The 126,427-nt window shown below is 42.5% G+C and overlaps 2 protein-coding genes across 2 annotated transcripts; both read left to right on the plus strand.

The window, feature by feature from the left end:
• Window positions 1–352: 352 nt before the first annotated feature.
• Window positions 353–59,979, plus strand: fmn2b (formin 2b). Its single transcript, XM_085283602.1, has 19 exons — window positions 353–2,294; window positions 4,209–4,459; window positions 7,137–7,315; window positions 8,799–8,949; window positions 16,533–16,582; window positions 18,386–19,401; window positions 19,928–20,072; window positions 25,610–25,697; window positions 27,863–27,924; window positions 28,794–28,885; window positions 34,063–34,192; window positions 34,602–34,748; window positions 36,496–36,555; window positions 44,365–44,485; window positions 44,766–44,858; window positions 48,080–48,131; window positions 55,518–55,667; window positions 55,779–55,860; window positions 56,303–59,979. The coding sequence occupies exons 1-19, from the start codon at window positions 694–696 to the stop codon at window positions 56,327–56,329; spliced, it is 4,497 nt and encodes a 1,498-aa protein (XP_085139728.1). The 5' UTR covers window positions 353–693; the 3' UTR covers window positions 56,330–59,979.
• A 40,993-nt stretch (window positions 59,980–100,972) lies between these two features.
• LOC146567909 (zinc finger protein 518A) lies at window positions 100,973–124,600 on the plus strand. Its single transcript, XM_085283604.1, has 3 exons — window positions 100,973–101,331; window positions 113,504–113,571; window positions 117,472–124,600. The coding sequence occupies exon 3, from the start codon at window positions 117,492–117,494 to the stop codon at window positions 121,530–121,532; it is 4,041 nt and encodes a 1,346-aa protein (XP_085139730.1). The 5' UTR covers window positions 100,973–101,331; window positions 113,504–113,571; window positions 117,472–117,491; the 3' UTR covers window positions 121,533–124,600.
• The last annotated feature ends 1,827 nt before the right edge of the window (window positions 124,601–126,427 follow it).

Genomic DNA, 126,427 nt, shown 5'->3' on the forward strand with positions numbered 1-126,427 from the left:
ATAGTTAGTGGGGCTAACTGCTATGAGACAATATATTTATATGGTCTGAACCACACAGAATATGATCCATTTCAGCTTATAAACTGTAATCTTATTCAGCTTTGACTATTTCTGACAGATATTTTAATAACTGTTTTTTTTATTAAGAAAAATCTATCCTTCATGTTGGTTTTTAGTTCAAAGACCAACATGAAGGCCCTTATAACCTATCCCCAGCTGCACAGTGTGTGAGCTACCAGCAGCACCTTTATTCTTCCCAGGTCCTGAAAGATTTGTGCCTCCATCCCAGTCTTTCCATTTCTCCCAGTCTACCTCACAAAAAAGCACTCTACTGAGCACACAGTGCCTGCGTCATTCCTTTCAGCAGATGGAGATGAGGGGGAGGGTAACACAGAGTGAGAAAGGGGTGGAAGAAGAGGGAGCCATATGTCTACTCTGCATCAGTGTCAACATCACTGCCACGCGAGCCTTCGTCACCGGAAAACAACAAGGAAGATCGTCACACAGGAGAGCTTAAAAGAACAATCATCAATAGCAGCAGCAGCCGCAGCAGCGGCTCCTCCTTCACCAGACGTGCATCCACAAATTGGGCAAGAAGCTTGAAATTGAGCATCTAAATATTGTCCTAGAAGCTCTTCTAGGCATGACCTGAGGAAGCGGCAGCTAGTCATCGAGCTTTCTTGCTCCATCAACATGGGTAACCAAGAGACAAAGCAAAAGAAAGCAGCAGCAGCATCAAGCAACGGAAGCTACCCATCGCTAGATGAAGGATGGAGAGAGGGAGGAGGGGACGTAAAAAAAGGAGGAAAGAAACTCCATGGTAAACATGGAGGTAAAGGAACAGGCAGTGCAGGAGGAAGGGGAGTGACGAACGGCACAGGACTAAAAAATAAAAATAAATCAGAGTCCAAGTCTTCTGTTTTCTCCATCCGGAAGCGAAAGGGTAACCTTAAAGGAAAAGGAGACGTGTGTTCATCAGTGAAAGGCTCAAAAGAGGATGTTTTAGCATCTCAGCACGATGAGCTGGACAGCACAAAAACACCTGATCTGTCTGCAGATGAGCTGGGGCATTCGGACACTGAGGCTGCCTTTCCTGAGAAGAGAAAGAAGCAGGGGAAAAGGGATGATGGAGATGAGAGAGACGAGAAGCATGAGATGCAGCAGAAAGCATCGACCGCAAACTCTCCTGCAGAAGATGGAGGGCAGAAGGGAGGGAGCTCAGGATCAGACACTGATATCTACAGTTTCCACTCAGCAGCTGACCATGAGGATTTGCTTGCGGATATCCAGCTCGCTATAAGGCTCCAGCAACAGCAGCATGGGGGGGTTACCTCAATTGTGGAAACGCAAGGAGGGGGAGGAAGGAATCTAATTTGGGGGGAAGGAAAGGATAGGAGGAAACAGAGTAATGGGGTAGTTAAATTAACTCCTCCTGAGGTGCTTGACCTGACCCCAGAATTAGAGCTGGGGTCTGATGCCTTGTCATTCCTGGAGGGAGGATCTATTATTGGCTCTGTCAAGCAAAACGAGCCACTTCCCACACAGAATAGCCCCTTCAACGCAGAGGTTATTGAGAAGAATGAGGACAGGCATCTGGAGCTAAAGGGGCAGGGGCAAAGAGAAGCTGCTCTTTGTGTTTCCACAGGCACAAAAGACCAGCATGCTTTGCTTCAGCAGCGCCCTCACACAGATATTTCCATAGCTACTGAAGGGGGGGCAACAGTCTGCCCGGTGACCATGACAACTGTTGGTAACAGTTTCCACGATTTTACATTTGACAGCACTGGGAAAATCACAGGGGAAGAGGAGGGAGCAAGTGCTGAAACCCAGCAGGAGCAGGTGAGGGAGCTTGAGATGGATGCTAATCTCAGTCTTCCACTGCCAGACGACAACCATAGAAGTCCTGAGCCACTAGAGGGACTGAGTTCAAGAACTGTATTTGAAGAAGGTGAGATTCACTTAGGCTCAGGTACCAGCGCTGAGTCTCTTGAGGACTGCTTAAGTGCTGACTCTGAACCCAGCCCCTCTACCAGCACCAAGGCTTCCCCCTCCAACCAGCAGTTTAGGAGGAGCAGCGCCTGCTTTAGCCCACTACTTCCTCAGGAGAGCCCCACATTGGCCAAACGCCTCCTCAAGTCTGCCCACCCCGCCACCTGCTCTAGTCCTGTGGTGAAACCTTACCCTCCCATCTTCCCGTCCTACATCAAAACCACTACAAGACAGCTCAGTTCCCCAGGGCACTCACCATCTCATAGCCCCCTCTCCCCACGCAGAGCTCACCATAACTTTCACAGGTACTGGTTGTTTGCATGGCTGATACTGGTTCTAGAATTTTAAAGCACTGTAATGTCAAAATGATCATATGAGACCTAATTTAAAACGTAACATCTAACAAGATTAGCCTATTTAGCACATACAAAAAACTCAAATCTTAGCCCCACGTGGATTAAAACAGACTATATTCTTTTCGTTTTCATAATTTCTCTTATTTTCAAGAATAATCTCAACATTTTCGCTGTTATTTTCATTGTTTTAGAAACATAGGTTTGTGGCAAAGTGGCACTGAGCAATTTTTTTGTAGTAAAAGGCATTAATAATGAGAGATCTGCTAGACTGTAAGCAAACCACTAGATCAAGGACGTATTTAGTGTTTAAAATAAGTACTGTATACGTCGTCAGTATTCTAAAAAAATATATATTTCTAAAGGTGCTATTGACATGAAATTCTCACCAGATGTTGGTAACAACCCATCCAATTCACACATGCAATGAAATCAAACCATAGTTGTGCATAAATTAGGGTATTTATAATAATGAGAAATGACTCAGGAAAAAAAGTATTGAACACACTGAAAACGTTTTAATACTTTGTCATCACTAACAAGGACTTTTGTACAGTTGCATGGAGGAAATTCATTGCTCAAGTGTGATTTCGGCCCACACAAACAGTCTTCAAATTTTGAGTGCTCGATGGGACCCTTCTATGAACTCAGAGCTTTAGTTCTTTTCAGTTGGATTCAGGTCAGCAGGATTCTAGCCATTTTCTTTTCTTTCTCTGAAACGTTTGGTTTTCTTGTTTTCTTCTCTGTCTTGTTGAAATGTGCACCCTCATTTCATCTTCATTATCCTGGTAGATGGCAACAGGTTTTGGTCAAGAATATCTTGGTACATATTTCCATTCATCCTTCCTTAATTATATGAAACGTGCCAGTGTGGTATGCTGAAAAACAGCCCCACACCATGATGTTCCCCCCTCCAAACTTCACTGTTGGTGGTTTTTTGGGGTGATATGCAGCATATTTGACCCTCAAACATGTTGTGTATTATGGCATCTAAAGAGTTCTCCCAGTATTCCACTCGTCTAAATGTTGTTAAGCAAACTTTAAATGTGCTTAAACATGCTTTTTCTTCAGTAATTGAGTCTTGCATGGTGAGCAATGCCTGTCATGGCAGTTGAGTGCATTGCTTATTGTTTTCTAAAACAATTGCACCTTAGCGCTCCACAAGTGATGCTTGGCACTTGGAGAACTGATTCTTTTCACTCCACTGTCTAGTCTGGATCTAACTCACTCGTATTAATTTGCACTAAGTGGCAGACTTGCTTTTTAATCACTCATAGAGTTTAGCTGGTGTAATGTAACCTTCTGTGCCTTTTTCCACACTCTCTTTCTTCATGTATTTAATAGTTTTTCTTTGGGTCATTTTTCAGTATTGCAGATAATTTATGGAACTCTATGGTTTGATTTCTCTTTACATGTATAGATTGGATGAGTTGTTACTGACATATGTAAGAATTTCATGTCAATTCCTGAACTCATGGCTAAACTCAAGATGAACATTACATTATTACACAAACATCTGAGTGTTTCTGTAATAACATTTTTCTCAACAAACGATTGTGAAGTAATACAGTAGTTTAATGTGTTCACTGATTATTGGATGCAAATCATCTTTCTGTGATATTTTGGATGATCTCACTGTGTCTACAAGAAGGAAATGGTCCACAGAGGCTAAACGCTTTTGTACTAAGCCGTAAACATGCGTTTTAATGTTTAGTTGAGCACTTTATCTATGGAGAGGATGAAGGCTCTGTCAGTTTGCCTAAAATGGAAGAAATCAGAAAACTGTGGAAAAGTAAAACTAACTGTAAACACATTGCAAGAAATGCACTTGCAAAGCTAAGCTAACCGGGAACATAAATGTTACAGGATGATGGCTGAAGGTTGGCAGGTGCGCAGAAAACGCTCCAGAAGCCTTGCTAGCCCTTTGAGTCGCTCAGCTGACTGGACAGAGGAACTAGACAGGCGATTGAGAGGCAAGGAGGAAGATGGAGGTGGCTTACTGAGCTCAGGAGAATATTTGGGGGGCCACACAGGAGGAGGCAGCCAGCCCATCTGTGGAACGAGAAGATTTTCATGTGGACAAGTATCTACTTGTGGTTTTCAGGATGTCTTTACAGGTGAGTATTAAACAGTGTGTGGACATGTGTGGGTGTAAGCAGGAATTATTTAACTTGTTACTTAGTCAAAAGGGTTAATACTATATGCAAGGTCCTATATCAGGTCCCTATATCACTCTGGGAATATTTAAAGAGTTTAAAAAAAACTCTATATGAACTTCTGTCAAGCTGTTTGACATCAGTAAAGGCCAGATGGCTCTGCTTGCTGCTTGTGCTAGTGAGGTGCTGCTGATGCAACTGGGAACTTTATGGCAATATTATGAAGCAAACAGACTCCTTATTGGGCTACATTTGGATCAAATCTGACAGGCAAATCATAACCAAATTTTCAGTGGCAGTTCTGAGATAAATACATCTCATGACTGGCAAATCAGATCTTGATGCATTCTCAATCATCCAGGAAAGTAAATCTCCAAAAGTTGATTGTGTTCATCTGGACGTAGCGTTTTGTAGGAGAAACGTTTCATCACTCATCCAGGTGACTTCTTCAGTCTCAGCTGACTGCAGGTTTCCCCAAAACGCTATGTCCAGATGAACAGGATCAACTTTTGGAGAGCAGACTGACTTCATATTCTAACAACATTTATTCAGGCTTTACTGACAGTGCTGGCATGCCACTTTATATTATTGGATAAAACTGATATTGAGAATGCTTAACTGTGAAGACATAATAGGTGATATCCCACAATACATGGCTGTAGCTCAGGTGGCAGAGCAGGTCAGCCACTAATCAGAAGGTCAGTGGTTCGATCCCAGGCTGCCTCCTAGCTGCATGCCAAATATCCTTGGGCAAGATACTAACCCCATGTTTGCCTACTGGTGGTGGTCAGAGGGCCCGGTGGCGCCTGTGTCCGGCAGCCTTGCCTCTGTCAGTGCGCCCCAGGGTGGTTGTGGCTACAATGTAGCTGCCATCACCTGTGTGTGAATGTGTAGATGACTGAATGTAGTGTAAAGCGCTTTGGGGTCCTTAATGACTAGAAAAGCGCTATACAAATGCAGGCCATTTATCATTTACATATGTTATTGTAATACACTGATTGTAATGCAGTGGTATTGTATCTTATCAGATGATGGGGTATCTGGTGATTCCCACCTCTATAAGGCAGTGGAAACAGCTAGAGAAAACAAGACACACTGAATCAGAAGACGAGACAAGGGTGAAGTAAAACTAAAAGCAAGGCAAAAGGTAAAAATAACTATCCAAATAAAACAGGGAGTGATATGTGATAACCAAACAGGGAAACACAGACACAACTTAATATAGGATAACTCACAAATAAAGACAGAACAAGAAATAAACTAATCACAACCAGAAAGTGAAAACAAGACTAACTGCACTAAGGAAAATATATGGTAAAAAAAGGTAAAAACTCAGCAATGAATCAAAAAACTACAAAGTCCAAAACATCAGCAGCATCTGGGCAACGACTCAGGACCATTGGACATAGTGGGTAATGTCTCAGTAACCTCAGTAAGGTGCTGTAGCAGTTGTGGTACATGAAGGTACTTTGCTTTAATATGGCAGCCTCATACTAAAATGTGAAAAACGTCATTCTGGTTCACAATACAAAACATGTTTGTGACAGACTGGTGAGCTGTCCAGTTTCCCACAACCCTTAATTGTGTAAACAGAAGAATATCAATGGATGGATGGAAACAAACAACAGACATTGTAAAAGGAAAATGTTTGGCTAGATGGAAGATCTCAAAGCACCAGGAGAGAAAACTCAAAGAAAATAGAAAGTCCACAAACAACCCCACAAACCATCCAAACAAAAATGTGTAGACAGAGATGTCAGTGTTTGTGACAGATCTGTACGAATTACACTGAATAAAATTCTATTGACATTCAAAAAATTCAAAGGAAAAGTAGACTGCTGAGTGCCATTGTTGAGTCACAAATATGCGCTAGTCAAAATTATGCTGTCATCACATCAGTAAATTCAGAACATGGGTTTGGTGATGATGATGTCATTTTTCAGGATAATAATAGATTTTGTCGATGAGAGTGTCAAACCACTTCTTTAAAAAACACATATCTTTTTAAAGAAGGTGAAGTGAAGACTCCATGACAAAGCTCCACGCAGCAAAGCTGATGTCAGCTACTAGCTGAGAAACGTGGAACCAGGTTGGTTTTATTAGTGAAAAAGCTGAGCCAGGAGGTGGAAAAGGTATCATAATAATTGTGATTTTTTAAAATGATAATTCCACTTTTTTGCTGAACAGTAAGTGAATACATATTTTTCTTCGACTTAATCTGGAAAATCAGAATCAGAATCAGAATACTTTATTGATCCCTGGGGGAAATTATTTTTTGTTACAGTGCTCCATTTTAAACCATTTTAAAAATATCCTGTTATATACAAAAGTTTGTGAGGTACACGTCACAAAAATCTAAATATTCTGCTATATAACAAAAATAAAGTAAAAAAACAAAACAAAACAAAACTGAAAGACCATCCGACAAATATGGCGATTTTTGCCGGGAGTTGTACACAATTGATCAGTGAACAGTTTCAGTTAAAATATCCCTTTTGATCCATCTCTGCCTTTCGCCCATCCTAAGGATTAGAAGGAGTAGGTAGCCAGTGCACATTATGGTAGCCTGATACGAATCTTTGTGCCACTGTACGTCCCACAAAAAATTCTGTTTTTCTGTTTTCTCCCTGATGTCCAGGTCGAACTCTTCTGGAGAAGCTGTTCTTGCAACAGCAAGCGGATGAGCCAGAGGAGGCTGAGAGGCTCTGCTCTAGGATCTTAGCAATGGGCCTCCTGCTGCCATTCACAGACTGCTTCAGAGAACAGCTGGGGGGAAGCACTACCCACATCACCTCCACCGCATCACCCAAGTTCGATGTATGTAGTTTTACACCACACCCCTATCTTCTCATGTTAGCAGTGAATTATTTTCATTGTCATATTTTATGGGAGGCTATTTCAGATGAAAAAGGGCATATGTTGGCACTATCATTATATTAAATGATAGACAATGTTGGGAAGGTTACTTTAAACTTGTATTCCACTACATATCACAGAATAAATGCCCCAAAATGTAGTTTGTAACGTATTCTGTTGGGTTACCCAATGAGAGTAACGTATTCTGAATACTTTGGATTGCTTAATATATTGTCATGCTTCTCACATGAATGTACTATTGCTGTGTGATTTATTACTATTACTGAACTGCACATGACAATTTGCAGCTAGCAGGTTGTTAATGCTATTCATCAAGTCTAACGGTCTGCAGTCTATGAACTAACCTCAGGTAACGCCAGCTAACAGTGTTAGCTCGGTGGTGAGTAGCCTTCAGTAATAGTAATAAATCACACAGCAATAGTACATGGAAGACACTGAAGTGACACATAACCCAGGTAGCTACCACAACTAAAACAAGGTATTTGCAGTAGGCTAACGTTAGTTTTTAAAAAGAAATTACTTCCAGATGTTTGTTAAGGTTGGGTTCTTTTAAGAGCAGCTTGGTTGCTGGCAAACAGAGTTTGCATTGAAGGGTCAGATTCCGCCCATTCCTTGCTTCTTTAAGTGGTGTCGGAATTTCCAAGTAAGAAATGCATTCCTGCCCGTGCACTGCTGGCTCTGTTGTGCTCGCTCTAGGTCCATTGTGTAGCTGATGCCAACAACATTAACAAGTACAAAGGCAACCTGATGCACCTGCATATTTGATGAATAGCATAGAGACTGTGCCACTGTTGTTTATTCAACCTGAATATTTTTTAACTGTATCAAAGGGAATGCGAAAGAAATGAAGAACAGCCTCTTGTTTGAATCGTCTGTGCTCAGTGATTTTCGCTGATTAAAAACAGAGACAAAGTTCATCCAGCTGCACTGACTTCTGGCATAGAAATGGTCAAACTCAATGAAAACAGCTGCAAAACGTTACTTTTAATGAAATGGTACTGAAGAGCGTGTAAAATTTGTGATTTTTAAGAAAACTGTACTGTCTGTACTAAGTATACTATATAGCAAATGATGAGTTAGTTAAGCTGGACTTGTTGTTGTCCTTACAATTAGGGTCACCAGTAATACTGGCTTTAATATGAACAAGCAAACATGTTTTAAGAATAAACAGAAAGCATAATGCACAAAGGTACTAAGTGTTCCACACAGGATCAACTCATGAACAAGAAAAGGAAAACAAATTTTGTGATTTCTAAGCTGTAACTGTGACTGCTGTTTGACTGGACTTTGTACACAAGACTGGAGTTGCACAGCTCTCTAAAAACGAGTATTTATGATTGACATTTCCAAATGTGGAGATTTATTTGTGAAATGAGGATAAGTGCAACTGTAACTGTTTTTTAAAAAAAATATGTTTACTTAGCACGACCAGCTTTACACATGGGCAGCTGTCAACCAGCCACCACACTCTTTGGATCTCTGTGAGGGGAAACAACCAATTCAGATTAAAGGCCCTTGGCCTCAAGCCAAACCAGGTGGCGATAACAGGAATGGACTTCAATCTGCACAATCAGGTAAGAATAGCACTGCTCTGTAGTCTAATCTGTAGTTCTTGTTGGTGGTTTGTGCATGCCCTAAAACTGATACAGTGTTTATTCTGTGGTCCTGGCTCTATATAAACAAACAAAAACACATTATTACCATAAGGTTATACCAAACACTGAAACAAACTAACCCTTTTGTTACAGCTGGATTGAATTCTGTATATTACAATTTTTAAAAACTCTTACTCTTACTTTTTGCGAAGTAAGCTTTACACTTTTGATTGTTTTACAATCTTTATGATTTGGTAGGCTAACACACAAACATGTGAAAGATACCAATCTTGTCATCTCGCTTATATAAAAATGCATATAAACATTTTACACTTTCTTCGTGTTTATTCATTTCTGGCTTTTTGCTTCACAAAAGCTATTACTCAGAAGATGATTATGATGTAAGAATATGATGTAAGCCAAGAGTGGCAGAAAAGTATGTGAGGTTGGACATTTGAGTCTCTTCCCCAAGGTTTTGTTGAGCGCAGGCACTTTATTGATGACGCTATGATTTCTAAGTTTTCTTCCCTTTTTAATTGTAAAACTTCTTCTGACAATGTCAAGCTCCTTCTTAACTCTTTTACTGACCAATAACTAGTCATTCTCAGTCAGGTTGCTCCTTTCAAAACTAGGCATTGCTCTGTTAGTTCCTGCACACCTTGGTTAAATGATCAAACTTGTGGTCTTTGACGTTTCTGCCGAAAAGCAGACCGTCTGGTCCACTGTGTTTATTCACTGGTCCACTGGTCTGATTGTTCATCGTGAACACTTCAAAGAACTTCTTCACTTATATAATGAGTCAGTGAAAGAGGCTAGATCCTCTTATTTCAATAAACGTATAAATCATCATAAGAATAATCCAAGTACTATTTGAGACTATTAATAGTATTGTTTCTCCTCCATCTCAGCATGCTGTGTTACTTTCTGATGATACTTTTCTCAGTCTCCAAAAGTTGATTCTGTTCATCTGGACGTAGCGTTTTCAGTGGGAGAAACGTCCAGATGAACAGGATCAACTTTTGGAGATTTACTTACCTGGATGACTGAGAATGCATCAAGACACGTTTCTCAATCACTTTGTAAATAAGGTGATGGACTCGAGATCCAAATTCTCCTTAAGTGCCTTCCCTTATGAAGATGGCCCTTGGTGTCTGGGTCATTTACTTCTTTTTCTCCAATCAGACTCAATGACTTAATTACAGTAATACTGTAGGTAAAATGAAATCCTCATGATGCTCCTTAGACATATTAAACATGCCGAGGTAACTCCTCTATTGAAAAAACAGAATCTAGATCCCAGCTCTACTATTATCGGCCTATTTAAAATGACCATTTATAAGCAAATTACTAGAATAAATTGCAGAAAATCAGTTCAGGTCCTTACTATGCAGATTACAGACTGCTTACCCTTTTCAGTCTGACTTTCAAAAGCAGCACTCCACTGAGACTGCTCTCTTAAGGGTCTATAATGATCTATTAATGGCTTCTGATGCAGGGAATCTCAGCCTTCGATACCATCGATCAGCTACTTCACAGGCTGAAGATTTTGGCGGGTATAACTGGCTGTGCCTTAGACTGTTTTTTTTCCCTTCTTATCAGACAGGAACTTTTCTGCTAGGACTGACAGCTTCTCCTCTGACATTGCCCCCTTAACCTGCGGGGTTCCACAGGGTTCAGTTTTGGGTCCATCATTATTTTCTTTCTACATGCTTCCTTTAGCTGGCTTTTTTCAATCTTTTAGTGACATTTCTTATAATTTCTATGCCGATGGCATTCAGCTGCGTGTCTCCTTTAAGCCTCATCAGCTGGATAGGTTTTCCAACCTAGTCCAGTGCTTAACTCAGGTTTCTACTGGGCTTTCTAGCAGTTACCTTGTTTTAAACACAAGCAAGACTGAGACCATGATCACAGCTCCTCTTGAACTACATTCTAAAACCAGTCAGGTTCTTGCTTCTTTCTGTCCTTCTGCTAAGCCAAACATTCGAGATCTTGGAGTAATATTAGATTCTTCTCAGGGCCTTGACTCACATGTCAAATCTCTGTCTCGTTCCTGTTTCTTTTATTTAAGAAAAATTTCTAAACTGTGAAAAATGGTCTCCTCAGCTGAACTGGAAAAAAATTATTCATGCATTTGTGTTGTGTTTAAATTATGGTAACGCCCTGTTTATTTGGACAAATCATCTCTTTCTCGCCTCCAAGCTATACAAAATGCAGCGGCCAGACTGCTTACACCTTCTAGCAAGAGTGCTCACATTATTTCTATTTTATATTCTTTACATTGGCTCTCAATAGATTTTAGAATGTGTTTTCAAATCCTTGTTTGAACATACAGATCACTAAATGGCCAAGCCCCATTTATGGCCAAGCTGCTTGTTGTCTCTGCTCACAGAGTTTGTTCCCCGAACATGACTGAAGACAAAAGGGGATCATCAGTGTGTGGAGGCTGTGGAACAGTCTACCACCACAGCTACGTTTGGTTGACTCTGTGGAATCTTTTAAAGAGCAGTCAAAAAAAATCTGTTTAAACAAGCCTTCTGTTGATTGACAATTTTTTTTTTTTTTTTTTTTTTACAACTTTATTTATAGTTTTCCAACAAAACAGTCCAGAATTTCTTACAAAAGTTGCAAACCCTACCCCCCACCCCCATCCAGGCGGCATCCCCACAACCAATACAACCAATACAACCACAACCAATACACACAACACAAAAAAAAAAAAAAAAAAAAAAAGGGGAGAAACACTCAAACCAATCTGTGACAGTCATTATAGCACCAACAGCCGGACCCCGGCACATGAGAGAAGAAACAAAGAAGAAAAAGGGAATAAAGAAATCCCAACAGTCAAAGTACGGGCATTGAGGAGACTATGGACAGCAGTCCGAGAAGAGAGCAAGAGCATAAATTACCAACAAGTAAAGAACAATAAATCAGGCAAAAGACAGACTCTTGACATGAGTTATGAACCGTGACCAGGTTTTGTCATATTTACTCTCCAAGCCGCGCACGGTATACCTAATTTTTTCCAGAGCTAATCCCAACATCACCTCTCTAATCCAATGGACGTAGGAAGGAGGGTTCGACGCCTTCCAGCTCAGCAGTATCAGACGGCGGGCATGCAACGAGGCAAAGGCTATTGCGTTTTTGTGGAGGGGAGAGAGTCTCAGCTCTTCCCGAGGTACACCGAAGATAGCTATCAAAGAGTCAGGCCGCAGTGTTTCACCCGATATAGCTGACAGTGATTGAAAAATTGATGTCCAGAAACCATACAGGGAGGGACATGACCAAAACATGTGCCCCAAAGAAACAGGAGAGTAATCACATCTAGGACAATTCGGTGCAACATCAGGGTACAGTTTAGACAGTCTGTCATTAGAATAGTGGAGCCTGTGGACGACCTTAAATTGAATCAGGCCATGTCTAATACAGAGAGAAGACGTATGTATACGCTGTATGGCTTTCTTCCAGATGTCTTCTGACATGAGTTCTCCAACCTCCCCTTCCCACGCCGCCTTAGGTTTGTCCCATGTATGAGGGCAGCTTTCAAGAATCAATGCATAAATCTTCGATATTGCTCTTTTAGTGGGCTGACTCACATTAAGAACTAGATACAGTAGGTCCTTAGAGGGCAGAGACGGGTACCCTGGGAGAAATTTAGAGGCAAAACTCCGAGCCTGAAGGTATCTGAAGTAGTGAGACTTTGGTAAGTTATGGTCTTCACACAAATATTTAAATGAGACAAAGCCATCCTCAGTGAAGAGATCTTGAAAGAAAACCAGACCGTTTCTGTGCCAGACTGCAAATGAATGATCTATTTGAGATGGTGTAAAAAGATGGTTGAACATTATCGGAGAAAAGCTACAAGTATTTGTCAAGTTAAAATGTTTCCTGAATTGGCCCCAGATCTTAATTGAATTTTGAACCACCAAATTGGAGTTCAGCCCAGATGCTTTGACATTCAGTGGGAGAGGGGCAGTTAAGATCGAAATCGGAGAGATTGGGAGTGTAGCTCTCAGTTCCATATCTGCCCAGACTGGACCCTCCCCATCCGCAAACATGGTTATCCAATATGTCAGCTTGACAATGTTAGCAGCCCAATAATAGAATAAGAAATTAGGTAAGCCCAAACCACCATCAGCTTTAGCTCTCTCCAGGCTTGCTCTCCTTATGCGTGCAGGTTTTTTGTTCCATATGAACAAAGAGACAAAGCGATCCAGCTGGGCAAAATAGGATTTGGGGAGAAAGATGGGGATCATTTGGAATAGATAAAGAAACCTGGGCATTACAGTCATCTTCACCACATTTATCCGTCCTGCCAGCGAAAGTGGAAGTTTTGACCACCTACCCAGATCAGATTTAGTACTGTCCAGAATAGACCTGTAGTTATACTGGAAAATAGTCTTAATCGAGCCAGCTATTTCCAGTCCCAAATATGTGAATTTGTCATTTTCAATTTTAAAAGGCAAATCGTCATAAGTGGTCTGTTTTGCCAGATTGTTCAATGGAAACAGTAAAGATTTTGATAAATTAACCTTATACCCCGATATGTTGCTGAACTCCCGCAGCCAGCGGAAAAGGTGGGGCATACTCCCAATTGGGTCTGATATCTGCAAAAGGAGATCATCAGCATAAAGCAGAGTTTTATGAGTTACCTCACCCCTGGATATACCTTTAATCCTCTCATCAGATCTGATAGCAATTGCCAGCGGTTCGATCGCAATGTCAAACAGGAAGGGTGACAGGCAACAGCCCTGCCTCGTCCCCCTGTAGAGCGAAAAATATTCCGAAATCAGACCATTTGTCCTGACTGCAGCCATAGGCGTTGAATATAGGACTTTAATCCATCTACAAAAAGTAGGTCCCATGCCGAATTTCTCCAGAACTGTGAAAAGGTAGGACCATTCGATTCTATCAAACGCCTTTTCAGCGTCAAGGCTCAGAATAACTTCCGGTTGTATTGTCGAATGGGGGGAGAATACCACATTAAACAGTCGTCTCACATTAAAAAATGACTGCCGTCCGGGAATGAAGCCCGTTTGGTCCTCATTAATAATGGTGGAAATAATAGGGTCCAACCGTAGTGCAAGAGTTTTGGTTAAAATCTTATAGTCACAGCACAAAAGACTTATTGGCCTGTATGAGCTACACTGTACAGGATCTTTATCTTTCTTTAGTAAGACTGAGATCGTGGCCTGGGTAAGCGTCTGCGGCAGATTGCCAGTAGCAAAAGATTCAGCATAAACTGATTCTAAAATAGGTGTGAGCTTCGAAGAGAATTCCTTGTAAAACTCCATGGGGAAACCGTCCGGACCTGGCGACCTTCCAGTCTGAGATAATTTAATAGCGTTCGTTATCTCTTCAATCGACAACGGCTGTTCCAAAGGCGACTGAGCGTCCGGAGAGAGCTTGGGAAGATCCAGCGAGTCAAGAAACGAGTAGATCTCGGATGAATTACTGCCCACCTCTGATTGATATAGGGTAGAGTAAAAATATTTGAACTGGTCATTAATGACTCGGGGGTCGTGAGATATCGAATCAGCACCTATTTCAATTCCCGAAATCACGCGCTCAGCTGACCGCTGCTTGAGCTGAAGTGCAAGGAGCCTCCCCGCTTTATCTCCATGCTCATAATATACCTGCCTGGATTTAAAAATATTTCTTTCGGCTCTCCATGTCATAAGCGTGTCAAATTCAGTTTGCAACAGTAATTTCTCCTTAAAAAGATCTGGCGTAGGTAAAAGAGCGTAACGCCTATCCATATCCGCAATCTTGTCAGCCAGTTCTTTAAGTTGTTTAGAGCGCTCCTTGTCTCTGTGTGCCACATAAGAAATAACTTGGCCCCTAATATAGGCTTTCATAGACTCCCACAAGACTCCCCTCGACACATCCTGGGTGTCATTAATTTCTAGAAAGAAGTCAATCTGATTGCTGAGAAACGTTTTAAAGCGTTCACATAAAAGTAATAGGGGGTCTAGCCGCCACGTTCGTTGGGGCGCTACATTACCTGGAAAAACCAGACCCATCTGCACAGGGCTATGATCTGACAACACTATACTGTGGTATTTGGTGCTGGAAATCAAGGGAAGTAGCTGGTTATCGACAATGAAGTAATCAATCCTGGAGTAACTATGATGTACAGGGGAAAAAAAGGAAAATTGCTTCGTAGATGGGTTTGTTGCACGCCAAGGGTCCGATAAGCCGTAAGAACGAAGTAGGGAATTAATAGCCACTGCTGCTGACGAGAGGGTGTTGCTCGACCTTACGCTTGATCGGTCCAGCTGGGGAGAAAGGACACAATTAAAGTCTCCACCTAGAATTAGTTTATAGGAGACAAGGTCTGGGAGAGTCGAAAAAAAATTAAGAAAGAACTGTGCGTTGTCCCAGTTAGGTCCATAAATATTAGCCAGTATTAGTGGTGTGTTAAACAGCTTGCCCACTACAACAACATATCTGCCATTAGGATCTGATATCACTTCAGAGTTGATTGACAATTTTTTAATCTTAAACTTTTGTATTGTCTATATTGTGTATTTTGGTGCCAAACATTTTGGTTATTTTAGCCTTTGTGTACAGCGTTTTGTGATTGCCTGTATACGGAAAAACACTTAATAAAAATAAACTTTACTTACTTGTGATCTGTAGTGAGATTTGAGAGCAGGTGTAAGAGAGCGTGGAGAGGTGGGAAAATGCTCTGGAGAGAAGAGGAATGAGAATCACTTGAAGCAAGACAGACTGCATGTGTGTGAATGAGAGGGACCAAGTTTAGTGCTTTGAAGACAAAGTTAGAGAGGCAAGGCTGAGATGGGTTGGACATGTGCAGAAGAGGAGTACTGAATATACTAGATAAAGGATGCATAAATGCATATGTATAAATATGGAGCTGTCAAGCAGAAGGAAAAGAGAACGATCACAGAGAAGATTCATGGATATAGTGAAAAAAGATATGAAGAAAATGTGAAGGATTTGTGTAACAAAACAGAATACTAGAGATGGCGAGAAATGGAGGCAGATGACCTGCTTTGGTGAAACTTGAAGAGTTACGCCAGGAAAAGAGCTCAGGCAATGTCATTCTGAAAAATGTTTGTAATGTTTGAAAACTCAAAACATGCTTGTAGAATATGAAATCCAATGATTAAAAAAGGATTCAGAGTTGCTGTCAGGTGTATTCTGGTTGTCCTGCACAAGTTTCTTGATTTACTGCATTTTCAAACTTTTAGGTTTTAACGCTAACAAACGTCGTTGTCAAATTGTATTCACAGAAACAGATACTGCTTTGTACTTAGCGGCAATTAACAGACTAATAAAATATTAGAATTTAACTAAACTGAATGAAAGACAAACTGATTAAATGAAAATGCTCCAAAATGCACATATAAATAAAAACTAATAAAAGCAGTTAACAAACAAACAAAATACTGGTATTATATCACTATTGTACAAAAATAAATAACATGCAGCTGATTGACTCAAACAGATATAATTAGATCCATAGATATTTGGACACATTTGTTCTTAGGTTGCCTCTGTTGTGTATTGCACTGACCTATGTGTGTTTGTTTGTCCAGAGCTCCATGCAGATATCATGGGTTTGAGGCAGCAACATGTAAACAAAGAGGTCAGTCACTTTTCTTTCTTTCTTTCAAATTAAGAACTAAAGGCTACGCTGTTTGATTTTCCAACTCCAACATGATCCAAAATTAGTTTTGGTTTATAAGTAATGCAAGAACAGCTCTAAGAGAATTTAGAGAGCATTACAAATTTGAGCTTAAAAACATCAATGCCATTACTATGGTCATAATATAAAAAATAACACGCAATTAAGATCATCACAAAGTACGTAAAAGTAAATGTTTTACAGTGTCATAATGTAATGCATATACTGTCACATATAGAATAGAATAGAATAGAATAACCCTTTATTGTCATTGTATATGTACAACGAAACACATGCAAAGAGATTTAGATTGTACGTTTTTTTAAATGTGGTGCAGTGTGAGAGACATAAATTATCTAAACCCTGTTTAGTTAATCATGGTTTACTTGATCATGTTAATAAGTGATTGACTAAGACATAATTAACTAAATGGGGTTCGATAACCATGTTCAAACAATACATTATACCAGTTTCATGACAATAAAAGCATTAAATCATTTGAACAGTTAAAAGAGTTCAAATTCAGCAACGCAGACTTCTGTTTTTTCATAATTAAGAACGTTTTTTCACAAGACATGAAGAATGGAAAAACGCTATGGAATTAAATTTAATTGACAAGTACATCAAGTACTTCAAAGTACATTTTGAAAATGTACTTGTCAGAGGAAATGGAGGTGATAATAATGGGATATTAATGGGGCAAAAAATATGCAGTGAAGCCCACACAATAACAAACTTAACTTCATGAAGAGAAAAAAATTTCAAATACCAGACGGCAAAAATATGCCCAGGTTATCCAAATATCTGGGGCTTATATACACATATCCAAAATGAAATGCATATTAGAATAATGTCTTTGATGCTCTCACAAAGATATTTCACTAAAACCTTGTTTAAAAAAAGAAGCTTGGCATTAACTTGCCCTCTGGCCAGCTTACTGTTAAAATGCTCTCTGTGTAGCTGCTGTTTCTGTCCTGGATGCCCTTTCAACTTTACCATCTCTCGTTCTTTAGTGCAGTAAAAATCAAAGTCATGTCCACTTGGGGTGGCTGTAGCTCAGGTCATCTACTGATTGGAAGGTTGGTGGTTCGATTCCTGGCTTCCCCTATATCTTACTATGTAATAAGTTGTTTAAGTGTTAAAAAAATGTTATACTAAAGGTAAACTTTAATAACCTCTATATGCATTACATATAAGTTAAACATTTAAACCTTTTCTTGTTTTAATTTTGATGGTGGCTTATAAAACAAAAACTTTGCATCGTACAGTAAATACTTTTTTGATTGCCTGTAGGAATTATTTTAATAATTTGAAATGTTGGATTTTCATACACTATATGCCAGATTTAAAATAGGTAAATGGACTTATTCATGTTTTCTACTCTTCGGGAGCACTCAAAGCACTTTATACAACATGCCACATTAACTTTCTTCAATGTTTTTACCTAACATTCATACACATTCAATCTCTGATGAATGCATCGGAGAGCAACTGGGGTTAGTACCTTGCCCAAGGATATTTGGCAGCCAGTGATCGAACCACCAACCTTTTGATCAATAAATGACATGCTCTACCTCCTGAGCTACAGTCACCCCCATTTTAAGCCTATGAACAACAATTAAATAAAAATTACAATAAAAAAGTCATTAACTATTTCACTTTATATGTAATAAATATGAAAGAAAATCCATACTAATTTTAGTTTTACTAATGATTTTTTTTTTTTAAATTCTGGAATAATTTATGGTTTTGCATTTTCTACAGGAAGAATGTGTTTTTCCTTCAATAAAACTGAAGGAAAAACATGTTAATGTCATCCAGCAACTGGAACAAACCATAGAAGATCTCAGGACTAAGATTGCTGAGCTGGAGCGACTGCCCCCTCTGGTGGACAAGGACAGTATGAAAGTCACCACCTCCACCACAGACAGGGAATGTGGAGGAGAAGAGGACCTACTAAGGGGTGTGTGCGATGCTCATCTTCAGACTGAGGCCTTCTCTGTTGGAGGCTTGGAGGCAAAGTCTGTGCAGACATCACCAATGGATGACAGTTCAAAGTTCAAAGTGCCTTGTAGTGAGCCAGACAGAGTCGACAGATTCCTGGAGCCTCCCCCCAGTCATGATGGGTACCTGTGTTCGTGTCAGCTACAGCCTCCTGCTCCTCCACCCCCACTTCTAGGGGGAAGTGAAAGTGGAGTCTGCCCTCCTTATTCAGGGCAGACTGTAGCACCTCCTCCTCCACCATTACCAGAAATAGTCCCACCTCCTCCACCTCCTCCACCCCCTCTTCCACCAGGTTTAGGAGTTCCTCCACCTCTCCCTGGTTGTCTGGCTCCACCCCCACCTCCTCCCTTACCTCCACCTCTCCCTCATGGTCTTGCTGCACCCCCACCTCCTCCTCCTGCCCTAGTCCCACCCCTTACTCGTGGCATGGTTCCACCTCCTCCCCCTCCTCCTCCTCCATTACCAGGAGTTAAAGGCCCACCTCCAACTGAAGCCTGTGTGCCTCCCCCTCCTCCTCCTCCTCCATTACCAGGAGTTAAAGGCCCACCTCCACCTCAAGCTTGTGTGCCTCCTCCTCCGCCTCCTCCACCTCCACCAGGAAACATCTGTGTTCCCCCAGCTCTTCCAGGAGCTCTTGGCTCCCTGCCTCCTCCACTGCCACTGGGCTTATATTCTCTGGGTCTGACACAAGAGAAACCACCCAGAAAGGCCTTGTTAGAGCCACCAAGACCCATGAAGCCTCTCTATTGGACCAGGATCCAGCTCCACACCAAGAAGTAAAGAAAGTAACATGTACATTTAGGTCCATATGTTTTGTGACATTAATACATGTTGATTGCTATACCCAGGCAGAATTACAAAGAAACGGTCAATTGTCCAAATACTTATGGGCCTAACTGTGTTATAATGATGAAAAAATCATTATGATACATTATCATTATGTTTTGGGGTTTTTTTTTATTCTGGTAAAGACATTCTTAGACATCATTATCTCAACAATATGATGATGATGGTGTTTTAATTGCCAACTCATGAAAAGACCAAAGCTATGCGCTATATTGACATAGTATAAAGAGTTAATTTTCAACTGCACATATGCTATCAACAAAGTTATTGTGACAACCCTGTTACTACATGACCAAGCCTGTGATCAAGCACAACTTCTGTATTCCCGGATCATGACTCACTATTTCATGATCAAAATGCTCACAACAGTGTTCTTGCTTTATATTTCACTGTTCAAAACACATCAAACAAAGTGCTTCATTGACATAATAAGTGGTGCTGTTTTGTGTTTCTCAGGGACATGTCATCTTCACTTGTGTGGGAAACAATTGAGGAGCCCAACGTAGACTTTCAAGAGTTTGTGGAATTGTTCTCGAAAACAGCCGTGAAGGAGAAGAAGCAGCCACTGTCTGACACCATAACCAAATCCAAGGCTAAACAGGTGTTGTGTTTAATTACATTTTAAATCCTCTGAGCTGAAAAACGTGCTCCCTCGTCTTCAGATGAATCTAAACGTACATAATCCAGAAACATGCAATAACTCACTTAAGCCATATTATAGTGTTTTTGAAACGCATCTTTAAAAAAACAACAAAAACATTGTATTTCACTAAATTTGAAACTATCTTATCACTTCATAGTTTACACTGTGTTCTACAATTTGTACATCTTAGAAATCCTGTTAGGTCACATATTTGTAAGGGGATTTAATGACCTGTGTTGCCTAGTGAATTCATTAGGTTTTAAACAGAGAGCTATATGGCTGATTTCCACCCCATCAGCTACTATAAAAGGTAGAACAAAGTGACTGAATCTGATCAGCATTATCACCTTGAATTTAAACTAATGTCTGCTATCCTTGATATAATGTAACATAAATGCACCAGATCCAATATTTGGCTCACTTTAACCCCTAATGTACATTATAGTCCACAGCTCTTGTTGTCACTACACTGTTGGCCCAACTAAGATTTCAGCATCAAGATATTGAAGTATCAGTATTAACAAAATACTATTTTAAAGTACTAAAATCTAATTTTGTCTTTTATTTCTAAAAAGTAACCACAGTTGGAATCGGATGATGTATGCGACAGCCACAATTTGATTGGTTGACAAGTGGGCCAGAATAGAAAGGGGAGCAATAGCAGAGTTCACTGGGAACAGGGAAAGCTAAAAAAAAAAAATCATGAAAAGCACAGACCTTGGCTGGAGTGCACACTTTTCTTTTTTTAAACACTTGTTTTCACTTCAGCTCTTTGGATGTTATAACTTTGTTGCCCTTTGCGGTTGGCTCACGGACAATGGTTGCAACCAATGAGTGTAGAAAATGTTTATATCTATATTATCTTTCACACAGTCATTAGCTGAAAAACATACCGTGTACACTGCCTCTGTCTGACAACAGAGCTCACTTCTGGTAAATGGGCAGGCCCTGGAGTGGAGCAGAGAGCAAACATGCTCTCTCTGCCCGACCATAAATTCCACTTAAAGCGGAACAGGGTGCTGCTGTCAGATGGAGGCAGGGTACACAGTACAAAAATTCTGACTTAACACTTAACTCCTTTTAAGGCATTTCCATTTGTCAATTTTTATTCAGATAAGTCGATCTGAGGTTAAACACAATGTCCAGAAGCTGTGAGCTAAGGAAACAAAGTATATTTGCTTGTTTTGTGGAGAATATTGCAGCAATGTTACATTATATTAAGCAGGCAGCTGCCCACGTTAAACTGTTACTATCACAGAATAATGTGGGCATGTTTCATAAATCAGCAGCAGTCATTAAACAGCTGACAGAGTGAACAGAATATACAAAAGTAAAGTCTAGATTCTATTGTGCCGATCAGTGGTGTTGAGTGGTGGTAAAAAAATTCTGAATCTGTGCAGCATCTGGAAGCCAAATGTAAACAAACCTAACCACTTAACGTAAAACTCTGAAACAACAGCTATGTCCCAAAACCTAGGTTGCATCCTTCGGAGGCCACATTTGAAGGCTGATTATGTCACAGCCAGGCAACGAAGGCAGTCCTAATTAGAAGGTTGCTCCAAATGTGGCCGACAAATGCATCCTTCCTTTCCCTGGATTTGAAGGATGGGTCGGGTGTATCCTTCGTGGCCCAACCTATCCCAGAATTCATAGTGCAGCCTGGCCAAGTCCAGTTTCCAACAATGGTGGCAGCTACTTAGTTTTAATATTACTCTTATTACTGTTTCTGGGTCACAAAATAAACTTTAACATATTTTCAGGTGAGAATGTAGCTGTGCAAACTTCAAATATCTGTTTGGTTTATCAAGACATCACATATTTGCAAAAGTGCTCCAACGTTTTCGGAGACGTCTGTTACCCACCAGCTCGATAGCTAGCTGGGAGGTCAAGGGTCACTAGAGCCGGCGAGAACAGCAGACTCCCGGCACATCGTTTTTAGACACACACACACTCACAGTTTCTTAGCTTGGTGATTTTGTCCCGTGTCCCATTTTGACCTTAGTACTTGCAGGCCATATTCAGTGTGGCCATGTGTAATTTGTGCCAGTCACTTGGTTATGACATTCTACTGTCCCCTGCTGTTGTTATCTGCTGGATTCTCTCAGGGGCTTATTTCCACAGCCTGCACCTGGTATCCTGCCTGGTGTGATGGACCCCAGCCTTTATGGATCTTTTACTTAGAGCTTGTTCCTGTGCTGCCATGGTTAGTGCCTCTGTGCTTTCTTTCAGTCCAGCCACTGGTTCTGGATGTCAGCGACTGCCGGTGGTACATACCATGCAGGGGCCTGTCCTTCATTGATGGTTCCTCCTCTTGCTCATCTTCTTTCTTGGGTTTCTGCTGCCTAAGGTATTCACTGAGCACGTGGTTGGTTGTGGCCATCTTCCTGATGTACTCGTGTTCTTTGTTTCATCCTGGACCGTGGTGCTGACCCTCACTAGTCCCCAGCCTCCTTCCTTCTACTTAACATACAGCCTCAGGGTGCTGGACTTGGGGTGAAACCCTCCAAGCATGGTCAGGAGCTTCTTTGCCTTAATGTCAGTGGATTCTATCTCCTCCTTTGGCCAGCTTATTATCCCAGCAGGGTAGGGATCTTATCTTTCAGGTCAGTTCTTCTTGCACTCATTGATCCTTATTCCATTGCACTTGGGGCTTGGTACCCAACCTCGGGTGGGAGTCATGATGATATTCCAACAGTACACTATTTTCATCTCTTGCCCACTTATGCTGTCTTGTTCCACTTTTCATCAGTATGTCCTGGTTCCTCAACACCTGATGCAGACCTTGTCTGGGTGACGTCCGAGCTGCAGATAGAGGAAGTGGCTGACATCCAGAAGTCCCTCTTTCTCTGTCTCTCGATGAAGGCGGTCGCACTTTTCTCCTCCTCTCCCTTTCCCGGCTTCTCGTGTCCTTGTCTAGCCTCACCTACTTTTCTACTGTTGCCCTGAAACACTCTCACAGTCTGTTCTCTAAAACCTAAAAGAGGAATTATGGATTTGATCAACTGGTCCCTGAATGCAATTGACACACTCTTCTCAACGAGAAGCCGGGGCTCGGGTGAGCCTGAGTGTCCTGGAGGGACGTCCCCTGCCTGATACACGATGGGCCGGTGGCATAACTGGAGGGACGTGTGCCTGGCGGGACTGTCAATCGAGGACATTGAAGACATCTACCTTTTCGGAATCATGATAACAGGGTTCTTGCTGATTGGAGCTGGCTTGGCCCTGGCTTATCGAAGATTAAAGAAAGCGGAATGGGCTGTTCAAAAGCCCACAAGGCTGCCCGCTGTGACTGAAGCGATCGGACGAGTCGTGACTTCTCAAAATGGGCTCATTAAACGCAGCCCGGATAAGATCTTGGAGAAGCTTGAGGCTAGCGTGAGCACTCAGACTAAGATCTCTGAGCAAAAAATGGATAACATCTTGGAGAAGCTCACGGCTCTCCAACGGGAGATTGAGAGACCAGTGTCGGACTGCTTGATCGACTGTGAAATTGACATGCAGTTGTTCGCAATAAAGGAATACCACCATCATTTCATGTGGCTACTACAGGGTGGGCCATTTATATGGATACACCGTAATAACATGGGAATGGTTGGTAATATTAAAGTCCTGTTTGTTGCACATTAGTATATGTGAGGGGGCAAACTCCTCAAGATGGGTGGTGACCATGGTGGCCATTTAGAAGTTGGCCATCTTGGATACAACTTTTGTTTTTTCAATAGGAAGAGGGCCATGTGACACATCAAACTTATTGGTAATGTCACAAGAAAAACAATGGTGTGCTTGGTTTCAACGTAACTTTATTCTTTCATGAGTTATTTACAAGTTTCTCTTTGTTCACAGCCATTGACATGTCGAAGAGGTTAACACGTGAGGAGCGGATCGAAATTGTGTTGATATCTGGTGAACGCAGTAACCCTACGAGACCACCCATCTTCCATGCTACAGTTAGCAAACTGCTTGCTAAGTTTCGTGAAACTGGTTCAGTGTTGGATTTGCCAAAATGTGGACGCAAGAAAACTGTCACTAATGAAGAAACATCAGTGGCTGTCCTAGCTTCATTCAGCAAGAGCCCACAGCGTAGCACTCGCCGCATGTCACTGGAGAGTGGCATTAGTCGAACATCCCTTCGGCGGATATTAGCTACTCACAAATGGCACCCTTACAAACTCCAGCTACTGCAGCATCTCAACGAGGATGACCCAGATCGGCGCACAGAATTTGCAGAATGGCAAAACAAAAATTGGAACAGGACCCTCAGTTCAGGCAGAAGATTTTGTTCAGTGATGAGGCAAACTTTTATGTGAATGGTGACGTTAACAACCAAAACCACCGCTATTGGTCTGACACTAACCCACATTAAATGGATCCCTCCAAAACTGTTTATGGGGTACAACGATAGTGGGTCCATTCTTCATCAATGGAAACCTCAAGGCCACTGGATATTTGAAATTGCTACATGATGATGTGTTTCCCTCTTTATGCACTGAAGCTGGCACGTTCCCTGAGTTTTTCCAGCAAGATGGTGCACCACCACATTATGGGTGCCAGGTCCGAGCATTCCTAGATGAACAGTTTCCTGGAAAGTGGATTGGTCGTCGTGGGCCAGTTGAATGGCCCACAAGGTCTCCCGATCTGACCCCCTTAGACTTTTATCTTTGGGGTCATCTGAAGGCAATTGTCTATGGTGTGAAGATACGAGATGTGCAGCACCTGAAACTACGGATACTGGATGCCTGTGCTGGCATTTCTCCTGCGGTGTTGCTATCAGTGTGTGAAGAGTGGGAGAAGAGGGTTGCATTGACAATCCAACACAATGGGCAGCACATTGAACACATTTTATAAGTGGTCAGAAACTTGTAAATAAGTCATGAAAGAATAAAGTTACGTTGAAACCAAGCACACCATTGTTTTTCTTGTGACATTACCAATAAGTTTGATGTGTCACATGGCCCTCTTCCTATTAACGAAACAAAAGTTGTATCCAAGATGGCCGACTTCTAAATGGCCACCATGGTCACCACCCATCTTGAGGAGTTTGCCCCCTCACATATACTAATGTGCCACAAACAGGACTTTAATATCACCTACCATTCCCATGTTATTACGGTGTATCCATAGCAATGGCCCACCCTGTATATCGGCGCCAGCTGTGGTCTCAAGGCAAACAAAACAAATTGTCACCCTGAGAACAGACGGTGTTTAGACTGTTCCTCGCCTATGCAAGGCCACCTGGGTTGGCTGGAAGACTGTTTACTTAGCCTGGCAGGGCGAAGGACACTCTCTCACCTAAACTCAGGACACACACATGCATACACATACACTCATACACACTCATCCCCCTCCCTTTCCAAACGCCTTCTCTTCTGGAGCTTTTAATAATTCTTTCAATTTATTCTTAGATTATATAGTATAGATATAGTACATTACGTTACACTCCACTTCCTATGAAAGCATCTAACCTGTCTGATTTTCCTGTTTTATTTTTGTTTTAGGTTGTTAAGCTCCTAAACAATAAGCGTTCTCAGGCTGTAGGAATCCTCATGTCATCTCTGCACCTTGACATGAAAGATATCCACCATGGTGAGTTCCACAGTTGATTGGGCAGTGTTAATTCAAATAATGCAATTAGCCATTGTATATTGGGTTCATTTACTGTCTAATTCGTATAACAATTTAGATTTAGAAAACAATCTAGAAATTTTTTTTAGTGTGGTATGCAGGTTTTAAATGATTTTCCAGATAACCTTTCCAGGCATCAGGTAGCAGGAACAGTTTTCTTTTAGCCTTTTTGCTTCTTAGGCTCAACGTGCTTCAATTTAGTTGCTAGTTTTTTGTTGTTGTTTTTTTTCAAACATGGCAATCTATGTCAAATACAGCAGGTGGTTTTTCAAATGAGTTCAGAAGCATCTGGTTTAATTCAGTTCATTTCACAACAACAGTTGCTTCAAGGCACTTTATATTGTAAGGTAAAAAGAGCCTACTTTACTTTTCTCTCTCAGAAAACAGTCACACAAAGGTGCAAGCTTCTCTAAAACTTGTACTTGGTAGTAAAAATGTTCATGCCATTTGTTAATTTATTTCATGCACAATAATGATAATCAGAATCAGCATACTTTATTGATCCCTAAGTAAATATGTTTAATAGTGAAATGGCCACATTTGTAAATGTGAATTTTGAAAATGCAGGAAATACATCTTTAGTTAATAATTAGTTGTTTAAAAATTTCCTGGGCATTATTTAAGTTCTTGGGAGTTTGAGTTTTTTCCTCAACTTGTCAAGTTTTGAATGGAGTGATCAGCAGTGTTGGGAAGGTTACTTTTAAAATGTATTCCACTACAGATTACAGATTACATGCCCCAAAATGTATTTTGTAACATATTCTGTTAAGTTACTCAATGAGAGTAACATATTCTGAATACTTTGGATTTCTTAATATATTATCATGCTTTTTACAATTACATGAATGTACTATTGCTGTGTGATTTATTACTATTACTGAAGGTTACTCGCCATACCAATACCGACTAGATTTTTAAATCTTAATATAAAATGAGCAACAGTAGGTGGACATTAGGTAAGGCTGCACTTTTTGCAGCGATCTCGTATAGAAAACTCTTCCACGCGTATATAAAACAGGTCCGCGGCTCCAAACTGTAGTAAAGGGACCTCCATGTCAGGCTCATAGCTGAAAACTAGCTTTACTTTGTTGTCTGGGTCAACTTTGTGTATGTATGTATGTATATATATATATATATATATATATATATATATATATATATATATATATATATACATGCTTCCATCTCCCGTTTCTGCTCGGTGACAACTCGTACTTTTTGACTCTCCTTTTTCTCCCTCCCTCACGCTCACAGACACATAACGGGTATAGCAGGCCATTCTCCCTGCAGCATGGACTACACTACCCATGAGGCTACATCCTTTAGGGCTATGCCTGTAACACTCTGCCTATTGCCTTCATATTAAATAATTTTTGTGAATAATTTTTAAAGATAGCAGCACGGTGGCACGGTGGTTAGCACTGTTGCCGCACAGCAAGAAGGTCCTGAGGTCAATTCCACCATCAGGCCGGGGTCTTTCTGTGTGGAGTTTGCATGTTCTCCCCGTGTTTGCGTGGGTTCCCTCCGGGTACTCCGGCTTCCTCCCACCGTCCAAAGACATGCAGCTTGTGGGGATAGGTTAATTGGATAATCCAAATTGTCACTAGGTGTGAATGTGCGAGTGAGTGTGAATGGTTGTCTGTCCCTGTGTGTTGGCCCTGCGACAGACTGGCGACCTGTCCAGGGTGTACCCCGCCTTTCGCCCTATGACAGCTGGGATAGGCTCCAGCGCCCCCCGCGACCCTGAAAAGGATAAGCGAATGGATGGATGGATGAATTTTTAAAAATATTTCTTCACATCATTATGCGAGCCACAAGTAGAGGTGACATGGGCTGCGAGATTGAGACACAGTCATTAGAGCCTCTTAATGCGTGTTTTGTTTGGGTTTCCACCGGCGTGGAAATTCAAAAATATGGAGTTCATAGTCTTATGAAACAGGAAAATACCACCGTGTAATCCATTCATTTCAACAAAGTAACTGTATTCTGAATACCACCTTTTAAAACGGTAACTGTAACGGAATACAGTAACTCATATTTTGTATTTTAAATACGTAAAGGCGGTACATGTATTCCGTTACTCCCCAACACTGGTGATCAGTAACCAATTGCTCTTTGTCTCCTAGCCATCCTGAACTTGGACAACACTGTAGTTGACCTGGAGACCCTGCAGGCCCTGTATGAAAATGTGAGCTTCACATTCAGTTTTTATTGTTTGCTTCTAGAGATCTGAGGCCCTTAAATCCTTATTGGTCCAATGTCTACAAAAGGCTGAATGTTGATTTCTTGTCTAGTAATGCAGCAATTAAACCAGACCAGGTCTGCAATGATGAACACTACCTGTCAAGGAAGACTGTGTATTTGGGACAGATTTTTCCAACATATTGTCAAATACACCAGGTAGTTCACTGTTCTGGGACACACCTTAATGTTATATTTACATTACTGCTTGTCAAATCTTTCAGATAATCTAATCCCATTGAAGGGCAGTTTATTATTCTACTTTTGTTCCGATCATAATCATTAATGTTACTAGATGTCCCAGTCATGATAAAACGAGAGCGGTAGTGAGGTGATGCAGAGTCAGATGTAAGTCAAAGTGGATGGACAGGCTCTAAAATAACTGTTAACATCCAACAGATAAGCTGTGAAAAAAATGTTTATTTGGTATGTCAAATCGATTGATATTACATATATACCCCAAATAATGTTAACCTGATATTTATGTGTGTCTTTGCTTAAAACTAACCAAACAAATAGAAAAAGACTGCAGATGTGTATTTCCTGCTACCAGTTCAACAGTCAGCAGAAAAGATGTCTATGAGTTAAAACAGGGTGTATAAGTTTAAACTGAGTGCCTTCATGCATGTCATTCACATTTTATTATTATTATGCCAGAAGAGTTCACTGAGTATCAAACTTTTTTTCAAAAGAGTCTAGACTCTAGTCATACATCCTTTTTTGTTTGTTTTAGATCTGCTCAGATGTTGCCTTAGTTTTATTTTCTATATAAATTATAGAAGACATGGAGCCAGATCTCTTGTGTCTCTCCCACAGAGAGCACAACAGGAAGAATTGGACAAGATCGAAAAGCACATAAAGTCCACTAAAGACAAAGAGAATGCCAAGCCCCTGGACAAACCAGAACAGTGAGTGATTACTCTAACACTTCCACGATAATGAGAAGGTTTATTTCATGAGTTACAATCTCACTGACTCAGGAAGAATTATGGTGAAGGCAGACTTTTTTTCATCAGAGCAGGTCATCTACTAATGGCAAGGTTGGTGGTTCAAATCCTATCTGCTCCAGTCCTTTGGCAAGATACTAACTAAGTTACTCTCCGATTAATCCACTGTGAGTGTGTGTGAATGTTACATAGAAAGCACATAAAAAAGTGCTTGTGTGAATGGGTGAATATGGCAAGTTGTGTAAAAGCGCTTTGAGTACTCAGATACAGTAGAAAAGCGCTACATAAAAACCAGTCCATTTACCATGTATACTCCCACAGTTGATTTTAAATCAGATACTGAACACTGATTGAAGTGCTTTAAACATTAATTCATGGGATTTAGCAAAAAAACCATCTTTTTAACTGATTGGGAATTAAGGTCATTTTTGTGTATAGTCCTCCATTCTGAGAGTGTTATGTGACGGCTGTGTGCAGGCAGGAAAAGGACCCAAAGTGCAGACTCCGGAGACAGACGTGAACTCAAAGTAACAAACATTAATGCAGGCAGGACAAAAACAAAACACACAGCATACATGAGGGTAGATAAGAGTAGATCACGACAATGACAAACTGAAACACAGGGCTTAAATACACAGAGGGAGCAATCAGGGAATGGACAACAGGAGGGAAACACAGCTGGGCAAATCAGGCCTAACCAGACAAGGGGAAGCGAAACCAGATACATTAACATCAGACAAGGACCTTCAAAATAAAACAGGAAACATGACACAGACTGAACTAAAGACACAGACTCACACGCACTGGGGAACAGAGGGAACAGAGATGTGGGACCAGGGCAGACACAGACACTGACTGGACACGGGGATATAGTGGACAGGGGAGACAGCAACTAAGGATTACACAGAGACAAACCATAAGACAGAACTCTAACAAAAACCCAAAGACTAGAAATTATAAATAATATAATAAACTCAAAAACCCTGGGTCAACGACCCAGGCATCCTAACAGAGAGTCCCAAAAGAGTTTGGAAAGTTTGAATGATAAGGTGACGAGTATTCAACCATTACTTCACGATTAGGTTAAAAACATCTAGCGCTGATTACAAGTGTTGAACTTGAATTTGTTATCAGTTTACTTAAATCAGGGGTCGGCAACCCTAGGCAGGGTTAACTGATGGCACAACCATAGCTGGACTAGCCATCGGGCATACCGGGCATTTACCGGTATAAACAATGAAAGGTGGTGGATTGGCCAGATGCTGGCCGGTGTGTAAAAATAACTCAGTTGTTTGGTGGTGGCATCGCGGAGCTTCCACAGATTCAGTAACATTAGCAAGTGGTGGAGGCCGGCAGGTGGATCAGGGAGAGGGGAGGCAGCCGTCGGTCTGACTGTCAGGTGAACTGAACTTCAGGTAAGAAGTTCTGACCTGCAGTCTATCTGGGTCAGATATAAAAGTTTAGGTGGAGTTTATTTTCGTTGTGCTGACTTTTTACAGTCAGTTACAATAACTCGTACTGCGTACTAGCTAGCATGTTATATGTTATTGCTAGCAGTTTCTATACAGCTGGGTGGGTGCTACGGTGTTACTGATAGTGAACGTTATTTTATTCATAAGGTTAGTTAGTAGAGTTGCCTACCGTCCTGTAAAAAGACAGAATCGTCCCGCATTCAGAGAAATTATTACGCGTTTCGTGTTGAGCTGAGAAGGGACGCAGTTTGTCCCGGACTTCAGCTAGGATGGAAAAAGACACAGAGGTGGAGTTATTCTGCTGCACAGCGGCCTCTTCTTCTCCTCTCATTCTCTCCCTCTCCTGTTGCTACTTTAATAATGAAACTGATCAAAGGTCAGCTGATCGGCTTTTCTCTCTTGTTTGTTTATCGCCCACTTTGCGCCAGATGTCGCGCTAAACAACAGCAGCATGTTTAAGCTTGATCAGCTGTTGTTAGAATTTATTTAATATTAGTTTCTAGTATCAGCTGATGTTTGCTGGAGCCACAGCTGTAAAGCTGCTGGTCATGATGTCGGTTTGGTTACTGAATCATCAGAGCTGAACAGGTGATGGAGAAACAGGTAGTGATGGGCAGATGAAGCTTCATGAAGCACTGAAGCTTTTCATCCAATTGGTTCATCCCAGCGCAAAGCTTCTTGAAGCTTCATTTACTCTAGTAGGACACCTACTGGACGTAAAAATATTAATTGGCATGAATTTGAAGAGTGTGGCCTTTTGCACACAGCCTGTAAATGTCAACAACAAAAGGAGTGTGTAAAGCATCTATATTGCAGTGATGCAGTATACTGTGTATATTTATACTGGCAGTATGGAAAATGATTATTTAGAAATGCTTAAAATGGAAACGATCATTTACTGTGAGGTAATGTGTGGACAGTGGTTGTGCTTTTGTAACATTGAGGTATGGACAGCTACACAGTCCTGCCTGTTCACATTTTATTCTGTAAAAACTAAATTTTCACTGCTTTTATAACCTTTAGTGGGGAGAACATAGCTAAGATTTAATGATTTAACAAATCTTTTGAATCCTTTGTCCTCCACAATGCTAAATGGCTGGGAGTCCTCAATCACCATGGTAACCAGGTCTTCATCTATTTGAGATTGTTCTCCTGAGGAAAGACAATAAAGACAAAGCACAGATATAAATATCACACACGTAACTTATAACAGTTGTATAATATTGTTATATCATTTAGTAACATTACAGCATGCTATAGTATCATGGCATTTGATGGCTCACCTGGTCCTGCTCCACAATCGGTGTTCCCCTTATTCTCATGCAAAGCTCTGTAGTGCCTAAGCATGGATGAGGTGTTGTTGTTATATCCCAGCTCCCTGGCACATAGCAAACACTTCACCTTGTACAAAAGTAGAGACAGCTTAACATAAGTTTTATTGCAGCATCAGTATCATGGAAATACATCTTCTGTAGAAATTTACATACCTTGTTGGGAGGAATAAAATCACAATGTTCCCACACAGGGGAGGACATCCTCCTCTTCTTAGCTGGCTCCATTCTCTCCTGACTTTCTCTCCTCACTCTCATAAACCTCCAAACTGTCTCCAAACTCTCACTAACCGCAACTCTCCATCAAACACCCACATTTTGAATGAAGTCTGAGGGGTTTATATCGCTGTCATAGCTCGTGGCAAAGTTTGAACCACTTCATGAACCAGTCACGTGGTACAGCCGGGCAGCGAGGCTTCGCACGTCATCATTTTCAGCTCCTCCCATAAATGAAGCAAGCCTCGTTACGCGCATCGCGGAAACGCCCCCTCCATTACTCGACACAAGCTTCGAAGCCTCGATACAGAACGTCACATCACTAGAAACAGGTTTACCTTTTAGGTGACATGAATAAGTTGGAGGGAAGTTATGAACTGTTTCTGAGAGACAAATAACACCAGGATCCTTTTCTATGTAGCTGATGGCTGGTAACTGGGCCGGGGCGGGTCTAGCAAAGTTCTCGCCTTTATCTTTATTGTGATCCTGTTTGGGTCCTGTCCCTTGCCTCTCAGGGACAATGCCATGTTGGTTAGAATGGAAGTTGCAGAGTTTTAAAAACTGTAGTTAGGAGTAATATATTAATCTGGACTGGTGAACTGGTGATTCTAAATTGCCCATAGGTGTGAATGTGAGTGATTGTCTGTCTCTATGTGTTATCCCTGTGATAAACTGATGACCTGCACCCCACCTCTCGCTCTGTGACAGCTCTGATAGGCTCCAGCCCCCCCGCAACCCGGTTAAGGATAAGTGAAAGAGAATGTGTGGAATTGAATTGAATTGATAGGTATTATTGTTATTATTTGCTGAATCCTTAAATGCCAGCCAGATAATCTGAAAACACAAGACTTCCAAAGTTCAGCACTGAATCCTCTGCTTTACCTGCAAAACTAAAACACTGATACGCATCTCAAACACAAGATTCTTAGACAAATTACAGTAAATATTAAATATTCTCACTTGTTAGTATATAAGGGCAGGGTTGTACCAAGTTTACAAGTAATTATATAGGTAGTGTAAATGCTATGTAGGCCTGGGTATCATCGCTGATTTCTAGAATCGATTCAATTCCGATTCACAAGGTCCCGAATCGATTCGATCCACGATTCGGTTCGATTTGATTTGAATCGGGGAAATTTTGCCTCAGACAGTCAGAAATATTATAATTCTGATCACTTATCAGTACATAGCGATATTTTTATATCTATAAAAAGAAAGCTGACACTTGTGAGACTTTATCAAAGGTGTGAGCATCACAGCAGAGGCCTTTGTGTCAAAGTAACTGAGGATAAAACACAGAAAAAATATGAAGGCGACTTTCCTGGTCTGGGTTTTTATAGCAGATGACCTTAAAAATATTGTGCAGTCAAAAACGAAGTGAAGCAGAGCAAAGTTACAGAGGTTTGATTAGAGACACAGCTAAGCATTTTGCAATTTTGCATAATTTGTTTACATTTGTTCAGTATTGAACAGCAGAATTGAGGCTTTCTTGTCGGAAGTAATTTAAAAAAAAACAGCGGCTGGTGGATAATAAGTAAGCGGATAATGCAAAAAACAGAGATTTTTAAATGGGAAATTCCTGTGATTTTATCGTGGTGGAAGCAAAGCAGCAAAAGTAAGAGGAAATTCGTGACGATGTTTATGTGAAGCGAAATGTGAAGCGTAGTTTGGATTGTCTTTGGCTGCTGGTTAAGTCAATATTGTTTGGAGAGAGATAAAACCTGCAGCTTCAGAATCTAGCACAAAAAGGACGTAAACACAAAGCGCCCGCCGACGCTTCAAAATCAGTGAGCTGTCGGCTTTCAGCCCCAACGGCGTGTCCGTGTACATGCTGTCTGATTCGGATGCTTCGGGTCCGTGTTTTGTGTTTACCTCTTTGTGCAGAATCTGTGTACCTGCTCTTATATACTGTTTTAGCTGTTTGGTGGTTGTAGAAATTTTGTAAGGTTTAACCTGAGATTTTGCTGTTTCGGGCAAAATAAATTTATATTTAAAAATTGATTCAGGATTTTAATGAATCGATATCACGTTATTCAAGCCAGAATCGATTTAAATCGATAAATCGATCACGAAAAACTACCCCTAATGCTATGCTCTTTCTGCTTCTTCTGCATTAAAGATTTCTCTACCAGCTCACCTTGATCCCAAATTTCAACAGTAGAGTTTTCTGCATCCTTTTCCAGTCCAGCTTTTGTGAGTGCATGTCATCTATCACAAGAAAACTGGACACACTGCAGAGGGTATGCAAGGTGAGTCAAACTGTGAAGAGCAAAACACAATAACTGCATACCCATGTATGCATGTATGTCCAAATCTTTGAAGTTTGGACAAACATGCTCCAAGTCCATGTATATACCCATAGATTTATATAGTTTAAGAACAGGGCTATTAGATCTGGTTATGAATCATTTGTTTCAGGATAATGAATAATACACATTCATGAAAAGGTGTTTTCATTATTAGCATAAAGTCAGAAATGAGGAAACTTAAACAGAACAACTTTGCGCGTATAAAAAAAGCAGTGCAGCGTAAAAGCCTGAAAAGTGTTTCTTGTTGAAAAAATGCTTTCAAAATTGTGAAAAGTAATAATTCTACCTAATGTATAATCAGTACAGTCACATGATTTCTTCTTTCTGTCTCTTTGATCTCGTTTTACAGGTAATACAGGACAGTGAAACAGTGAAGAAGATTCTAGGTCTGATTCTGGCCTTTGGTAACTTCATGAATGGTGGCAATCGAACCAGAGGCCAAGCTGATGGTTTCAGCCTTGACATCCTGCCCAAACTTAAAGATGTAAAAAGCAGTGTAAGTAACCAGAATGCTGAAAACAAAGTATAATTTTGTCCCTGTATCCTAAAATAAAGAGTCTTGGTCCTGTAGATTGCATCCATGCCTTTTAAATGTAATATATTCACAGTATTCAGCAATGCAGTTTAATAGAAGCTTACTCTAATGTTATGTGTGTAGTCCATTATGAGGTAATAAACTACAACTTACTGAATAAAAGTTAATATTCATTGAGCCGTGTAATCTTGAATTGTTCAGCTCAGCTGACACCTTTGTTTTGCAATTTCTTTGATGAGGAGTTCTTTAATAAATATACCCTTTGACTTTACATTTCATCTCCTAAATCCTGCACTGGGATCCTTTTGTTGCCTTCGATTGAATGCATTTAGGATCTTAACTGTAAAATAACTGGCGCAAATCTAAATGCATGCCTATATCAGCTCCTGTAAAAATGTTGCTCTATTAAGTTTCAACTGGTTATCTTCAGCTTTGAAATATTTAGGGATTCTTTTAAACCCGGGTTTGGAAAAATTAGTACCTCAAGTATAAAACCTACTCAAATAAATAATAAATCTAGATTATTAATTAAAAATGGAATTTTATTTTGTGGAAAAAATTACTGTGATTAAAATGGTAGTTCAACTATGTCTCAGTGATGTTGCCTGTAGAAATACTCCCACAGGTCAAGAGGAATGGGTCTAAACATGGTAGAGGATATTATTCTAAATTAAGCTGGATCAAAATTGAAAAGGAATTAGTAAGCCTGTTTCAATTTTGGGGTGTTCTCTTACATGACACAGTTACTAATAGAGAAGATTTTTTCTTTAACAGTCCTGTTGTACAGATGAGGGTCGTATTGGATACAATAGCTTGAAAGAGGGGCAAGCATAAAATTGGACCTTTGAGTCGTGATGTTTTTGAAATATCTACAACTGATATTTGTAGATATTTGAGATTAAAATGTTAAAAGCCAATTTAAAGTCCCCAGTGAGGGACTTTCTGGATCTTTCTTACATGAAGTATAAGGCAGCTGTGTTTTATAAAATACTTAGCAAATAATTAGTTTAATAACCTGAGGATCATTTAACAAACGGACTTAGGCTTTGATATAAAACAGGAGTAGTCTAGAATACTCTCAAATCCTGATAAATTCACAAAAAGCCCAGCAAAAATTAGTATAATTTAAATTAATACATAGGATTTATTTTACCCCTTCTAAATTTTATAGGCGCAGTGTAACAACCAATGACCTATGTTGGAAATCAGGTACAGGAACATATACAAATGCTATTCAAGAATGTAAGCAGATTTAGGTTTTTCAGGGAAAAAAGCTCTACATTGAGATAGGTAAATTGTTATGTTTGAAATAGCAATATCACCAAGGTTATGTTTACTTAGAGACCAGTCTTTCCCACTGCACCCAAATACAGTTTTGTGGCAATGACAGTGAGGGCAATTTTGGTCACAAGAATGATCCTCAGAGTATGGAAAGACAATTGAAATGGTGTCAAAAAAAAGCAATACAAATATTGACAGGAGTTAATCATGATAATGAGAACTTCAGCAGACTTTTAGGACAGACTTTGTATATTTCTTGGTCTTGGTATATTGGTATATTTCTGTTTCTGTTGTGTCTTTTTTTTCCTGCTCACTCTTTCTATAGCCATGTAGTTATGACCAGTGCATTAATGGAAAATTGTATAATGATGCTGTTTGATTGCCATCTTCACTCCTCTAAATTTATGTGTGTTCTTTCCGCATACAGGACGGCATGAAAAGTCTTCTGTCTTACATTGTTGCATATTACCTCCGACACTTTGATGAGGTAAATTTTCACACATTCTTTCCCTTCTCCTGTCAAGACTGACTGATTTGTGCTGTCAATTCTGACACACGTAGTTGTGGTCAGATGTTCACATAAACTCATCATGGGCATGAACTCTGATGCTTTTAATGATTTTATTGAACTGTTCTTTTTATGGGATGGAATGTTTGACGTTGACAAACAAGAACTGGGTGCACAAGTTTGAATTTATTTTTTATTTTCTCTAATGCGCACGGTCAAAATTATATACACATACCTCCCCCAATATTTGATTTAATTTCATTTAGCAAGTCGTACCTTGACCAGACGTTTGTGAGAGCCAGCAAGCTTCTGATATAATTCTGGATGAATATTTAACCATTTAACCCTTTAACCAAAATTGGTAGTTTATTTAAATTGGTTGGTTTCTTGCCTTGAGACTGGAGAAACTGGGTTTTAGTTGAGATACATGGATTATATTATATCTTCATGTTGAGAGGTAACCTTAAACAAGTAGACATTGATCCTTTTGAGCTTCTCTTTCAAAAGAATCAGAGTAACCAGGAGTGAGTTTCTTGGAGTCGGTCTTAAGAGATATGTGCTTAGTAGAAAGCCAAACCTTTTGACTGGGCAGGTAGTTTGGATCAGGAGTGCAACAACAGTCCACCAGTTGTTTGTTTTGCTCCTTCGTCCATAACAGTGCAGCGTGGGTTGCTGTGATAATGACGAAAATGATGTTGAACAGACAGAACAAAACCTCATGTTCTGTGGTGGTAAACAGTGGTGGCTGACAACCAAGGGATGCCTCAAATGAGAGACCAGTTGCCGGGGATATTATGGAGTTATGGACATATTCTACCAGGTATGTTATGTGCTCTAGGTGGACTGGTTTAAAGAAGCAACACGACTGAGAGCTGCTTCCAACTCCTGATTTGGCCTTTTGATTTATCGGTTAGTCTGTGGGTGAGAACCAGAAGAGAGGCTTGCCTGGGCACCTAGAATAGAGCAGAACTCCTTCCAAACTCATGATGTAAACCGTGGCTCACAGTTGGAGGCAATGTCCAGAGGCATCACATGAAGACAGAAGACATGGTCCACTAAGAGCTGAGCTGTTTCTGGGGCAGAAGGGAATTTGGAGAGGGCAACAGAATGAGCAGGTTTGAGGTAAACCAGTGTCAAACCCCAGGAGATGTTTACAAGTTGTAGAATGGGTCAGTCCAAAACAGCTTGAAAGTCTGCAGGGTCAGCTTTGATCTGCTCTTTCACAACAATGGAAAGAAACTGTAACACGGAATTTGCAATTCTCACGGTTGACATAAAGCTTACTTTCCAGCAAACACTGCAACACTTGATGGATTTGAGGTTCATGTTCAGACAGTTTGCTGGAAAAAATGAGGAGATCATCCAGACAAACAAAAACACAACAATTCAGGTAGTCATGAATTGTACATTATTAACAAGGACCTGATAAACAGCGGGAGCATTACTGAGACCAAATGGCATGATATGACTTTCAAAACGTCTCAGTTCTGTAATCATCTCTCTCCTCAATGCAAGCAAAGTGGTAAGCATTTTTTAGGTCAAGTTTAGGAAAGATGGTGGCTCCCTGCAAAAGTTCAAAATGATAATAGTGATAATGGATATTTGTTTTGATGGTTTTATCATTATGACTTTGGAAGGTGATACACGGCCATAGCATCCCCACTACGTAAAATGAGTGGAGTGACATCTTTAATATGTCACTTTCGAACGTCCAATTTGGCCCACTGAAAGAGTTGTTTTGTAACACCAAGTAACGTCTCTTTTTAAACATCTACTGAATTACTAGTGTGGGCTATTTGTAGCCCAAATGTGGTCAGTGCAGACATCTTTTGATAACTAGAGACACATACAAAGGTGAAATGTATTTCCAGTTCAAACTAGCTGTTGAGCCAAAAACCTACAGGAAAATAACTGGTACAGAAAACATGTTCTCCACCCTTTGGAAACATGGGAAACAGTTATGTGTGAAGGAATCCAAAGTGATCAGTGGACATCTCCAAAACAGCTCAGGCTCTTGACACTTAAACAAAAGTAAACATGCACAGTGGATTTAGAGAAAAAATGTCCCCGGCTCACAGGCAGTTTGCAAAAGGAGTTTTTTGACAAAGACTGTTGAGCATATAGTCCGCACAAATTTGCACAAACTTCACATACAGTGGGGCAAAAAAGTATTTAGTCAGCCACCGATTGTGCAAGTTCCCCCACTTAAAATGATGACAGAGGTCAGTAATTTGCACCAGAGGTACACTTCAACTGTGAGAGACAGAATGTGAAAAAAAAAATCCATGAATCCACATGGTAGGATTTGTAAAGAATTTATTCGTAAATCAGGGTGGAAAATAAGTATTTGGTCACCTCAAACAAGGAAAATCTCTGGCTCTCACAGACCTGTAACGTCTTCTGTAAGAAGCTTTTCTGTCCCCCACTCGTTACCTGTATGAATGGCACCTACACCCATGTGTGTTGATTTCTCCCTAAGATGGCAAACTGAAACACTCCACTCCCCCACCCCCTCAATCACACACCCCCACTCCCCTCCCTCCAGAATTCCTAGTTAACAACCTAATATACATATGAATGACTAGCCAATTTAGCTTCCACTTCCAGCATTTGACTGCTCTCCGGCTTTTAAAGGTAGAAACGCAAAATGATGACTCCGCGGGGGTCTAAGTGTTATGGCTTTTGTGTTGTTAACATGTTTAATGTTTTGTATTTTCTTCTACTTAATCTCGAAAAAGCTCCTAAAACAGTCAGTGATCACTGTTGACCTCCCTCGGCTTTTATTACCGCTAATCATTTATTTAAGTTCAGTTTTTAAAACCTTAGGACGTAACTACAGCCCAGCCCATGCAGCTGTATATGAATGACTAACCTCGTATTGTGGATGGATTATCTCAGTTGTTCTCCTGGCTGAAGTTTGGTCCTTTTACAGCATCCTGCCATGCGATTACATTTGTTCCTGACCACCGAGAACACTCACGTTAACTTTTATCGAGTGGAAAAAAGTTAGCTTGTTTATATTATGCTAACATAGCTGTGTCGCTAGCGGTCACGTAGCACATCTTTATATACCAGCTAGCCAAACTTCAGTAACCCTACAAACGTCACTGCTGTTTAGTTTTCTGTCTTCATTTATGTTGCAAGTGATAACAGAGCTGTACGTTTGAATTTGTTTCCAAAACCCCGCAGTCAGGACATGCTATATTGTATTTAGATAGAAGCTAGCGAACTAACTTCCTGCTAACTTCTAACTCCGTTAAATGTCATAAATTCCGTTTTCATGGATGCCTGGATGTTAAACTCAATTGTTACACCTGGTAGAGCAGAACGCTGATCATTTTATTAAAGATGAAAGACTTTAGACAGTTTTTCAACTCTTACTACTGCCATAGTGATCGTTTGATATATGGACCTGCAGCAGAGTTTAGGCCCAGACACGGCTAGTAACGTCAGACTTAACGACCGGATAGTGACATTCATATAACTTACATATGACTGTTTGATAATCTTGGACTCTGCAGTTGTTTAAACAAACCTCCAAGAGACCTAACTAACTTAAATCTACAGTTCTGCTTCTTAGAGCTTTGATAAATTCATTGAGTCATTTGAAAACCTTCAGTACCACAGTATGCTTCAGTATATACAGTTCTATTGAAATAGTTTTAAAAAGCCCCAAATTACTATGACATTTGTGCCTGTGATGAGTAGGGATGGGTATCGTTTAGGTTTAATCCGATACCGGTGCCAAACCGGTACTTTTGAAACGCTGCCGGTGCTTAAACGGTGCTAAAACTGGTGCTTAAAGAATGGAGAGCACAAACTTTGTCCAAAAACCTCTTATGTTTTTATTTTTAGCAGTCTCTTTTTGGATGGAGATCTCTGACTATAAATTTTGTCACTGCCCTATGAATTTCGTCCACTCTTTATTTGGTCATTTTAGCCTTTTTGGTCAAGGTGAAGGGAGTATCTGCCATCAAACAAGAAGACAGCCGCATGTAACTACGATGGTGTAGTTATGCTGCTGCTGCCATCATCATCTATCATCATTTCTGCTACACTGGCAGGGCTAGGGGCCAGGACTCTCCCCTTCGGGTATTGGGGGATGTTGCTAACTCCGGGTCCGATAACAGGCATCACACCCGCAGTAGATGTGCTGGGTGTGAGGTTTTTCAGCAAGCTATCAAATAAGGTGCATTTTTCGGCTTTTAAAAAAACGCTATGCGTTGCCAGGTGTTTCATCAGATTCGAGGTATTACCTCCTTTGCACATTATCACCTTAAAAGCACTTGTTGCAGGCTGCTGAGTTTGCATCTTTTGCTGTGAAGTACAGCCAAACCTTTGACCGCTTCGCCTTGGGCATTTTTAATCTGTAGCTCTGCTCTAAAAGAACATACGTACCTGGGCCCGTCTACTATCCTTGGAAAGGTAAAATGATTGGCTACAATCCAAAGTGTATGACATCTCAGGGGGGAAAAAAAGCACCGAAATAAAGCACTGAGATGCGCGCTGCTTTTCTAGTTACTACCGCCATAATGGCACCGGATATCAGTACCCATCCCTAGTGATGACAGTGATTTACATTTCTGGTGTGTCATTTGTTGCAGAAAAGCAAAGTCATTTCACTCTCTGATACATGTAATTGTTTAATGCAAAAATTTTAGGAGCTATGATCTCAGAATCATACTTAATTGACCATATAAGAAAAAATTATTTCCCTCTCGCCCCTGCGGGTGGTCTATCCTTCAAGCTCGGTCCTCCACCAGATGCCTGGGAGCTTGAGGTTCCTGCGCAATATCTTAGCTGTTCCCAGGACTGCGCTTTTCTGGAGAGAGATCTCCAATGTTGTCCCTGGGATCTGCTGGAGCAACTTGCCTAGCTTGGGAGTCACCGCACCTAGTGCTCCAATTACCACTGGGACCACTGTTGCCTTCACCCTCCATATTTTCTCTTGCTCTTCTCTGAGCCCTTGGTATTTCTCAGGCTTCTCATGTTCCTTCTTCCTGATGTTGCTGTCATTGGGAACCGCTACATCTATCACTACGGCCGACTTCTTCTGTTTGTCTACCACCATTATGTCCGGTTGGTTAGCCACCTACAATTTTGTCCGTCTGTATCTGGAAGTCCCAAAGAATCTTAGCTCGGTCATTTTGACCTCAGGACTTCCAGGCCATATTCGGCACACGTTTCTGTATACTTTCCTGGCCACTTGGTTATGGTGTTCCATGTATGCCCTGCTAGCTAGCATCTTACACCCTGCAGTTATGTTCTGAATTGTCTCAGGGGCATCTTTACACAGTCTGCACCTGGGGTCTTGCCTGGTGTGATAGACCCCAGCCTCTATGTGCTCAGAGCTTGTTTCTGTGCTGTCATGATTAGTGCCTCTGTGCTGTCTTTCAGTCCAGCTTTGTCCAGCCACTGGTAGGATTTCTGGATGTCAGCCACTTCCTCTTTCTGCCGGTAGTAAATACTGTCCAGAGGGCTGTCCTTCATTGATGGTCCCTCCTCTTCCTCCTCTTTCTTGGGTTTCTGCTGCTTGAGGTATTCACTGAGCACTCGGTCAGTTGGGGCCATCTTCCTGATGTATTCTTGGATGTTCCTTGTCTCATCCTGGACCGTGGTGCTGACACTCACCAATCCTCAGCCTCCTTCCTTCCGCTTAGTGTACAGCCTCAGGCTGCTGGACTTGGGGTGAAACCCTCCATGCATAGTCAGGAGCTTCCTCGTCTTGATGTCAGTGGCTTCTATCTCCTCCTTTGACCAGCTTATTACCCCAGCAGGGTACCTGATCACGGGCAGGGTGTAGGTGTTGATAGCCCGGATCTTGTTCTTACCATTCAGCTGACTCCTCAGGACTTGCCTGACCCTCTGCAGGTGGTGGTTGCAGCTGTCCTAGCGGCCTCTTCATGGTTCCTATTTGCCTGTGGGATCGCCAGGTACTTTTAGCTGTCCTCTATGTCTGCAGTGTTGCCGTCGGGGAGTTTGATCCCCTCAGTTCTGACCACCTTCCCTCTCTTTTTTTATCATCCGACCACACTTTTCTTGTCCGAACGACATTCTGATGTCATTGCTGTATATCTTGGTGGTGTGGATCAAGGAATCAATGTCTCATTCACTCTTGGCATACAGTTTGATGTTATCCATGTACAGGAGGGGCTTACAACTGCTCCATTCTGTCATCGATATCCGTAGCCAGCCTTGTCAATGATCTCACTGAGGGGTTCGGGCCTATGCAGAACTGCAGTGGGGACAGAGCATCTCCTTGGCAGATCCCTCACTTGATGGTGACTTGTGCTATGGGCTTGAAGTTGGCCTCTAGTGTTGTCCCCCACATCCCCATTGAGTTCCTGATGAAGGCTCTTAGGGTCCTGTTGATCTTGTATAGGTCTAGGCGTTCCAGGATCCATGTGTGGGGCATTGAGTCATAGGCCTTCTTGTAATCAATCCAGGTAGTGCACAGGTTGGTCAGTCTGGTCCTGCAGTCTCGGCTGACTGCTTGGTCTACCAGTAGCTGGTGTTGTGCGCCTCTGGTATTCTTGCCCATCCCTTTCTGTGCCCCACTCATGTATTGAGCCATGTGCCTGTTCATCTTAGCCGCTATGATGCCTGACAGAAGCTTCCACTTGGTGTTGAGGCTGGTTATTGGCTGGTAGTTGGATGGGACCGGCCCCTTCTGGGGGTACTTGAGGATCGGGATTGTCCGACCTTTGGTTAGCCATTCCGGGTGTCTCTCGTCAACTAGCAGCTGGTTCATTTGTGCTGCCAGACGCTCATGGAGTGCAGTCAGCTTCTTCAGCCAGTAGGCGTGAATCATGTCGGGGCCTGGTAATGTCCAACTCTTCATACTGCAGACCCTTTCTTGGATGTCTGCCAATGTGATTGTTACCGGACCCTGTTCAGGGAGGTTGCTGTGGTCTGCTCTTAGATCCACTAGCCACTGAGCATTGCCCTTATGGGTTGCGTCCTTCTCCCATATGCTCTTCCAGTATTGTTCTGTCTCCAGCCTTGGTGGTGCTGTTCTCATATTGTTCCCCTGCCACTGATAGCTGGTTCTGTGGAGAACAGCTGGTTTATTCTCCTGCCTTTGATCTCTCTGGTGTTCCTCTTGAAGCGGCTGGCCAAGGCTGTGAGTCTTTGCTTGGCAGTTTCCAAGACCTCAGGTATGGACAGCTTGCTGTACTTCTTAGGCACCTTCTTTGTTGCACCTTTTTGCAGCTCTGATAGTTGGCTAGCCTCCCTGCATGCTACCTTAATCTTGGCCTCTAGTCTCCTTCTCTATGGAGGGTACTACTCTTTGTGGCTGTTCAGTTTGTAGCCAAGCATCTCACTGATCACTGCTGCCGTGGTGTAGATCAGCTTGCTAGTCCCGGGAATGGTGGCAGTCTTGGTAGCCAGCTACGGAGGATCCAGGTTTCAAGCTTTACCATGATCCTATCTCTCAGGTCAGTTCCTCTTGCACTCAATGATCCTTCTTCTATTGCACTTGGGGCTTGGTACCCAATCTCGGGTGGGGGTGATGATATCTCCCCCTTGACCTGGCGTCCTGGCAAGCTTGAAGGATAGATTGCCCGCAGGGGAATTTCTCTCTCTCTCTCTCTCTCTCTCTCTCTCTCTCTCTCTCTCTCTCTCTCTCTCTATCTATCTATCTATCTATCTATCTATCTATCTATCTATCTATCTATCATTGCATTGCTAACATCTAGCATGCTGGGGATGGTTATTCCAACAGTAGGATATCTATGATTCATTTGAACAATTGTATTGTGCCCTAATTGGTTTGTCCATTTCCAGGATGCTGGCAGGGAGACATGTGTGTATCCTCTCCCTGAGCCTCATGACCTGTTTCAGGCTTCGCAGCTGAAATTTGAAGATTTTCAGAAAGATCTGGCACGACTCAGGAAGGATCTGAGAGGTAACACATGTAGCTGCATTTCAATCAGATTAAAGGACATACATTTACTGTATAAGCATTCATTTCCTGGAAACTGACCAATACCCATTACCTGACTACCTCTCATCATTCAAAGGTGAAAATGATGATTTGCAAGTTTTTGAGTCCATTTAAAAATCAAACTAAAACCATTTGGGGGCATTATAGTGGTTTAACATGATTCATACTTCCATGCGTGCATGAAATATATTGATAAAGCTGAAATGGTTCATTCAATGGTTGACTGTTTTCATTTTCTCAGCATGCATATCAGAAGTAGAAAAAGTGTGTAAGATTTCAGATGAGGAGAACTTGGAACCTTTCAAAGAAAAGATGGATGATTTCCTCAAACAAGGTAAATTATGTAACCCCCATACATACATACATACATACATACATACACACATACATACATAGATGCATACATGCATACATACACTTATTGACATGATATCACCATGCAGTTGCTGTAGATTTGCAGGTTGCACATCCGTGGTGTAAATATTGTGTTCCTGTCAAGCAGGTGCTATATTGGATGGTAGTACAGTCTGAAAGTATGGTATTGTAGTGTCTTTACAGTACAACATAAAGCATAAGCACACGTAAAGCAAGTATCCCCTCGGCTTGCTGCCTGTACTTTGGGGTTTCTTCCGGTGGACGAGAGGGTTTGTTCCCTGTGCGAGGGTCGGGGAAGGGGCCCTGACTGTCATCTGCGCTTATGCGCTAAACAACGGTTTAGAGTACCCAGCCTTCTAGGAGTCCGTGGGAGGGAGACTGGGGACAGTCTCCCTCAGAACATGGTCCAAATGGACCATGTTCAGCATCTCCATTGCCAAAGCCAAAGGTGGTTGGTGCCTGTTGTTGTGGTAACCTCCCTTGTGGTGGTGCCCATCTTTAAGAAGATGGACCAGAGGGAGTGGGGCATCACACTCCTCAGCCTCCCTGGGAAAGTCTATGCCAGGAAGAAGAGTCTGTCTGTTGGTGGAACCTCGGATACAAGAGGTACAATGTAGTTTTCGTCTTGGTTATGCAACACTGGATCAGCTCTTTATCCTCTCGAGAATACTTGACGGTGCATGGGAGTTTGTTTTTTTGTGTACTTTGGAGAAGGCATTCGACCGTGTGCTGTGGGAGGTGGTTCCTGTGGGAGGTATGGGTTGTCTGGCCCATTGCTACAAGGCGTTCAATCATTATACAACCATTGCAGAAGCTTGCTCTGCATAGCTGGAAATAATTCTGACTCGTTTCCAGTGGGTGATGGACTCCAGCAGGGCTGCCCTTTGTCACTGATTCTGTTTGTAATTTTCATGGACAGAATTTCTAGGTGTAGCCAAGTGGAGGAAGGCTTTCACTCAGAATGTCTTCTCTGCTTTTTGCAGATGATGTGGTTCTGTTGGCTTCATTGGGTGATGGCCTCCAGCTCGCACTGGAACCGTTCGTAGCTGAGTGTGAAGCAGTTGGAATGAGAATCAACCCCTCCAAATCTGAGGTCATGGTCCTCAGCTGGAAAAGGGTGGAGCGCCCACTCTGGGTGAGGGACAAGTTCCTGTCCCAAGTGGAGGAGCTTAAATTTCTTAGACGGATTGGTGGATTTGGTGCTGCAGTGATGTGGACACTGTACTGGTCCATCATGGTGAAGAGAGAGCTGAGTGTAAAAGTGAAGCTATTGATTCACCAGTCGATTTATGCCCCTACCCTCACCTACGGTCACGAGCTGTGGGTAGTGACCAAAAGAATGAAATCATGGATACAAGCGGCAGAAATGGGCTTCCTTTAAAGCAGGGGTGTCAAACTTAAATACACAGTGGGCCAAAATTCAAAACTGGATCAAAGTCGCAGGCTAACATTAATATTCATTGAAAAAAAACTCTTCCTCCAAATATAACAAGGAATCTTTTCTTATGGACTCAAACAAGTTTTGCTGAAAAACTGAATATGGAACAAGCAAAGCTTAATACTAAACAATATATATAACTTATATAAACGTATATATAATTTAATATTGCACACATGCAAAATCAAAATTCCAATTAAATAACACATCAGTGGAATTAATTTCTTAATTAAATTTGTATTTGCAGCCTTCTGAATTAAATTTTATCATTTTATCATTTATCAAATTTTCATCATATTCTCCCACCTGTCCAGAAAGCTCCTGTTTTCTGCCTTTCTTTTTGCCATTTTGGGATAGGTAGCATGGCAGTATTTGCATGGTTGCTATGACTATGGTTAACAGAGGAGAGGGTGCTAATGGGTCCTGTCATGACTGACGTGCCAAAACACCAACAGAGCATTCTGGGAATTGTAGTATTAGCAGTACATGCACTGTATAATACTGGCAGGCCAGCTCTAATGGTAATTTTGTATGGCTTCGCGGGCCAAATGTAATTAGGCGGGTGGTAGGGTGGTTCGGGCATTTGACAAGGATGCCTCCTGGGCACCTCTTGGGTAAGGTTTTCCAGACGTGTACCACCAGGAGGAGGCCCTGGGGCAGACCCAGGACACGCTGAAGGGATTATATCTCTCGGCAGGCATGAGAAGGCCTTGGTGTTCCCCCGGACAATTTAGAGGAGGTGACTGGGGAGAGGGAGGTCTGGGCTTCTTTGCTTAGGATGCTGCTTCTGCAAAGTGGCCCCAGATAAGCAGAAGAAGATGGATAGATGGAACTGATTGTTATTGTACATGAATAAAATTGAAATGAAAATTGACTTATCAGACCAGGCAGCATTTTTCCAATCAACTATTGTCCAACTTTGGTGAGTTCATGTGATTTGTTGCCTTAATTTCCTGTTTTTTAACTTTTTAACTTAAAAAGGTAATCTTGATTGTGTCTATATACCATGTGATTCACTGATTTGTTTGCACGAATGAGCAACTGAACAGATGTACCTAACAAACTGCATGGTGAGTGTATCTAGTGAGTGGGATAAGATGCCTCAAATCACCCTTTCTAATGTGTTTTCAGTAATTTTCTTGTGCTATAAGTATGATTTCTTGTGTTTTTGGAGAAAGAAGTCCTACCATCAATTAATGCTTTAATTTTAAACGACCCTTTAAGATTAAAGCATCAGCCTAAGCCTAAGGTGACCCTTAGGCTTAGGCTGATGGGGGCATCCCACAATGCACTGACTAGTTTTTCATTCACTGTGTGGTTACACACCACTCTGCACTTAATCATTAGTTGTTGTTATCAATCTTTGGCTCTGTTACGCAGTGTGTCTTTTATCCTGTCTTGCTCCCATCACCCCAACTGGTTGAGGCAGATGGCTGCCCCTACCTGAGCCTGGTTCAGCTGGAGGTGTCTTCCTGTTAAAAGGGAGTTTATCCATCCCACTTCACCAAGTAGAGTCTTTAACTTAAAATATAAAGCACCTTTAGGCAACCGTTGTTGTGATTTGGTGCTATATAAATAAAACTGAATTGAATTGAAATTGAAAGTGTCTATAGTATGAGTACACTTGAGGACAGAGCATATAATTTTCTACTGTAATAAATGGACATTCATGATTGCAAATCCAATCACTGTCTCATGATTTACACACATATTGACTTCATGTATTGTTCCTCCTTTCTTAGCTAAAAGTGAACTGGAGATGCTGGATTCTCAACTCAGCAGCACTCATAAACTGTAAGAGCGACCTTCTTTATTTGTTATATTTGTGACAGTACTGTCTCTTTAACATATATCATCTAATTTCAGAAAAACATTAAAACATTGCACAGAACTCCAATACCATTACATTTTGACTGGTTTGTACCAACCAGTTATCCCCACCGCTGTGTAACAGACGCAAGTCAGCAATGTTTTTTAGACTACATTTCACATATAAAGTGTGCATTTCTATCCTAAAGAGGCATTAATGACACAAGTTATAGGTTTGTAAACAAAGATAACCTGGTTTGAATCCTTTTTTAATTACTGCATTTGGCACTTTGTACTCACTGTTTACATATAGGAAAAGCTATTGGTTAGGAGTAAAATATGTCAAATCACCTGAGAAAGCCTACAAATTGAAAACTTGGATAGAATTTGTAGGCCATCCCTTTCCCTTTGCCTTCTCCTCCTTACCCTACCCTACAGTTCCTTTCATAATCTTTATTCATTAGACATGAAGTGTCATATATTTCAGGCCTTTTTAAATTTTGATTATGATTCATCAGTAATTATTTTAATATTTTATTTTGAGTGCCAGAAGTTTATTATTCAAATAGCATAAACACTATATACACTGTATTGCCAAAAGTATTCACTCATTCATCGAAATCATTTAATTCAGGTGTCCCAATCAGCTTCCATGGCCACAGGTACATAAAATCAAGAATGGCTTGCTCTCAGGAACTGTGAAATCCATAATGGTACAGTGATAAAATGCCACCTGTCAACAGGTCCACTCATGAAATATCCTCACTATTAAATATTTCAGTAGCAGATGTTAGTGGTATTGTAACATAGTAAAGGGACTGGGAATAACAATTCAGCAACAAAGTGACAGGCCATGTAAAATCACAGAGCAGGATCAGCAGATGCTGAGACACATAGACTCATAGCTCTGCCAACTTTCTGCAGAGTAGATCCCTACAAACTTCATGTGGCCTCCACGTGGAATTCAAAGACATCCTGAAAATAAAAGTGAAAAAATGATGCAGCAAGATGTATGCCCCCTCACGTGCTTGTATGCATGCCTCACAATGTTGGGGCGTGTTCCTAATGAGAAGAAAGCTCCAAGACAGGTGCAAGCCACTGCCTGGCCTGTAGAGGTCTGTGCGTCTGTCCATAAATATGCCTCCCCAGACTATCACTGACCCACCACCAAACCGGTCAGCTGAATGATGTCACAGGAAGCATAATGTTCTCCATGGTCTCTTCAAACCCTTTCACATCTGTCATGTGTGCTCAGGGGGGCAACCGCTCTCATGTGCTAACATCACCTGGTGCCAGCGGTTGACCTGCCAAGCCAAGTCAACTTTATTTATAAAGCACTTTAAAAACAGCAACCAGTGACCATTGTGTGGAACATAGCAATAAAAAATAAAATTGAAATAAATAAAATAAGTACATATAAAATAATGACTAGAATTAAAATTACAACACAAAATAAGAGCATTGACAAATGCAAGATCTAATTAAAATGAATAAAAACAGTCAAAAAAATAATTTAATTTAATAAATAAATAAAATCAACAAATCTCACACTGCGTCCAATGACAAGCAGAAGAGGTGGGTCTTAGAGAGGCCTGTCTAATGTGAAACAGCAATGAATTCCCCAATTTGGGAGCCACTACAGCAACAGCATTGTCTCTGAACCACCACTATGTCCTTCGCACATCTAAGAGCAGTTGGTCAGCTGATCTCAGTGATTGGGAAGGGGAGTGTTTCAAAGAGATCTTTTAACAGCATGTTTTTTGTTTTGTTTTGTTTTAGCCAGCTGTCTCAGCTAAAAGAAGCTAACCCTGCACTGATCTGACTGCTCAATCTAAAATCACTGTCCATCCTAAAACCCAAGTTTGTAACAGTAAGCTTTACATACTGTGCTAGCAGCCTGTGTCTACAGGAAAAGACCCACCAGTGACACCAAATTCAAATTCAAATTTTATTTGTCACACACACACAACCATACACAGTATGACATGGGGGTGAAATGCTTGTAGCTGTACAATGCCCGACCATTAAATGACAGAAAAAGGTTTTACAGTATTTACAATTTACAGTTTACTACAAAATTTACAAATTAACTTAGAAATTTACAGTAAAAAATGTGCAAATAGCAGAAAGAGATTATAAGGATTATAAATCATAGGAAATGTGTGGTGGTGCGTGTGGTGATGTGTGTGAGAGTCCAGTCTTATAGTGACGTGTGTGGGAGAGTCCAGTCCTACACCTGGTTCAGGGCCCGACTAGCCTGGGGGAAGAAGCTCCTCCTCATTCTCTCTGTTTTGGCTTTAAGGGAGCGGAAGCGCTTCCCAGACCTCAACAGTGAGAAGAGTCCATTGTTGGGATGGGAGAGGTCCATCATAATCTTCCTAGCTTTGGACTTGCACCGCTTGGTGTAGATGGACAGCAGGTCAGAGAGCTCTGATTGAATGATGCGTTCTGCTGAGCGCACCACCCTTTGCAGATCTCGTCTGTCCTGCTTGGTGCTGTTCCTAAACCAGGTGCAGATGTTTGCCGTCAGGACGCTCTCGATGGTGCAGGAGTAAAAGTTCTTGAGCGCCTTCAGTGGCAGATGGAAGTCTCTAAGTCTTCTGAGGAAGAAGAGACGCTGACGGGCTTTTCTGGACCTGACACAACAACTTCTGTCTTATTTTTATTAAAATTTAGGAAGTTTAGAGCCATCCACACTTTTAACTCCTCAAGGCTAAAACTAAAGTTTTCATTGAGTAGGCATGGTTTTGTGTTAGGGGTACGTAAACCTGTATAACATCTCCATAACCATGGAAAACAATTTTGTGCTTTCTAAAAATAAAACCAAGGGGCAGCAGATACAAATAAGATACTAGAGGCGCAAGTATCAAGCTCCATGGAAGGAAAAGGAGCAGAGGAAGATCTGAAATCATGTAGCCCAACCTATAAAGTTTTCTGATACGTGTAGGATCTGAACCATTCGAGAGCAGTGCCACAAATGCCCTCACAGTGCTCTAAATGAGATATTAAAATAAGTCTAGGACAGGGGTCGGCAACCCTAGGCAGGGTTAACTGATGGCACGACCATAGCTGGACTAGCCATCGGGCATACCGGGCATTTGCTTGGTGGCCCGATAATTTTCTTTCTTTTTTTTTGTAACGGTTTAAACAACGAAAGGTGGTGGATTGGCCAGATGCTGGCTGGCAGGTGGATCAGGGAGAGGGGAGGCAGGAGGAGCAGAGACCCGAGGCAGCCGTCGGTCTGACTGTCAGGTGAACTGAACTTCAGGTAAGAAGTTCTGACCTGCAGTCTATCTGGGTCAGATATAAACCAAGTTTAGGTGGAGTTTATTTTCGTTGTGCTGACTTTTTACAGTCAGTTACAATAACTCGTGCTGCGTACTAGCTAGCATGTTATATGTTATTGCTAGCAGTTTCTATACAGCTGGGTGGGTGCTACGGTGTTACTGATAGTGAACGTTATTTTATTCATAAGGTTAGTTAGTAGAGTTGCCTACCGTCCTGTAAAAAGACAGAATCGTCCCGCATTCAGAGAAATTATTACGCGTTTTGTGTTGAGCTGAGAAGGGACGCAGTTTGTCCCGGACTTCAGCTAGGATGGAAAAAGACACAGAGGTGGAGTTATTCTGCTGCACAGCGGCCTCTTCTCCTCTCATTCTCTCCCTCTCCTGTTGCTACTTTAATCATGAAACTGATCAAAGGTCAGCTGATCGGCTTTTCTCTCTTGTTTGTTTATCGCCCACTTTGCGCCAGATGTTGCGCTAAACAACAGCAGCATGTTTAAGCTTGATCAGCTGTTGTTAGAATTTATTTAATATTAGTTTCTAGTATCAGCTGATGTTTGCTGGAGCCACAGCTGTAAAGCTGCTGGTCATGATGTCGGTTTGGTTACTGAATCATCAGAGCTGAACAGGTCATGGAGAAACAGGTAGTGATGGGCAGATGAAGCTTCATGAAGCACTGAAGCTTTTCATCCAATTGGTTCACCCCAGTGCAAAGCGTCATCATTTTCAGCTCCTCCCATAAATGAAGCAAGCCTCGATACGCGCATTGCGGAAACGCCCCCTCAATTTCTCAACACAAGCTTCGCAGCCTCGATACAGAACGTCACATCACTAGAAACAGGTTTACCTTTTAGGTGACATGAATAAGTTGGAGGGAAGTTATGAACTGTTTCTGAGAGACAAATAACACCAGGATCCTTTTCTATGTAGCTGACGGCTGGTAACTGTGCAGGGGCGGGTCTAGCAAAGTTCTGCCAGGGGGGCAGGGAAAGAGGGGCACAAAGAAATACTTTCTTATTCTCATTTAAAATGTCTGGCTGTTATTAAATAATTATCTGAAGCTTACAACCAAAGTTTTTATCTGACATAAAATGTATAGAAATCATACATATACCAACAACACTGTCACAACAGCATTTGTTTTCATTCAAAGGCTTTATGGCTTTAATACCTGGTGGGCCGGTCTTTAGTGAAAATGCCCGGGCTGGTTTTTTGTGTCCCAGTCCAGCCTTGGGCACGACACGCAGTGAAATAATCTGAGAAGGTGCATCAAAAAATAAATGGCCGCGCCAGCGGTGCACATTGCAAATCAGCTCACATTACACACATTAGTTGTTCCTCTTCTTAATGACGGTATCTTAGCTAACAACCCCAACTACCAGATTCAACTTGTAATTGGCTAAAAATAACTTAGCCTACTGGTGAGAGGGTCGTTGTTAGCTTTCCACATTCCGACACTTCAAAAGCTTCAGAAGCTGTCCACTCAGCTCAGCATCAGCACCACGGAAATACACGGATACATCCGTAGACTCGAGACACAAGGCGTCTTTGGGACTTTCAGGTGTATGGACCAATGTTTTATTTTCTGATCAAACCAGAAATCTTTAATGAGCAGCTAGATTTGTCTCACATTAACTGGCTGAGTTAATGCCAGTTAATGCAACATCGAAGCAGCTGGAATCCACAGCTCTGAGTGTTCATGGAGCTGCATGTTCACCTGCTGGACATCACTACCTGACAAGTTTAACTGTCTTCAGAACATTGCAGAGGCCTTATTGACAGTATTTGGCTCTACATATCTGTGTGAGCAGATTTTCTCTCACATGAGTCCTCAGGCAGCCTCTGAATGCTGGACACTCGCAGACCTGTGTCTCTGAGTGGGAGACCAAAGATCACATTAACATGTGTGTCTCTGTATTAACAAACATGCCATATTGGCCCAGTTTATTTTTCTTATTATTGTTGTGAGGAGACCATAAATAGCATTTGTATTTTCCGTTGTACAGTTCATTTGCTGTTATGAGTTCTTGTTATGGAGAAAAAGTGTCTTTTTATCCATAACATAACAAAATAGCTGATAACGCTGATAGCTGCCAACATCTGCAAACAAATATAATTCTAGAAAGTTGTTCTATATATTGTGTAACTGTTCATATAGAGCGTTATTAAATTTATTGCTAATGCAATCATATGGCACACTGACTTCTGAGGAAATTTTAAATGGCACTCGCCATCAGAAAGGTTGCCGACCCCTGGTCTAGGAGAACTAGCATCATATAGTTTCCTGAATCTATATAGCCAGGAGTATGTCATTAAATACCCTCAGCAGTGCAGATTCTGTGCTAGAGACCAGATTAAAAAATACATTGTTTTAATTAAAAAACACCTTCAATTGACTGTAAACAGAATTTCTGAAAGAAAAGGAAATATTACTAATAGGCCTAAAGTTAAATAATTCAGTATCCAACTGTCCAGGCCAGGTTTTTTGATCAGTGGTTTCACTGTTGCATGCTTAAAAGGTTTAGGAACAGCTCCTGAGTACAGGTAGCCCAACCAGTAACATTTTCTGAACCAAACTAAGCCAACAATTCTTTAATATTTGAACAACACCTGCAGTGTGCCCTTTTTCAGCTGTCTTTCAGCTTTTCGGGATTCACATCTGACAGCACAAGTTGTGTCAATTATCCAGGGCTCAGATTTGGTTTCAGGGTGCCTGGTTTTTAATGGAGCCACAGTATCTAATACAATTTGGCAGGGTGAATGAAACTAGGAGCAGAGCGTCTCTGTATCTGAAGACACAGACTCGGGAATCCCAGATTTCAGATTGAAATAAGCAGAGAAATGCGCAGTTCAATAATATGACAGTGCCACGCAGGGGTGTGAGGTTTAACAGGTTTAACAGGGCAAGGCAATGTCAAATAAGACAGGCTTATGATCTGAAAACACTTTATCACAGATGGTTAAGTCTGAAACAGGACAGCAAATATGTACATTAAAATCACCAATATTAAAGACTTGATTATATTTAGGCATGACTTCAACCAATAATTTAGAAAAGTCATTTAAAAAGTCCTTATTACATTTATGTGGTCAACAGATCTCAGCACATAACACAAGGTGAGAGTGACCCAGCTCAAATAAGCTCAGTTCAGAGCTGGAGAATGGAGACACTGATGGAGATAGCGCCTTACTTTTTGTTTTTAAGATGCCATAGAAAGGTGCACCAGACAGGCCTTCAGCCTCACCAGCGTACCGCTGTGTCGCCTGCACCAACAGTGATGCTTCCTCCAGGAAGCATTGTAATCAGAGTGCAGGAGAGTTAGTGATAACTGTCAAAAACGGGAAAAGTCTTTTGGCCACCATGAAGACACTTCACTCTGGCAGAAACTCAAAAATGCAGGAGACTATGATAATAAACCAGTAGAGTTAAATTTTGAGTAAGTAATGCATGGCAAATCTTCCGGAATGGCACTTAATAATATGCCATCGTGGATGAATTAAACTACCTGTGCAGCGTCTGTAGGGTCCAGGTATTCTTGCTATGGGTGCCTCATGCTACCAGTAGCAAGAAGTTGGACATTTCTTTTTTTATATTTGAAATGCTGTATTCTTTATTTTCATGAGTTACAGGCTATAACCGTCAACTGAAATATCTCACTTGTAATGAATGCTTTTCAATGCTTAGCATGATGACGTATAGTAGACGTCAGTATAGTATATAAAGAAAAAAGTATCAGAGCATGAACACTGCATTTCTTTTTTTCAGCCTCTCTCATAGTCACTGACGTTAGTGGTTTCAACTCTGTGAAAAATTTAAACATCAGATTAATATCCATTACATTTTGAACATAAAATGCTGTTACATTTCAATTAATGCATCTCCGCACTGGATTGCTTTTGTTATTGTTCTTCTTTCTTATTACTGGCATTGATAACAAAAATGGAATTACTAGCTACATTATAAAGCAATTCTGATAAACTCATAGAAACATGAACAAAGTTTATTAGTAAAACAGTCCTGAAACCACTCACACAGAACAAATTTTGTGTCAGATATATATTAAGGTGACAACTGGTGTATTTTCAGGTTCCTGGAACTTACAGTGTTTTTCTCAGTGAAGGCCAAAGCAGGAGAGAAAGAGGTTTCACCTAACATGTTCTTCTCCATTTGGCATGAGTTCTCCTCTGACTTCAAGGACCAGTGGAAGAAGGAGAACAAAACCATTCTCAAAGAGAGGTACAGTTGTTTCTTTATCCATTCTCTTCAGCTTTCTGTCTTGCATCGTGTCATTAAACTTAGCTGTTGAATATGCACTGTGTAACTGCATTAACATTGTATGTTTTGCAGGTTAAAAGCAGCAGAAGAGAGTTTCCGACAGGCCAAAGAGAAGGCATCCTACAGTGTCAAACCTAAACAATCATCGGGAATTGTACGTTGACGTTAAGCTCTTCTTTATTCTCTTTAATCAAAAGTTTGTTCTCTTTAGCTAACAAACTAAAGTTTTAAAATGTATAACATTTTTTTTTCTTCATTAATACACTAAATACATCTCATAAGGATTTTTGTCTTTGTGCTGGGAGTATCCACTGGGAAAAACTGGCAGCTCTTCCTATCTTTACTCCACATCATTGAATCTGCATAAGTCTGTCTGAGGGACTCCTTTTCAAATTTAGTTTTAAGACCCAAATGATTTTGGCTTATATTAAGCTTTTTGCTGTAAAGTTGTATATTATAAATTTTTTTATTTATTTGTATTTCTGTATTTATTTATTTTTTGTCAATGCAGTAACACAGGAACCCTGCAAAGTGTTTCCTATGGAACTGGATGGATGAATAATACTCAGTTAATCTCTCTCTCTGTCTTTCTACAGAAAGCCAAGCTTGGCATGAAAATTTGACATAGTGGGCTTGGCACGCTTGTTTTCATGACTTTGGACACCAGCAGTGAATCAACCACAAAAGTATGAAGATGACCGACAAGAGAATTAAGCGACAGAATAAATGAGAATGACCTACAATATGTGCAGACAAGCGATCTCTGGACTTTTTTTCTCATCGTTATTTTTATGTTTGGTCATATTTGCCTGCTCTGTCTGCCTGTTGCTTTAGATGACTATTGGATTCAACAGAATCATGAAAAGATGCTCCTTCAGGGCCATCAGGTGCAAAATATTTACAGTAATCATCAGCATCCCTTGTCTATGGAGCCCAGGTTTAACTGATAATGTAATACACTCATAATCATTAACACCATCAAGTTTCCTAAATAAGTATTTGAAAAATAATTAAAAACAATAAGCAATTATTCCTAACGACACTGACCTTTATTAAGAGCAAATGAGGCCAGTAAGATGTGATGGAAATTAAGCACTAGTGACATGATGGTATTGGATTTACTATGGAAAGTACTGTTGTTGCAGACTTTATCTAATTTTCAGTTAAAAAATTGGGTTCTTGTTTTTATACTCCAAGCAGTAATCCATAATGACTGTGAACCAATAGAACAATTTTTTGTTCAAATATCCATCCATTCTGCTTCTCTGGGGCTGGGTCGCGGAGGCAGCAGCCTGAATGGAGACGCCTAGACGTTCCTCTTGCCAGCCACTTCCTCCATCTTATCCGGGATAACACTGAGGCAATCCTAGGCCAGCAGAGAGATGTAAACTCCTAGGTCTGCCTGAGGACATCCTGACTGGAAAACCTTACTTAGTAGAGCTCTAGGAGACATGCTCATCAGATGTCCGAACCCACTCAACCGGCTCATTTCAATGTGGAGTAGCAGCAGCTCTACTCTGAGCCCCTCTTCATGTCCTTACCCTCTTATCTCTAAGAGAGAGGCCAGCCACCCTTCAGAGAAAGCTCATTTCTGTCGCTCGTATCTGTGACCATAGGTAAGGATAGGGAAGTAGACTGATTGCTAAATCATAGCATCATGTTTATGCTCAGCTCTCTTTTCACCACGATGGACTAGTACAGCATCTGCATCACTGCAGCTGCAGCACCAGTCTGCTCTCCTCACTACCTAAACTCCTTCACTTGGAGCAGCAACTTGTCACTCACCCGCAGAGGGTCAGTGACAAGTTCACCCTTTTCTCACTGACAACCATCGCCTCAGATTTTGGAGATGCCGATTCTAGTTCCCATCGCATCACACAGCTGTGAAACACTCCAGTACGAACGAGGCCACTACCTGATGAAACCAAAAGAACAACAATGTCTGCAAAAAGCAGAAATAAAATTCTTAGGCCACCAAAGTGGAAGCCTTCCACCAACTGGCTACAGGGGCAGTCCCTGTGGAGTTTAACACCCACCGGAAATGAATCTGACTCAGTGCTGGCAATGAGCTCATGAAATGCTTTTACAGGGACCCAAATGGCGTGCAGCGATGGGAGTACCCTTACTCCCGAGTCCCAGGTATTTAAACCCTAGTGGTAGTTATCTCTCAAGAGATAACTAGGGTTGATCATGTGCCGTATGTTCTGGACACTCGGGTGAAAAGCAGAACTGAGCTGGACTGATCACCACCGTGTGGTAAGTTAGATAACGCAGCATAAGGTGTGCCCTGAGTTATTAAAGGCTCTGGATGTTGTAGGGCTGTCTTGGTTGATATGCCTCTGCAACATCAGATGGAGAGCTGGGTCGGTGCTTGTGGATTGGCAAACTGAAGAGGTGCTTCCCATCTTTAAGAAGGGGTACCAGAAGGTGTGCTCCAACTGCAGGGGGATCACACTCCTTAGTCTTCCTGGTAAGGTCTATGCTAGGGTACTGGAAAGGAGAGTTCATCCAAACAGGCCTTCAGTGAAGCTGGTTCTGTTTTGTAACGAGCTGTCTTGCTGTAGTCTTCTTCAGACAGTCTCCACTGCCTGGGTTATAGGTATGTAAGTGATGAAAATGAGACCACACCAAAGAACACTATGATCCAGTGTAAGTTTTTGAATCTAGTGGATGAAGTCAGTAGTTTTCAATATGAAAGGGGGGTGTTCCACAGGAGGGGAGCCAGGATGGTGGTGAGGAAATTGGAAACTTTGTAGGTGGCAATTTAGTATTAAAAGCACTGTGTGAATGTGTGTGCGTGCTTTAAACGTTTCGATCAGAAAGCCTTGAAAAGAGTTACTTTATTTATAAAGTTTAGCCTGTTTGAAGGCAGGAATAAAACTGGCAACAATGCCAGTTGTGTGAGTTACACTTATCAATATCACAACTTTATCATTAAGACACAGGAGAATCTGATGGGTTATAGTCAAGTATTCCAATAACATTTATTTCCAAATTGGCATGGGGCAGTTTTAGTTTTTATTCTTTCGGCTCTAGTCCCAGTCACGATTAATGGTCTGAGAGCGATTAAAGAATAAATACAAAAAAACCCAGCCCAATAACAGACACTATTTTAGATATTATTTTTAGACACTAGTTTAAAATTTTAAACCCTTCTGTTCTCTGTGCATAGAGTTCCACAGGTACATGCTCTATGAATGGTGCTGCTGTCTTTTGGACACTTGATTGGTCAATAGTAGTTTCATACTTGTTGCTATCCAATCTGGAACCTAACCTGCTCCGGATAAGGTTAGGTTACCATAGTGAGGTACCCCAGTAAGAAATCAACCACCTTTGTAACACAGAACACATAGGGTTAACCCCCCAGGTTACCTGAATAAGACAAAATCCTGTGTCTACAGGAGTCTCATTGACTAAGGACCTTTTGACAATGACTTGTGACCCTTATCAGTCCAACTTCTGCATCCCATTCTAATGAACTCCAATTTTGGTATTTTAAATGTATTGACTCAAGTCATGGACTCTGCTATTGAAAGTATTAAACACTGGAGTCAAAAATAATATCAAAATCAAGACCTTAAACAGTCCAGCATTCAGAGTTCTCTCATCTGACAACTTCAATTTTATTTTTGTGAACATTCTTTTTTTGTGGTTTAGGAAAAAGAAAGAGAGAATACTGATCTGCAAACACTGTATGCCATTATGTTTGGTTCACAAAAAACATTTCAGGAAAATGTAAGCCTGCAAAGAAAAACTCATGATCGGTCTTTGTAAAACACCCATATGCATCTGGATATTTCATTTCTTCTCTTATGTATTTACTGGGACAGAACTCTTTGTAACTATCAGATGATATCACTATGATTGCTGTTTACTGTAGGTTTGGTTTTCTTGTAACTGTGAGTGAGAGTGTAAACCATTTCCAGAGATTACACAGAGCCAACCAGCTTGCCTGTGCTGAAGACTGGCACTGATAATTGCATTAGAAGATACTCATGGCTATACTGGGCTTTAATGTGTAGATTCTGACTGTAACTTGCCATCTTTTAAAATCAACAGAAATACAGCCATAGACACATCCTTGTAAATTAAATCATCTCGCCTCAATAAACCTCTCACTTTGTGATTCTGCATCCTCAACACCATTCAGACTGTCTTTTAGCAGAAAATCCAAGTCAGCATACATTTGTACAGCTGGTATGCCAAATCTGACAGGCAGCATTTTGCAGGTGTTGCAGAATTAATGTAAAGTAATAAAATGTTAAAGAAATAATATGAGCATCAGCATGATGTTTACAATTGCAATCTAGTTTGGGGCAGTGCTGTTCCAGCATCAGGCTGATCTAGCACAAAGTATGATGTGGGAACTGTGAGTGGCTTGCAAACATTGGAGGAGTGGAAACACTGCGTGCAGGGGGGTCAAGCAACTGTTTTTGATGTGGAAAAATAAAAGAACTTGGAATATCTGAGATCAATCCAAGGCTCAACTTCCATCCCATCCAGGTGGACACTGCTGTTCACCCAGTTTGAATTTTGCCCTTTCCTGTTGTTCATTGTCAAGCCAGATACCTTGTGCTGTCAGTTAGAGCCTGACTTGCGTTGCTCACCTAACTTTCACCAGAAAGTACACACACTGGGTCTGTGACCCAGTGCCATGACACTTTCCAGCAGTTTCCTTTGTGATTCTTTCCTTATAATGCTGCTTTATTGAACATGTGCTCAGCATCAGTTCTAACAACACAACAACAGGTACGACAGCTAAGAATAAAACTCCCACTAGGCAGCCCTAACGCAAAAGCATATCAGATGGCGTAAAGCCGCAATGCCCCCCACAGCTCAACACAGGCACTAACATAACCCAGTATATGACACCTTCTTCTTCCAGCGGTCTCTATATCATCTGCCTACATCATCCGCTTTCCCTAGCATCCTCCTCTGTCACACCAACCCTCTGCATGTCCTCTTTCACAACATCCATGTATCTGTTCTTCATCTTTGGCTCCTCCCTGGCAACTCCAAATTCAACACCCGTTGTCCATTATATCCACTATCTCTCCTCTGCACAAGTCCAAACTATCGTAGCCTTGACTCTCCTACTTTGTCCCAGAACTACTCCACGTGAACTGTCTGTCTGATATGCTGATTTCTATTTTTTTTTTCATTCTAGTCACTCCCAATATAAATCTTAACATCTTCAGCTATGCTGCCACAAGCACAGTGCTATCATTTCAAACCATAAATTAAAGTAGGTTTCACTACCATCTTGCAAATCCTAACTCACGCCTGGGATGGGTATCGTTTAGGTTTTATCCGATACCAGTACCAAAACGGTACTTTTGAAACGGTGCCGGTGCTTAAACGGTGCTCGAACTGGTGCTTAAAGAATGAAGAACACAAACTTTGTCCAAAAACCTCTCATGTTCAGCTGTTTTTTTTTTTGTAAAAAGATAACAATGTTAGTCTTCTCTGCAGCTATAGGGCATATATGGTATCACTCCTGGCTGGAAGCAATGCTTAAACAATGGAAAAACACAAACTTTGTCCAAAAACCTCTCATGTTTAACTGTTTTCCACTTTTTCTTTGGTCATTTTAGCCTTTTTGGCCAGGGTGAAGGGAGTATCTGCCATCAAACAAGAAGACAGCCGCATGTAGCTATGATGATGTTTGCTAGTTCACCTTACATGCATTAATGTAGTAACGTGGTTAGCCTACTCAACGTAAATTACACACGAACAACATGAAGTTACTCACGCAGAGAAGAACGGCTGCTGCTGCATCATCATCCTCATCATTTCTGATACACTGGCAGGGCTAGGGGCCAGGACTCTCCTCTTCGGGTTTTTGGGGGATGTTGCTGACTCCGGGTCCGATAACTGGCACCACACCCGCAGTAGATGTGCTCGGTGTGAGGTCTCGCAGCAAGCTATCAAATACGGCGCATTTCTCGGCTTTTAAAAAAACGCTATGCGTCGCCAGGTGTTTCATCAGATTTGAGGTGTTACCTCCTTTGACAGTACACTGTAAGAAGTCATCTATAGAATCTACCCAATAAATCTGAGGTAACAATTTGCATTGACTTTTTTGGGGTAGATTTAGTTCAATATATTGTGTATAAAATAACTTCAATAAAAAGCTATGAAATACTTAATTAAATTGGGTAAAATTTACCCCATATTTATGTATACATTCAACAGCTGCTTACTCATTGAAATGAGGTAAAATTATCTCATGTTTGCTAGTTGGTAATACCTGATAATTACTAATAAAATTTAATTATTATCAGTTGATAAACATTACCTATTCATATAAGGTAAAATGCACCCCCCCCCCCCCCCAAAAAAAAAAAAAAGGTTCCTCATCTCAAAGTTTTTATTCCATAAAAATACAGAATAAAGTGCAACACAACAGCTAATGCAGACAACACTTTCAAAGGCCACTCATTCCATTTTAAAAGCCAAAAGCACAGAAACTCTACAAGTTGTTTCTGTGCATGTACGTTATCAAACAGATAGAACAGAACACTAACACCAACATGCAATAGTTTCTGTGCTTGCTGTCAGAAGAAAAATTACAGCTCCACCAAGCTATGTCCTCTGGGAACAAGAGGGGAAAGGTGTGTGCATTGCATAAGCTTATTTTTGAGGCCGTGGACCCTTTTCAGTAGTTTCGCCCCGTCAAGTTCCAAAAACAGTTTTTGAAAAGTGTCAGATGTGTTCTTCAGCTCCTTCGGATATTCGAGGTTGAGGGCATATATCAGTCCCATCAGCAGTACACATGCCTTTGCTCGGCTTCCACATCCCTCCATCACTTGGTTTCCCTCAATCACAACGGACACATCTGATGGATCCTCCTCAGCCATGATGTTGTGGATCACGATCACCTTCATCATATTGTCTGTGTAATCCTCACATTCCTACGTGTTAAAAAGAAAGAAACAAAAAGCATACACATGTTTTATTTTATTTAAGATGCTTTTTCAATATATTTCAGTTGATCTGAAGAGGGGAGTGGACACGATGGATAGAGAAGGGGAGAACAGGGGATAGGAGAGGACAGGAGAGAAGAACATTAGGATCCCTTGAGTTAATAAGTAAACTGTTATCAATATGACAAACCTGGCAGTCATGAAAAAGATCTTCTTGTCTTTCCCCGAGGTAGCTAATGAGGCAGCAGATAAGGAGATCCCTTTTCTTCTCGATGCTCTGTGTCTGTAGGGAGATACAATTTAGTGAAAAGACTAAGTCGAGTGATTTACTTACATTAAGACTGAATTCCTTAAAAACAAAAACATGGCTGATGCCTCTCTCCAGCTTTCAACAGGTGAGAGGCTGGGTACACCCTGGACAGCCAATCACAAGGAAACATAGAGACAGACAGGCTAAACAACCACGCACACACTCAAACCTAAGGACAATTTGGAGAGACCAATTAACCTGACAGCCATGCTCTCTGACTGTGGGAGGAAGCTGGAGTACCTGGGGGGAACCCACACATGCACAGGGAGAACATGCAAACTCCATGCATAAAGACCCTGGGCCGGGATTTGAACCCAGGACCTTCTTGCTACCCACTGCAACCCTCCATAATTACATATTTGTGAAAAAAGTCAAATAACATAGGTCATTCAAAGTGTCCAGCAGAGGTCTCATCTTGGAACCAGCAGCTCCTCCTTTGGCAGGCATAAGCTGCAAAAGACCTGGTGTGTACTCATCAAGTTTCAGCATGAATGTCTCCACCAAAGAAACTGTGGTGATGCGTCTGAACTCTTAGATGAGCTAAGAAGTAAGGGGACAAAAAAATGACATTTCAATTTGTTGACATTTGTTTGACATTTGTTTTTTGGTGGATAGGAATAGTTATCACACATACTCACCTGAGCCTCAGTGAATAATGCTGGCCACCTTTCTTTTAACTCACCCACAGAGGGGCAGAGGCTGACCACTCCAAGTCTTCGGCTAGAGAACGTTTTATTCATTTTTTCTGCAATTATCTTTGCGTTGTTTTTCTTTGTTATTTCATAAATTAATTCCAGCCTCTCTTTCTCCAGTGTCTCTTGGATTTCTCCAGTAGGATGCGGAGGGAGATAATTAACCTCTGCTTTTTTTTGGCTTTTTTACATTCTTTGATGGCACTGCATCAGCTGGATGCTTCCTTTTTAAGGCATTAATTTCAATTTCCGGGTAAGAAAATTTTCGAGATCTTAGCTTGGCACGGTAATTGTGCATCTTGTTTTTTATGCGCTGCTGCCAGCCATATAAGCCGGCAAATGATCCTGGCTCCTTAAGACACGCAAACTTTGAAACCAAGGCTTCAGGCACTGAGAGGATCTGCTGATTGGTTGGGTAAGCAGTGTACGAAAAAATTACTTTTGCAAGGTCTTGCATTGTTGCTGATTTAACACTGGCATCCATGAAAGGTCTTCCAGTGTTGCGATATGAGTTGTTTGCCTCAGCGAGGATTAGTTGTATGTCTCGGGAAAACTCCGGTACTTGAAATGGCACTGGCCACGCAGCAGGGCGACATGAATCAGGGAGAATGATGGTGTCACTGGACCTTGACGATGCGCAGTCGGACACCTGTGAGGGTGCATCATGACTGGCAGGGCAGATGTCCGTTTCAGTAGTACTTGCAGGATGGGTGCTCACTGAAGTCGAAGAGTTCAATGCAGACGATGATCCTGATTCACATGCTGGTTGTAAGTCAAGGGTGATTACTGGCTCTTTAAGGATCACTTTAACAATGGCCTTGTCATACAAGTCAGCAGTCGAGATGACACTGAAAAACTGATTGTCAAAGTCTTTGTCTTGGTATAGCAGTCCAAATTCCCCATGTATCCCCGTCCACTGTATTAGGAATTCCTGTTGGAAGTGTCAACTTTTGAATGCTGTGTTCTTCTAAAACGACTCTTAACTGGACTGCCATTGTTTTTTGGTTTGTGTTTCCTCAGCTGTAGAGACAGAGAAAGAAAAGAAATTGAGACAGGTTATTAATAGTTGATAAGCTTACATGCATATATTTTCTTCATTATCTTCTGCCAGAGAAATAAAAGCAGAGATTTAGTTCAGTAGAATTTTGAATAAATAATTTTTGATTGTCATTTTAAGAAGAGGGAGATAAGGGCAATAGAATAGAGGAGGGTTAAGTATGCATCACATGTTTCCATTTTCTTTTTCAATGTTATATGTGTTGTTCCTGTTAAATAAACATTACAATAAACAAATAAGACAGGACGCCCGCCCATATAGTTGTTGGTAAAATAATATATTTTTTCAATAATTTCAATAAGTGCACAAACATTTGATATAACAGAAATAATCAACCCATTACACTTACTCTGATGTGCAAATGAAGTGTTTAAGGGACACCATACGGCCATCTGCTGTATTGTATGCAGCCATGTTTCTTTCAGTTCAGAATGTTTAAGGATTTCTGTCTCTCCTGTGGGCTCTACTTTGAAACTCCTCAGGTGTTCACAGTACCAGCCTCTAAGCAACTTCAGAACAAACACAGGAGTTCTGTGCACAATGATTATTTGATGGATTTCTGCAAAGTCAGGTAGGCCTCCTGTTGAGCCAAACGGCAGCATCATGCCAATATTATAGTCTGTGCCTAAAATGGTTGCTTTAATTGTCATGTTCACAAAGTCTTCCCTGGAGAACTTCCTTGCAAGGGACTCCTTAATGCTGTCTTTTAGAACATCGACTGCCACTGGAGTCTTCTGGGACACTGACAGTGCTGGCCTTTGGTGGTTGTAATCGTGGGTATGATACGATGTAAATAGCTTACCTTCACTTCTGTGGTTTGATCGGGTTCGATGGAAGCCGAAAAAATTATCACCTTAAAAGCACTTGTTGCAGGCTGCTGAGTTTGCATATTTTGCTGTGAAGTACAGCCAGACTTTTGATCGATTCGCCTTGGGCATTTTTAATCTGTAGCTCTGCTCTAAAAGAACGTACGTACCTGGACCCGCCTACTATCCTCGGAAACATAAAATGATTGGCTAGAATCGAAAACCTCAATATTGACAACCCCCCCCCCCCCCCCCAACATATTTCTAATATAATATACACACTATGTAAAATACAGTTATTATCATGTCATCATGTTTTTGCAATTCCATAACGTTCCAAAAAACAACAAAGCCAGTAACTCCATTTTTGGAAAGTTAATTGTACAATCTGAATAAGCATGATTTAGCAACTTTCTAAACTGAGACAATCACTGAAATTCATAATTTTCTTTTTCTTGTGTCTTTCTTGTGTCAGACTTAAAAACTCCTTTGTCCCACACGCCATCAAACTGTTTAACTCCTCTCTGGAGGGGAGAGGGAGGGGAAACAGGAGGACAAAGGAGGGGGGAACAACTAAGCTGTAGTGCCTCTTCACCTCACTGTGCAATACCTTTTGTGCAATACTTTTGTAAATAGTCAACAGTGCAATAGACCTCAATACTTGAAATGTGCAATTCACTTGTATTTTTATTTTTTATTCCTATTTATTCTATTTATCCCCTTCGTATATTTTATTTATATTGTCTCTGTATTATATATATGTGTGTGTGTGTGTGTGTATATATATATATATATATAATATTCTGTAACTCTGTAACTTCTGTCGGTGCTGTGCTTTTTTGGAAATCGAATTTCCCAGAGGAACCCACCCGAGGGATTAATAAAGTTCTATCTTATCTTATCTTATCTTATCTTATGAAGATCATCTGTTTATACGTCTTTGAACTGCTTTGTGTTTAGAAATTCGTTCATACCCCTACAAGATACAATAAATATATAAATAAAACAAAAATAACAAAATCATTATATAAAAAAATAAAAAAAATAAAAAAAACACCCAGCACGCCCCTGCGGGCGGTTTATCCTTCAAGCTCGGGTCCTCTACCAGAGGCCTGGGAGCTTGAGGGTCCTGCGCAGTATCTTAGCTGTTCCCAGGACGGCGCTCTTCTGGACAGAGATCTCCGATGTTATTCCCGGGATCTGCTGGAGCCACTCGCCTAGCTTGGGAATGACCGCACCTAGTGCTCTGATTACCACGGGGACCACCGTTACCTTCACCCTCCACATCCTCTCGAGCTCTTCTCTGAGCCCTTGGTATTTCTCCAGCTTCTCGTGTTCCTTCTTCCTGATATTGCTGTCATTCGGAACCACTACATCGATCACTACGGCCGTCTTCTTCTGTTTGTCTACCACCACTATGTCCGGTTGGTTAGCCACCACCATTTTGTCCGTCTGTATCTGGAAGTCCCACAGGATCTTAGCTCGGTCATTCTCCACCACCCTTGGGGGCATCTCCCATTTTGACCTCAGGACTTCCAGGTTATACTCGGCACAGATGTTCCTGTACACTATGCCGGCCACTTGGTTATGGCGTTCCATGTATGCCTTGCCTGCTAGCATCTTGCACCCTGCTGTTATGTGCTGGATTGTCTCTGGGGCAGGCATCTTTACACAGCCTGCACCTGGGGTCTTGCCTGGTGTGATAGACCCCAGCCTCTATGGATCTTGTGCTCAGACCTTGTTCTTGTGCTGCCATGATTAGTGCCTCTGTGCTGTCTTTCAGTCCAGCTTTGTCCAGCCACTGGTAGGATTTCTGGATATCAGCCACCTCCTCTATCTGCCGGTGGTACATACCAGAGGTGGGACCAAGTCATTGTTTTGCAAGTCTCAAGTAAGTCTCAAGTCTTTATCCTCAAGTCTCAAGTCAAGTCTCAAGTAATGTCAGGCAAGTCAGAGTCGAGTCTCAAGTCACTGGTGTAAAAGTCCGAGTCAAGTCACAAGTCTGAAACTTTGAATTTCAAGTCCTTTCGAGTCTTTAAAAAAAACAAACGAAAAAATAATGTTGCAGTTATATGCTAAATGTAAATATTAGACCATGTAATTTTAAAATCTGTGTTTTTCTCAACACATGACAAAATAGTGAACTTAGAAAATATACACAAATTGTGAAATTGCACCTCTTTAAAATGCAGCTCAATTAAACCTAGCTCCAAGAATAATTTTCACCGACGGTTCTGAGATAAGCTGCATGTTATTCTTGGATGCGGTTGTAGGACCAGCTTTAAAATCGCATGACAAAAATATCATACACATTAAAAAAAACTGCATCACCAACGTAGCCTGGACAACATTTGCTAGTTAGATGAAGTCAGCTATCTCATCGTAGCATATTTATATGCATATTTATAATCATACGGTTCTTGGAGTGAGCGCATACGATCATGAAGTTTAGTAACTTCAGGTCACTGCAACAAGCCCAGGTACAGTTTACCGACGGATGGGTAGTAGTAGTAGTGGGTAGTAGTGGAAATAATTTCTGGTAGCATCACAGAAATGTAGCAGTGACAATAATATTGTATGCTGTAATCGCACTGGGCAATTAGTGATACAAAAAACCTGTTTTATCCTGTGAATAAAAGTATATGTTTTTGTCAATGTACCATAATAACAGAAGCGAAACGCAATATTGTGTCAGGACAATTCACTATTTATGCACAATAAATAAAGGAGCATAGCGCGACAATTTCTGTTCAGCGCCATACTTGCTTGTAACCTATATCACCAATTATGTTAAGAAAAATGACGCATTAACTACTACAGCAGACTGACCTTTGTGTAAATGCTTGGAGCAGACTAACCTGTGAGCTGGAGTGTTCTGGGACGTTATATTTGGTCTTTGAATGGCTGCAATCCAGTCGCGTTACTTCGGAAACATGGCTCGAACAATTTCTCTTCCACGACGTAATCCGATAACAACCGATCTCTTTACTCGTCGGCTTCCCGTGGCTGTCATGCGACCGGCTATTGCAGTTAATAATACAACAGCTTCTTGACATTTTTGTGTTTCTTTTTATCGCTGTATAACTGATTTTAATTGAAAGCCTGCGTGCGTTAGTACCGCTTGCCACGAGTTCCCAGAATCCTTTGCGGTTCTACCCGTGAATGACGTCACATTTTCAATCTCCATATAATATGCATGTTAAATTTTATATTTGGGGTAAAATATCAAGTCTTTTCAAGTAAACCGGTTCAAGTCCAATTCAAGTCCCAGGTCATTGGTGTAAAAGTCCAAGTCAAGTCACAAGTCTTAGAACATTTTTTCAAGTCAAGTCTAAAGTCATAAAATTAATGACTCGAGTCTGACTCGAGTCCAAGTCATGTGACTCGAGTCCACACCTCTGGTACATACCGTGCAGGGGCCTGTCCTTCCACGATGGTTCCTCGTCTCCCTCCTCTTTCTTGGGTTTCTACTGCCTGAGGTATTCACTGAGCACTCGGTCAGTTGGGGCCATCTTCCCAATGTATTCTTGGATGTTTGTTGTCTCATCCTGGACTGTGGTGCTGACACTCACCAGTCCCCGGCCCCCTTCCTTCCGCTTAGCGTATAGCCTCAGGGTGCTGGACTTGGGGTGAAACTCTCCATGCATGGTAAGGAGCTTTCTTGTCTTTATGTCAGTGGCTTCTATCTCCTCCTTTGGCCAGCCTATTACCCCAGCAGGGTACCTGATCACGGGCAGGGCATAGGTGTTCATGGCCCGGATCTTGTTCTTACCGTTCAGCTGACTCCTCAGGACTTGCCTGACCCTCTGCAGGTACTTGGTGGTTGCAGCCTTTCTAGCGGCCTCTTCATGGTTCCCATTTGCCTGCGGGATCCCCAGGTACTTGTAACTGTCCTCTATGTCTGCAATGTTGCCTTCTGGTAGTTCAATCCCCTCAGTTCTGACTACCTTCCCTCTCTTTGTTACCATCCGACTACACTTCTCCAGTCCGAACGACATTCCAATGTCATTGCTGTATAGCCTGGTAGTGTGGATCAGTGAATCGATGTCTCGTTCACTCTTGGCATACAGCTTGATGTTATCCATGTACAGGAGGTGGCTGACAACTGCTCCGTTCCGTAGTCGGTATCCGTAGCCAGTCTTGTTAATGATCTCACTGAGGGGGTTCAGGCCTATGCAGAACAGCAGTGGGGACAGAGCATCTCCTTGGTAGATCCCGCACTTGATGACTTGTGCTATGGGCTTGGAGTTGGCCTCTAGTGTTGTCCCCCACATCCCCATTGAGTTCCTGATGAAGGCTCTTAGGGTCCCATTGATCTTGTACAATTCTAGGCATTCCAGTATCCAGCTGTGGGGCATTGAGTCATAGGCCTTCTTGTAATCAATCCAGGCAGTGCACAGGTTGGTCAGTCTGATCTTGCAGTCTTGGCTGACTGTTCTGTCTACCAGTAGCTGGTGTTTTGCGCCTCTGGTATTCTTGCCAATCCCTTTCTGTGCCCAACTCATGTATTGACCCATGTGCCTGTTCATCTTAGCCGATATGATGCCTGACAGGAGCTTCCATGTAGTACTGAGGCAGGTTATTGGTCGGTAGTTGGATGGGACCGGTCCCTTCTTGGGGTCCTTGGGGATCAGGACCGTCCGACCTTCGGTTAGCCATTCCGGGTGTCTCTCGTTAACTAGCAGCTGGTTCATTTGTGCTGCCAGACGCTCGTGGAGTGCAGTCAGCTTCTTTGCTGGAGACTCTTCATACTGGAGACCCTTTCTTGGATATCTGCCACTGTGATGGTTACTGGACCCTGTTCAGGGAGGTCGCTGTGGTCTGCCCTCAGATCCACTAGCCACTGAGCATTGCCGTTATGGGTTGCGTCCTTCTCCCATATGCTCTTCCAGTATCGCTCAGTCTCCAGCCCTGGTGGTGCTGTTCTCTTATTGTTCCCTTGGCACTGAGAGTACACCTTTGCTAGTTCTGTGGAGAACAGCTGATTTATTCTCCTGCCTTCTATCTCTCTGGTGTACCTCCTCAAGCGGCTGGCCAAGGCTGTGAGTCTTTGCTTGGCAGTTTCCAAGGCCTCAGGCATGGACAGCTTGCTGTATGTACAGTATATATATATATAACACCCAGCACGCCCCTGCGGGCGGTTTATCCTTCAAGCTCGGGTCCTCTACCAGAGGCCTGGGAGCTTGAGGGTCCTGCGCAGTATGTTAGCTGTTCCCAGGACTGCGCTCTTCTGGACAGAGATCTCCGATGTTATTCCCGGGATCTGCTGGAGCCACTCGCCTAGCTTGGGAGTCACTGCACCTAGTGCTCCGATTACCACGGGGACCACCATTACCTTCACCCTCCACATCCTCTCGAGCTCTTCTCTGAGCCCTTGGTATTTCTCCAGCTTCTCGTGTTCCTTCTTCCTGATATTGCTGTCATTCGGAACCACTACATCGATCACTACGGCCGTCTTCTTCTGTTTGTCTACCACCACTATGTCCGGTTGGTTAGCCACCACCATTTTGTCCGTCTGTATCTGGAAGTCCCACAGGATCTTAGCTCGGTCATTCTCCACCACCCTTGGGGGCATCTCCCATTTTGACCTCGGGACTTCCAGGTTATACTCGGCACAGATGTTCCTGTACACTATGCCGGCCACTTGGTTATGGCGTTCCATGTATGCCTTGCCTGCTAGCATCTTGCACCCTGCTGTTATGTGCTGGATTGTCTCTGGGGCATCTTTACACAGCCTGCACCTGGGGTCTTGCCTGGTGTGATAGACCCCAGCCTCTATGGATCTTGTACTCAGAGCTTGTTCTTGTGCTGCCATGATTAGTGCCTCTGTGCTGTCTTTCAGTCCAGCTTTGTCCAGCCACTGGTAGGATTTCTGGATATCAGCCACCTCCTCTATCTGCCGGTGGTACATACCGTGCAGGGGCCTGTCCTTCCACGATGGTTCCTCGTCTCCCTCCTCTTTCTTGGGTTTCTGCTGCCTGAGGTATTCACTGAGCACTCGGTCAGTTGGGGCCATCTTCCCAATGTATTCTTGGATGTTCGTTGTCTCATCCTGGACTGTGGTGCTGACACTCACCAGTCCCCGGCCCCCTTCCTTCCGCTTAGCGTACAGCCTCAGGGTGCTGGACTTGGGGTGAAACCCTCCATGCATGGTAAGGAGCTTTCTTGTCTTTATGTCAGTGGCTTCTATCTCCTCCTTTGGCCAGCCTATTACCCCAGCAGGGTACCTGATCACGGGCAGGGCGTAGGTGTTGATGGCCCGGATCTTGTTCTTACCATTCAGCTGACTCCTCAGGACTTGCCTGACCGTCTGCAGGTACTTGGTGGTTGCAGCCTTTCTAGCGGCCTCTTCATGGTTCCCATTTGCCTGCGGGATCCCCAGGTACTTGTAACTGTCCTCTATGTCTGCAATGTTGCCTTCTGGTAGTTCAATCCCCTCAGTTCTGACTACCTTCCCTCTCTTTGTTATCATCCTACTACACTTCTCCAGTCCGAACGACATTCCAATGTCATTGCTGTATAGCCTGGTAGTGTGGATCAGTGAATCGATGTCTCGTTCACTCTTGGCATACAGCTTGATGTCATCCATGTACAGGAGGTGGCTGACAACTGCTCCGTTCCGTAGTCGGTATCCGTAGCCAGTCTTGTTAATGATCTCACTGAGGGGGTTCAGGCCTATGCAGAACAGCAGTGGGGACAGAGCATCTCCTTGGTAGATCCCGCACTTGATGACTTGTGCTATGGGCTTGGAGTTGGCCTCTAGTGTTGTACGCCACATCCCCATTGAGTTCCTGATGAAGGCTCTTAGGGTCCCATTGATCTTGTACAATTCTAGGCATTCCAGTATCCAGCTGTGGGGCATTGAGTCATAGGCCTTCTTGTAATCAATCCAGGCCGTGCACAGGTTGGTCAGTCTGGTCTTGCAGTCTCGGCTGACTGTTCTGTCTACCAGTAGCTGGTGTTTTGCGCCTCTGGTATTCTTGCCAATTCCTTTCTGTGTCCCACTCATGTATTGACCCATGTGCCTGTTCATCTTAGCCGATATGATGCCTGACAGGAGCTTCCATGTAGTACTGAGGCAGGTTATTGGTCGGTAGTTGGAGGGGGCCGGTCCCTTCTTGGGGTCCTTGGGGATCAGGACCGTCCGACCTTCGGTTAGCCATTCCGGGTGTCTCTCGTTAACTAGCAGCTGGTTCATTTGTGCTGCCAGACGCTCGTGGAGTGCAGTCAGCTTCTTTAGCCAGTAGGCGTGAACCATGTCGGGCCCTGGTGCTGTCCAACTCTTCATACTGGAGACCCTTTCTTGGATATCTGCCACTGTGATGGTTACTGGACCCTGTTCAGGGAGGTCGCTGTGGTCTGCCCTCAGATCCACTAGCCACTGAGCATTGCCGTTATGGGTTGCGTCCTTCTCCCATATGCTCTTCCAGTATTGCTCTGTCTCCAGCCTTGGTGGTGCTGTTCTCTTATTATTGTTCCCTTGGCACTGAGAGTACACCTTTGCTGGTTCTGTGGAGAACAGCTGGTTTATTCTCCTGCCTTCTATCTCTCTGGTGTACCTCCTCAAGCGGCTGGCCAAGGCTGTGAGTCTTTGCTTGGCAGTTTCCAAGGCCTCAGGTATGGACAGCTTGCTGTATTTCTTATGCACCTTCTTTGTCGCACCTTTCTGCAACTCCGTTAGTTGGCTAACCTCCCTCCGTGCTACTTTGATCTTGCCCTCTAGCCTCCTTCTCCATGGAGGGTACTGCCCCTTGTGGCTGTTCAACTTGTAGCCAAGCATCTCACTGATCACTGCTGCCGTATTGTAGATCAGCTTGTTAGTGTATATATATATATATATATATATATATATATATATATATATATATATATATATATATAATTAAAGGTTTGTATCGTCAGCAAACAGGACCACAGTGTAAACCAGAAGAAGAAAACATTTGGCAACCCCTGCCTTAAGTCTTTGAATTTGATGAACTTGAAAGTTGAGGCTTACCAGAACTCCGGTATTTGATTACACCTGACATGCATTTTGATAAAATAAAAGTAAAATGTTTAATAATTCAATATAAAAATCTGGAACCTAAGGTGAAAACCTTAGGTTCTAGATGGGAATAGGTTCTCTCATGGGAATAAGTTAAGATAACTTATAAGGGATGAGTACAACAGAGTCACTTTTTCAGTTTAGCAAAACTCAATATTTATTGTTCACATTTGTAATACTTGTCAATTAAACAAAAGTTATATATCTGGACATTAAAACTCAAAAACATGTCACAAAAAAGTAAAATAATTAAGGCAACCAACTGCCTGAATTGTACTGAGCACTGCTAAATTTAAATTAAAAAAGTATTTTCATGGCCACCGCCAAAAACACACTGCACTGTTAACATTCACAAAATATTAAAAACAGTCATTTTAAAAAGAATCACAAATGCTAAAGACATGATATGCACTTTTGAACATCTGAATAGCAGATCTGATTAATTACACTTGTTAAAACTCACATACCACACATATACCACTTGCTGGTTCAGTTATTTTTCAATACCTGATTGGTTAAAATTCATATTCAAGACAATGACTATAAGAAATTTCTTGTAGTCCAGTTACTGCAAATATAATGAAATAAATGAATTAAGTAAATAAATAAATAAAATTTAAAAAACAAACAAACAAACCAAGACACTGTGCTCTGATACAATGATTCAGTCTCTTGAGTCTCTAAGTTTGGGAATAGTTTACCAGCTTCCAGACTACTGTACTCTGAATCAACAAAGTGTTATTCAGTCCCTTGGTAATAATTGTAGTAGCACTAGCTGTGCATAGATCACTCCAAACATTACCAAGAGGTTCATCAGCTTTTCTTGGGAGATCTCCACAAAGTCACTTTAATGACCTGGGTCATTGTCATAGATTACTATTAGCTAGGGCTGCTCCACCATCTCAGATCTGGCTCAACAGACTTGTCCTGAATGAATGAGAAAGAGTGATCACAAACTAATCTACTAACTCACAGGATAATTTTATGACAAATCATCTCTCTGAAAGGTGGTTTATATTAGTTCTGACCAGAAGTTTCTACAAATCGTCATAATACTTTTATGTCTTTAAGGGTCACATAGCAACTTTTGGTGTGTCTGTGTTTGAAAGCTATGTACAGGTACAACTCTGTATTTCTGTAGAGGTTTTGAGAAAAAACTACATATTGGTGGTAAAAACAGATGATCTGTGTTCTAGACAGTAAAGGGTTCTGGGACCACCAAACCAAAGTGACAAATGGAGGGGGCGTGGCTGAGATGGTTTGGATATGTGCAGTGGAGGGATAGTGGATATAGAGGACAAAGGATATTGAACATTAAGCTGAAAGGCAGGAGAAAAGAAAGAGGAAAGCAAAAAATGAAAACAAAGTGGGCTAATGCTAGAATTCAAAATGGTTCATATTAACTCTCTTTTCTTTTTCTTTTTTCTCCCCCCCCCCCCCCCCCCCCCGCCTGTCCCGTTTGGCTCTTTTGCCATCAGAATTATTGTCTAAAGGCGAAGAAAGATGCCCAACGGATTTACTTTACCGAATGGACCATCCCAGCCTTGCCATAATGGTCTATTTGATTCACCTTTTATTGTTTATTTTATTTTTTATTTTCACTTGCTAGATACGGGACAGACTTGAATGAGGAAAAGAGAAGGGAGAAAGAAAGAGGGAAAGAAAAACAGCGGAGAAGAGGGACGGGGATAAAGGGCAAAAAACAAAAACCAACAAAATAAGCAGACAAAAATACATCTATCAATCACCTGGATCACCTGTTGAGAATGAAAAAAGAAAACAAGCAGAAGAAAACGAGAGCAATACAATAAACAACATCACGATGATCTATGGGAATATGACAGTAAATACTAAATATTAAACATTATTGTGCAGCACATAAGATCAACAGAACACAGTGTGCTTTGAGGTAGAAGCCAAAAATGGTGTAGTTTGTGGGTGTGAGCACCCGTGTGTACACCTGTGAGCATGGACGCGCTTGTTTTTTTAAAAGGTTCCTTCATGTAATGATCTGCTAGAGGGTGTGGGGGGGCCACAGCCCCGTCCTCCAGGGCATGAAGCAGGTATGGAGGAGATCAAAACTCCAGACATCCAGAGGCCCCCAGAACACAAGAGACCAAGGAAGACCAACAGAGGGGCAGCCGCGCCACTGTCCCAGAAAGAGCTGAGGAGAGTCCCAGATGAGGGCTCGCCCAGCAGCCGTGGAGCAGAAGCCAGGGGGGGTTGCAGTGACGCGCCCGTGAGCTCCGCCGGCAGCCAGCTGTGCCTGAGTGACCGAGCCCCAGGCCGAGAGGCCGGGGTCACCCCACCTCCGAAGTGGCCCGAGCGAGCCCCAGGCTCCAGGCCCCATCAAGCAGCCACCAAGGAGTGAGCCGGTGGGTACCCGGACGCCCATCCCCGGACACAAAGAACCACCAACGCACCGATGTCTGAGGGCGTCTGCCACTGGTAGGGGAAGTGGTGGGGGGAGATAGGCCTCCAAACCTTGGAGGGCCTGAGATGTCCCCAGAGAGGTGGCGTCTGATACCCAACCTGACATATAGACACAGACATACAGGCACACACAGATACAAACATCCATTCCCACCCTCATGCTCTCATATGCACTTACTCCACACTCACCCAACGTGGAGACAGACATAAAGAGACACTGTACACACGATCACACTCCCCAAGCGTACTCTAAGCCCCGGGTCTAGGTACCCTCGCCCCTGGAGGGGGAAACTGCACCCAGACCCAGGTGGTGTTACCCTTTTCCCTGCGGTGGGGAGAAGCAGACCGCCCCGACTCCGCAGCAGCAGGGAGGCCCCACACTCCAGACCCCAATCTGACAGCCAACTCCTCCTCCTAGCACCCCCACTCCAACAGGCTGCAGAGAACGGGGGTGAGAGAAGACTCCAAACCTCCCTCCGCCCGCTCATATGTAGTGTTGATGCATGTGTGTTCTAAGGTGCATTTAAAACCCAGGAGGACATGGAGCTACCTGCCAGAGAGCAGCAGGTAAGCGCATAGCCCCTCCTGATAGCCCTCAATGTCTACGTGTATTTAAAATTGAGAGGTGGGCAACGACGCCAGGGGTGGGGTGTACACCCTGATAGTCTTTTGGATTCCGTGTATCGTGCCCACCCCCAAGATCCTATATGTATGTGTAATAATGTCCATTTGATCGACCTTTGTTTTTATTGTTTATTATATTTTATTTTCAGATGTTACAGACGGGACAGACATGAGTGAGGGATAGGAAAGGGAGAGAGAAAGAGGAAGGGGAGAGGGACAGTGAGAAAGGGGGGAAAAAAAATCTCCTGGATCACCTGTTGAGAGAGAAAGAATAGAAAACAAGCAAAAAAACCCCAAAGCAACATGCTAAACACAACATCATCGCATTAATCTAGCTAAGTGTAAACAGCAGTAAATACTAAATATTCAATGTTGTTGTGCAGCATGCAGGACAGACAGCGCACAATGTGCTTTCAAGTAGCAGCCAAGAAAGGTGTAATTTAAGTCTACGAGCAGTGAACATGTACACACAATCACACTCCCCACACATACTCTATACCCCAGGTCCAGGTACCCTCGCCCCCAGAGGGGGAAACAGAACCCAGACCCAAGAGATGTTACCCTTCCCCCCGGGGTGGAGGCAAGCAGACCGTCCCAGGCTCCGCAGCAGCAGGGAGGCCAATCGGACAGCCAACATCTCCTCCCAGCCCCCCCGCCCCGATGGCTAGCAGAGAACGGGGGTGTATGAAGACCCCATACCTCCCTTCTCCCGCTCATGTGTAGTGTTGCTGCGTGTTGTTCTAAAGTGCATTTAAAACAAGGGAGAGCATGGTGCTGCTGCCAGAGAGCAGCAGGTGTTAGCACGGCCCCTCCCGAGAACCCTCAATGTCTACATGGATTTAAAATTGAGAGGTGGGCACCGGCGCCAGAGGTAGGTTTGAGTACACAGACCGTCCACTGGACGCCGTTAACGTGCCCACCCTCAAGGCCCTATATATATGTGTGTGTTATGAGAGTGTAAGTAATGTGGATGTCTAAGTTGTGAGATAAAATTGAGGCACAGGTGGCCAGAAGGGGACAGAGGGGGTGGGAATGTCTCCCCTGCACCCTGGTGACACACCCGCACCCCAAGGCCCTGCCTGTGTGGGTGAGTGTGGTGGAGCGGGAAGAGGGAGGTAGCCGGGGATGGGGAGGAAAAGGGGGGAGGATGCCCTTCCCTAGGGCCAGCTCCCCCGCTGACCCCAGTAGGCACCCCCGTCCTCTGGTACCCACCAAGGCAAGGGAGCCTAGGTCCATCCAGACCGGGGCCTACGGTAGCAGCACTGCCAAGCCCCACAGGACCCGGCTCTGAGTACACCTACACTAGAGGAGAAAAAAATGATACTGCAAAACTCAAAATTAATTGAACTATGATGAAGTAATAGATATGGCGCTTCTCCATACAGTGATATTTGTATGGAAACGAATATCACTGTAACAGAAACAAGAATTCTGAAACTAGAATTTTGTCTTTCAAAAGGCAGACGTGCATTTCTCTACATTGTCATATCACTAAAGGTTAACTTCTCTTTTCCTTGGGGTTGTCAAATACCTCAGAATAACACACTGTCTATAGTATAAAAACAAAATCATCCGTTGTGTCATGGTCCTGCGACCATGACTCAGTGACTTTATGTTTATGTACTTATTGTTATTACTTTCATTATTATTCATGGCTGTTTTGGGATGGTTTGTGTTTGGGATTTTAGACACTGGGTTCTGGGTTTGTGCTCCCTCTGTTGGTCCCTGGTGTTAGTGTTCCCCTGTCTCGTCAGGTTAATCAGGTCCAGCTGTTTCCCCCATCTGTGTGTGATTTCCCAGTGTCTCTTTGTGTATTTATAGCGTGTGATTTCCTCTGCTCCTCGTCGCGTCGTCTGTGTTCCTACCTGTGTTCATCCTCTGTGTTACCCTGCGTACTCTGCATCTACCCTGTGAAATCCTCTGCGTGCTCTCCCTGCTGTTCTCCCTTCGTGTTCAGGTTTGCCACTCCTTTGTGTAGTTTCACCCAGTTTAGTTCATCCGTAGTTCTGTTTTGCCATCTCCTCTTTATGTTTGTTATTATCAATAAATCACCCTCACACCTGAATAAGTGCTGCGCTTTGAGTCCTCCTTCCACTCTCCACACGGCCGCTGCCCCGGACCGTGACAGTACGACGCGACCACAACATGGACCCAGCAGCGCTTAATCCATCCAGGGAACTACGGGAAAATCTCATCGATGCCACACAGGAGCTGATCGACCTGTGGCTGGAAAGCCCGGGTGGCACGTCCCAGCGCGCTGTAGAGAGGCGGCTACAGCGTCTGGTGACCGGTCTCCCATGGCTTCTGGGCTCACTTTGTTCGTGGGAGCGGGAGTTCCTCCTTCTGGACCTCGGTCTTCACCCCCCGTCTGCTTTTTCTTCCGAGCAGTCCGAGGCGGTGAGCGAGCGACATGTTCTGGCTTCCCCAGATTCCGAGACTCTGTTTTCTGGGGCTATCCAGAGCGGGATGGGAGACTGTTCGGATCGCTTACCCACCTTCATGGTAACGGACCCTTCGCAAGTGGGCGTGTACAGACCCTCTGTGAAACCGAGAGACTGTTTCTCTGCCGCTCCTTCTGAGCCAGGACTCTATCACCATTCTCCGGCTCAGTTCTGTGTCCAGCCACAAGCTTCCCAGTCTGTAGCTCAACCATTAGCCTCCCTTAAGCCACAATTTTCACACTGTTTTTCCACCGCCGTTTCTGAGCAGGGAGACAAACTGTTACATTACGGACCTGTTCCTCAACAGCTGGCAACATTAGTGACTGTTACTCACTCCGGGGCTTCCCCAGAGGCGGGGTTGCTGCCCTCAGCTTACTCTGGACCCCTGGTGGCCAAGATGCCAGCTGTGAACTGCACCGGGCTGTCACTGCCTGAGCAGGGTCAGTGCTCTGCGCAGCTGCAGCCCTCCGTATGTGTGCCAGAGGCCCACGTGCCTACTGGTTTTGTTTCACATGTGCCAGAGGCCCATGTGCCTGCTGGTTTTGTTTCATGTGTGCCAGAGGCCCACGTGCCTACTGGCTTTGTTTCATGTGTGCCGGGGGCCCCGGTGCCCACTGGTTCTGCGGCTGTTTTCGCTGGGGGGCCCGAGGAGCCCGTCCAGTCTCCCGCTTCGCCTACTGGGGGGCCCGAGGAGCCCGTCCAGCCTCCTGCTTCGCCTGCTGGGGGGCCCGAGGAGCCCGTCCAGCCTCCTGTTTCGCCTGCTGGGGGGCCCGAGGAGCCCGTCCAGCCTCCTGCTTCGCCTGCTGGGGGGCCCGAGGATCCCGTCCGGCCACCTGTGGCTGCTTCTCCACCTGTGGCTGCTTCTCCACCTGTGGCTGCAGCGCCGCCTCCTGCAGTATCATCACCTGCAGCGCTACCACCTGCTACTGCCACGCCTCAGACTGAAGCTTCAGCCTCGCCTGGTTCTGGTCCAGCTTCATCCTCACCTGGCCCAGCTTCAGCTTCAGCGTCTGCTTCGCCTAGCCCAGCTTCAGCTACAGCTTCATCCACGCCTGGCCCGGCTTCATCCACGCCTGGCCCGGCTTCATCCTCGCCTGATTCTGGTCCAGCTTCATCCTCACCTGGCCCAGCTTCAGCTACAGCGTCAGCTTCGCCTGGCCCAGCTTCAGCTGCAGCTTCTTCATCGCCTGGCCCGGTTTCATCCTCGCCTGGCCCGGTTTCATCCTCGCCTGGCCCGGTTTCATCCATGCCTGGCCCGGTTTCATCCTCGCCTGGCCCGGTTTCATCCTCGCCTGGCCCGGTTTCATCTTCATCTTCGTCTGGTCCGGCTTCATCTTCGTCTGGTCCGGCTTCATCTTCATCTTCGTCTGGTCCATCATCAGCATCATCAGCATCGTCTGGTCCAGCCTCCGTGTCTGCATCCTCGCCTGGTCCAGCCTCCGTGTCTGCATCCTCGTCTGGTCCAGCCTTCGTGTCTGCATCCTCGTCTGGTCCAGCCTCCGTGTCTGCACCCTCGTCTGGTCCAGCCTTCGTGTCTGCATCCTCGTCTGGTCCAGCCTTCGTGTCTGCATCATCATCTCCGCCTGCTGCGGTCCCGGCTTCCGTGCCCTCAGCCTCGCCTGGCCCAGCCTCGTTTGGGTCTGGAGCTAAACGGCCGTTTTCTGGACCGCTGGCTAGGCTACTGGCCGAGCGCCGTCGCCTGACTGGCCGCCGTTGCCTTCCGCACGGCCGGCCCCCGGACCGCCATCGCCTGAGTGGCCGCCGTTGCCTTCCGCACGGCCGGCCCCCGGACCGCCATCGCCTGTGTGGCGCCGCTGCCTTCCGCACGGCCGGCCTCCTGAACTCTTTACGCGCCGCCGTTGCCTTCCGCACGGCCGGCCTCCTGAACTCTTTACGCGCCGCCGTTGCCTTCCGCACGGCCGGCCTCCTGAACTCTTTACGCGCCGCCGTTGCCTTCCGCACGGCCGGCCTCCTGAACTCTTTACGCGCCGCCGTTGCCTTCCGCACGGCCGGCCTTCTGAACTCTTTACACGCCGCCGCTGCCTTCTTCGTGGACGGCCTCCTGAACTGTGCTTTGGACTCTGCTCCCCTGTGGGTTTTGTGTTCATCTTTGTTTTGGGACTCTGGGGCCTCCGTCCGTGGTCGTGGTCCGGTCCCTCCGTCCTGGGCCCCCTGCCGCCCGCCCGGATCTGGTGGTGTGTTTCTGTGGCTGTCGGGGGCCAGCCCTTGAGGGGGGGGTACTGTCATGGTCCTGCGACCATGACTCAGTGACTTTATGTTTATGTACTTATTGTTATTACTTTCATTATTATTCATGGCTGTTTTGGGATGGTTTGTGTTTGGGATTTTAGACACTGGGTTCTGGGTTTGTGCTCCCTCTGTTGGTCCCTGGTGTTAGTGTTCCCCTGTCTCGTCAGGTTAATCAGGTCCAGCTGTTTCCCCCATCTGTGTGTGATTTCCCAGTGTCTCTTTGTGTATTTATAGCGTGTGATTTCCTCTGCTCCTCGTCGCGTCGTCTGTGTTCCTACCTGTGTTCATCCTCTGTGTTACCCTGCGTACTCTGCATCTACCCTGTGAAATCCTCTGCGTGCTCTCCCTGCTGTTCTCCCTTCGTGTTCAGGTTTGCCACTCCTTTGTGTAGTTTCACCCAGTTTAGTTCATCTGTAGTTCTGTTTTGCCATCTCCTCTTTATGTTTGTTATTATCAATAAATCACCCTCACACTTGAATAAGTGCTGCGCTTTGAGTCCTCCTTCCACTCTCCACACGGCCGCTGCCCCGGACCGTGACATGTTGACTGTTTTTAAGGCTTGCAGTCGACGCCCCAATAAATGTATTGCAAAAAATAAGAAATATAAGCAACAAAAACAATTTGTTAGACTCAGAACCAGTGAGTAACCGTTAAAAGACGAGTACATTTTACTTTTACTCCATTGTCTAGTCTCAGAATCTAAATAAATCCAGCTGTTATATTAATCTAAAGACTAATTTGGGGTCAAATTGATCTCAGGAATCAAAACCTTCCAAAGATGTCCGCCATATATCCATCCATCCATCTTCATCCGCTTTATCCGAGGCCGGGTCGCGGGGGCAGCAGCCTAAGCAAAGAGGCCCAGACCTCCCTCTCCCCAGCCACCTCCTCCAGCTTATCCGGGGGAACACCAAGGCGTTCCCAGGCCAGCTGAGAGATATAATCTCTCCAGCGTTTCCTGGGTCTGCCCCGGGGCCTCCTCCCGGTGGGACATGCCTGGAACACCTCACCCAGGAGGCGCCCAGGAGGCATCCTTGTCAGATGCCTGAACCACCTCAGCTGGCTCCTTTCGATGTGGAGCAGCAGCGGCTCTACTCTGAGCCCCTCCCGGATGGCCGAACTTCTCACCCTATCTCTAAGGGAGAGGCCAGCCACCCTTCGGAGGAAGCTCATTTCTGCCGCTTGTATCCGCGATCTCGTTCTTTCGGTCACTACCCACAGCTCGTGGCCATAGGTGAGGGTAGGGACGTAGATCGACCGGTAAATTGAGAGCTTCGCTTTTACACTCAGCTCCCTCTTCACCACGACGGACCGGTGCAGCGTCCGCATTACTGCAGCTGCAGCCCCAATCCGTCTGTCGATCTCCGGCTCCCTTCTCCCATCACTCGCGAACAAGACCCCGAGATACTTGAACTCCTCCACTTGGGGAAGGAACTCATCCGCCATATAATTTAAATAAAATGGTAACATTTCGTTACATTTTTGTAAGTAGCAGGTACTTAATATGCAAAATAGCTGAAGTTGATCAAAAATAATAAGTTGAACTAACTCAAATGGAAGAAAATGTTAGATGAACTTAAGCTTTGTATAAGTTTACATTACCTAGCTTATTAAATACGTTGAGCATTTACAGTGGATTACAGTCATTTCATTTCACAAACTGTTGCCTTTCTCTTAAAAAGCTCCCAACTCTATTTAAAACTACCCCCCGATGCCATAACACTCCATTTTTAACAATATATGATGATCTATTGTATTTTTTCTTGAGTCTATGAATGATCCAGACACATATTGTGTCAGGGCTCTGTGTGCAGGCGGATGGAGAGGAGGATCCAAATGCGAGACTCTGAGACTGAATTGAAACTGAGAACCTTAGCTTTATTGCTGGTACGAAAACAAAACATGACGTGAACACTGAAAACAGAAACACACAGGCATAATTCGCTTGGTCTCCTCTCAGTTTCAGCCGTGATTTGGGCACTGAGAGCAACAGCTGCTCAGCTCAACCAATAAAAGGAGTTTAAAATGAATTCTAAATTCAATTGGAAGCCAGTGCAGGGAGGCCAGAACCGGAGTAATGTGCTCAAAATTCCTTCTACCAGTTGTGCCAAACCGTGCCGCAGCAGAGGCAGAGGATGATGACAAACCCAACTTAACACAGAAGCTCCTGTTTGAGAGATATGATTTTATCCACAGGGGTGCCAAGCCAGAATTGCCCACACAATGCTGTAATCGAGAAATCAGCAGGTCCTGATCCACTGTGTCGAATAGCGGGAGTCATATCCAGTAGTATAAGCACTGCATGTTTACCACAGTCCATCGCTACCAGAATATCGTTCATAACCTTTATGAAAGCTGTCTCTGTGCTGTGAAACGGCTTAAAGTCGGACTGAAAAACTTCAAACATTTGAGAGTTATTTAGATAATCCATCAGCGGAGTGTAAATAATCTTTTCCAAGATCTTACACAGAAAAGGAAGTTTAAAGATAGGTCTAGAGTTTGACATAACTGAAATATGTGAGCCTGGCTTCTTGAGTAAGGGATGAATAACTGCATGCTTAAACTCGCTTGGTACTTGACCTGGTATTAATTATGTTCAGAATATGTGGTCCAACAGTAGGAAACACCTTTTTTAGAAAACAGGGATGAGCGACATAATTCAGAGAACCACACAGTTTAGCAGTTAACACAAGCTTCTAAATAACAATTGGCTGGAAAGCAATAAGCAAATTTGAACAGGGAACATGCACAGCCAGGTAAACAGAAGATTAAGTGAAGGGTCTCAAACTGGATGTGGTCCAGGTTCCAGTTGCCCATCCCCTGGGGTGGAGTTGGCCAGCTCATCACCTGGTTCCAATTTCCGGGCCTCCATCTGGAGGGTTTTTAAGCCAGCACTGCCTGCCACTCCTCGCCAGTTTGTCCTGCTACCACTAGTGGTAAACTTGGCCTCCACTGTGTTTGGCATCCATCTGCCTGGATCTTGGATTAATGTGTTCTCTGTCTCCAGTGTTCTCCAGATACATCACCCGTCGTGCTCATCAGCAGCGCTGGTTCTGTTTTCACTCCGTTCTCCAGTCTGCCTAGAACCCTAGGACTACATACTCACCATCTCCTCGGCCTGCCCTCCTGCCCGTGCTTTAACAGTGGATCTCTCTCCCCTGGACACCCTGGAACCTGGACCAGCTTCCCCGCATTCTCAGCCATCCCTGGGACGCTCCCACGGCAACCCCTCCTCTGCCTAATAGCCGGTGTTTCCAAGTAAGCACAAGACTCTCCACTAGTACCACTCGCCTCAGCCCTTTAACCCTTTAAGACCTACCATAGAACCAAGTCCGCCAGAGCTTATATTATATTTTTACATGCTGTGGAGCCATTTTTGGGAGCATTTCAAGTTGCTATACATCAATACAACCATTATAGCCCAGATTTTAATAATATGTATTCATTAAGTGCATAGTAATTACATAAATTGCAAAAAAGTGCAATAAACTACAAAAAAATTGAAAATCGTTTTTGATTTTTTAACATATATTTGTAGTTAGAGAAATTTAAGAGGCTTATCCCTCAAAACTGTAAATACAAAAAAGTTGCACAAAATAGTTTCCCACCACAGGAAATTTATTTTGAGTGTCTTCATAGTTTTATTTTTGAAATACACCAATTTTTATACACTGCAGGAAAAACGAAAATAAATATTATACTGCAAATTTGCAAAAAAGCAGCATATGCATCAAAATAAACTATTTCCAGCAGTGCAATATGAGTCCTAAGCATCCCATAACAGAGCGTTCCCGCTCCGATCGGCTCTAAAGGGTTAATTGTTTTCCAGATCAGTAAAACCTCTCTCCTGTGTTTGCAGTAGTACCCGCCCGTGTTCTCCGTGTGTTCCATGTCCGTTTGTCCGTCCTCTGGTCTCCCTCAGTTCCTGTGTATAGTTTCTGTTAGACCCAGCCTTGTTTAAGTACTTTTTCCCTTCAAATAAATTGTACATAGTTCGAGCAATTGAGCCTGCTCTTGAGTCCACAGCATTCTTGTTTGTGACAGAACGAACTGGCCAATAATGGACTCAGCGGACCCAATTCGCGCCGCCATAAATAAACAGGGCGCGGTGTTAGGACGGCATGAACAGACATTGACGTCCCTAGTGGACCAAATCAAATCAAATCAAATCAAATCACTTTTATTGTCACATCACATGTGCAGGCACACTGGCACAGCACATGCGAGTGAAATTCTTGTGTGCGAGCCCCACAAGCAACAGAGATGTGCAAACACAACAACACAAACGAGCAAAATACAAGAATGGCCAACCTGAAACTAATAAATATATGTACAATATATAATAGTGTATGCATTTCTGGATGTGTATACTAAATATTTTCCTACGTGTGTGTGTGTGTGTGTGTATACACTTTTTACAAATTAAATAGTAAAAAAAATAAAAATAAAATAATAATAATAATAATAATAATAAAATATATAAAATATACAGAGTTGAATATGTGCAAAACAAGTGGCATTTATATACAGTGTGGAGTGCATAATGTTAAAGTTCCAGTAGTGAAGCTGAGGTGTCTATGACGTGTTCAGCAGTCTGATGGCCTGGTGGAAGAAGCTGTCTCTCAGTCTGCTGGTACGGGACCGGATGCTGCAGAACCTCCTTCCTGATGGAAGCAGTCTGAACAGTTTATGGCTGGGGTGACTGGAGTCCTTGATGATCCTCCCCGCTTTCCTCAGGCAGCGCTTCCTGTAGATGTCTTGGAGGGAGGGAAGCTCACCTCCAATTATCCGTTCAGAGCACCGCACTACTCGCTGGAGAGCTTTGCAGTTGTAGGCGGTGCTGTTGCCATACCAGGTGGTGATGCATCCAGTGAGGATGCTCTCAATGGCACAGTGATAGAAGGTCCTGAGGATGCGGGGGCTCATGCCGAATCTTTTCAGTCTCCTGAGAAAGAAGAGGCGCTGCTGCGCCTTCTTCACTGTTTTGTTTGTGTGTACTGACCACATAAGATCCTCAGCCAGATGTATTCCAAGGAACCGGAAGCTGCTCACTCTCTCCACAGCAGCGCCGTTGATGGTGATGGGGGTGTGTACTTCTCTGCACCTCCGGAAGTCCACTATCAACTCCTTTGTCTCCTTTGTCTCAGTGTAATGCTATTAGTGAAAAGCAAGAGGAAATACTCACCAGGCTTTCAGAAATCAGTGAGCCGAATCCACCTGTTCCCCCCAGTCACCTGGAACCGTTGCCTGCACCCGCTGCTGTATATAGGGGCATTTCCTCTCCTCCACCGGAACCCTTCCACGGAGAGTTGGGGTAGTGTGGGGGGTTCCTTTTTCAGTTTTCGTTGTTCTTCAGCCGCATGCCGCTTGCTTTCCCCAGTGATGCTGCCAAGATTTCTCATTTTGTAGGGCTGCTAAGGGGTAAGGCGCTTGTGTGGGCTGAGGCGTTTTTGTCTTCTCACCTGATTGCCTCGTGCCCTTATGATGAGTTCTTTAAGGAATTTAAGACGACATTTGCTCACCCGATCTCTGAGGGCACTGCAGCTAAGAGGCTGTTGGGACTCCGTCAGGGGAGACCCAGTGTTGTGGAATATTCGATTGAGTTCCGCACCGCCGCTGCGGAAGCGGGTTGGCCAGATGCTGCACTGCGGGGTATTTTTCTAGCATCGCTTAACAAACAGATGAAAGATCAGCTAGCTGTACATGACGAGCCGGCCACGTTCGAAGTGCTCGCCTCTCTTGCACTCAGATCGATAATCGACTGAGGGAAAGAGACGCAGAGAGACGTTCCAAGCCCTGTCTGTCTCTGTTTTGGCCCGCGACCACTTCCGTGTTAACGCTGCCGCTTCTGGTAACAGCATCCGCCCGTCCTCGCTCTCCTTCCCCTGAGCATATGCAGATCGGCCGCTCAGGTCACTCCTGAGGAGTGGGAACGGCGTTCCCGAGCCGGAGAGTGTTTTTACTGTGGAGGAAGCGGCCATCACATCGCTGTCTGCCCAGTCCGGCCAAAAGGCGGGACCCGCCGGTAAGTTCGGGGTTAAGGGTGGGCAGTGTTTTCAGAGGAGATAAACCCTGTCTTTTGCTGTCAGTTTCTTTAATAACTAGTGCTAAGGCTCATTCTTTTTGTGCTATCATGGACTCTGTGTCAGAGCAAAATTTAATAGACACTGAGGTGGCTAAATCATTGAATCTGCCTCTCACTCATCTCGAGCCTCCAATTCCAGCCTCTCCTTTAAATAATGAGGTATTCGCTATGATCACTCACCAGACCGCTCCTGTCAAACTAATCACGTCAGGCAATCATCAGGAAAATATAACCCTCTTTACCACTTCTTCCCTTGACGCGCCAGTAATCCTCGGTTTCCCATGGTTGCAGAAGCATAATCCACACATCGTTTGACCCTATATGCAGAACAATGTTTGTCACAGTTGGATATTCATCTGCAATTTGAAGAATTCTCTCCTTCAGGTTGTTGACCATATCCTTAGGAAAGCAGAGGACTTTAGTGTTCTTACCGCACATCCTTTGTACATCCTTTACGGCAGAGTCACCCACAATCAGAGTTTCAGGCCTAGCCTTTAGCTTTCCCTGTGGCCTTTTACTTTTCAACAGATTTTCAGACCTTACTTCGCTACTTTTAGATGGATGGTTGTCCGATATAGATCCAGGGTCCTTTGATAGTGGAGCAAATCTGTTCTGCAGTTTCACATTCAGTTGTTTTGAAGGTTTGTTGTTAACCTTCCTGTTCACGGTTGTCCAGTCCTGTTTCCTCTCGTATACAGGGGTAGAAGAGCTTCTCTGTCTCGTAGGAAGTGAAGGCCAGTCGGTTTCAGAGATTTCAGCTCGCTGTGCCCTGCCTGTGATACGTCCTCCCCCTTCCAGGAGACATGATTTATGTCTTGGTTTTGCACCAAGACAGTCCAAGGGGGGATTATCGCTTGAGGATTTATAATAATGCACAGAGTCTACTTTCTTGGTCATGTTATCTGTGCTCCTTAGCTGTGTACTAGCTTGCTCATCGCCATTGTTTTGAATCAAAGGCAAGGTTGTTTCATTTCCACACAGTCCATTTAGCTCCACGTTTACTTCTAAGCGATGAATTTTTGTCTCCAGTACTGCAATCTTCTGTAGGAGGCTGTGGTAGTCATCTGTTGAGAGGGAAGGCATCTTGTTGCTAGTTAGCCTAGTGGTTAGCACCTTTCCAGGCTATTGAGGCTGTTCGGTGCCCAGACGCTGTAATCAGGCTTCAGCTGTGTCTAGGCCACAGACACACGGAGGGCTGAGGATAAGGTAACTATAAAAATGTTGCTGTTTCTGTTAAGAACACTTTAGTCCTAATGATCTATAAGTGTCCAGAAGCTATCGCAGGTAAGCTCATACGGAAAAAAGGGAAAAAATCAGCATAAAAATCAATAAAAGAAGCAAAGCATTTAAAAAGCAAAGAGATGAAGCGTCCACACTCACAAAAGGTCCACACTCACAAAAGTAAGATGTGCACGTTCACGAACCGGTTAGATGATCAAGAAGCTCGGAGCAGAAGAGATAATCTCCGCATATTTGGTGTCAAGGAAGGTGTGGAAGGGACGAATGCTATTACATATTTTGAAAAGTGGCTTCCCTCTCTTCTTAATATGAAGACAAAGATCCGACTGGACCGCTGCCACAGAAGCTTAGGGGAACCAACATCAGGTTCCCCAAGAGCTGTTATAATGAAACTCCATTACCTGACCGATAAAAGGGAAGTGTTAGCCTTAAGTGGCAAGAACAAACAGATTTTCTTTGAAGGAGCACTGATAACCATTCGTCAGGATGTTCCACAAAATGTGCGACAGCAGAGGAGAAGCTTCAACGACGTCTGCCAGATGCTGATTACCAAAGGAATACGATTTAGGATGCTGTTTCCTGCAACCCTGCGTTTCACATACGAAAACAGAAGATTTTCCTTTGACTCTGCAGAAGAGGCATTGAAAGTGGCATCAGCAATAGGAGCATTACGTGAGTAATCATGAGGTTTACCCAGAAAATAATAACTGTCCCTTGTTTCAAGTGGTCTGACGAACAGTTGACTATTACACTCAGTGACTATGTTGTATTATGATATTCTGGGAAGAAAAGAAGTAGAAGAAATGTGGCAACACCTATTGGTACATTGGAAGTCTTGTTGGGGTTTTGCTAGGCGCATACGTGGATGCGAGGTGTATCATCTCTCCACAAGGTGTGCCCGCAACGGGTGAAGTTTCCTCCCAATCTTCGGGAGCAAGGAACATTTTCTGGGACTGGTCTAACCCTGTTTTTGGGACGATATAAATGTTTATTGTAGGAATATTATTTTTCAGTACCCAGATTTTTGTTTTTGTCTATATTTTGTTGGTGTTTGAGCAGATCTGAGCATAATCTGTTTTATAAGTTAAACTACAAGGCTGATACTTCTGTTGTCGCTAGCACAATACATAATCTAAGTAAACTGATCCTGCAATGAGTGATCTAAAGTATGTTTCCCTGAATGTTAAAGGGATAAACAATGTTATTAAACATAAGAAAATTTTGACCTGGTTTAAGAAGGAGAAAACTAACATTGCTCTCCTGCAAGAAACTCACCTCTCAGATGTGGAACACCTAAAACTAAAGAGAGAATGGGTGGGGCAGGTGTACTTTTCTTCTTTTTCATCAAGTAAGAGAGGGGTTGCAATTTCAATTCATAAAAATACCCTATTTGTTCTTACAAAGTGTATTAAAGATGATCAGGGTAGATTTGTTATTGTAATAGGACGTTTATATGGGGAATCTGTTCTGATAGGCCGTATTTATGCTCCGAATGTATATCTGGAAAACTTATACTCAGAACTTATAAAAGAAATATCTGTCAATTTGACAACATTTACTGTTCTGGCAGGAGATTTTAATTGTTGCATAGACCCAGAAATGGATCAAAATCCACCACCCAACAATTCAGTATCCAAAAAGCAAGAAGCTATCAAGGGACTGTGTTCTGACTTGCAGCTGATAGACGTTTGGAGAACTCTTCATCCAGGTGAAAAAGATTATACTTTTTATTCTAATCCACATAAGAGTTATTCCCGTATTGATTATTTCCTTGTCTCGAGGGAGGTCCTCAACAGAATTAGCATTTGTGATATTGGCACGTGTATACTCTCTGATCATGCAGATGTTCATTTAAATATTTCACCTCCTGAAGCTCACCCAACTCTACATAGTTGGCGATTAAATCCATCACTTTTAAACAATTCTATGCTTCGGAGTTATATAAAAGAACAAGTGGATCTTTTTTTATGGACAAATGATAATGAAAACACAAATCCTTCTGTCCTTTGGGAGACAATGAAGGCATACTTACGTGGCACTGTAATTTCATACAGTATAGCGAAAAAGAAAGAATCTTTAAAACATCAAATGGACCTGGAAAAAAAATAAGCAGATCTAGAACACTCCCTCAAAATACATTTTTCACCTGACGTACTGAAAAAAATAGAAGCCACTAGATCAGCTCTGAATCAATTTCTGACTGAAAAAGCAGAGGCCAGTATATTCTATGCTAAGCATAGGCTGTTTGAGTTGGCAGATAAACCTGGACGGTTATTGGCATGTTTGGCTGCTGGGAAACTAGAATCTCATGCTATAACATCACTAAAAGATGAAAGAGAATCAATATGAAAATAATAAACTGGTTAAATTAATGGAAAATTACTATAAACAATTATATATATCTGAAAATACAGCCACATTAAGTGATAGCCAAAATTTTTTACATAAACTCAATTTACCAACTTTGTCTGAAGGCGATCGAGCTCGTCTTGGTGAACAAATAATACAAGAAGAGGTGCTGACAGCAATTAAATCTCTTCAAGGAGGGAAAGCCCCTGGCCCAGATGGTTTTGGTCCAGACTTCTATAAAGTTTTCCAGGATCAAGTAGCTATACCCCTCTTAAATATGTATCTGCACTCTATGTATTGGGAAGTGCAGATACATTGTACTCTGCGAACATATCGCTCTTCCATAAGAAGGACAAACCAGCTGATCAATGTGCTTCCTATCGCCCAATTAGTTTAATAAATGTTGACAGCAAAATCTTGTCCAAAATATTGTCTAGCAGACTAGAAAATTATATACCCAAGCTTATTAAGGCAGATCAGACGGGCTTTATCAAGAATAGAGAATCAATTACAAACATGAGAAAATTACTGAATATTATAGAGCACTCCAATGTAACCAAAACACAAGGACTTCTGTCACTTTATGCAGAAAAAGCTTTTGACCACGTTGAGTGGACTTATATGTTTGCTGTGATGGAGAAATTTGGCTTGGGCAGGGGGTTTATAGACATGATCAGACTGTTATATGTCACCCCAAGAGCATGTGTTTTAGTAAATGGTATTAGATCATCAGAATTCTGTTTACAGAGATCAACAAGACAGGGGGACCCGATTTCCCCATTAATTTTCGCTTTAGTAATTGAACCACTGGCAAAGGCCGTTAGAAATAATCAAAGTATATCTGGATACCAAATTCAAGGATTTGAATTTAAAATTTTACTATACGCAGACGATGATCTGCTGTTTGTCACCAATCCCCAGGATTCTATACCCTCTGTATTATCTATTATAGAAACTTTTGGATATTTGTCCGGGTATAAGGTTAATATGAACAAAACTATTGCTATGCCACTGGGAAATCTGCCTATGACATGCAATATTCCATTTATCTGGTCGGGTTTGGGATTTAAGGACTTGGGGATACACATTTCACCTAATATAAGAAGTATATTGAAACAGAACATAGACATAGTTCATCAAAGAGTCAAAAAAGATCTTTCTAGATGGATGGATCGCCCGGTTTCTTGGATGGGAAGAATAAACTTAATTAAAATGAATGTGTTGACACAGCTTTTATATCCCTTACAAATGCTCCCAATAACTCTTACCAAAAAAAATTGTAAAAGAAATTGAAAAAGATCTGTCAAGGTTTATTTGGAGGGGTAAGAAACCCAGATTAAGTATGAAAACGTTACAGCTGCCCAAAGATAAAGGGGGTCTTGCCTTTCCTAACATTTTGCTGTATAACTGGTCATGTCGTGTATGTTATACATGAATGGATCCACGCATATCTAAAAGAGACAGAGAATCCCCTTGAAGCCTGGACATGTTCGCCATTTAATCTCCTAAGCGAACTAGTGAGTAAAACTCCGATAAAAACTCCTTGTTATATTTAGGAGGCCGATAAACTATTGCACACAGCAACAAAAGCGAGTGGTCTTCATTGCTGTCACACAAACAAACTTCAAAGCTGGTATGGTGTGTCAATGAGGATAGTTGCTTAAACTCAAAGTGTGCTTTAAAAACAACTGCTATCCCCCCGCCATGACCAGAAGCTCTCGGAGCGCTAAAATAAGCACAGCCAGCGGGCAGTAGTTCAGAAAAGGCACTTAACTCACCGGGTGAAGTCCAGGTTTCAGTCAAACAGGAAATCCAATGCATAGGAAGAAAAGAAATCCTTCAAAATGAAGGTCTTATTTGCCACCGATCTGGCATTTATTAAACCCAACCTGAGGAGAGCTGGTTCGGAGACCTCCGCAGCAGTGACAACCAGATCCACCGGTCGAAGGTTTGATCGGTCTATTCCCCTCCAAAGCAGATGCCGAAGAAGGAAGGATTTCACAGGGCTACTCCCGATAGAGCCGACAACGGGAACCGACCAGGAATCCACAGGAGCCAGAGCATGCGATGGTACCAAGAGTCGTGGAAAAGATTGACAAACGGAGCGGAGATTGTGAAGAAGTTAAGAAATTGGGATTCACAGCTTAACGAGGCGACTTCCACGGGTACCCCGTCTCCTGCGTCGCTTCTGCATATCTGATGGCGGTGGTGGGGGATGCCAGCACAATGGCATTGCTTCCAGGTAGGGACGCAGAGAACCTTGGCTAACTTTACCAAACCGAACTGAAACTTTGGTGGATGAGCCTATTTTCAATAATGTCTGACGATCATAAGACAGTATTGAACTGACATGTTGCACAATAATTATTATTACAAAACAATAAAAACAGACAGAAGAGCGGTAGACGGCGTGCCAAACACACAGGCGCCATCTTTTGAGCATGCGTTGGTCTTTGTTACTCTACGATTTCAACTCTAAAGTTTGCTATAAGGAAGGATTAGAAAACATCGTGACTGTGCCTCTGTCATTCTTTTAGGGGACCAACTTTTTTTATTTTTGATTGGGTAGAAATTATCCATATTTGCTTATATTTTTGGCTTCTCACACTCGAGTGTATAGGTGTGTGGAGCTCTTTTTCCTTCCTTCTAGATGTGTGCACGTGTATGTTGGCTGTTGAATCAGAATCCGATTCACTTTTATTGCCAATTTTGAACAGAAACAATGAATTTGTTGCACTCTCATGGTACAAAAAAGAAACAAAGCCAAAAAAAACTGTGGTACAGTAACAGAGTATGTCGTGTGTGTATACATATTAAAATAATTAAAAAATACACACACACACACAAGGAATATAACTAACTACAGATATGGAATACAATTAGAAAATAAAAAATATGTACAATTATGAGCGGGGGTAGTAGAAAATATAGATAGGACATGATGTGGAAAGGGCTTTTACTGAGTTCTGTGTGCAAAGTTTTTATAGCTTAAGTAAAGTGGTATTGTAACACATTAACTAAGTAGTCTGACATCTTGGGGAAAGAAAGTATTCTTATGCATGCTGGTTCTGATGGACCACAGCCTCCTTCCAGTGGGGAGTGTCAGAAACAGTTAATAACTGAAGTGTGAGTGGACTATTTTTGAAGGATACTCCAGAGTTGGTGGACTGTGAAAATGTTGACTCAGAGCCAAAGCACTCAGGACCCCTGGAGGTAGTAAAGTCTGCTGTAGCTCAGCCTGCTGTAGCCCAGCCTGTAGCTCAGTCAGTAGCTCAGTCACCGGTTCAGCCACTTTCATCCTCTGCTGGATGCTCTGAAGAGCTCATTCAGCCAATTGAGGACTGCATATCACTGCCATTACTTGAACAGACGGTCTGCACTGCACAGCCCCAGCCACAGCATCCCTGAGCGAGCTGTGTGCCCTGTGCAGTTGCAGTTAGCGTCGCTTCAGCCAGAGGACTCCGCACCTTCTGGTCCTGTGTCTGCTCACGCTGGAGGGTCTGAGGAGCTCGTCCAGCTATCAACTCCACCGTCTGCTCCACTGTCTGCAGCTGCCACACCGCTCTCTGCTTTACCATCTGCAACTGCTGCTCCCCCATTATCTGTTCAAACGCCTGAAGCTGCCTCTCGACCACCATCAAAAATGCCTGTGGCAGCAACGCTGCCATCTTCTGCTCGTCCGTCTGCAGCTCCTACGTCACCATCACCTAACCTGCCTGCTTCATCATCGTCATCTCCGCCGCCAGCAGTCGCTATGCCGCCTGGAACCCGCTCAGCCCGAGTCGGAGGTGGGCATGCCGGTGGGACCCGTTCAGTTTGAGCGGGAGGTCAGCACCGAAGGGACCCACTCAGTCCGAGCTGGAGTTCAGCGCACCAGAGGGGCCTGCACATCCACGGCCTGCAGTTTTTCAGGAACTGTACTAAACTGGTTCAAAACATACTTAGAAAACAGGAGATACTTTGTATCAATAGGTAACTTCACATCCGAGCAGACAAGTATCACATGTGGAGTTCCCCAAGGTTCCATCTTGGGACCCCCTCTGTTTAAATTTACATGCTCCCACTGGCACAGATTATAAAGAACAACAAAATAAACTACCACAGCTATGCAGATGACACACAAATCAGAATCAGAATCAGAATCAGAATACTTTATTGATCCCTGGGGGAAATTATTTTTTGTTACAGTGCTCCATTTTAAACCAACATTAAGACAAGACAGACAATACGCTAACTAAGAATAGTACAATATATACATATATATACATACATACATACATAAGTCACTTATAAATAAATATTTGGAAAAGAAACATGTGTAGTTGTAGCAGCAAACAGTGTGTTAAGTGGATGCGTTGTACAGGGAGATGGCCACAGGCAGGAATGATTTCCTGTGTCGTTCAGTGGTGCTTTTCGGTAATCTCAGTCTCTCACTGAACGAGCTCCTGTGACTGACCAACATGTCATGGAGTGGGTGGGAGGTGTTATCCAACATTGTCTTTATCTTGGACAGCATCCGCCTCTCCGACACCACCTTGAGGGAGTCCAGCTCCATCCCCACAACATTGCTGGCCTTACGGATCAGTTTATTAAGTCTGTTGGCATCTGCGACCCTCAGCCTGCTCCCCCAGCATGCAACAGCATAGAGGATCGCACTGGCCACCACAGACTCATAGAAAATCCTCAGCATTTTCTGGCAGATGTTGAAGGACCTCAGTCGCCTCAAAAAATAGAGACGACTCTGGCCCTTCCTGTAAAGTGCTGTGGTGTTTTTAGCCCAGTCCAGTTTATTGTCAATGTGTACTCCAAGGTATTTATAGTCCTCCACAATGTCAACACTGACCCCCTGGATTGAAACAGGGGTCAAGTGTTTCCTGGTCTTCCTGAAGTCCACGATCAGTTCCTTGGTCTTTGCCACGTTGAGCTGCAGATGATTCTGCTCACACCACGTGACAAAGGAGTCGACCACAGCCCGGTACTCTGTCTCATCATCCCTGCTGATGCATCCAACCACCGCAGAGTCATCAGAAAACTTCTGAAGATGGCAGGTCTCTGTGCAGTGGCTGAAGTCTGTGGTGTATATAAATATATGTATATAAATATATATCACAATGTCACCAGGAGACCGAGGCCCTGTACAGGCTCTTGGTAAATGCATTGAGGAAATTAATGATTGGTTGTGCCACAATTTTCTCCAACTAAACAAAAACAAAACTGAGGTAATAGTCTTTGGCGCCAAAGAAAAACAATTACAGGTCACCAGAGAACTTCAATCTATACATCTAAAAACCACAAACCAGGCGAGAAATTTGGGTGTAGTGATGGATGCAGACCTAAACTTAGAAAAACACATTAAGACAATAACAAAGTCAGCTTACTATCACCTCAAGAATATATCAAGGATAAAAGATCTGATGTCTCAACAGGACCTGGAAAAACTAGTCCATGCTTTCATCTTTAGTAGGCTTGATTACTGTAACAGCATCTTTACAGGTCTACCTAAAAAATCAGTCAGACAACTACAGCTCATTCAGAACTCTGCTGCTCGAGTCCTCACTAAGACCAAAAAAGTGGACCACATCAGTCCAGCTCTGAGGTCTTTACACTGGCTGCCTGTCCGTCAGAGGATAGACTTTAAAGTTCTGATGCTGGCCTATAAAGCTCTGAATGGTTTAGGACCAAAATACATCAATGACCTCCTGACCCAGTATGAACCTTCCAGATCCCTCAGGTCATCTGGATCCGGTCTTTTATCAGTTCCCAGAGTCAGAACCAGACACGGACAAGCTGCATTCAGCTTTTATGCTCCTTATATCTGGAACAAACTCCCAGAAAGCCTCAGATCAGCTGAAACACTCAATTTATTTAAATCCAGGTTGAAGACTCACCTATTCTCAGCTGCATTTGAATAAAGCACCAAATCCACACTTTTAAGCTTAAATTTCAAAACTTACACTAACTACTGATCTTATCTATTTCTGATTTTATCTGTTTTGATTTTATATACTGTTTTGTTTGTTTGTTAAGCTTAAATTTCAAAACTTACATTAACTACTGATTTTATCTACTGTTCTGATTTTATCTGTTTTGATTTTATATACTGTTTTGTTTGTTTGTTTGTTTGTTTGTTTGTTTGTTTGTTTGTTTGTTTGTTTGTTTGTTTGTTTGTTTGTTTGTTTGTTTGTTTGTTTGTTTGTTTGTTACGTGGGTTTAGAGCTCTGGGTAGCTCCCCAGCTGGGTCTAGACTGGGTCTAGAGAGTATTTTAAATTCAGGGAATTTAAAATAGAAAGTAGCTCGTCCACAGAAGGACTGGTAGCTCCCCTTACGATAAGGGTTCAGATCGCGCGAACAGGTGTGAAATGTGTGTGTTTAGTTAGTTTGTTTGTTTGCTTGTTTTAATCAATTTTAAATCATGCTTTTTATTTGTTTTTGTTTCTAATGTCTCTGTAAAGCACTTTGAATCACCTTGTTGTTGAATTGTGCTATACAAATAAATTTGCCTTGCCTTGCCTTGCCTTGCACATCCACGTCCAGCATGTCCACATCCAGCAACCACCCCCCAGCCATCAGCGAAGGAGCTTCCCCGTCATGGGCGGGTACCTGAACTGTTTCGTTGCCGCCCCTGGACCCTTGGAAGGCTGCCAGAACTGTCTCAACGTCGCCATCGCACCCGTGGCACGTCTTCAGAGCTGCGATGCTGCCACCGGACCTGTGGTTGGCCACCTGAGCCGCTATGTTGCTGTTTCGCTGCCACTGGACCCATGGCGGGTTGCCAGAACTATTTTCTGCCCACTGGGACTGTGGTTGGTTTCTTCTTTTTTTGGGGGGGGGGGGGCTATTGGGCTCAGACTGCTTTTGTTTTGGCGGAGTTGTTTTTCTGGACCTCCGTCCTGGACCTCACACCACCCACCCTGGGTTGGTTGTCCTATATATTTTTTTGTTGGTTTTGGGCCTTCAGGAGCCGGCCCTTAGAGGGGGGTACTGTCAGGAACCTGGTCCTGATGACCCAGGGCCCATGGGCAGTTTTGGGCTTGTTGGTGTGTAACATGATTATCTGTTGTGCTTGTATCTCTGGGTTCCCTTTCTCCTGTGAGTGTGCATGTGTGTGGAGTCCTGGTTTTCCTGGGCCACCAGGCTTGGTGGGTGTGTCCCGTTGGGAGGCTGGCCACACCCTTGGAGGAGGAACACACACACAGCGCAGCCGTGACAACTTTGGATGGTTGGCCTCAGATATTAAAACTCATCCACATTCATTACCTTTATTCCTTCTATCGTCCATTACAATTTCATCATTGTCATTCACGCATTCATTGCATTCTGCCTTGCCTTTATTCACTTTCACTCCTCTTTTCTACAGAGCCTTCAGTACTATCCTATGACATATGGTTTTTAGATGGTGGCACTGACAAAAACATCCAGCTACATCTTCTAATTATTTCCGGGTTCTGTGATCTGTCATTGATGTAAAAAAAAAACAATACTCCATTGAAGCAAACACAACTTTGTGTTCGAGGGCTCTGCATGGATTCCCCATAAATTGTTTTTTTAATGCCCGGCGTCCTAGTGTATATTTAGAATAATTCCAGGTCCAGTTAGAGGTTTAGTTATTTAGGCAATGTTTGTGCTGATTTTGTACAATACTTGTATGATATGTTTCAACGCTTGTTCCACATTCAGTTTTGTTAACAATATGAAAGTAAATGGAGTAAACTGAGACAGCTGATAAAAGCTAAAAAGACATATCTATTTAAATCCATCCATCCATTTGCTTCCGCTTATCCTTTTCAGGGTCGCGGGGGGTGCTGGAGCCTATCCCAGCTGCCATAGGGCGAGAGGCAGGATACACCCTGGACAGGTCGCCAGTTTGTCGCAGGGCTTCTATTTAAATCCCATAAATTAATTACAAAGACTAGAATTGAATTATTTTTTATTTTATTTTATAAGGTTTACCCTAATCTCATACTAACCTGACCAGCCTGCTCTCAACTTCCCAATTTTCTACCCTGTATGAAAGTACTGTCCTAAATATAAAATAACATTTTGTTTTAAATGTTTAGGTTACCTATGAGGCTATCTTTATGAACTGCTCATCAGAACAAAAGGAGGTCAACATCCAAAGAAGATTCTAAGGAGTTTGGAAAGAAAGCAACTTGCCTTCTTTTTGAAGACATTTCACCTCTCATCTAAGATGATTCTTCAGTACTTAAAGCAAATTGGGGGAGAGTCCCAGCTATTTCAACCCTAGCGAGGGTTGTCCTTTACGAGGGTTGTTGATTCACTGTTAGTCATGTGCCTCATCACACGAGCCAAGGTGTGAAAAGAGTCATGGGACATTACCACCAGGGGTTTTGGGTGAAACCACTGGGAGCCCTTGCCTCACCCTGTCATGTGACCTAATTACATCAAGACTGCATTGTAGATGGCAGACAGTAGATGGCCACCCACTCTGTTCAATGATGGCCACTCATAGCGGACTTCTCCTTCAAAACATCTGTCTTAAATGCAAACACCAGCAACCTCAAAAGCATGGCCTTTACACTTCAGGTGCAGATGTACAGCTGAATTTTGTCCTGTCGTGGTGGGTCTTATGGATAAACCTGATGCATAAAGGATGACAATGTTTTTCCTTTTGTCATTCTGTTTTTCTCTGCTTCTCAGTGTTCATGTTTCTATGTGGACAGAAAAATACATTTTACCAGTGAAAATGCAAAAGCTAATAGTTTACCATTTCTAGACTGTGCTGTGGGCATCGAGGAGGACGGAAGCCTCAACATTAAAGTTTATTTGAAGCCCACACAAAGACCAGTACCTATTCTTTGACTCCCACCACACTCTAAAATACAAACTTAAGGTAATCAGGACTCTTCAACACTGGGTAGAACACATTCCAAGGCAAAGGGAAGGAAAAGGAAAACACAGCCCTTAAAACGTGGTTACCCTTGACCCTTCATCAGAGAAGGTCAGACACCAACGAGGCAGAATGTCCTTCAGGAAGAATAAAGAACTATTCCTGAAGAATGGGTGATCAGGCCTTTTTCGTGTTTCAAAAACTCTCTACACATATTTCCAAAGTTCCTAGTAAAATAAATTTTAATAAATTTAATAAATACATTTTTAGAAATAACTCTTTGGGAATCATTATATTGGTCTTTCAAATTGTTATTCTTGGCTTCTTTTTTGTATATTCAACTAAATGAAAGTTATTTGTTATTTAAAGAAACAAGACAGAAACAAGTTTTAAAATAAGATTCTTGCTGAAATGATTAATAGGTCAGTGTTAAATGGCTTAAAACAAACAAAAACTACTAAGCTTGTGGTTAATTTGTAACTTTTTGTTTTCCAAGAAACTAATTTACAGAAAAGCTTACAGTCTGACAGAATCAAGTGTGAGATTAAGAAGACTATCTGAAATGTCACAGAGCCCTCTAACTAAAGAAAACCCTTTAAAAATTATAAACAACAGTCATCCTCCTTAACACCTTAAAGCTATATTATATGTATATATATTATATACTGTATATTAATGCTGATAATAATTTGGTCTTATTTGATAAATTGTTTATATTCTCATACATGTAGCTAGTGTGCATCATACATACATAAATTATCAACAAATAAATAATCCACCTATTTCTGCTGACACAAGTTAGTCCCACACACTTACACCCCTCACACTGAGCTTCTGTACAGTAATATCTGAAACATGCTCGGTACACAGTGCTCCGTGCTCCTGTGCCAGGGGGGCAATGAAGTAACCATTTGTAAGCTTCTCAGCTTCATCCATTACTGCATGTCTGTATGGGCTGCTGTGTCAATAACCTACATGGAATCTGTGCATCATACTGAGATCATAAAGAGACGGATTCATCTGCAGATTTAGAATTATACATAAAACATTCTCGTGTCGGAGAAAATAAAGGCATTCAAGCAACAAGCAACACACTGAACAGGAAATGGCGTGTATCCGCCATTGCTGCTCGTTGCTTCTTCTTCCCCCTATCTGGTTCACACACACACACACACTGAGGCCAAAGATGACGTAAGGCTCATGCTGCAGGTTCCTCTACGGGCGTCTCGTATAGTGGAATAAATTTCCATTTTATTGAACACGGTTTTATACGAATAAAAAAAAATCCTCCCTTATGGCACTAGTTCTGTCTTTACAAGCAATACATATTCATCCGCTTCTACGTGAGTGTCAAGAACACAGCAGTACCCGGATGGACTGTCATGGCCGCCGTCGCTGTGGATCCACAGAGAGGAGAGGAAGAAGGAAAATGTTTCTGTTGTGTATTTTTTCAAGCTGAACATTGTCTTTATGATGCTGGACGTAGACGGGACGCCGCCTGAACTTCCATCGAGTTCATAGTAAGAAATAACTGGTTTCCCGTAACTTTGAATGTCTTTGCGTGGGTGGGGGCTTTATTTTGGTGTAAAATAACTGCTTATTAAACTCCACCGACACTAACCCTGTCGTGAAGTGGCTCGTATATTTCCGACTAAATGGGAAAAAATAATTTAAAAAAATCGGGCACAGTACGCTGAACTGTCACCGCGTACACCGCAGACTCCTTTGTTGTTGTTCGTCTTGCAGCCTTTAATTCTCCCACTGGTGCAGCTCTCCCTCGCGTTTCCTAAACTTAAACGACTATAGAGCAAGTTACCCGGAAAAGTACGCGGAAATTATATTAAGATGTCGAACTTTCTAGCTGTGGTACAGCTTCATATTTTGTACATATCGGCGTGTTATATTACCTATGTTATATAGTTTTGACACGGTGCAACTTTTTTTCTCATGCCCAAGCTTCTTTTATATCTGCCCATCAAGGGGTTGTGAGCATAGAGCAGCCTACCTCTCTGCATTCATGATGTTGAACGAAATCCTGGTCACTTTAAATGGCATTAGAATTACTTTCATGTGTCCACTTTATAATGCTTAATTAAAATTGACTAGGTTTATATGTATAGCATATTATGTTTTGATACTATTTTTTCCATGCTCTATGCTAGGGCTATATACACGTTTTTTAAAGTATGTGACAGTATAGTGTTAATACAAAAAGGTTTTCTTTTTTTCTCCTTTTTTTGACTGAAGTAACTAAGTCATAAAATCACGGCAGCCATTTTTCCTCCCAACATGGCTTCCTCATCCACAAGGTTGAGTGAGACCTGGTCAGCTGCACACTGATGTAACGCTGTAGTGGCAGTAACAAGGTTACATTAATTTGTATTATTTTCCCTAGACCACTGCCCATACAGTAAAAGTCAAAAGTTTAGACACACCTTCTCATCCAATGGATTTTCTTTATTTTATGACTATTTACATTGTAGATTCTAACTGAAGCAATCAAAACTATGAATGAATACATATTGAATTATGTAGTAAACCAAACTGTGTGAAATAACTCAAAAGATGTTTTAGGTTTTAGATTTTTCAAAATAGCGACCCTTTGCTTTGATTACTGCTTTGCGCACTCTTGGCATTCTCTCAATAACCTTCATGAGGTAGTCACCAGAAATGGTTTTACAACAGTCTTGAAGCAGTTCCCAGAGATGCTGAGCACTTGTTGGCTCTTTTGGCTTCCTTTTTTGATCCATCTCATCCCAATCCATGTCAATTGGGTTTAGGTCAGGTGACTGTGGAGGCCAGGCAATCTGGCGCATCACTTTCCTTATTGGTCAGATAGCCTGGAGGTGTGTTTGGGGTCACTGTCCTGTTGAAAAATAAATGATGGTCGAACTAAACGCAAAGCAGATGGAATGGCATGTTGCTGCAGGATGCTGTGGTTGCCATCCTAGTTAAGTGTGCCCTGAGTTTTGACTAAATCCACAATGGTGTCACCACCAAAGCACCATCACACCTCCTCCTCCATTCTTCACAGTGGGAACCATGCATGTAGAGACCATCCAATCACCTTTTCTGCGTCGCCAAAGACAGTTGGTGGAACCAAAGATCTCAAATTTGGACTCATCAGACCAAAGCACAGATTTCCACTGGTCTAATGTCCACTCCTTGTGTTTCTTGGCCCAAACAAATCTCTTCTGCTTGTTGCTTTTCCTTAGTCGTGGTTTCTTAGCAGCTGATTGACCATAAAGGCCTGATTTGCACAGTCTACTCTGAACAGTTCATGTAGAGATGTGTTGCATCTATCTGGGCTCTAATCTGAGGTGCTATTCACTTTAAATTTCTGAGTCTGGTGACTGTGCTGAAACTATCCTCAGCAGCAGAGGTGATTCTTCGTCTTCTTTTCCTGTGAGCTAGTTTTGCTGTAGCGCCTGTTTTTTGTCTGCACTTGGGGACATTCAAAGTTCTTTAGTTAGTTGACAGAATTCATATTATGGCAAGAACCAAAGAGTTGTCAGATACGGCTGTCATCTGTGTACCAATTAGACTTCTGCACAACATAGTTGATGATTCGAACCGATTCAGAAGTAAAGAAATTCCACAAATGAACCCTGACGAGGCACATCTGTGAAGTGAAAACCATTTCAGGTGACTACATCATGATGTTCATTGAGAGAAGGCCACGGGTTTCCAGTGGTGTCAAAAAAAAAAATAATAAAGACATGTTTATCAACTTTTTTTGCTACATAATTCCATGTATCTTGCTTCATATATTTTATATCTTTTATATGTATCTACAACATAGAAATTTGGCCCAAACAAATCTCTTCTGCTTGTTGCTTTTCCTTAGTTATGGTTTCTTAGCAGCTATTTGACCATAAAGGCCTGATTCACACAGTCTCCTTTGAACAGTTGATGTAGAAATGTGTCTGCTACTGGAGCTCTGTGTGGCATCTATCTGGGCTCTAATCTGAGGTGCTGTTAACTTGTGATTTCTGAGGCTGGTGTCTTGTATGAATTAACCCTCAGCAGCAGAGGTGGGCTTCCTTTCCTGGGGCGGTCCTCATGTGAGTCAGTTTCATCGTAGCGCTTGATGGTTTCTGTGACTGCATTTGGAGACAGATTTAAAGTTTTAGTCAAAGGAGCTAGCAAAGAAAAGCGTCTGGACTTCTTTAAGTTGCTTGAAGACGTTTCACCTCTCATCCGAGAAGCTTCTTCAGTTCTGGTTTAAAAACAATAAAACTAAGACTGACATTTTACAAGAGGGAAGTGCAAATTGCATTAATAAATAACATGTAAACAATAAATCTAAGAAAAACAGCTGCATGATCGTATAAAACAAAAATATATTTGGGATCTCATGCCTAACCGATGTCCTCACCTGTCACAAAATTAAGTTATCATTAAGTTCTTCAGAACTGAAGAAGCTTCTCGGATGAGAGGTGAAACGTCTTCAAGCAACTTAAAGAAGTTCAGACGCTTTTCTTTGCAAGCTCCTTTGACTACGATGACCTGGATGACTGAGAACCTTCACAGACATTTAAAGTTTTAGCAGTTTTCCAGACTGGCTGCCCTTCAGTTCTTAAAGTAATGATGGGCTGAAGTTTCTCTTTACTTACAGTAGCTGATTGGTTCTTCCCATAATGTGAATTCTAACAGTTGCCAAATTGGGCTGCTAGCTGTGTACCAACCTGACTTCTGCACAACACACCTGATAGTTCCAGCCTCATTAAGAAGGCAAGAAATTCAACAAATGAACCCTGACAGGCACACCTGTGAAATGAAACCATTTTCAGGTGACGACATCATGAAGCTCATCGAGAGAACATCAAGGGTTTTGCAGTACTGTCAACAATGCAAAGGGTTGCTACTTTGAGGAATCTAAAATAGAAGATGTATTTAGAGTTATTTATACTTTTTTTCCTTCTTTGCTACATAAGAAGAAAAAAAATAATAAAGAAATGTAAGAATAAAGAAAAAACATTGAATGAGAAGGTGTCCAAATTTTTGATTGGTAGTGTATATCAGGAATAAGTGAAGAAGAATTCTGTTGGATTTTAAGAGTTCATTACAAATGTTGAAGAATGCATTCGTTTTAACAGTTGCACTGTGCAAAAAAGTAAATTGTTGGATGCAACTTCTCTTTTATAGGCTGCGTTAGCTGCTACTAGCATAACACACGCTCCAATCTCTGCCTGGACTGTCAGCTTTTGAGTTAACTTTTTTTTTTAAACATGATGTGTTTTTAATCTCTGTACAGTCTACTACATACAACAAAGAAGCAACACAGTTTAAGTCTCACAGGCACCTGGTAAGGGCCTTATACTAAGATTGTGCAGGAATTTTAGTAATTGAAAACAGGGAAGTAAAAATGAAATGGTTTAAAAACAATAAAACTAAGACTGACATTTTACAAGAGGGAAGTGCAAATTTCATTAATAAATAACATGTAAACAATAAATCTAAGAAAAACAGCTGCATGAACGTATAAAACAAAAATATATTTGGGATCTCATGCCTAACCGATGTCCTCACCTGTCACAAAATGAAGTTATAAAGCTTTTTAGAGAATGGTACAAATAATTTCCCGAAGTGTTCTATAAGTAAGTAAAATTTATTTATACAACACCTTTCAAGATAAAATCATAAAGTGCTTCACAGAAGCTAAAACATAAAAACAAAAATCAACCAAAAGCAAGTTTAAAAAGATGAGTTTTTAGGTGTGTTTTTGAAAGACATGACTGAGTCCACAAATCTAAAACTCAATGTGAGGGAGTTCCAAAGTCTGGGGCCACAGTTACAAAAAGCTCTGTCACCTTTTGGACAACTAGCAAGTCCTGATCACATGACCTCAGGGACCTGCTGGGGATGTAAAAGATCACAGATGTATGTTGGTGCTTGTCCATGCAGAGCGTGGCCGTTATTTTCAGTCAGTTTGAGCGAGAAGGAGTTCTGCTGCTCCACTTCAGAAGTATGAAGTGGAGTGGGTGTAATGGGTTGTCCATGATGGAGTGCAGTTAGTTGAATGACCTCCCTGTCCCAAACTGACTCGGACATCTCCAAATTCTGACCAATGATGCTTCCAGCCTTCTTTATTCTGATGGCATTGCTGACACCCCCCCCCCCCCCCCCCCCCAATTAAAGCAGGGGTAGGCAACCTTTCTGATGAGTGCCATCTAAAATTTCCTCATAAGTCAATGTGCCATATGATTGCATTAGCAATAAATTCAATAACGCTCTATATGAACAGTTACACACAATATAGAACAACTTTATAGAATTATATTTGTTTGCAGATGTTGGCAGCTATCAGCGAATAGTTATCAGCTATTTTGAAACAAAAAAATACACTTTTTATCCATAACAGCAAATACAACAGAGAGTGCAAATGCTATTTATGGTCTCCTCACAACAATGATAAGAAAAATAAACTGGGCCAATATGGCATGTTTGTTAATACAGAGACACACATGTTAATGTGATCTTTGGTCTCCCACTCAGAGACACAGGTCTCCGAGTGTCCAGCATTCATACTGTCTCGAGTACAAATGTATCCGTGTATTTCCGTGGTGCTGATGCTGCGCTGAGCGGACAGCTCCTGAAGCATTTGAAGTGTCTGAATGTGGAAATTTCAACATCGCTTGAAAAAACTGACAGCTAACAACGTCCCTCTCACCAGTAGGCAAAGTTATTTTTAGCCAATTACAAATTGAATCTGGTAGTTGGGGTTGTTAGCTAAGATACCGTCATTAAGAAGCAGCACAACTAATGTGTCTATTCGAGCTAATTTGCAATGTGCACCGCTGGCCCGGCCATTTATTTTTTTTAATGCACCTTCTCAGATTAACTCACTGCATGCCGTGCCCAAGGCTGGACTGGGACAAAAAACGGGCCCAGGCATTTTGACTAGAGACCGGCCCACCAGGTATGGGAAAAGCCATAAAGCCTTTGAATTAAAACAGATGCTGTTGTGACAGTGATGTACGCCGTCTTGTTGGTATATGTATGATTTCTATACATTTTACATCAGATAAAAACTTTGGTTGGAAGATTCAGATAATTATTTATTAAAAGTGAGACATTTTAAATGAGAATAGGGAAGAAAAGTATTTCTTTGTGCCCCCCTTTCCCTGTTAATGCCCTACCTGGCCCCCCTGGCAAAACTTTGCTAGACCCGCCCCTGCACAGTTACCAGCTATCAGCTACAGAGGATCCTGGTGTTATTTGTCTCTCAGAAACAGTTCAGAACTTCCCTTCAACTGATTCATGTCACCTAAAAGGTAAACCTGTTTCTCCATCACAGCTCTGATGGTTCAGTAAGGACATCTCCTGGTTTCATCTTCATGTTTCCCTCTCACCACATATCCAAACCGACATCATGACCAGCAGCTTTACAGCTGTGGCTCCAGCAAACATCAGCTGATACTAGAAATTAATATTAAATAAATTCTAACAACAGCTGATCAAGCTTAAACGTGCTGCTGTTGTTTAGTGCGACATCCGCTAGTTTCCTCCTTCTGGCGCAAAGTGGGCGATAAACAAACAAGAGAGAAAAGTCGATCAGCTGATCATTGATCAGTTTCATGATTGAAGTAGCAACGGGAGAGAATGAGAGGAGAAGAGGCAGCTGACAGTGTAAAGAGACAGAATAAATCCAGCTTTTCCATTCTAGCTGAAGTACAGGACAATCATGTTCATTTTCAGCTCAATACGAAATGCGTGATATTTTCTCTGAATACGGGACGTTTCCATTTTTTACAGGACGGATGGCAACTCTACTAACTGACCTTATGAATAAAATGAAGTTCACTATCAGTAACATCATAGCAGCTGTATATAAACTCCGTCATGCTAGCTAGCACGCAGTACGAGTTATTGTAACTGACTGTAAAAAGTCAGCACAACGAAAATAAACTCCACCTAAACTTGGTTTATATCTGACCCAGATAGACTGCAGGTCGTAACTTCTTACCTGAAGTTCAGTTCACCTGACACTCGGACCGGCGGCCGCCTCGGGTCTCTGCTCCTCCTGCCTCCCCTCTCCCTGATCCACCTGCTGGCCTCTGTGGAAGCTCCGCCATAGAAACCACCACCAAACAACTTTGGTGGTGGTTTCTATTTTTCTATTTTAGTTATTTTTACACATCTGCCAGCATCTGGCCAATCCACCACCTTTCATTGTTTATACCGTTACCAAAAAAAAATAGAATTCATCAGCCCATAAAAACGAAAAATCACCATTGGGCATTTGGTCGTGCCATCAGTTAACCCTGGCACGCGTGCCCAAGGTTGCCGACCCCTGCGTTAAAGGATCTAAGCGATCTTAGAAAATAAAGTCTGCTCATCACCTTCTTGTGCACAGCATCACTGTCGGTCCTCCAATCCAGTCTGTCATTCAGGTGAACGCCAAAGTGCCTGTAGCTGTCATTGTTTGCACCTCTTCACCCATGATCTTGATTGGCCTAGACGCAGCATTTTGTTTTTTTGTTTTTTTTTTTTCCCCCACCGGAAGTCAACCTTTTGTCTTGCTAACATTCTCAAGTGAGGTGATTTCTTCCAGACCACTCCACAAAGTTTCTCACCAACTCCCTGTACTCCGACTCCTGCCCACCCTTAATACACCAAAGCACTACAGTATCATCAGAGAACTTCTGCAGGTGGCATGTTTCACTGTTTCAAATTTGAAATCTGAGGGTGTACAAAGTAATCAGGAATGGCGATAGGACTGTCTCCTCTGCTGCTCCAGTATTACTAACCATCACATCACACAGAGTGCCCCCAGGCTGTACATACTAGTGATCCAGATGTGTCATTGTTAGAGCTGGGCGATATATCGAGTTTTTTTTTAAAAATATCAATATATTTTTATACGAGATATAAGATGTGACAATATCGTTTATATCGATATAGTCTATGTTACGTTATAATTATACTTGTGTACCCCCAAGTTTGCCTCACTTTCGTCCACTTTTGTCGCCTCTCGTTCACTGAACACAACTCCCCCATAGCTTCACCTGCAGGCAGCGACAAGATGGACACGGCAAATCTCTGTTAACGAGTTACCGCGGATCGCCCCGTGCGTGGGGCTGGACGGCGTCAATGTGTTAGCGAGCTAACCGTGCTAACGAGCTAATCGCGCTAACGACATGCAGCGCCTAAATTCCTTTCATTTTCTCAAAAATTGACAGTGTGCCTTAAAATGTTTTAGTACGACTTTGGTAAGCTACGGAGCTGCAGCGCTTGATGGATTGTCGGAGCATTACGGCTACCGTAGTCTGGAGCCTCGTGGAGTAATACGTACTGTGCTTCATGATGTCGTCACCTGAAATGGTTTTCACAGATGTGCCTTGCCAGTGTTCATTTGTGGAATTTCTTGCCTTCTTAATGAGGTTGGAACTATCAGGGTTCAGACCATCAACTATGTTGTGCAGAAGTCGGGTTGGTACACAGATGACAGCCGTATCTGACAACTCTTTGGTTCTTGCCATAATATGAATTCTGTCAGCTAAGTAAAGAAAAACACCAGTCCATCATTACTTTAAGAACTGAAGAACCTTTCCTTTTTTCTAAAGCATATAGTTAGGGCTGGACCAGGTGACCCTGAATCCTCCCTTTGTTATGCTGCAATAGATGTAGGCTGCCGGGGGATTCCCATGATGCATTGAGTTTTTCCTTTCCAGTCACCTTTCTCACTCACTATGTATTAATAGACCTCTCTGCATTGAATCATATCTGTTATTAACCTCTGTCTCTCTTCCACAGCATGTCTTTATCCTGTCTTCCTTCTCTCACCCCAACCGGTCGCAGCAGATGGCCGCCCCTCCCTGAGCCTGGTTCTGCCGGAGGTTTCTTCCTGTTAAAAGGGAGTTTTTCCTTCCCACTGTCGCCAAAGTGCTTGCTCATAGGGGGTCATATGATTGTTGGGTTTTTCTCTGTATCTATGAAGCGCCTTGAGGCGACTTTTGTTGTGATTTGGCGCTATATAAATAAAATTGAATTGAATTGAATTGAATTGAAGGGTTAGTCGGTGCAGAAAATTGATAAAACTTTAAATGTGTCCCCAAGTGCAGACGAAAAACAGGCGCTACAGCAAAACTAGCTCACAGGAAAAGAAGACCAAGAGTTACCTCTGCTGCTGAGGATAGTTTCAGTCACCAGACACATCTCTACATCAACTGTTCAGAGGAGATTGTGCAAATCAGGCCTTTATGGTCAAATAGCTGCTAAGAAACCAAGATTAAGGAAAAGCAACAAGCAGAAGAGATTTGTTTTGGGCCAAGAAAAACAAGGAATGGCATTAGACCAGTGGAAATCTGTGCTTTGGTCTGATGGTTCCACCCGCCGTTTCTTTATGCAACAAAAAAAGATGAACACATGCGCTGTGTCCAAATCCTTCAAAAAACCCGGCCTACGTAGACCAGGTAGGCCGCGAAGACCAGAAATGCAAGGCCATTAAATTGAAGGGGCTAGCCTACGACGTCCAGCTTCTGTCATTTATACCTGTGTGACTGTCTAACAGACAAATATTAATATACAGCGACCATTGTCTGAAGGCTTTAGTTATATTTAAGGACAATATCCCATATCCCGAAAATAAACTAAAAAGATTTAAACATTATATGTTTCAGATAAAATGGAAGACAAACTTTTGCAGTGAATATTTATTGGAAGAGAAAATGTTCAATATAATTTAAGATGTTGAAGGTATCAGAGCATTAAATATGCTGATTTTTGGGTAAGAGGGTCTAACAGGAGATGATACAGAAACATGACATCCTTAAAAAAATACTTAGACCCTTTCTGAATTTACAACTTTTCACAATTCTTTCAGCTTTTTATTTAAAAGAGCTCCACAAGTACAATCCAACTAAAAAAGAAATATTTTAACTAAATATATTTTGGATAAAGGACATAAAATCCTGCAGAAATATTGGGCTTATAACAAAGGTGACAGGCTCAGGTTGTATGATATAAGCATGACAAAAATGGCACAGGAACTGAAGGAGGACCTCTCCATGTACTGTCTTATTATTAGTGGTTTATACAGGATGAGACCTCTTTTAACTCTAAACTTCAGCACAGCATGGTTTAGTCTGTTTCCTTAATACAGTTCACGGATTAGATGTTTGATCCCTGTAAATACACTTAGCTTAAAGAGTGAACCGTCTGCTCGTTTTATTAATTTTTAAGTACGTTTGTCTCCACACTGCCAAACAGACGCAGCTTCAGTAGAAAACTGAACTGATTAACCAACCAAAGCTCATATGACCCAAGCCGCATTAAGTGGTGTTATCACTAACATCACGTAACTTAGCCGAAGGTTAGTTGAATATAACTGTTTAAGATTCTTTGCTATGCTAACATTTGGTTGGCTGGATATTTTGGTGAGATAAAACCTAGTATTTACTTTTAAAAGTTTATTTCTGGACCGCTTTTCTTCGACCATCCGCCATTTTTCCCCAAAAATTTCTTCAACCCTTGATTCACAATGAATCCTGGAATAGGGTGGACCATGAAGTATACACAGACCCGTCCTTCAAATCTGGGGAAAAGGAGGACGCATTTGTGGGCTGCATTTGGAGCAGCCTACGAATTTGGACAGCCTTTGTCTCCTTGCTGTGACATAATCGGCCTAGGCATATGTGGCTCCCGGGTTGTATTTTGCCCACAACTTAATAAGTATTGAATATGTCACCAATTTTGTGTATATATATATATATTTTTTTCTTACCATCCAATCCACCCATGCAATGTCCATAAATTATGTATAATAATACACCCAATTACATGACACAGGAAAAGAATTATTGAACACATGAAGAAATGGACGGGCAAGACTGCCTCTGATGTGCTGAGAACTACCAGCTCTAAACACTTTATGACTACAGACGTGAGGGCTATAGATCTGTAGGCATTGACGCTGTCTATACCAGTCTTTTTGGTGATGGGAATGATAGTGGAGGCCTTCAGACAGGTGGAAATGGTGGCATAGGGTCAGGAAGGTTAAACAACCTGATGAGGATCCTTGTCATTTGGTCCGCACAGGTTTTTCCCACAGTGTTGGGCTGGCTGAAAGCTCTCCTAGGGTTCAGCACTCTGTGTCCTCCTGACATCATAATCCAGGGGGGTGTTGAACACTTCTATGATCATGAGGATGCTGTTGGCAGTTGGAGTCTCTGACTTTTGCAGTTGGTGAGGGCTTGGATGCCTCTCCACACATGGTGGGGGTTGTCAGTTAGGAATACTCCTCATGTAGGCCTATTTGGCCTGTTTTATGCCCCTCCTCAGCCTGGCTCTGGCAGTGCTGTATAGAGAACTGAGTGAAGGTCTCCAGGTCGTGCTGTTCGAAGATGTACCAGTCTGTCAGATCAAAACAGTTCTATTGCTGGAGAAGAGCATCATCTGGCCATGTCTTAATGACCCAGGTGCTTGGAGAAGTTTGTTTCCTCATGTCTATCAATCTATCCATCAATCAATCAATCAAGGCTTTAATCGGCACGTGCAGGTTGCCCTGCAGTGAAATAGGACCCCCCCCCCCCCCCCCCCCCCCCCCCACTACAATGGGAAAGTACAAGAGGAAAAAAGAGACCTCCACTCATGCTGGGTTCCTGGGAGGACGGCATGAGAACAGGAAACAAACTCCTCTGCACAAAAAAGCACATAAATGTCCACAGCACAACATTATGGAGCACGTGACAAGCCACAGGGTCGGGTGGGGGGTGAGGAGTAATCCGAAGCAAACACAGCAGCCATCCTGCCCAGTGCTACCATTCCAGCGTGGGCTCAGACCCGCCGTGTTCCCAGGAGGGCACAAGCATCGAAGGCGTTTGGAAAGGGAGGGGGGATGAATGTGTGCATATTAGTGTATATGTATGTGTGTGCGTGTCCAGAATTCAGCTGAGACAGTGTCCTTCGCCCTGCTAGGCTAAGTAAACAGTCTTCCAGCCAACCCAGGTGGCCTTGCATGGAATGGGAAGGAACAGACTAAACACAGTCGTTATCAGGGTGTTTTAAGTCCGGTGAGCAGTGACGGTCTATAATTCTGCTGTTATGGTACCAGCCCTGAAGCATATAAGCACAGAGTCCACCGCCCCTTCCCTTACTGGAGACATTATTGCAGTCCTGGGGTTGTAATGTCCGGCCCAGTAGCTCCACTGAGTTATCTGAGATTTTTGACGGGAGCCAGGATTCAATCAATAGACAACACTCCTGGACAAAGCAGTTCAGTAGATTTCTGATTGTAGCAGCTGTTTGTTTTTGGGGTTTTTTGTTGTTTTTTGGGGGTCTTCACCTGATGTCCACCACCCTGGGGCTGTATGAACAATGACAAGAGGGAGGATGTGAAGATGAATTAGAGTTGGCGGTGGGGTAATGCAGAATAATGCATGCACAAGCATAGACGTAGGTCTAAAGAGAGAGATTAGATTTGTGTTTCACTTTGACTACCTGTGGGGTGTCATGTTTGCCTGTACTGTATGCCATGTAGAAGAATACAAACAGCAGTTCATGGTCAGTAGGACAATTGTTTTTTCTTATAAAATATTTTTTAATGTGAAGAAGTCCCAAAAAAAACTTTAACAACTGATGTATACTTGTGATATACAGAGCATGCATGGTTATTAATAACACTATTACAGTTAATAGTAAGGATTGTTGTTGAAATTGTTTTTGTGATTGTATGCCTCTGTCTTCCAGACATTGGGATCACACTACAAACTCCTTTTCTTCAGAACACTGGTTAAGGTTTTCCCAAAGGAGCACAGGTAACAATAACTGGTTATATAATGTCATTAATTCTTACCTGAGTAATGCTGTTAACTTCAGGCATGACATGTTTTATTTGTTGGTTTGTGTTTGTCTCCCAGTGCTTAATGAATTGACTATCAGTTTTTGTTGAAATAATTTTCTCATTTGCAAAAGAATATTTTTGGAGTAATCGTTATTGCGATCCACAGACTATATAATGGAGATGCAAATAGCATAATGTGAATTTAGATGGTTTGTCTGTCTAAGATCTGAGTCATCCTGGACAATCCCACAGTGCTTCATAAATGTTGATGATGTCCAGGCTCTTGAAATGCTTTTGAATGCATTTTCTGCTCAAAAAACAAAACAAATGGTATCTGTAATTGGAATTGATGCATCAAAAATGTAAGGAATTTGCTAGTTTTATAGCTGTATTTTACTTACACCACGTAAACTCTAAAATATTTCTTAACATGAATTTCAGGGCAGTATATCATGCCGATGATTATTCATAGGTAAGTGGAAAAATAAGTGAAAACGCAGCAAATGTCCAAAGAAATATAGGTTTAATGTCATTAATAAGCTTTGAGACACATTGTGTGATAGTGATGATGATGATGATGATGATGATAATAATAATAATAATAATAATAATAATAATAATAATAATAATGGATTTCATTTATTTAGCACTTTTCTAGGCACCCAAAGTGCTTTACAATTCCACTATTCATTCACTCTCACATTCACACACTGGTGGAGGCAGCTACAGGTGTAGCCACAGCTGCCCTGGGGCAGACTGACAGAAGCGAGGCTGCCGTATCGCGCCATCGGCCCCTCTGGCCAACACCAGTAGGCGGTAGGGTAAAGTGTCTTGTCCAAGGACACAACGACCAGGACAGCAGGGGGATCGAACCGGCAACCTTCCGGTTACAGATGAGCTTCCCAATTCCCTGAGCCACGGTCGCCCCGGTCACAGTGATGTCACAGTGATGTCACAGTATTGGATTTATTTGCTCTTTGTATACCAGTACTTTAAAAAAACTGCTATTTGATGCCATCCTGAAATAAATATAACCACACTAAGAGTATAAAATTCGAGGATATAACTGTGTGGGGAGAAGACTAAAAATTAAGAGATTCAAATATTCATGATCCGAGGGTGCTGGGGCTCAAGACACATCACAATATTAATTGTGTATCGCGATATATCCCAAAATATTGCAATATTGGATTTTCCTCATATTGCCCAACACTAATGACAACACTCTTTATCCTCTTGAGGATATTCGAGTGATCAAGATTGAAAGGGTTTATTGTCATGTGTGCAAAGAAAAAGCATTTCTCTGTACAGTGAAATTCTTTCTCTGCTGTCCATATGCAGATGCCGGTTAATATGTACACATAGATTAAATACAAATACCAGGAATAAATAAGTGGAGACAAAAAATAAGTGTCAAATAGATTTATGTGCAAAAGAGCTTAATATGCTGGTTATGTGAGATGACCTGATGTGCAAAAATAATTATTACTGTTAAAATAGGTCAGCTGTTCAAGACTCTGATAGCAGTGGGGAAGAAGGAGTTGTTGAGTCGGGATGTTGTAGATTTCACACTTCTAAACCTTCGTCCCGAGGGCAGAAGTGTGAACAGTCCGTGCTGAGGGTGTGTGGGGTCTTTGAGGATGGAGGTAGGTCTCCTCTGGACTCTGCGATGGTAGATGCTCTGCAGAGACGGCAGCGGGGTCCTGATGATCTTCTCCCCGCAGTTGATATCACTCTCTGCAGGCATTTGCAGTCCATGGCAGCAGTGCTGCTGTACCATGCAGTGATGCAGCTGGTCAGTGTGCTCTCCACAGTGCAGCCTTAGAACCTGCTGAGGATCTTGGCTGACATACCAAATTTCCTCACCCTCCTCAGGAAATACAGCCACTGCTGAGCCTTCTTGACCAGCTGTGTGGTGTTCAGTGTCCAGGTGAGGTCCTCAGTGATGTAGATGCCTAGGTATCTAAAGCTGCTCACCCTCTCCACTTCACTCTTATCAGTTTTGAGGGTGAGGTTGTTGTCCTCACACCATGACACCATATCGGCCACCTTTCTCCTATAAGGCACTTCGTCTCCTCCAGTGATGCGACCAATCACTGCAGTGTCATCCGCCAACTTCAGTATGGTGTTATCCCTATTGGAGGCGACACAGTCGTGGGTGTACAGGGTGTAGAGGATGGGACTGAGGACGCAACCCTGTGGAACTCCAGTGTTAGTAATAATGCTGGCTGAAGTCCTGTTGCCAATCCTGATGGACTGGGGCCTGCCAGTCAAAAAGTCCTGTAGCCAGTCACATAGGGGTGGGGTGTAGGCCGAGTGTTGCCAGATTGTGAGTGAGTTTGTGTGGAATGACAGTATTGAAGGCAGAGCTGTAATCAACAAAAAGTACCTTGATGGTATGAGCCTTTGTTTTCCAGGTGGGTGAGGGAATAGTGAAGGGCAGCAGCAATGGTGTCTGACGTGGACCTATTGGGCCAGTGGGCATACTGCAGGGGAGAGTGTCTGGGATGTTGCTCTGGATGTAGGCCAGCACCACTCTCTCGAAGCACTTTGTAATGATTGGAGTGAGTGCAACTGGTCTAGTCATTTAGGCGAGTGGCTGGGCTTTTCTTGGGAGTCTGTCCAGCCAGTCTACATGTGTTTGTTTTTTTTGTTTTGTTTTTTAGATTTGGATTCAACTGCATCCCTCAGGGTATCCTGTGGGGAGTTTTATGGGAGTATGAGGTGTCTGGCTGATTGTTACAAGCCATTCAATCTCTGTACAACCACAGCTAGAGCTCGGTCCACATTGACTGCAAAAAGTCTGACTCATTTCCAGTGGGTGCTGAACTCCTCCAGGGCTGCCCTTTGTCATTAGTTTGTTTATAAATTGTTTGGATAGAATATCTAAGCATAGCCAAGTGGTGGCAGGCTTCCGCCTTGGTAACCTCCGAACCTCATCTTTACTTTTTGTGGATGATATAGTTTGGTACTGGCCTCCAGATCACACTAGAGTGGTTTACAGGTAAATGTGAAAGACCTCCAAGTCTGAGGCCATGGTCCTCAGCTGGATTAGGGTGGAGTGCCCACTCCTGGTCAGGGACAAGTTCCTGCCCCCAAGTGGAGGAGAAGTATCTTGGGATCTTGTTCACAAGTGAGGGAAGAGGGTAACAGGAGATTACGAATTGGGGCTGCAGCTGCAGTGATGTGGTCATGGCACCAGTCTGTCGTGGTGAAAAGAGAGCTTAGTGTGAAAGTGAAGCTGTGAATTTACTGGTTACAAGCAGCAGAAATTGGCTTTCTCTGAAGGTTCGCTGGGCTCTTTCGGTTGGCTGAGCTCCTCACGCTCTTAGAGAAAGGGTGAGGACCTCAGAGTAGAACCGGTACTCCTCTGGGTGAGGTGTTCTAGAGGCCCTGGGGTTGGCCTAGGACACAGTGGAGAGATTACATATATCTCAGCGGGCATAGAACACACAACACTTTGTGGTGTGTCAGCCAGTCGTGCACCTCTCAATTTTTGTAACTTGGCATGTCACACCAGATCTACTGCATGTGGATTGAAGACATGTGTATGATGATGTTGATTTCATACTGGGATTTAAATGATATTCCACCTCAGGACCTCAAAGACATACAGATATACAGGGGGAGACTTTGGAACACTTTGAAAACTGTTTGTGGAAAAAATCAAGTCTTGGCTTATGGTTTTTGACGACTTCTGGCTTCCTCTGCCATAACAGCAGGTATAAATATAAAGTTCAAAGTTTCTTTTAAATGTGGTTGCAGCAGTTAGCAAAGCTGCCATTACCCAGTCCCAGATTAGCGTGTGTGTATGTGTGTGTGTTGGTGCATCTCTCCACTTGTATTAATCAAGAATATATTTGATGTCTTACAGAAACCTTCATACTTGCAACAATGGAAGAAGATGGATTACCATATGACTCTCCAAAAAACTGCAACAGATCTGTAATAGAGGATGAAAAGGAAAAAGTAAAAGACTTTCTGTATAAACATTTCAGAGATGTAACAGATGGGTCGCTCTTCAGCAATTCAGAAGAATCTGCCATTAAGGATAATGGGACTTCCACTAGGAAAGATAAAAACCCTCTTAACAAAGCCCATTGTAAAATTCAACAAGGGGCTGTATTCTCTGGCAAAATTTTGAGTTTTGGATGCTCAGTTTGTAAAGATAACTGTACTTTTAGCCCCAATGACCTTCTCAAACATTTTAGAGCAGTTCACAGAGGAACCCTTCCTACATACCCTTGTGATTTATGTGATTTTGTCACAAATGAGTTTCCTGCTCTTCAGCGCCATCGGATTGAGCACAGAAATACTTTGGTTACATGTGAACTTTGTAATGATGATGTGCAGTACTCTCTTCTTTTGCTTACTAGACACTACATCATGTGCCACAGTGTAAATGGACAGTTCAGCTGTGACTGGTGTGAGTTTACAACTGTGGATGCAGGGACATTTGTCCAGCATATCCATCATCATAATGAAAGTCATTGGAAGTGTTTGAAATGCAAACATATTAGCTTGAATGAAGAGGATCACCAGAAGCACATGAAAGCTCACACAGGTACATTTCCTTTCACATGTCAAGTCTGTGGATATGGTGCAGCAAGAAGTGAGTACCTTAAAAAACACATGGCAGCTGTTCACAAAGAGGTGACAGAAAGAAAAAATGCATGGAAGGCGATAGAAGACAATGGCTCACCAGCAAATTCATCTGTGAACTTGAAATTGATGCTTAAAAAGAATAGTGAGTCACAGGAGACTCAAAGGATATCGAAACAATATCAAAGTGGCAAACTAATTAAGCCAGACAAATCCTTAGAGGACACCCAGCACTTTGTTGATGGGACTGTAGCAAAAAAGGACAAAACTTTGAGCAAAGTTTCCCATAATACAGAACAGTCAACACCAATCACGTTGGAGGAATGTGACAATTGTCCAGCCTCTGATAGTGGAAGTCACAACAATCCTAACGGACTGACTGTTCTAATGGTTAAGAACAAAATCTCCCTCCCCCCTAACTGTACAACTAAAGTTATGGGATTCAAGATGGTCGATGGAAAAAAACATTTAGTTCTCAAAGTAATCCCAACAACAAAGCAAGATCAGAATCATTCCGTTGCTGAAGGGGGGTTCTCCACACTAAATTCTGTGTTTGATAAAAGTAAAAACTCTGAGAATGAGCTTTGCTCTGATAGCAGGAGCTTAACATCACAGTGCTTAGCTGTTTCACCAAGAAGTGGATCTTGCATACAGATAGATCAAGAGGATATTTTGGCAGTTAAAGTAAAAATTGAGGAGGAGGAAACATCAGTTGGGGCCCTAAGTTCAACTCCACATATTGAAAGTGTTGGAGAACAAACAAATGCTATATTAGATACATTAAATTGTGCAGATGTCTCATGTCCCACAAGAAATGAGTTGGATCAGGCACATCATCCAAATGAAACAAGCTCTATGGAAGAAATGAACTTGAAAAGTAAGTCAGTTACCCAAACTCCCAGTCCTTGTAACTGCCATGGTGTTTCCAGCCACCCTGCAACAGTGTGTTCTGTTAAGGTCAGTGGTTTATCTTCACCTTCAAAGTTTGCTCAAGATACACTGCTTCCCAAACCCATCTTTAGAAAAATCGACGAGGAGCCTAAAGCAGTAAATGAGCTATCCACACCTGACAGCATTTGCAGCCTAACTGATGAGCACAAAGGGAATTCTGCTTTTAACACTATGGAAAATGGACATCAGTCATTCCACATTTCATCAGATAAAAATGATAGGTTTAGAACTGAGATTGTACATAAAAACAGACAGGAAAATGCAAAACATACATCGTGTTGCCCATCACAGCTGTCTCCACCAAATTCAGTTAGCTGCAGAGAAAATGCCATTGGCTCGGAGAAATGTATTCAGGACTCACCAAACCAAGAAGTATTTACTTTTCACAATTATTCGAAGGATGCTTTCAACATTTCATCAAACATCACCCCAAACTTGGAGAATAATTCGGATGATAACTCTGCAAATAAAAGACATACCTCTAAATCATCACACTTCAACTTGACATCAGCAGGATTACCAGAACAATGCACAGAAAGTGCAAATAGTGACACTGAAGTTGATGAGTGTATATCTAATGTTGATGGTCCTCTGACAGAAGAAAATCCCGATGTAGTGCTCCAAGACTTCAATATTGTCAAAATTGAGGAAGAGACCATTCCGATATCTAAAAGACAGCCTACGGGTAGTTTAACATCCCTTGGCAATTTTGTGGAAGAACATTCTGATGCAATCATTACTCAACAGCTTAACAAGGAAAGAACGGGTTCTTCAAGTGCAAACAATGATTCTTTAAAACCAACAAAAAGAACTGTGCGAATTCTTCAGCTACCAGAGGCTAATCAGCCAGTACTCCTGACTAGGGCTAGTGAGAACCAATTTGCAATGCCAGTGCAGGTCAAGGCTACCCCAGGCTTTAAACTCATAGCAAATTCTGCAAAGCCTCAAATCAATGTGTCTTACGTTGAAAGTTCAAGTAAAACCACAGGTCTAAATCCAGACAGCAAAAGGATAGGTGTACAAGCAATAAAACCTGGAACTGCTGAAAAAGGGACCGCTCTTCTTTCTGGTGTTCAACCAGGTTTTGGTACTGGTTTAAATCACTACCTTATTAACAGTGCAGGTTTAAAATGCCCTGTACTCTTTTCAAGCACATCACAAAATACAACTTCAGACAAAACTGCAAAGTCTCAGTCAACGTGCTACTTAGTACAAAGGTCTGTTCCTTTTGTCCAGGCCGCTAATACTCCTGCCCTCAGACTGGCAAGTGCCCAGCTCCCACTTAACTCACGGCCAGTGCTAGCGATGCCAGTGAGTAGTGCAGACAAACCCAGCGCACTGCAGACTGGTCGGCAAGCCTTCTTGCTGCGGTACATTTCTCAACCCAAATCAAGCCTACTTTTGAACAACCAAGAGCCAAACAATGGAACTCATTGCAGCCAGACGAATGAGGGCTCTGGAAACAAAGTTATATTTAAAATTGTCACACCCACTAGTAGCCTTCTTACAAATGGCACTCCCACCTCAAATAATCAACCTTTGTTTTTGGCCACCAGACCCCAGACTCAGTGTTTCCTGGTGTCGACAAACAAAACTAATGCAGCTGCTTCCACTGGAATAAAAAAGTTGATCACCATTCACAATACCAAACAAAAAGATGTCATTGATTCCTGCAGTGCACCTTCTCAGACAACTATAAAGGCACAACAACTGTGTGACTCAGAGAAACCTGTCCTCGCCCCAAGGCCAATTCGGCCTCCAAGCCAAAGGAAAAGGCGCAGGAAAGCATTATTTGACGAACTTCCAGGAGCAGTGCACAAGGCAAGAAGATTCCTGAGTAAACCACCAACTGAGAAAGAGACTCTGTTATGGAAACCTGTAGCCAAAGAGGTAGAACGGACACTTAGACTTGCCCCATTGAATTCTCTACAGCAGATCAAATGCCCTAGTAGAAACCAGCCTGTAGTGGTGCTCAATCATCCAGATGCTGACATTCCTGAAGTGGCCAACATCATGAAGGTAGTAAATAGGTACAAAGGTGCTGTCACGAAGGTCTCTCTGTCTCAAAAAACAGTCCAAGCACTCTTAGAGCTTGGCACCCAAGGGAAGAATTCCTCAACCAAAGACGCATCTCATTTCGACAATCCAAAATCTCGACCGGTTCAAAGTTCTGTCCGGGAGCGATTCCTCCTTAAATTGAAACTCAAAAAAAAAAGCAAAAAGAAGTATGAGGTTGTAAAAACGTTATCAGGTTGTAGAGAAGAGCAAGTAATGTTTGACTGCTGGTTTTGTGGTCGGCTCTTCAGCAGTCAAGAGGATTGGATTGGCCACGGTCAGAGGCATCTCATGGAGGCAACTAGAGACTGGAATAAACTATTCTGAAATTTTTCTACCACATTAAGATGGGTGGACATGTTCTCCTGAGTGGAACTGTTGTTCTGCTGCTGGTTGTATATTGTATATTTGTGCATTAACAGCCTTCCACTATTAGTTTGTTCTCTGTATGTTCTCTGTAAATTTAAATATATATTCTTGAGTCATAGTTTCTTTTAATAGGTGCATATTCTGGTAAATGATGCACTGCATGCATGATTTGTCATACATGCAGATGTCTAATTGAACTGTGAAAATGGTACACTGTAATTAGGGTTGTGTTAAGAGCACTGGCTGAACAAAAAAAACATAAGCAAAGGTTGTATGTCGAGTTGGATTGAATTCCTCAGGTAATTTTAGAATTCATTTGGCTTGTCATGTGTCATTTTTGTAAATCATAGTTCTAGTTTAAGGGACTTTTGTATTTTTTATTATTCTGTACTCAAGGACATGAAGCTGTTATTTGTATAGTTAACAATAAACCTTATAAACGACCTACATTATTTTATGTTTGTGAAGGAAGGGGAAAAAGATCTTGGTCTGAATGATTTCCCCCCCCCGCCCAAAAAATATAGTTATAATTGAAAAGTGTATCATTCTATACTATAATGTTTACAGTTTTATCAGGATTTCCCTGTACCATAACATGAGCTGCACCTTTTCATAGTTACCTGTCTAAAACACCCAAGAGAATAAATTGTTGTGAGTCATTGTTTGAGTCTAAATTTAATGACAAATCATTAGGATGATTTTTCTTTCAGCCTATGCATTTATTTCTTCGGTCTTTCAAAGGCTACGTTCACACTGCGGGCGAAAGCGCATCAAATCTGACTTTTTTGAGCCTATGCGACCCATATCCGATCATGGTATGACAGTGTGAACAGTGCAAATCCGATATTTTCAAATCCAACCTGGGTCACTTTCGTATATGGTACTGAATCCGATACATATCTGATGTTTTAGAAAGCGACTGCTGTTTGATGGTCACGTCGCATTAAATCCGTCTTTTACGTCACTGACACAAGACAAGACGCCAATTATCAGCGCTGGAGAAGCACCCGAGAAGACATTGTGAACGCTTCCTGGCCATCCTGTGTAGATGTTAGTGAAATTGTTGGGAAGACAACGTTGGAGAAATGTGAACATTTTATTTGTACTGTATAATCTGCAGATTCTGACAGAAATCTGCAGCTAGAACCACCGCTCCTCTCTAAAACAGCAATAAGTGTAATTATTAGGCCATATGTAAATAACAAAATAACTTTATAACGTAAAGCAAAATTGGGAAACGTAAAGTCCGAAACAAGTCTTTATATTAAGGTCCATCAGTCAAATAATACTTATTGGTCTGGGTCTAAACAGAGCGCATTGTGTGTGACGTCTTCTTTTGCGCATGTGGCCGCTTTGAGGGTTCACACTAGAGCGCGTTTGCTGTCACATTTTATTTGTAGTGTGAACAAGCAGACGACAAAATCGGATTTGATCAAAAAATCGGAATTGAGCATTAAGACCTGCAGTGTGAACGTAGCCAATGAAGCTTTTGGTGCACTATGTTGCTACCAAAAAAGCTAAAAATGTCAGTCAAGTGTTGCGTGGTTTGACAGTCAAGTTTGACATTCACTTCCAAAAATTCCAAAATGACTGGCCTCTTTAATATAGTCTGTTAGTTCATTAGTGATGGAGGTAATGGGTCCAAGATGCAGACCAAAACCTGTTTTATTCATGTTGTTGTTCGCCCTGTTTGTGTTTTTTCAGGAGGGTTTTTTTAAAACATTTGATCAATTATACCCCCGGTTGTTTTAGATCTAGTTCAGTAATCTTTCCACATAAAATTTCAAGGAATTTAAAAATAGTGTTTTATATGGATGGTTTACGTATTACTTTAAAGTGGCAAATTGGAATAAAATAAGCTTCAAATAGTAATGGAATAAAGCTCTGATCCTTCTTACTTATCCTTATTTTATTTGGGGGTTTTTCCTCATTCATGATAAGCTTCTTTAAGTTAACACCCTGGGCTGATATCACATGAAAAGCATTTCGTGAAAGAAAAGGTTGTACAAATGTATGCCTAAAACCTACTTTTACTGTAAGTAACATCAGACTAAAATAGATAAAAATAGAAAATGACAGCAGGGTCAATATCAAATCAGCATGGGCCTTCTGTTTGACGGTCTCAGATTTGCAAAAAAAAAAAGTTTTCTAAAGCTTCAAATATCAACTTTTCAAGAAATGATTTTCAACCCACTTAAATTTTTTTGGCAAATGGAACAAATATCAGAGGATTCGAGATAGTACTGATAACTCAGAAAATTTTTTTTGTAAAAAATGTGCATATTTTTCATTTTCAACATCTGGATCACCATTTCAAATCATCATGTTTTTAGAATGTTTTCTAAACTAGCTTGATTCTTGAACATGCATGATTGCTTTGGAATTTTAGCTTCATATATCAAATACTTTGATTTTTTTTTTCCCAACAAAGATCCATCCACCTATTTTCAGGCACTTTGCAGATTGTCCAATCTGAATATAACATTCTGGAGTGTCCACATGGTACATAAAAAAAGATACAAGGTGCTAACCCTAAAACACGCATCCTAACCCTTATGGCACCACTGATTAAAAAATTTATTTATTAATTAAAAAAGCCTCTGCACATTTATACCTCCATACATCTGATAACACATAAAGTTATCTCTAAGATAGGGCATCACTACTCTTTGGTGGGTGCTTCCTGACCTGACCTGCTGGTGCCATTACAGAGACATTGCAAGTCCACATGTAATATGATGTATGCTCACCTCTTATAACAACTTTATGATTACAGAAACCAGAACTCTACATTGAACCTCAAACATGCCCAAAGATGAAAGTTCTTTATATGTCTAACAGTATGTTGACGCCTGTGTCAATCCTGTGTGTTCTATGCTGATATGAGGTGATGTGTGGCAGTGTGTATAGGTGGGGGTGCATATCTCTGTCTGTGTGCTCGTGCCTATATGAGGTTATATTTGTGTTTAGGTGTGTATGTGTGTGTTTGTTTATCTAGAATAAAAGGTAAAGAACAATAACCCCAACAGTTCCCCCTTGTTTGTGTTTTTCACTATTTTGTCTTAGTCCTTTCACCTTACTCTGCAACTATTAATCCTAAATTCCTCAACTACATATGCGATGACCTAAAATATGCCCATGCAAAAGTACACAGATACCTTGAATTAATATCAAATAAGTACAAAATAAAGATTACATGATAACAACCTCCAGGCTAATTAGCTCTATTTATGCTACCTGTGGTGGATTAACTACATTAATCTAAATGACTCTAAATTAATACCCCCAAGGTATAACCAGAACTCAGTATTATGCTTCACTTTTAATGAACTCTCTCTAGCATGTGAATTATGTTTAACTATCAGAACATCTGTCATACTGCCCGCACCTATCAAATACCATGCATTTTGTTTGTATATCTATAAGGGTTTTCAGGGCTTCCTAGCAAATCCCCTGGTCTCATGCACTGTTCTGACGAGATTTTGAACAAAGGTCATGTTTGTGACCGCAGTAACTGGCTTTGGTATGATCGCCCTTAAGATGGGCAACAACTCAAAATAAATTGAGTTGATACTGCTGCGATCGTCACCAAAACCCCGGAGCTGATTTACACCATGGCAGCAGTGATCCCTGAGATGCTTGGCTACAAGATGAGCAGCCACAAGGAGCAGTACCCTCCATGAAAAAGGAGACTAGAGGCCAAGAATTGGGCAGCACTAAGGGGAAGTGAAGAAAGGAGTTTGGGCGTATCCGCATTCTAGATAGCATCTAGGATGTGGGGTGGCTCATTTCTGGACCATTTAATTTCAACATTTTTTGATATCCATATATTGCAGCTTGCTGGCTACTGATGGGAATGTTTTGCAGCGAGCTGAGTGATGGTCAGTCTCCTTCTCAACTATCAGAATTGACTATGTTACTTTAGGTCACCGACAGGCAAACAGGTGACCAGGCCTGGGTTTGAGTGTACCACAGTGTTAGCATTTCCTGTTTTATCATTCCCCTTCAATTCCCTGAGCAGAGAATATTTTTGCCGTTTTTGACAAGGAGCCACAGGGTGCCCCACCTGATCCTTGGGACTCATTTTTGGTGCAGCCTGTTTTGGGGTTTGAAAACCACAGAGATGTGGCGTTGAGAGAAAATGTGTCTCAGTTGTTCCAATACTCCTGACACATAAGGGATCACTAAAGGCTGTACAGAAGTTTTCCTTCTTTCCTGGATCGCCAAGAGCATTCTTTTGGTGCCTTCCCAGCTTTGACAAATATCCAGCTTGGATAACCACATTTACTCTGGGTCTTTTTGATATGATCTTATTCTGCTTCCCTGGCCACAGTGTCTGTGGGGATGGTGTTTGCTCTGTGTTGTAGTGTCCTGATGACACCCAGTTTGTGATGACAGTCAAACCTTAAATACTCCTCCGTATGTGTTAGTTTACAGTACACATCATTTTTAAATGTCTCACATTACTGATGGAGATCTGACAGTCGCAGACTAACCTGTCATTTTACATATCCTCCTTGGTGAAGTTGATGTATTGGTCTGCCGCGTTATTGTGATTATTGAATTATGGTACGTCCTGAGATTTGATTTCCATCCAGGTATGTCATCCACAGACCTGAAATAATGACTTGGCGGTGTTTCAGGATAACAGAACAAACATTTCCACTTCTTCCATGTACAAGTTGGCCACAATGGGTGAAACTGGGGAAACTATTGTACACCCATATTTCTGCCTGTAGTACTGACCCTTGTATGGGAACAGTTCTGACAACAGTTCACGAGAGAAAAAACACTTGGTCAGTACTGAGAGTGGTCCTGTTGCTGAGGTCTGGGTAATTCTGTAATCTCTTACA

This window comes from Mchenga conophoros, linkage group LG8, assembly GCF_057382185.1.
Source record: "Mchenga conophoros isolate Kocher_MC1m ecotype Shallow Benthic linkage group LG8, M_conophoros_male_GT1.1, whole genome shotgun sequence".
Classification (NCBI taxonomy): Eukaryota; Metazoa; Chordata; class Actinopteri; order Cichliformes; family Cichlidae; genus Mchenga; species Mchenga conophoros.

Excerpts from the sequence above, each read along its gene's own strand:
- fmn2b (XM_085283602.1), top strand. The coding sequence starts at position 694 with ATGGGTAACCAAGAGACAAAGCAAAAGAAAGCAGCAGCAGCATCAAGC. Across the intron at positions 27,925-28,793 it reads TGCAGGCCCTGTATGAAAAT|AGAGCACAACAGGAAGAATT; the intron begins GTGAGCTTCACA and ends TCTCTCCCACAG. Across the intron at positions 55,861-56,302 it reads CTAAACAATCATCGGGAATT|AAAGCCAAGCTTGGCATGAA; the intron begins GTACGTTGACGT and ends GTCTTTCTACAG.
- LOC146567909 (XM_085283604.1), top strand. The coding sequence starts at position 117,492 with ATGGAAGAAGATGGATTACCATATGACTCTCCAAAAAACTGCAACAGA.